The sequence below is a fragment of the Telopea speciosissima genome, chromosome 1 (genome assembly GCF_018873765.1).
Source record: "Telopea speciosissima isolate NSW1024214 ecotype Mountain lineage chromosome 1, Tspe_v1, whole genome shotgun sequence".
Classification (NCBI taxonomy): domain Eukaryota; kingdom Viridiplantae; phylum Streptophyta; class Magnoliopsida; order Proteales; family Proteaceae; genus Telopea; species Telopea speciosissima.
In genome coordinates, this window is record NC_057916.1 from 76059932 (window position 1) to 76166424 (window position 106493).

Sequence of the window (106493 nt, forward strand, 5' to 3'; positions counted from 1 at the left end):
CCTAGTGCCTCTAATAAAAGGGGGTGGACCCCACCAGGGCAGTGTGTTCGGTCAGGGGGTGAAATGGTCATTTCAGCCCCCTATGAGAGGAACCACACAACTGTACCGGTCAGCGAACCTCAGGGGATAAAGAGTCTATAAGGCTAGCGACTTCATACAGGTTGACCGCGGTTGCTTCCGCCCTGCTTTGTGGGCTGGCTGTGACTGCAGCTATTTGCAACTTTATTTATTTATTGTTAGATGCATGCCACTGATAGAGAAGTTCAGTTGCTTGCTCGTTCATGTAAAACCATAAACGCCCCTGGCCAGAAAATCTGAATTAGTGATTAATCTAGTATGAAAGGAAAATTCACTAAAACTAGTAAGGAATATGCTACACGTAGTATAGGGTTGCTTGAAATCATTCACATAGTCATGTGTCTATATGCAATGTTCTTCAATAGGAGGTCACAAATATTTTATCACCTTCATTAATGATTACAATAATTATGAATGTGTGTGCTTGTTGTAAGAAAAGGTGAAGTTGTATATGTATACCAAATTTATAAAAAGGAAGTTGAAAGACAACTAGAAAAGGCTATCAAGGTTGTGACATCTGGCTTTTGAGAGTTTTATGGAAACCCTAGGCCATTTGCCAGAAATCTTGAAAATGATAGAACTGCAACACGATACACTACACCTGGTACTCCTCAATAGAACGGTGTGTTGAGAGGAGGAATCGTACTTTGATGGATATGGTTAAAAGTATGATACGTACTTCCACTCTACTTGAGAGTTTGTGGAATGAGGCTCTAAAGACTGCATTATATTTTATGAACAAAGAACCTAGTAAGGCAATGTCTAAAATTCATAAAAACTTTGGACTGAGAGAAAGCCGAGGTTGATGCATTTACATGTTTGGGATTGTCATGTAGAAACATCACATCAAATGAAAATTGTTGAAACAACTCATGTAAAATTTTTTGTGGGTAAAGAATCCAATGGGAGTGTTGAACATTGGAATGTTGTTCCTGTGGCAATAGATCTTATGAGTTTTCAAGAACCTACTCATGATGATCCTCATGAAGACAGTGCAATATGAGATTCCGCCATAAGTTCATATAAATCAATTCTTGAGACTAAGATTCTCAGCTATGGATGAATCCTATGCAAGATTCTCACTGAATTCATAGTGAAGACATATTTCAAGTGAGGGCCCAACAAACCTTACCTTGACAACCTTCAACATATGGATCTTGAGTGTGACATCTATTTCATAGTAGTCAAAGAGGCGACACATCTTCACAACTTTCCATTGGGCTGATGTTGTAATGGGATCTGAAAACCATCGGTAACGATCCTCTGCTGCCGCCTATCTTTGCGGCCTCACATAGGTAGGGCATGGACCCCACGTGGATCCACCTGAACAGGATGCCCAGGTAGTGGGTAGGGCGGTCATTTGCCCCTACCTGTGTGAGGCCGCACAGGCAAGTGACAACAGAGGGTCCAAATTCAAAAACCACACCTCAATACTATTAATTGGTCTAGGTAAGTTCAATTACTGCGATCTATACTCCTCAATAAATTATGGAATCCAAGGTTCATCCCAGATCTCAATTGATCGTCCATCTTAGTTTTCCACATTAAACTCTTTTACATGCTACGTTTGATTGTAAGGGGAATTAAAGGAAAAAGAAGTGAAATAAAAAATAAAATAAAATAAAACTACTTTTGTAATCATTATCTATGTGATTGTATAAACTGTTTAAATTTATTACCATATTTAGTAAAGATGCGTTTTACATGTAATTTTTATATAATTTTTTCAAACAAAGGAATTGGATGCAAAGTGAAGTGAAATTTAAGAGTAAATTACATGCATCCCCCTCATGTTTGAAACAATGTTAGAATACCCCCTATAGTTTCAACAATTACATCTATATCCCTCAAGGCTAACGGTGTTAGTGAAGTGTACTTCGATTTTATGTGGAACACAAATTTCGGTAGGGAGATTGACCTTGTTTTACCATTATGTTGGAGAATTTCTTATTGAACACAACTCCCCTGCCATATTTTACAATTGCTTTAGATAATTATGTTCAATTTTGATTTTTTTGCCCCTTCTTTTGGGGAGGGATGGTGAAGGTGGGATTTGGTTCCAGGTGTTCAGGATGACAACCCAAAGGCCTTACTGATTCTAGAAACACTAGGTGTGCTTGCTTAGGTTCTGTCACAACATCCTCCTAGTTTTTCTATTTTTCTGTGATTACATTGCAATTCCCTTGCTATTTAATTGAAGTTCTAGCTTGAGCTTCGAATCAGGGTTGTTCTCTCGACAAAATCCAAGCATTCGTTGAAACTCTTAACTTCCCAGTCTCTAACACACTAAGATTTTCCTACTGAAATTCAGACTAGCAACTCATATGTCGACGGGGAGAAAGCGACGTCAAAGGACCTAAGAATGGAGTATTTGTGGTTTCGCAAATCGTGTGCTAGGGTTTGAGGATGTGAGCGGCAACGGCATCTCTCGAGTCAAGCAGCAATGTCTTGCCCGCCTCTTTGATGGGGTTCTTGGGCTAGGCATAGAAGACGCAGGGGACATGAATCATTAACAGGAGTGGAAGCGGAACAGACTGAGACGAAGTCATTTAAACTGTTTAATGAGCTGTTTCAGCAGCACCTGAGTTAATGGGAAGAGGGGGCGAATGGAGTTGCAGGAGGAGGAAGAAGATGATTTGGGGATTTAAGGTTTTTGGATGTAAAAAGGGTAAAATTGGTATTTCCGTTTTATCATTTTAGCTTAAAAAATAATAAGAGTAAAAATGTCTAACCATTAGGGATACAGATGTAATTGTTGAAACTATAGGGAGTGTTCTGTTATTGTTTCAAACACGAGAGAGGTGCATGTAATTTGCTCGAAATTTAATAACGAGATAAGGAATGATCTGAAGTTGATGATATAATCACATGAGGTTAGGGGTGTCAATTCCAGGCCCGGCCCAGCAGGCCTGATTGAGCCCGCCCGGTTAAAGCCCAGCCCGGCCCAATCTGATTACTAAACGTGTCGGGTTGGCTTAAGCCTGACACATTAGTAATCGGGTGGTCCCGGTGTGGGGTCCTAGCCCGTCTGGCGCCTGATCGGTCTGGTCGATTCCAAACCTGACCTAGCCTGACCCGTTACAGCCCGACCCAACCCGACCCTTTAAGTTATAAACTTCCCCTCTCCTTCCCTCCAAATTTCCTATTTTTGTTTGTTTCTTTGTTGATATTTGACATTTATTGGTTAACTAGGCTAATGTACGTGAAATGAGGCTTAGTTTTTAGTTTTTAGATCTTACTTTGTTAGACGTGGTTCTATTCGGTGTTGTGCTGCAATTTTTTTTTTCCCTTTACTCATTTTGTTAGATGTGGTTCTATTCGGTGTTTTACTACTATTTTTTTTTCCTTCTACTTACTTTGTTAGATGTGCTTCTATTCGATGTTGTGCTGCTATTTTAGTTGTGATAAACTTTATTTGACTTTGAGTTGAGGTGCACCGTGACTGCCCAATGGTGTGATGGTTTGAACTTAAAATTTTGGTTGCATGTTAATTAATAAACCCACACCGTTTAGAGTTAAACGACTCATTAGCCCGTTTTGGGCCCAGTTTAGGCCCATTTAGCCAGAATAAGGCTGCCCCAATTAAAGACTGAACACCGATCGACCGAACTGAAATTGTACCATGCCCACCCAAGGCAAGCCCGAATGCCTAAACGGTCGGACACGGTGCAGCTTGTAAAATTGGTAAGGCCCAGCTAGGCCCGACCGAGACCGACCAAGCCCGACTGGTTGACATCCCTACATGAGGTAATGGTAATGATTACAAATATTTCATTTCCCTTCCCTTTAATTTCCTTCCAAACAAATAGAGCTATGTCCCTCTCTTTCATAATACTCTTCCAAAACCCCCCCTCCCCCTGCGTAATTTTTGCAAAACTCCTTCGAAGTAAGAGTATTTGAGAAGTAACTGAGGACTCAAGAATGTTAATCTTGTAAATTTGAAAGCTGGACTGATTTTGGACTCAATCGAGACCTTTATTTGTCCTATTTCTAGGGCAGGTCCATTTTCCCAAGTACTTCTAAATAGAGGGAGCGGAAATGACCACCCTACTCCTTGCCCGAATGGTGTCCACCCCCTCTATAAGAGAAACTTGGAGAAATGGAACAGATAAAAATACAACTCAAACAACGAGGGTCATGAATGAGGACCTTTATTTGTTTCATTTCCTGGGCAAGTCCATTTCTCAAAGTTCCTCTAATAGAGGGAGGGTGGAAATGACAACCTTACACATGCCCGAACACATTGCCCAGGTGAGGTCCACCCCCTTCTATTAGAGGAGCCGACAGAAAATGGAGCGGACAGAAATGGTATATTCTTGGTTCTTACCGCAGAAGGAAGAATGGCAGATCGGTTATTAACGTAAAAGTGATGTCCATTTCCAGGCCCTCTCCTCGTTATATATGAGTTCACCTTTCGGCTGCACTTGGCGGGCAAAATCCCAATTTATGGAAGCGAGAAATGGGGAACAAGAGGTACAAACAGGTCTCAAGACTCTCAGCCAGCGACGTTGAAGATGAGGGAGAAGCTCAAGCTCCTTCACAGCTTCCTTCGTCTTCTTCACACCCGGAAAATCACGAGAAAAAGAAGATGAAACTTGCGGGAGAAGAATCTGAGAGCAACGAAAATAAAGATGAAGCAGTGCAAGAGGGGGCGAAGCCGATCGGAGAAGTAATCAAGTTTACTGGCAAAGGCAGAGGACGGCGACCCCATTACAGTGCTTTCGAGTTCGATGGGAATCGATTCGATTTGGTTAGTTTTAAATTTTTTTCTCGGATTTTTACTCCCATATTTCGTCATCGACTTTTCTTACGCTTGTTGAAGAGTTTATTAGGGTTTTACATTTACTCATTATCTGACGTTTTATTGTCGAAAATTCTTTTTCTGGGGTGTAATATTGTCGGAATTCAATTGAACTTACGAGGAGATGTTTGAGGTTTTTTCGCTTTAGTTGATGTTGTTGTTTTGTTTTTCTCTATTTTCAATTTCGGACCTAAGTTGCAATCTCTGACAATTTTGTGCGAGTCGAGGAAAATCACAAATACTCTTGAAGTTCATCTAATTGAGACATTTTCTTCGCTCGTTTTGGTTGAGTACTATACGAATTTATGACTGAAATTGAACATTCCAAAGAAAAGCACGTAGGGTGGTAAATAAGGGAAAATCTGAACAGGGATTCTTCTCTTTGTCATTCAACTCTTGCTCTAGCTTTCATATTGCAGTCCTGGTGTTTCTGAGATGCCTGATTTTAGGTATTTTCAGTTCTTTACCCGGTCTTTGGATGGTGGAGGTTGAGAATATGTTCGCTATCTATTTAATTTGACTTACTGCTAGTGAAGTTGGTTTTCGTTAGCTAGCTTTATCAACTTCTCATATAAGATTCCATTTGGCTGTTGTTGTCCTGCAGGAAGATCCAGTACTTTTAACACCCGAGGATGCAGATCAGAAGCCTTATGTTGCTATCATTAAGGTGAGTGTGTTATCGATGTCAGTTTGCATAAATTGGATACTTAATAAGTTGCTAATGTTTTGTATTCTTTGTATTTTTTAATTCCTACCCAATATTTGGATATCTGAATGCCTGTCACATCAAGAGGAAGTTGTACTTTACTTTTATAGACTACTAGATTTATAATGACAATTTCTCATCAGATAACAGCATATTGAAGTTTAATTAAAAAGAAAAAAAGCATATCGAAGTTTGAATGTAATGTCACAAGTTGCTTGATCCACCAAAGCAAGTTGATGGTTATCCTGTCCAATCTGCACACTAATACTCAAATACATGCAAATGCGTCCTAGGTGCACAGAAAGATCCAAAATCAAAGTTAAGAAAAGTTGCAATTGATGATGATGCAGAGGGATTGAGTCTTGAACCCATGGACCTCTAGTTAATGGGATATGTTTATTGTGAATAATTTATCATTAACAGATAAGAGAGTTAATTCAACTAGATGCAAACCACATTAGGTTGGATACATTAGGAATAACCAATTTCCGTGAAGAAACAGCATACTGTAGGTACTACCATGTAAGAGTCTGAAGTTAAGAAGCTTTCAAAAATAAAAAAAAAGTACAGCTTTAAGGCTAGAAGGTCAATTCAGTTTTGAAGATTTATAGGAGATAGTGAACTTTCTTGTTTAACTAAATTGTTCGGGAAGATATTAGCACTAAGAAAATTCCAGATGAAATGAGGAAATGCATTATGGTACCTATCTAAAAGAATGAGGGAGATGTTTAGAATTGAATCAACAATCATGGAATTGAACTTATAAGCCATATTAAACTCTGTGAGTGATTAAGAACCGACTAAGAAACTGAGTGACTGTAAACAGATCAAGACATGGAATTAGAGATAGATCATCGTTTCGGATTTATTTTAAGGAGATTTTTGAATGAAGTTATTTACTTTATGGAGGAATTTAGAAGAAAAATGGAATGTTTTCTCATGGTTTTTATGGAGTTAGAGCAAGTATATGGTAAGTATCCTAGGAGAGTGTTGGTGGGTTTTGGAAAAGATGAGTCGTTTTTTTTTGCGCGGGGGGTTTGTTGGCTTAGTGATGCAGATCGATCAGAGGATCTACTGGTGTTGGGTTTTCTTTTAAGATAGAAGGAAAGAGACTGCTAGCAATGAAGTCGCAAGGATAGGGAAGAAAGGGAATCAAAAGGATGAGGGGATGGTAGAATTGTTGGAGAGAGAGAGCCTCCATGCGGCTCCACGAGTTAGAAAACAACTTCTTTGTGAAGCGGGCGTAAGGCTGCATACATTATGACCCTCCCTAGACCCCACAGTGGCGGGAGCCTCGTACAATGGCTACGGCCTTATAAAGACCAAATAAACTGCCTTTAGGACTCCTAAACCATATAAATAACTATCCTTTCAAGTTACCTAAATGAAAACTAACTTAAACTGATCAAATGCTTGTTATAAAATACTCCAAACAACATTAATTACTAACTAATAATAAGACATATAATACTTAATTAAAAAAGGACTCTTTTGAAGTACAACTGCATGATTCCTGCAGTATCCTTCTATACATTTTTTGTATTTTATACATCTCGTCTTCTGTTGGTCCTCTGTATTATTTTCAAGTGATCTAGTCTTAACAATTTAATTGGGTACTCTTTTTTTGGGATAAGTTCTGATTTTTTTGTTTGCAGGATATTGAACAAACCAGTGATGGGAGTGTGATGGTTACTGGTCAGTGGTTCTATCGTCCTGAGGAGGCAGAAAAAAAGGGTGGAGGAAGCTGGGAACCACGTGATACTAGAGAGCTGTTCTACAGTTTCCATCGAGATGCTGTTCCAGCGGAATCTATAATGCACAAATGTGTGGTGCATTTTGTGCCCTTGAACAAGCAGCTTCCTCAACGCTCACGGCATCCTGGTTTTATCATCCAAAAAGTGTATGATATTGTGGAGAAAAAACTTTGGAAATTAACAGATAAAGACTATGAGGACAGCAAGCAACATGAAATTGATCTTCTAGTTCAGAAAACTAAAGAGCGTCTAGGAGAACTTCCTGATGTTGAGCCTGAAGATGCCCCTGCTGAACAGGAAGAGCCATTGAAGAATAAACGTTCCCTCAGAAAGAAAAATATCTCTCCTCTTGATGTGTCAAGGGAAGATGATGTGGCCACCAGGTCCAGCCTAAAAACAGAAACACCAGGAAGTGCTGTCAATGAGGCTTCGGAGTTTTATTTAATATTAACAAACTTCAAGGCTTTAACTGGAGAATCATACCGTGACAAATGTTTGGAGAGACTTCTCCAAGCAGTTCAGTATGTATCCAACCCAAAGGGTAATGTGCAGGTGGATGATAAAGAAAAAGCTGGGCCTGTATCCACTGAAAATGGCAACAATCTCACAGAAACTACAGATGGCTCTCAGGAGAGTATGAAGGTGCACAATGAACATTTCCCCTCAATCATTGTATAAGTTTTGAATCCAAGTTCCTTACTCAAATGATTGGGCATGTAGATAACCACTAAACCAAATTTTATTAGTAGCATCACAATGTTATTATGTTATCCTTTTGAGATATTGCTAATACAGTTGTTTCAATAAAGTCGGTCAACATTTGGGTAGCTTTTATAATTTAATTGCTTGCTGGCAAATTTCTTACGACTCTTCTGGGTTCTGGAAATTTCAATTTATGAGTGTGATATGGAGAAGGGATTTTGTATTTCAACTTACCATGTACTGGAGTTGTACTTTATGGGGATAGTAACGAAGTGGGGAATTTTATGAGAAAGAACTGTGGAAGTGTCTTCATGCTTTGAAGTGTCATCTTGATGTAGGATGTCCTCTCGCTTTGAGAGTTTGAGGATCTAAGGCTGTACTACTAGGAAGAAACAGTATGAAAGGGTCAAGTATTGATTTCTATTTGGTAGAAGGATTCAAAATAAAGGTTTTTATAAGCAGATGGGGTTGGGGTTTAGATTTTGGAGATTAGGATAAAATTTGAAAGAGTCGTACCTGGGCAGGGTTTAGGTAGACTAGTAAATATGATTTCTTCAATTGATTAGAGAGTTTTTATTTGTGAGACTCTGGACAGAAAAGAGAAAGGTAGGTGTAAGAATTAATAAACTAATGATGATGATGATATTGTTCTGATATAGAAGAGGTGCAGTGTCTTGGAATGCAAAATATAATACCATTGTGCTTATGTACTATTGATTACATGATCCAAACCTGGTGTTTGATATGGATGATTATATAAGTTTTGATGAATCCGAGAAAATATTGGTATGAATCCCCAACTTCATGTTTACATAGTGGTTGCAAATATATGTATTGATTACATGATGTTGCTGTGTCAGCGGTAACTGCTCTTGAGAGTTTCTTGCATGAAATTCTTGCACACACACATATTTTCAACTTATTATGATTCTTATTATGTTTTAATTGAAATAGCAACTTGTTGGATTTCACAGGGTGATGGAGCTATGCGCTGGCCAGATGCTGCTGTGTTAGCGGTAACTGCTCTTGAGAGGGTCTCACATGAAACTCTTGCCTCTGATTTTACGAAGTATAACCAAAAGATGAGACAGCTAGTATTCAACCTTAAGGTTCAGTGATGGATACCTTTTACTTTACATTGTTGGTGTTTTTCTCTGTTGATATGGTGAAGTCTTACAAGAATATGGTGCATGTTGACATATAGAAATGTTGTATTAGTTTGAATTTTGATTATGATTACTTTGCAAATTCAATTACACATGAGTGAACCCTGATCATATCTTGTTTATCCTATTTAAGTAGTTGTTGGGTTTCGTAAGGATTTTCAACTGTGGCTGATGGATCTTCATTTGCACATGTCTACATTGGTCCATCTTATGGATTATATGTTACAATTTGTAGGGTTTTCATATTATTCTAGAACTTGGTATTTGGATTTCTTCCAGTTGATTTTTTGAAACCTGTTCTGGATCAAATGGCTGAACTGGTTGGACCATCAACGGACAAGCTTTTGGGTCACTTTCCATATTGATCTGAAGAGCTATGAGAATTGACAGGCTCTGTTTGAACTGTTCATTTTCATGGTGAACCGGAGATGGCTGAACCATTTGGCCTTGGTTAGAATCGTTAGATCATCATTGAAACTTTCAAAAGGGTGTATCAGACCACAAGGATCCCGCCACTGAAAGGTTTGGGGAGGGTCATAATGTGAGCAGCCTTACCCCCACTTCACGGAGAGGCTGTTTCCCGTCATAAAAACTTTATAACTTATAATTTCTTTTTTCCATAAAAAGTATAATATTTCCCAAAAGAATGAGAGGCTTTCCAAAGAAAGCCAACCCCGCATTATAGAGGAAAGCCCTGCGACCCTACTATTCAACTACGGGGTAAGCAAAGCAGTATGGTAACCTTCTGCTCGGCACTTAGTGCCTCCGACCCGAACTAGCTCACTGCAATCCTCGAATTGGGAGGAAGAGAACCAGCACCTGAACGCTTACTCTTACTGCTCTTCACAGGTTCACCTCTTTTCTTAGGATTGGCTATGACTTGATAGGATATGCGTGCTTCTTTCTTTATGCCATTGTATTGACCTGCCTTGACCCAATGGTCAAACTGGATGCCAGGTGTTTTTCTGTGCCTGGGTTACGTTTTAAAACATAGCTTCTAGTTATGGATTTGTTGAAATAATTTTTTAATATTTTAAGCTGTAGGTAAAGAACAACAACGTTATCAGTTACTCGTGTTTGTAACACACTGATTAGTCGGTTTGATGGGTTTCTAATAGCCTAGGTGATTAGGTGATTATGATCAGAAACTCAATTGAAATCAGAATTGCACTGAAGAAACAAAGAACCAAATTCTAGAAAATTTGAATAACTCGAAATCAAAGGATTAGATGTTGTCCAGAAACTGGTCAAATACTCTATTCAGATAAAAGAGCAGAATATCAAAACCTGAAGTTAATTCAATGGTCTAATTCAAAGTTACAGAAGAATCCTATTTGAGATAGGACTTTTCAAAGCTAAGAACCAATACCAGTGATTGGAGTGACTTCAGGACAGCAAGTAGATATTATTAGATTGTCACAATAGTAGGAAAACACAGAACTAATACCAGAACAATAATCTGAGTTATTAAACAAAACAGAAATCAAATAATCAATAATGTTAACTGGATATCGAATAAACAAACCTAAGAAATCAGAAATCTTAGTAGTAGTCAGGTAGGGGAAGAGGTTACCTAGCAGCCTTCAAACTCGACATGAGTAAAGCATATGATAGAATAGAATGGAGCATCCTAGAAGCAGTGTTGAGGAAGTTGGGTTTCTGTGATAAATGGGGTTTGCCTTCGCCTTCAATGTATAGGCACCGTATCCTCCTTGATTAATGAAGTACAAAAGGGTATTTGTCAATCCAGCTAGAGGCTTAAGACAAGGAGATCCACTCTCACCAAGTTTATTTATTTTATGTACCAAGTGTCTTACCTCTTTGGTCGCTGGGGCAGGACCTTCGGGAAATTTGCAAGGCATCAAAGTTATGTTGTAAAGCATTAGGGCAAGTAGTGACCTTTCAGAAGTCATCAAGACATCAACAACTTTCACCCCAAATACTCCGGCTAGGCTTTGTACGATCTTTGCAATAATTAGAGTCTGCAATCGTATTCAGCCTGGGAAATACTTGGGGCTTCCAACGGAGATCAGTACAAATAAAAAAATCCGATAGGGCTCTAAAAAAAATTGCAGGATGGAAAGAGAAATTACTATCACTGGTAGGAAAGAAGGTATTATTGAAGCGGTAGCTACTGGCACACCAGCATATACAATGGCACACTTCAAGCTTCCAAAAGGCTTACTTGAGTAGTTAAATGAAGCAGGTTGCAGATTTCTATGGGGACAGAAACAAAATGAGAGGAAGATACATTGGGTTGGTTGGGACACTTTGTGTAAACTAAAAGAGGAGGCCTTGCAAAAGGGATAAATGTAGCCAGTTAGCAATGGTAAGGGAAGAGCCTTGGATTCTTTTACTTGAAGGGTACATGGTGCAACTACTAAGACCTCCAAACTGTCAAGAGAGCTGGTTTCTGATATCATCACTCAAAATGCTTCACTGGAATGGTACAGAGCCGAGAATCTTCTTCATGCATCATGACGTTGATGCCATTCTTAAGATTCCACTTAGTTTTGAATACTGCCAGGATAAGCTTTATTGGGGTCCGTACCCAAAAGGACTTTTCGCGATGAAGTCGGTTTTTAGACTTGGAGCATCCATAGACCCCCACAATCAAGCTCAAGTGCAAGAGTCAACCTCATTCCCAATGTGGTTTGGAAGATAGTTTGGAACTCAAAGATCCAAACAAAAATTCAATCTTTTATCTGGAAATCATGCATAAATGTAATTGGTATTCAGGCTAACCTCAAGCACAAGAATATTCTCCAATCAGTTTTGTGCCCGTGATGTGGACAAGTGAGAGAGACGATTGATCATGCCTCTTAAAATGGCCTCATGCCCAACAAGCGTAGTTTGCATCACGTGTACTGGTGCAATTAGCTACCAGCTAAGGTTGGCTCTTTTATGAATGGGTAATTAAATGGGGAATGAACCCAGGTTTGACCAAGAAAGAGCAAACAGTGTTTCTTCACTGCTCATGCAACTATTGCATGGGAGATTTGGAAGCACTGAAATGGAACGGTCTTTAAGGTAACTTTACCAGCTTTTAGACCATGGATAGAAATGGTGAATAGGATGGTGGAATAGAATTTGTCTTTTTCTGCTGCCCCTCATAGCCCACCAAGGGTACATGGGGGGGGGTGTAGATGGGATAAACTCCCGGGCGAGATCCCAAGCAAACCCAAATCAGAAAAGTCAACCTTCTCAGATGAAGGTTATACTTTAGGATTCAATCACAAACAAGTAGTATTGATATCCTTCAGAAGATTAGAGTGATCTAACGGTTGGATCGAAAGTAATTAGATAAGTTATCTGAAACTGAGATGCAGCAAACAAGAGAGAGATTAAATTAAACCAAATCCAAGCAATAAAACAGCCCCAAACTTAGGTCGAGTCTTACTCTAGATATGATCAACAAAAATCCCAAATCTGTTTAAAATCTGATGGCCAGATTCAAAGTAATCAAAAGGTATTAGGTCAAGTTGATGTTGGGGAGTCTTCGAACTTGAGACTGCTTGATATCTGTCCTCTTCCATTGGTATGTTACTATCCCTTACCGGAGTAACTTAACGTAGCTCAATTTTCTGCAACCTTTCATTCATAGCTCTGTGATCAGCTTGTAGTTGCTGAAACATCTCGATAAACTTTGCCATAGGGTCGGGTGCTGCTGGCAGCACTGGTTGACGATGTTCATCCATGGCTCTGATACCACTTAATTTAGTCTTAGGTTTGAATTGTCAAACTGGGAGACAAATGACCTGGATCTGGTCTGAACAGTAATTTGGTTAGGTCAAAATTGGTGATTTTGGTCAAATTAGGGTTTGGGTTTAGTGGGGGTTAGGGTTTGGTCTAGGCAGCAAGTAGGAGTCTTCCGGTGAAGGTTACGTTAACCGTTAACAAACCAGTGACTGTTTATAGGCTCGGCAGCAAGGTTTTATGGTTAGGGTTAGGGTCTTGGGAAAGATGGTTGAGTGGAGTTTCTAGGGTTAGAGTTGTCAATTAGGGCTGCAACTTTGATCGAGTTTCCTATAAAGGGAGGGAAGTCCTCGATACAAATATGGATGATTTCCTACGGTTGGAATGGGCTGGACTGTGAATGGATTGTAGAGGAAGGTTTAGAGATGGAGGAGACTTTAGGGTTTGGTAGTTTATAGGATTAGAAGAAGAATGGTTAGGGCTGGGATGAGTAAAACTCACTGTTGTTGCAGAATTCCTTGGCAGCAGCTTGTTTGATTGTAAATCTTGAATCAAGGTTTAAGAACTCGTCGCGAGTACAGGTTTCGACCTGGCCAAAAAGCAAGTTGGGGTAATTTTTTTTTTTTTGGAACTCGATGGCTGGTTTCTGGGTTTTAGACCAAGTTTGGTCATGAAAGTTGGTATAAAGCCTATTTTGGGCCATTTAAACACAATGATACTATCAGATTTTGAAAAATCAAAATCCAAATAGGAGTTTCACTTAGTGGGAAACCAAGACAAACACTTATGCTAGAGACCAGGACAGACACTTATTTATGCCTAATATTATTTAAGTAAATGTTTTTGTATTTACTTAAGATATTATTCATAAATAAGCAAATACCACCTATTTGAATCTAATAAAAATAGTTAAAAAATAAAAATCCAAAAGGATAAAAAGTCACCCCCCAATTCATGAACAAAAACTGAATTTTCGGCGGTGTGTGCAATTTTCAACTTTCTAATGTTGGGGTTTTTCTCAAATCTAAAAATTCCATAATTCTTAATATGGTAAAACATTGCTGAAAGCCAAAAGTGCGGTAAAATATTCATTTGTTTTGATGGCTACAAAAATATTTTCATTTAGAGTGTTTTTGACAGCATTCGTGCACACCAAATTAAGTTTGACCGGTACATAACTCTTTCAAAATAAATCAGATTTAAGCAATCTTGGACTTGTTGGAAAGCTTTCAAAGAAATAAGTGTCTGTCCTGGTTTCTGGCATAAACAAGTGTTTGTATACCAAGGTTTGCATAAATAGGTGTCTGTATACGAAGATTTCCCACCAAGATGACCAAAACTACTAAGATTTTCCACTGAGATGACCAAAACCATTGAGATCTTGGCGAGATCTCGATCGAGACATTGTAACTTTCCATTTTGCTCTTCATCTCGTCTCGAGCTTTTGAAATAGCGAGATATTTGAGGAGATCTCGCGAGTTCTTGTTCCATGTCTTGAATAAAAACCAGAACTTGAATTGAACTTTAATGGGAGTTTCAAAAGAACCACCCAGGCTTCAAACTGCAAGGTGTCGATTGGATCAAACACCAATACCACCAGTCTTGATCATACACAAGACAATCTTCATTGGTGAAGAATAAGTTACAGAGCAGCTTGAGAGAGTTTTCAAAAATCGGAGGTGAGAATACCCCCCACAAAATTTACTTTATTTATAATGGGCCGAAGGCCTACTCCTAACCAACCTAGGAGAAGGAATGACTCCCCCCCCTACCCGAGCTCTATTACAAGTCACTTAAAAGGTCATGTGACTAACTTAAGTTGGTCAGATGACTACTAAAACACTTAAATAAAAGCTAGCCGATTCTGTCATGTGGCCACTTAAAAAGGTCACATGACTACATAAAAAAAAAAAAATTTAATAAAAAGGGGATCATGTGACCACTTAAGTAGTCACATGACTTATTACATCAAATAAAAACTAAGTATAAACTAACTGCTAACAGTAATACTACTTGGACAGCTTTGACTTCTTCTTCTTCTTCTTTCGAACATAAGTCTTTGAACCTGCATCACCTAGTACGTAAATCAATCTCAGGTGCAATAACAAAGTTGGCTGAAAACTGGGTTAAATCAGGGTGCTGCCAGTGGTTAAATCTAAGATTTATGAGAATTTTAATAAAAGGGATGGATCACTAGTAGCATTAACCAGATCTAATGAGAAATCTAAACTAACCAGAGTATGAAAGTCAGAACAGAAAACTAATCGGTAAGAGACAAAATCAGTACCTGGTTTGGAGTAAAAACATAGCAAGAAGAAAGATAAAAAGATAGCACAGTTTTCCCACCGACAGGATCAGACTCCCTCTGTCCTAGCTTCCCACCATGGCCGAGTCGCTAACTGATTCTCACAGCGGTGTTCCAAAACTTCGAGCTTCAATTCAATAAATCGTGAGGAGCCCTTGGCTCTACAAAGTTTAAATAGAAAAGAAAAAATCTATTCCTACTCTGACTAGGAAATCTGATCATAGTCTAACTATAAAAATTTTTATTGCTAATTACAACCGTAACTTAAAAAGGAAACATAGTTTAACTAGGAAACCTTAACAACTTAAATTAAAAATTAAGTAACTAACTAATGAGCCAACATATGGGCTGGAATAAGCCCGCAAATGGGCTGGAATAAGCCCGCAAATGGGCTGGAACACCTGTCTGAGAGCTAGGCCTTCAGCTGGGCCTGCTGACCCCTTTTCTTCTTGTGGGAGTATGGAAGATACTCCTCTGCATCGGTACATCAATTTCATCCACCTTCCACCCACAAATATGAATTCAGCAGGGGGTTCTCTCCTCATTTTCACGGATGCAGCACTCTCTTCAAAGCCGAAAGCCATGGGTTGGGCTGCCTTATCCTTGATGATCAGTGGAAATTGCTCTTAGTTGCTAGGGATCATTTGTACCCTAGTTCGGCTCTCACACTCAAAATGGGATTAATTACAGTTATCCATGCTGGACTAACATTGTTGTCTTTTATTCGGATTGTCACTGTGATTCACTGCTTGACTGATGAAGCCTTCCAGCTACCTACTGAAATCTCCACCATAATCATGGATATAAAGCTCATACAGGCATGTCTCGAGTCCTGTTTTTTACTCATGTTGCTAGGTCTGAAAATGTAGTCACCCACTCTATTTGTAAGGGGGTTGTGTATTATCCTTTAAGGGGCTTTGGGAGTCCTCTTTACTTGAGGATCTTCTAAAGATTCTACTTCAATTTTTGCCTTGTGTGGCTTAATAAATTTCCCCCTCTGCGGGTTTGCACCCCACAAAAATAGAGTAGTAGTAAGATTCTAATGATCTGATGTCAGGTTCTGAAATTAAAACCATGGATAAGTTCAGGATAGGGTTTGATTGTCAAATCTGAGATCAGAATTGGAATACCTATGGTGATAAGCAAGAATCTGAAATTTCCAGAATTATAGTATGTGCAGGAACTTGAAGAAACTACTGACCTGAATTAATGATTGATAGTCTAGGAGAATGCAGAAATAGAAGAAAGATGTGGACCAAACATCCCACCTGGAACTAGACTGAAATCCCATCAAGCAGAGCCAAGCTTTATTCAATATTAAAAACCATGGGGAGGCTTTAATCCTTACATTGTTTATGTAGAACTAAAGGTGCACTTACAATAGGAAAGTATACTTGAAATAGGAAGCTCTATCCATAATACAAATAGATATCCATTAGAAGTTTAGAACTAAAACTCTACCTTAGTTAGAATTGGTGTTCCATATGATTAAAAGTTAAAAACTTTATCTAATATTGGAAAAGGAGTTCTATTCATACAAGACTATCCTCAACAACCGAAGGAAATAACAATTAATCAATGAAAGATAACACTTACATCTTTTCAAGAAAATGACGCGAGATCCCGCGGTGAAGAAATAAGGAGATCTTTCTATATCGACATATCAGTTGAAAAAATTATAGGCAAATTCCTGGATCAACCTGTAAAAATGTGGAGAAGAACCAAAACTAAACTAATAATGTAAATCCCGTATTCCTACTTCTTACCCATAATTGAGGCCCATTAAAGTGTCCCATTAGACCAAAGGCCCAACACATATATAACCTAATCCAAGACTTATTTCTACTAAAATAAGCCCCCACATCTGTGATTTATCTGCATCAAGGTTGCTTAGTTATCATGGCACCTAGGCCAGTCACAGACTCACAGTGGCCAATCGCCTTTGCAAGGCCAAGGCTCCCAAGGTGGGTGCTTATATTATATTGCAGGCCATATTTCCTGGTACTTTTCATCATTTAAATGTGAATATATATATTTAATATGGGGTTATAAAGGTCAAATATAGATCATAAGGGGGTAAAGGTGAGATTGTGGAAAAATACAAAAGGAGAAATAAAAAATGATTAGAATTTATAGTTTGGGGCAGGATCATTAAGTTTTGGGTCATGGACACCTTGGCACATAAAAGAGACTGGTTAAATTGGAGCTCAAGAAGCCACCATGTTGCGTTGGATTTGCTTAAGTTATGCTAGGTTGAACACAATGTCATATGTTATTACAACAATGGAAAAATAAAGGTATTAACTAATGTAAGACTAAATTAACCTTAATTTAGTCCCAAATAACCCACAATAGTTCACAGCAGTCACTCAAAATTAACCCCAACATCAGGGCATAAGAAGGGCCGAAACTCAGATGTAAAACTTGGGTTGTAATCCAAAATTCAGCCACTCAGTAGGGCTGATAGCAAGGTCGAGTGTAGGCCCCAGAGTATTCAGCAAACCCTCCAGACAGGGACAGAATAGGATGACCAGATCACCAATTATCAACAGATCACAAAATTAGAAAGTATAAATCAATGGATTAAAGCCAAACCAGCCTTGGAAGGGAACCAAATTCAGATCAATTGGTGCTTGTATGGAGTAGAAGCACTGCTGAAAGTTTCACTTGATTCTGATGATTGAATTGAAATTTGGAAGATATGACAGCGACACCAAAATAGAAGGTTAAGAGTTATTTCACAATCCAGCACTTTGTTTACTCCAATGAGGATCGAGTGGAGGCCTTGTGGAGTAGGTGATCTGTAGCAAGTTTGGTGTCATTTTGATGGACAGAAGTAAAGTTATGAAGGGGGAATGAAAATAGAAGGTTTGCGGATATGGAAGATTCCAGCCAATGGAATGGGGTAGACATGGGGATCGAATGGAGGGGTTGATGTTGTGGTTCTATGCTCCAAATCCCAGCGGATTTCGATGGATGAATGTGGAGATATGCAGCCTTGAAGTTGCAGCCTGAACTTGGGGCAGAACTGAATCCTCAAGGTATGAAAATCTCCTTATGTTGATCAGCGACAGCAGCCTTGATGCATATGGGGATTAACTGCAGCCTTCCAGTGAGTCATTACAACACTTGTATTGATCACAGGGTAGCAGCAACACAACAAGAGATCGATTGCAAAGGAGGAGAAGATAGAAGAGAGGGGGGGGGGATAGGGGAATGGCTCTCTCGGATTGGGTCTCTCACCCACAACTAACCCAGCTGTTGAAACATGGAATTTCTCCCATAACCGATGGCAACATGGCCTGAAAATTCTATTCTCCAAAATCTGTTTCTATTACAAGAGGGACTGCCTATTTAATGGAATATGCCAGCTTACAAAATTAGAAACTTAAGAAATAGCAACTTCTGAAAATAAAAACCTAATGAAAATAGAAACTAGGCTTTATAGTTCAGCCAACATGCAAGGAACAAAATTAGAAACTAGTAAATATAGTAACCTACTAAAGGCTGCAAAAATAGAAACTAAGGTGCACCAATCCTAGTTGACTGGTCGAAGGAGAAGATGTCAAAACTCAAAATCGTGGAGCATCTTTGAGCAGCTTCTAGAAGCCCTGCTGGGCTGGCTCGAGTTGGTCCAGTTCTGGCCCAAAAAGTACCTGGTTCGATGGTTCTTCTGCTTCTTCCTCTTCTGGGCAGAATCTACATCATTTACCGCATTGCAGAAAATAATAATGTTCACTCTCTTGTTTGGATGTCTGTAGACATTGATATTTATTATTGAAGCAGCTTAGGAAACAGAGCTGGACCAACTCTTTGATGCAAGTAAATGTTATGTTTGCCATCAATGATAATGAGAACTGCATTCAAAATGGAACAACTGAACAACACAGTATATCAGAGCCCGGAGTGCTGTTTTCATTTTGTTACCTGTAGAGGGCTTTCCATTATTTTCACATAATGTTGCATTTGTTTAGTGCACCTAATAACCTTGTTATAGGACCTAATAGACCTCTTTTGAAACATCTGGAAAAGAAAAGACTTGTTAGTTTAACCCCCCCTTTTTTTTTTTGCAAATTCTAAAATTTAGATGGATGTCATTGTTTGACAACTACCGGGTTGCTGATGTTTTAGCAATATTTATCTGTTCCTTTTAAAAGGAGTATCACATGACCTGATAATTTTCAATGTTGAATAACTTGTGACAGAGCAATGCGATGTTAGCCAGACGTCTGGTAAAAAGAGAGTTGGAACCTTCAACAATTCTTAACATGTCACCTAATGAACTAAAGGTATGGATAATGTCTTGGGAATCTGTTCTTGTAATATATTTTCATTTTGTATTTTTCCGCATTATTAACCTCGATTTATGTGGATTGGTTGATGGTTGAAGTCAATGAACTTCAAATATCGGTCTTTTATTTGTTTCTGGTCTCGGTTAGCTAGTTGTCTAAATTAGCACTAATAACTTGAGTTTATCCTTAGTGTTAAGGCTACAAAAGGGGTGGAAAAATTTTTGTAACTAAAAATTCAGCATTAGTTCTCCACTAAAGGTTTTACAACTCCAAGAACAACAACAACTACTACTCAGCCTTAACCCAACTAGAAGTGGTCAGCTACCTGGATCCTTGCCCTCCAATCAGTTCTATTTGAGGTCATACTTGATACAAGGCTAAGCTGTGCATTTCTTTCCTCACCTCAATTCCTAGGGTCATTTTAGATCCGCCCCTGGCTCTTTTAGGTCATTCAATCTTTATCAAATCACTCCTCCGTACTGAAGCATCCAAAGGCCTCCGTTAAACGTGGCTATGCTACCTCAAACAACTTTCTTGTAGCTTATCATGTACGGAGCTACTCCCAAATTAGCTCAATATGAGATTCCTTACTTTATCCTTCCTAGTTCTGTCTCATCCATCTCAACATCCTCATCTCCGTACATCGAGTTTACTTATATGATGTTTCTTAGTTGCCCAACATTCTGCACCATATATCATAGCTGGTCGTAAGATTGTCCTATAAAATTTTCCTTCAAGTTTTAAAGGAATACGTCAATCACACAATACTCCGAATGCACCTCTCCACCGAAGACTAACTAATTACTGGAGCACTTACTAACAATGGACAATTATTGAATTTGAATACTATTATTGGCTGGCCTGGCCCTCCCTTAGTATTCAAATGACCCCGAGAATTATTTATGTGTCTAGATCGATCAGAGGTTCGGCTTGCTTCTCCCTCACCTTTTTAGCGTTCTGGGGCCCTAAAATATAGATATATAGATAAATATAGTACCTTTTCTTCTACCTCCGAAGGATGGGTTGTATGGCGAAAGAAGTGTCGAAGGGCAGTCCTCCATCCGTCCTATTTTAATTCTTTGTGAAACTTTATCCTCTATCACTTTCTTTATTTATGATTGAGCCCAAATACCTAAAATAATCACTTTGCAGAATCTACCTCTCATCAATTTTCACCACCTCATTATCCATCCTAGTGTAACTAAAGTTACACACCATGTACTCCTTCTTTGTTCTACTTATCTTAAATCTTTTTTATTCCAAGGTTGATCTCCATAACTCCAATTTGGTGTTAATCACTGCTTTTGTCTCGTCCACCAAAACAATATCATCAGCAAAAAGCATACACTAGGGAACCTCATCTTGAATGTGTCTGGTCAAATCATCTATGATAAGCATAAACAAATAAGGGCTTAGAACACTTCTCCTCTCTAGTACTTGCTAGATTAACTCTCTAGGGAACCTCATCTTGAATTCACTACTTGATCCCCACAATTCTTACACTAGTCACCATATCATCATGCATATCTTTAATTATGTTCACATATTTACTTGAAACACTTCTCCTCTCTAGTACTTGCTAGATTAACTCTCTAGGGATTCTATTATAAGCTTTTTTTAGGTCAATTAAGACCATATGAATATCCTTCTTGCAATCTCTAAATCTTTCCATGAGTCTCTTAAGTAAGTAATTGCTTCTGTCGTGGATCTCCATGGCATAAAACCAAATTGGTTCTCCGTAATATTAGTTTCTTGTCTTAAGTGGATTTCAATAATCCTCTCCCATAATTTCATAGTATGACTCATTAGTTTTATGTCTCTATAGTTATTGCAGCTCTAGATATCGCCTTTATTTTTACAAATTGGAACAACAATTCCTCTCCTCCAATCATCTGGCATTTTTCTTGTGGGGTTCATAATCTTATTAAATAGCTTGGTTAGTCAAGATAAATCGCAGATTCCTATGCTCTTCCACGCTTCTATTAGGACCTTATCTGGGCCGCCTTGCCGACTTTGATCCTCCTTAAAGCTTCTTTTACTTCAGGCACCCTAATTTTTTGTATATATCTATGATATGTGGTGTGATTGGTGTCTTGATGGGCAATGCACTTTTTTGGGACACTATTACTTGAAGTGTCTTCATCTAATAGGTTGCAGAAATAGTCTCTCCATCTCCTTAATTTTATCATTCCTTATTAGTACTTTACTATCTTAACTTTTAATACACCTAACATGATCGAGATCTCTACTCTTCCTTTCCCCCATTTTAGCTATCTTATAAATAGATTTTCCCCCTTCCTTTGTACTCAAATTGTTATAAAGATCTTCATATTTCTTTGCCCTTTTTTTTTCCCCACATTCTGCTTAGCTTCATTTCTGGCAAACTTATTCCTTTTTAGATCCTCTACATCCTTAGTCCTTTGCCACGTCTTAAAACGAGCTTTCTTAGTCTTAATGGTTATTTGAACCTTATCATCCTACGACCAAGTCTCCCTAGAGGAATGATGTTTCCCTTTCGATTCACGTAGGACATCTTTAGCGGCCTTCTTAATACAAGTAGTCATCTCGTTCCACATCGTATTAGTGTCTCCCTCAAAGTCCCACTTTCCAATAAGCGATTTCAAAGTACCTGGTTTTAAGCTCCACCACCTTATCTTAGGTGATGTAGAATCTGCATCACCAAAATAAGCTTCTTTTATTAAGAGTAAGTCTAGGGTTGGGTTATATACGTGTTGGGTCTTTGATCCCATGGGTTTTCTATGTAATACAATAATATGCCACTTTTTTTTGCCTAAAATCTGGGTAATTAGTTGTTTTAGTTGCATACTTAGTTTTATTTTGGTGTTTTTTGTTATAAATTGAACCGGTTCAACTAACGGTTCAATTTAGGTGATTTTAGTAGTTTTCTTTTTAGAGTTTAGTGGAACTGGATTAGGACTCTGTTTGAGTCTATTCTAGTTTCCTAGTCAGTTTAAGTTACCTAATGGGTTAAGGATTGGGTTAGTTCTTTCCTTTTTAGTGTAGGAGTCTATTTTTCAGTCTTTTATATAAGGTTGTAAAGGGGGACAAGTATTGAACACAAATTTTGATATTAATGAAAAGCTTTTGCTGCTCTTCTTCTCCATTGAAGATTTTTGTCATATGTTTGATCAAGGCTGGTGGCATTGGTGTTTGATCCAATCGACACCTTGCGGTATGAAGCTGAGGTGGTTCTTTTGCAAGCTCTCCTTCTAGTTCTAGTTAAAGATTCAATTTTTATTAAAGTTTATCAACCAAACAAGCTGATGCCAAGGGAATTCTGCAACAACAGTGAGTTTGAATCATCCCCATCCCCAACAATGCTTCTTCTAATCCTCTCACAGCCCAAACCCTAAATTCCCCTTTTTGTTTTCAATTTTCCCAAGACCAAAATTCTGCCCAGACCTAACCGGCTATCAAAACCCTTCCATATTTGGATCGAATTCTCCCCTCACCCATTGGGAAACTCTATCCAAGTTGCTCCCTCATCTGACCATCATAAACCCTAAAAATCCATCTTTTCCTCTTTTCGAAAACCCGAAACCATAACCCTAACCCTATCCTTGTTGCCGTTTCTATTTAAAAGGCATAGACGTTAAAACTTAGGAAGACCTTCACTGGAAGACTCCCCTACATCAACTTAGCATAACTCTACCATCAAACCCTAACCCTAATTTTGCAATTTTCACCTATTTTGACCTAGCCGAATTACCCCGTTCATAGCAAATCCTGGATACTAGCTTCTAGTTGGTCTTCTACTAATCTAGAACTACATTACTACGGCAAATAAGCTCACCTTTCTTAAGATTCTGCTTAGCGAGGCACATATCCATGACCACCAATGTATGTTGTGTGGTTAGGCTCTCCCCTGGTATAACATTATAGTCCTTACATAACAATCTATCAGACCTTTTAGTTAGGAAGATCTATTTGGCTACTATGATGCCCACTTTTGAAGGTAACTAAATGCTCTTCTCTCTTTTCAAAGCAAGTGGTTACAATGGATAAATCATATGCCATAACAAAATCTAAACTGAGATTATCTCCTCATTCCTCTGTCCAAAACCATATCCTCCATTTACACCTTCATAGCCTGTATGATATTTCACAACATTTTTATTCAGATCATCCCCTATAATAATCTTTTCTCCTTGGCTAAAACTTGCACTAATCCATCCATGTGTTCCCAAAATTTTTACTTACTACTTTCATCTAATCCTACTTGAGGTGCGTAAGTGCTAATTATATTGACAACCTCTTTCTCCAACACAAGTTTGATGGATATAATCCTATCTCCAAATCTCTTAACGTCCACTACATCGTTCTTTAAATCTTTATTCATTACTATGCCCACTACACTTGTGTTACTTTTATCCCCCTGTATACCATAGTTTAAAGTTGTACAACTCCTTATATTTTTTACCCTTCCGTCTAGTCTCTTGAATACAGGCTATGTTAATCCTTGTTCTCCTCGTAACATCTATCTATTCTAGACTCTTACCCGTTAAAGATCCAATGTTCCAAGATGCTTATTTAATCTTATGCTTTTGGACTAGCTTCTTTACCTGCATTCGTCCACGGTGCAAGAACCCATGCCTACTTGTCACCGCATCCGGACGTTGATGTGGCGTGTCGCTTAGAGGGGACTCGCTAGCTAATCCTTGCTCACTTTTCACTACACCCAGGTCATAGTGTAGCCCATCGCTTGCCCTGGCATAACATTGATAATATAAGGTTCTAGAATCTATGTAAAAGGGTTTTGCTTAGGTTTTTTTCAATGCCAGCTGTTGACCTGATGCACCAACTCTCCTCCTTTATCTGGGCTTGAGACCGACAACAAATGCTGGCGTAGTTTCTCCTCTAAAGTTTTTGATGTACAAAAAATTATATTAGATTAAAATAGAGAAAATATAATGAGATACAACACACATGGTCTCCATCAAGGAGTTGGAGGAGAGCCGAGAGCATAGACAAAATGGAGACCTAGAGGACCCATTATACAACTCCCTTCACCCGTTCAGAGAGTCTCTCAAAAAACTAGGTAGATAGGGCGATTGGCACTATTAATATGACATGGCAGTGAGGTGGGGGGTGGAGCTCTCGGTTTGTCCTGGGAATGATGCATCCCATTAAAACTAATGAGTGAATTTTTGAAATGGTTATAATGCGAGCATGTGCTAAATATGGGCAATAATAACAAATCATAAAAATGAGTATAGCTGAGATGAGAATGTTCAGATGGATGGGTGGCAAGACTTGGATGGATGGAATAAGAATACATTTGAGGGAAGTTGGGGGTTTCATCAATTGTTGACAAGATAGTATTGTGATGGGTAGGTCATCTTCAATAATGAACAAATAATGTAGCAACGTGGTACGGCTTGGTCTAAATTGAAGATTACGTAAGAACATGGAGTGAGGTTCCAAATACCTGGGTTAATTGAAGTGGTAGAAGGGAGTCACTGGTGCAGATAAGTCACCTAAAGGACTTATTTTATTGGCAATAAGCTTTGTGTTGGGTTATGTATGTGTTGAGCCTTTGATCCCATGTGTTTTCATTGTAATGGGCCGCTTTAATAGGCTTAAAATATAAGTAGAAGGTAGACATACGGGATTTGCTTCATTAGTTAGCTAGTTGGCTTTTAAATTAAGTTAAAAAAATAGTGGACAGAGATTCCCTACCTAGGTCCTTTTTTGTGACTTTCTCTGGGCTAAGGTTTAGGATGGATGGGATATAGTACATGAAGGACCTTTTCCGCTATAGAGCCAATATTAGATCCGATCCTGGCTTTATAGAAAATGCAAAGATGAGATCACATAGGTGTAGGCAGGCTAGCCGCCCTCGTGTGCCACGAAAGCAGCTGAGTCAGGAGCTTGTGCTTGACTAAGAGGGGGAAGCGGTTCACAAGGAAAGCAAGCTGAGCTCGACAAGAAGCATGTGTCCATCACTCCAATGGCACTGAAGATGAAATAGAGTCCCTATATCTTTGTGGTTAGTGGAGAACAGCCATTGGACCAGATTTGTCATAAAATTGAGATTATATCATTTCCTTCTTTATCAGAGAGGGGCCCCTCTCCCTAAGGGGCTTATTGACAAAGGCTTTTTGAGGGTCGTGCTGAAAGGAGAAAGCAGGAACTGGGAAAGGGCAGACTTCCTCTTGTTGTTGTTAATGTAGACATGTAGTCATCCTAGTGCACGAGGCTCCTGTTACCGCAGGATCTGTAAGGGAAAACTGTGCGCAACTTTACCCCCCTGCTTTGCAGGAGAGGCTGTTTTCAAGTTCTGAACCCGCAACCAACAGGTTGCAATAGCGCAACTTAACCATTCTACCAAGGCCCACCTTAAGCTTTTAAATTAAGTTGTTTAATTCAATAAGAACTCCCTCACTTGCGTGAGAAGGTTTCCTTTCATTATTATGCTTCTTATTTATGTTGCTTAGCAATAGGATTTTACTTTCCTGTTCAGATTAGGTTTATGCTTTAGTAATTATAATTAGCTTGTAAAGAGCCAAGGCTCATATAGATGATTTAAGATTATTGAAGTTTGCGTTCTGCAACTTATGCTGTGTGATTCAGTCATGGCGTGAAGCTTTTGGACAGAGGGATTCTGATCCAGTTGGTGGGAAGACTTGGTTATTACCTAACTTATCTCTTCTACACTCTCTTTTTCTGTTAACAAGGTACTATTTTGATTCATCCATCGAATGTTTTGCTGGGTTTTGATTTCTTCTCTGATTTAAGTTAGAACATCAACCTTCAATCTGATATCATTCTACATAATTTATTCCTGCTGTTATATACTTCATTATTCCCTGATTTAGTCATCTGTGGCACCCCTGTTTTTCGTTCTATTTTAGTCAAGTTTGTTTAATCACCTGAAACAGATTTTTTCATCAGTTGGGGGTTATACTTGGGGGCATTCAAGGCCACCCTAGGACTGCCCTTCGACCAGGGTATCTCCCTGATCTGAGGTTTTGTTTTGACGTTATGAGAAATATCCTGTTTTAAGTCTATGTTCTACTTTAGATCTGAGTTTTTTTTTTCCATTACTTTTAATCCAGCCCTTAGTTCTGACCTGTCTTTTGAGTCTTGATTTAATCGGTGTAAAGTGAGGTTCGACCTGAATTTCATACTGATGTAAGTTCTTGATTGTGATTAATTAGACTTCTCTTAGTTGCTGAATTTCACCTTCAGATTTGAATATCTTCTAATTACTCTTAATCCAACCGTTAGATCATTACCTTCTTTTGAAGGACATCTCTATTATTTATTTATGATTTGTTAAAGCCTCACCTTCATCTAAGAAGGTTGACTTTTGTTTGACCTTTTGTTTTGGGTGACTTGAGGATCCTGTCTGAGGGGTGTTTAACCTGAACCTAGGGTTCATTCTACGGTCCTACCTACCCCCCACCAATCACTACTTATGTTCTAAACATTTTATTTCAACAGGGTGGAATATGATTCATGTAGCCAACTTCAATTAGTTACGAAAAGTCCCAATAGAGTTGAGTTTGTGTGGTTCATAATTTTGTTGCTTGTGGTAGAAATTTTTTTTTTCATAAGCTTGTGCACTTGCCAACAACAACAACAACTCAGACTTATCCCAACTAAATGGGGTCGGCTACATGGATCTCTGCAAAGACAAAATATAAATAATAATAGTAAAAAGAAAAGAACCCAACAACAACTCAGCATAATCCCACCTAAATGGGGTCGGCTTCATGGATCCTTGCCTTCCAATGAGCTCTATTCGAGGTTATACTTGGGACAATGAACTGGATCAAATCACTCCTCCGTACTACTGCATCCCAAGGCCTCCGTTGAACATGGTCATGCCACCTTAAACGACTTTCTTAGAGCTTATCATGTATCGGGGCAACTCTCAAATCAGATCTAATATGGCCAATCTTTACTTTATCCTTCTAGTTTTGCTGTACATCCATCTCAACACTGCTACTCTTAGTTTATCTATATGACTTCTTAACTGCCGAACATTCCGCCCCCCATACATCATAGCCGGTTCTACGGTTGACCTATAGAACTTTCCTTAAGCTTTAAAGGAATACGTTGATCACTTGACACTCTGGATTCGCCTCTCCACTTCATCCATCTCACTTTAATTCTCTATGGAACATATCTTCTATATCACCTTCTATATTTATGGTTGACCCCAAATAATCACTTTGCGTCAATTTTCACCATTTTGTTGTCTTTCTTAGTGTAACTAAAGTTATGCATTATATATTCCGTCTTCGTTCTACTTATCGTAAAACCTCTTGATTCCAAGATTGATCTCCATAAGTCCAACTTAGCGTTAATCCCTGCTTTTGTCTCTTCCTCCAAAACAATATCATTAACAAAAAGCATACACCGAGGAACCTCATCTTGAATCTACCTGTGGTTAAATCCTCCATGATAAGCACAAACAAATAAGGGCTTAAAGCTGATCCTTGATGTAAGCAATTGTAATTGGGAATTCACTACCTTGACCTCCCACGGTTCTCATACTAGTCACCACGCCATCATACATATCTTTAATTATTTCCACTTAACTGACTCGACACCCTTCTCATCTCTTATACATGCTAGATTAACTCTCTAGGGACTCTGTTATAAGCTTTTTTCTAGGTCATTAAAGACCATATGGAGATGCTTCTTGCAAACTCTAAATCTTTCCATGAGCCTCTTGAGTGAGCTTGTGCACTTACCAACCCAATCAATTGTGGTTGCATGAACGGTCGGAGCAGGTAATGCCCATTTATGAACAGTTATATATATTTTTAAATTTCATTTGAGATTTTCAAATTAGAGTGAGGGATGCTAGTGGGCTGTGTTGAATGGGTGGTCCACCATGTGCCCTTTCCCCTTGTAGTAGTGTTTTATTTCCTTTTTAAAGTAGCATTAAGAACAGATTTCATTCCGTTTTGTTAATTTACATAAAGCAGTCTAGATTAAAGGTGGGTTTGGGTTTTAGAAAATCAGTTCATGATGGGTGTGGGTGGAGTCAATACTGGCTTATGGTCATTATGCTTATACGAACCCCTTTCCCCCACGCATACATATGTTGCCTCTCCCTGTGGTTGGTGATTCCTTGAGAGCTATGGTTTGATGGATTATTCTCCTTCAAACCTTCTTTATATTGAACCCTAGATTAATACCTTACCAGTGTGTATGGGAAAATTGCTGCTTGCCATTGTCTATCTAGAGTTGCAGTCTTGAGAGGAAGGACCTTTGACGAGAGCTGATCGGAGGCACTAAAGAGATCTGCAAAAATCTACAAAAACAAATGAAACAATTGAAAATAGCAATAATTCATAGGAGAAACCAAGTAAAACAGGAGAATCAATGGGAAGATTGATATATTAGTGGAAAATTTGATTAATTTATATATATATATATATATATTTTTTTTTTTTGGGGGGGGGGGGGTTGGGGGGAGTGATGCAGTTGTATTAGGCATTAATCCCGTGTGGTGGCCTATATCCAAACTTGGGAGACCCATAAGGTGTTGGTGGCAGTCCAATGGGTTGAAGTTGACCTTTGGTTTGTTATGTTATAGGTTGGGAATTTTTTTTGGCTTCATTGTAATGGACCTAATTTATAAGCCCGTAAAAGCGGGGATAAAGTTAGTACACAGGATTAATAGTTAAGTCGAGTGTTTGAGTTAGATTAGAATGCTTAATAGCTACATAGAGTTCTGTTTTGAGTTTATTTACCTTATTGAGTGTGTTGAGTGATTAGAAGTCTTTTTATGAGTCGATTCAGGAATTTTAGAAGGTCTTTATATATGTAATACACCACCAATTGGAGTAAAGAATATGAATTTTTGAAGAGTGTTGGTACTGTTGAGCAGTGCAAACAAGTTTGGTATCCCAAATGTGAATTCTTCTCTTCTCTCTTCTTCCATCCAAGTGGATTGATCTTATCTATTTTCCCTCCCCCTTCCATCGATCGGATTTCTTCTCTTAACAATGCAGTTGTTTCCTTTATCTCAGATCTAATCACAGATTTGATCATTGGGCCTGCTTGCATCTGTGATCCATAATCTGAATTTTCAGATTGCGTTACACAGGTTTGAGCACTTGAAACCTTGAGCTCAAAGGCTTCAATAGCATAAAAATGATCAACAGAAGTCACTGATTGCAAGCTCCAAACCATTTTATTCTCCTTACAGATCTAGAACAGCACATAGGATTATATCATTTTGACTTATAATTGTACCCCTTAACCCTTTGATAACTATTCACTTATTCAATTACAGCAAACCGCCAGAACTTTACTGTTAATACTTAATGGTAGGAATATAAATGAAAAGGTGTGTATGGCAGCCTCTTATGCTCTTGTATTAAGATCTCTATCTCCTCTGCAAGTATGATGGCCGATGAGAAAGCAAGGATCTGGCAAGGCAAAGGTTCAGCTGAATCAACTGATGTAGCCTAGGTGGAATAAGTCTCACTTAGGACCAGGTTGTGTATTAGGGTTGGCCGAATGGGGCAGATTAGGGTAATTAGGGCAAAATGAGGGTTAGGAATTGGAGATTGAGTTAGGGTTTTATTAGGTAATGGTATGCAGGTTTTTAGGAGTCTATTAGGATTGGTTTTAATTAGGTTCGAATAGGAAATAAGATTTCAAAAATATTAGGGTTAGGGTTTTGGGTTTTGGGAATGAAGGGAATAAAGGGATCTAGGGTTTCTAATGGGAGACAGGTCAAGAGCTTCTGGCCGAGTGTCACAGAGGTGGGGGAGAGGGTTCGGTTGAAGTTTGGAGTGATTTGGATGGCTGATTAGGGCTGGGCAGTGTTTAGGAGCTTTTAGGGTTGAAGAGAGAAGGGCTGTAAGCTAGGGTTAAGCAAAAGGAATAAGAGAACAGCTGTAACTTACAGTTGCAGGTCTGAATGTGCAGAAGCAGCAGCAGCAGATTAAATATTGAGAGACCTCCTGACCTTCACAGTGCAAGGAGTCACAGGAGAACCCACCCTTAACCACCTTGAGTCCACAAGGATATAAACTCGCAGAAGGAGCAGATGCAGCAGTTCGAGTGCTGCAGTTTCAGATCTGAAATCAGAGAATTTTTGAAGTAGAAGTTGTGGGGGAGCCTCCCACGATTTATCTATTTATAATAAAAAGAGATGGCCAAAAGCCTTACACAAATATGACTTGGAATCCTTGTTCCAAGTCCTAAAACCAGTCCTAATCCGACTAGGACTAGTGACACTAATCTGAAATCTAATTACAACTGAATCACTTGTATTCTAACTAGGAATACAAATTTCAACAAATAAAATAAATAATAAAAAGAACAACCTATCCCTCTAAAATCGTGGAGGGGATACTAAGCACATTACAGAAAATAATAGGCTCCAACGAAAATAGTAAAACAGCCACTTCATGGTTTCGGCTTCTTCTTCCTAGTGCTTGGATCTGCATCATCAACCTCCTCCTCCTACCCCTTACTGCATCGCATCTGCAACACGACTGTTCAGTGCCCATGGAATGGGAAAAAAATTGAAATAACCCTAAAAATTGATACAAAGGCTGGTTCAGATTTCTATCGATTTCAGGCCGGTCGTGCCTCGGGATTACTGGTGGCATGGTAGGCTGCGACTGGGTAGCAGAGGGACTACACAATGGATCGGAAGAGGGTGCGAGAGCTGAGGGCAGTTGGATCAATGTGGAGGGTGACCCCAACTTCCGTGTACACACCTGGGAGCAGTGACTTGTCTGCTCTCTCCATGATCCCCGCCTGGTTTACAAGCATCACTAAAATAGAAACTCACCAAACCCAACCTCCCTCCCTTCAACCCCCTTCCCTCTATCTCTCATTAAATCCATTTTCTTATAAATAATTTTCACGCCATATCCTCATCTCCATTTTCAGATTCACAAGTCTTGGACTGCTAGAGAAAAAAAACAAAACAACAATCCTCTCAGAATCAAAAAGTTAAGACCTAGTTTTCCTTTATTAGACTCACCCTCCCCTACTTCCATTATTATTCTCTAGTTCCTGTCTTGCCTCCCATTTCTGACCCGTGACTCTTCTTTGCCTCTATCTTCCCAGAAAGAGACCCTTATAAAGCAATTCTTCTCTTACCGAGTTCCAAAATTCTCATTCTCATTTCGCAATGGGGAACACAGTAGTAGGAGGAAGAAGGATAACAAAGGTGATGAGCATAGACAACAAAACCTTCGAGCTAAAGACACCGTTACTGTCTGATTTCAACTTTGTCATCTTCTTCATCTCTTCATTCACACACACTTATTCTCTTTGCGAGAGAGAGAGAGTGCACATGCGGATAAAGATCGAGATGGGGAGGATGTGGGGCCGTTGAGTGCACATGTTTTGGGCTATTCTAGACCCTTTGATCGTGCGAGTTAAAATGTGTGGGAAGGGAGGATATTCATAGTACTCGGCTTTGTTTGGAGCTTCGCTGCTTCTCGTTATCCTCCGTTGTGGGTTGCAGCAGGAAGAAGAATTAGAGGATGAAGAAGAAGGGTAAGTAGGTCATTTAACTTCATAAGGGTAAAATGGACTTTTCTATTCAATCACTAACAGCAGATTAACACCATCAGGTTTCAGGGGGTGTCAAGTAATTGTTTGAAAAGTTGGGTATTGGAAGAAAATGGACAATAGTCTAGGGGGTGTCCAAGTAATTTTCCCGTAATCTTATTCTTCATTTGATGAACGGGGTTTCTTTATGTGAGTAGAGCTATATCACTGACTCTTTGATAAAGGTTAGAAATAGTAAGTTGCAAGAAAATTTAGTTTACAGTGATAGTTGTGTTCAATTTTCAGACATTATTTTTGTGGTTAGGGATTTGTCTGTTTTACCAAATCTTGCCCACTACGCATCTTCTATCCATGTATAATCATGGTGGCTGTTTTTTATCCTTTTCTCCCTTTTGTATGAAAAAAATAATTTTACCTAATTTGTTATATTTCAGGATGGTTTTACAGCAGAAGAAACTGCAAAGAAGCCTGAAGAATCCGAGCGCATGCAGGTTATTATTTTTTTCCTTTAATAAAAAATTGGAAAAAAAACGCCTAAACATGGTCCTATCGAGAGAAGACTCTTTGATGATCCACCTAGTTGTGCCACATGGTACGATGTGGCAGTGCCAACCATTAGATTAGACAAGGTTTGCATTGGCCACATGTCAAATTTCAGACCCAAAATCAATCATATACCATAGTTTACCATAGTTGTCTAGGCATCGCCTATGTGCCGGTTAGGCGTCCGAGGCTGTCACGTCTTGTTGACACTTCATGAGTTTATGTTGATTTATGTTTGTTCTTTTGTTTTTTTGATATATATGCCTATATTATATCCTATCTTATGTTTATTATATGTTGGTTTTCTCATATTTGGTCATTACTAGCATAATTTTATTATATTGCATTGATATGGCTTCTATGTTGTGTATAAGCATAATTATATAAGATTATTATTACTATATTACATAGTCATGTACTGTGCACGCCTAGAGCACCCTTCCAACGCCTTGGGTCGCCTAGTCGCCGTGAAAACTATGTCACATACCCTCCCATGTCTTAGCTTGTCTCCTTTTGTTTGCATGCTGCACCTTCCATGTAGCCCATGTCTTGGTGAGCACCCTCTTTTAGTCCTAGAATCGCAAACCCTTATTTTATCACTTAGCATATTCCAATTGGGCCGAAACTTGACACGTGAGCCAGGGGTAGGGAGGTTTCTTCCTGGCCACAAATCTGGATCCCATTCAACATGCCACATGGCAGACATTTTGGGATGATGAGATTAGCCTCTCTTGGTGGGCTGACCAGATAACCTTTGCCTAGAAAAATTATATAATTGTGTGTTGGATGTTTATATGAGCATGTTCTTAGCATATGGTTCTTTGCATATGAAATAGATTACAGATGCTCGATGTTCAAGATGCACGGAGAAGAAAGTGGGTCTAACAGATATTATCCAAGGAGGAGCACGTGGTGACCGCTATCAGGTTGCCAAATTTTTCTCTTGCATTTTTGTTCTTACTTACTGTTTCTAATATATTTGGGTCAGGATCCCCAAGGTTTATTGTGAAATGCACTCCTGTTAACACTTGTACCAAAATTTGAAAAAGTACTCGCTCCCAGTGGCTCCTTTCTGTCTTTTTATTTTGGATTCATTTTTTATCCCAGAAATCCAATCTGGTTTAATCTAACAAACCCACTGGGACGAAGTCTAATAAACAAATGGGAAAAGGAACGCCACCCGGTCAAGCATTTGGGAGTGTACCTGCGCCCAGACACAGTCAGGTGCGAAATGACTGGCACACCCCTGCCTTTCCGTGGGAGCGGGCTGGTCAGTTTGTGCCCTGCTGTGTCTGGGCGCAGATACATGCCCAGATGCACGACCGGGTGGCGTTCTTTCTCCCTAAACAAATAATACAAACTGTATTCATTTCTTGCAGCTTTTTTAAATCTGCTGCCTCATGGGATTTTTAAGTGTACCAATGTCGTTCTATGGAAAGAGAGGTGTGCCAATGTGCATGGCTGGATTATCTGGTTAGGGGCAAGTATCTTAGTTGGGAAGGTTGACTTGGAATTTCTAAAACCAGTTTCGCTGGGTTGCTCTCACCAATTTACTAGTAGAGCAATTTTTTTATAGATTTGTGACTGGTTATTATGCTGATTGTGATTTTGCTTTTCGACCATGTTTCTTTTTGCTGCTTGTCAGTTGCAATGTACTGCATGCGGTAATACATGGTTTGCTTTTCGAGATGAAGTCTCTGCACTGACAATAGAAGCGAGCAAGTGATGTTGGGAGTGGGCACTGCACCGTGGGCCACTGCCAAGTTTTAAAATGTTGAGCAAAAGCTGGTCTGGTTAGTCCCCATTTATTGTTTTTAAGAAAGAAGGCCAGCTTACACACCTGTCTTGGAAAATGCAGAAATCATTTGGCAGGCCAACAACTGAAGATCATATACCTTATACTAACAACAGAGTAGAAAGTGTTCCTGGTGTTTTGTAGTTTGTGCAGGTAGTTGCTTTCATTTTAGTTCAAAGGCAGCGTTTGTGGTTGTACAGCTAATCCCCCCTTTGTTAGATGTTCTTGCTGAAGAGTTCGGGAGCTAGACGTGTTAAAAGAGTGTGATTGTCAGTGTATAGCGAGCTAATTACTTGGCAGTTTAGATTGATCTCACTCTGCCAGATGTATTTGAAATCAGCTTTATATTTCCGAGGTTGGAAGTGGAAACTGCACGGCATGGATTAGGTTTCTAAGTTGGTAAGGGTATCCTACTCCTCTTGCATATCTTGAACAGAGCATGCAGGCAAGTCCTCAGTTCCTGCAATATCCAAAATGTTGTTGCCATCATCAGTGATCCATTAAGTTGGTTTGAAGGCATGCCGAAATTGTTAAAACCCAGAAGATGCAGCAGGTGTCTATTCAGCATATCCACTGCATTGTGGAGGTTGTATGCTGGAGCTAAGGGAAAAAAGTCGAATAGATTTGAGAAGAGGAAATTTTGTAATCATGATTGTGTACTCTTCTAACAAATTTTATCATATTTAGAATTATATTTTTGAGAAATAATTTTTATTTATTTTTAAATCTTAGGAATGTTTTGAAGTTAGTCATACAATCATTGTTAGGTAATGATTACACAAAATTCTCATTTTAGTATTGATTTTATTCCAGCAACGTTAAAGCCTTTGGGCTACTTGCTATGATAGCATCAAATTCTTTTGATGACAAGGCTTCCAACTGAAGTGCAGATTCAAGGGAATTTTGGCGTGCATATTCTGATTTGGATTGGCAAGAATTAGGATCTCGATACAAGTTGGCCGTATTCTTGATTCTTGAAACTTTGGCTAAACATTATCTGATTTTTGAATCAGCCAAAAGCAGAATCTATTGCTCTGTTGAGATGATGATACAAATCAGTTCAAAAATCATAATGACTACAAAACAAGCAATGGTGGTGGTCATAGATCAGATGAGGGCGGAAGGACTTGCTTGCTTGTTTTGAGTTCTGACGGATGCCTTATTCGAATGGTTTATAGGTATACATGCAGGTGCATATTATGACCCTCCCTAGACCTGCAGTAGTGGGAGCTTTGTGCATTGGATATGTCCTTTTTTAGTTGTCCGTTTTTTAGTTGAACTAACAAAGTGACTGAACTAGTCATGTGACAAGGTTTGTATACATGCATTGTAGAACTAGAGAAGCAACCAAACCATATTATGATCCTCCCAGACCCGCAGTAGTGGGAGCCTTGTGCACTGGGTACGTCTTATTTTTGTTGAACTAACAAAGTGACTGGACTAGCCATGTGACAAGGTTGTATACATGCATTGTAGAACTAGAAGCAACCAAACCATAGAAAGTAAGGAATGAGCAGACCCCAGCAGTCTTCGCTGCATCGGGTTGAGCAAAGGTCATATTTGATACAAGGCCCAAGTTAAGCATGTCTTTCCTCACCATTTGTCCTAAGGTCTGTATTAGAAGAAATAAATTAAGACTTTTACCATCAAAATAACACCAGGTTAAGAACTGAAGCTTGCTGCAGATTTACAAAGCATAAAATTGTGATGTAGCCAGATATTCCTGAGGTCACTTCACGAAATTATATGACCCGTTTAAATTTTAGGAAGGAACCGCAAGAAGCTTGAAAAGCTTTAGAAATTACTGATTGTATTGCCCGCTTGATCTGCCATTGAAACTTAACATTATTAGACCTTCATAATGAGATACAGGATGGTCAAATAACACTGCAAACATAGTAAGGAATGCAGTTTTCAATTATTCCTGCCAAGCTTCTCTAGGGTTGTAATACATAACTCTCTAAGGATTGGACTTCTAAGTGAAGGACTGCAATGTTCTATAAGAACTTTTTTTCAGCATACATGGATTATGGATATGCATGAACAGCACAAGAAACTGAAGCGAGAGGATTCCAACAGGGCACCAATGGAGCCATTTCAATGGGATGCAAAGGTTTAGAGCTGGTAAAATGGTTAATGAAGATGGAAGAAAATCACTGGTCATGGAAACTTTATTCAATTCTTTTTTATGTGCATTCTTCTCCAAGTTGTTTGAACATTGTGTATTAAGAAGATGGATAGACAGTTTATTAGCAACCAAAGGTAGAAGTAGGAAGATGAAGGGTTATTTTATGAACAACATTGTAGACATTTTATTCTCCTAGTGTAATGCATATTCTCTTTCCACCTAAAAAAATTGTTCTATAAGAACTCAGAGCAATGTTATTATCTTAAATGAAATTTTGGAGCAAACTTCAGAAACCTAAAAGCAGATATTGGGTATATTTAAGAAAACAACATGAAAGAGAACAAATACATAGAGGAAAAATAAAACTAATTATTGGAGAAAAAGAACTTCAAGAAGACAAATGATACAAAGGTTCAAACACAGAAAAATTCAATTAAATAAAATTAAAAGAAACAAGGACCACCCAAAGACAGCCAATGAGAGAGACACAAAATCGACAGAGCAGGAAATCCAACCCAACTAAATTTAACACACCATTTCTCCCATATGGAGTCCACTATGCTATTCCTGTTCTATCATTCCAAAAGGAACATATTATGAGAAAACCAAAAAACTACAGAAAAAATAATTAGAAGGGGAAAAAAAATTTGAATGTATAAAAATGGATTTGACACTCCAGGAAGCTGTACCATTAGCTTTCCAACAAAGAGCACCATAATTCCATAACTCAGACAGTGCAGATTTGATGTCGAGCAGAAGAGTGACTGTCTCCCAAGGCCACCCATTCATTGATTCCTTCCGCATGCGTCTCTCAACTGCTTCATAGTCTCTTTGAATTTCCAAGTTGTTCATCCGCAACCCAGCCTCATTCACAGGTCAATAAACAGGGCAGGATGGGAAGTTAATCCAAAACCAACTCAGATGGAGCCAAACCACAACATGCAATTGGTTTCTTCATCCAATATTTGTTCTTCAAACTTAATTTATTGTTTATTATAGTTCTCTAGAAAGGAATTCAATTCCCATCATGTCCACTCACCAACCAGTCTCAAGAAGAAGAAAGGACCAGAGCATTCAGAATTTTCACCGCATTTATTTCATATTTCCTGTGAAAAAAATTTCATGCATCTCTTGTTACCAAAGGACATGTTCAAAATCATAATTTCATGCAGATTTTGAGACTCATTTCCAAATGCTAACAATGCTGAGTCAACACGGATCTTCTGCGTTGAAAACTAGATCATTTCTTTCAGACTCTAACTGTATTAGTCTCACCTCTTCTCATCTATAATACAGTAGGATACATGAACATCTATAAAAAGAATGGGATTGACAAATTAGTGATGTGGTTATTGTTCTTTCGTTCACTATTTTCGACAATCTCCTTCAGTGTAGTCCAAGATTTTCTCCTTCGTTTACTTGAGCCGCTGGCCGCACCCTCTGTGTCGCCAGTTGCAGAATTGCATTCGGTTCCACCTGCCTGGTTTGAACCTGATCCTCTCTTCTTTCTTTTCTTCTTCTTCCCCTCCAATAGGGAAAGACTGGTTTTCACCAATGGCGTCAGTGGTATATTTTCCTGAGCAACCTGTCCATGTGTTGCTAGATAAGCCTCTGGACCACCAGATTTTGATTCTGAAATTGATGTCTTTTCTAAGGATATGGACTCCTCTAAATTATTATTACCCTGTTTCCTCTGCATGCCTTTCTCCAGGATGGCAGACTCCTGTGGAGTGGAACCAACACGTCCCAATTCAGAAGCTGGTTTAGGTCTTGAGACACAGATCTCTTTCATGTAACCTTTTGGTGTCCCTTTTTTCAGGTTCCTTTGTGAACAAAAGTGGCAAGTATAAACCACATTGTTCTGAGTAGGATTGTTGAGTTTCTTACGACGTCTCCGTACCCTGGCATGACTCTTTTCAATTCGGATAGTGCAGTTGTATCCAGGCTGAAGAATAGTTTCACATCTGTAAAGAAGTGAATTACACAGTTAGGAAAACCAAATACTACCTTCAACAAGGGAAGGGATCTATGTCATAAGATTCTTCCAACAAGTTATTTATGGTTCAGTTTACACATGAGAAGGAATGTATTAGGAAATGTATGTAGGAACATGTTAAGACATGAGTGTATATAGTCATTCATGGGAATGAACTATATCCTTTGATTATTGGAGGAAAGAATAAGTACCATATCGTAACGAGCAACTATGGAAATATCTGGGCATCTTATTTGAGCACTACATCAAACAATGCACGATAGGATCAACACAATCCCCTAAGCTAATAGGTATGTAGAAAAAATTATACATATTTCAGTACTTTTCCTTCTCTTTATTTTTTCTGTATTGTTCATATGACAGTTCTAAGTGCTATTATGGTTTTGAATTTCCAATTAGTTTATCAATATCCTTATCCACATCTGATGGAATGGATCCCATCATTTAAAAGGAGCTAAACTAGGTTTCAAATTATTCTAAAAGGGATTAGGTTACCAAAACCACAAACATTTGCATTAAGGTTCAAAGTACTAAATGGAGAAGAGTGAAAATAAACTATGATTGTCAGTTATCAACACAATACAGAAGGTAAGCTCTGGCCTATACACTTGAGAAGCTTCCATATTAATAGCATATGAACCATTGTTAGTAAAACATAATTTCCGTCCCTCCTGGAATAATGCATATGAAATTAAGCTTTTAAAAAATTAGATAAACCAAAAGGGAAAAAGCACATTTTCCCATAAACATTAATAATGCATTCACTATATACAATTAGAAACATGGCTAATTGCAAATGAAGAAAGCAGACAAAAACTTCCATCATCATACTGTCATGGCTTCCCCCCCCCCCCCCAAAGGAAAGTATTTTGAACATTTCAAGGGATTTTGGACATTTTTTAACTTGTATTTTTAGATAAAATTGTCACACTCCTCTCTGTCCATGCCATCATAACTATATTTTGTTCAGTAAAGTCTTTTTTCAACTTTTCTACCAGGAAGGTTTTGATCTTTTCTGACAATGTCTTTTCAAAATGGAACTGTTTTTAACCTGAATCTCTTTCCCCTTGCTACTTATTCTCAAGTTTGTTACCAGTGGTTTCCATATGCCTAATGTATAGGGAGAAAAGCACAGAAAGCAAATTTTAAAATTTCAAGTAGACAAGAAAGATGAAAAAGCTCTCCATCTTTGCTTGAAGATAGAAATTTTAAGACCAATGCTCAAAACAGCAACTTAAACATTTCAACTAAATGAGAAATATGAGAATAGCTCTCCACCTTTGCTTTGGATTGGGCAATCTTACACTCCAATGTATTATCTTGCTCTATCGCTCTGAACGAACTCCACAAGAGTCCAATGGTCCAGTCTCAAGAATATTCAAGAATTTGATGAAGTGAAACTATGGTCTCCATATCGAATGGTTCTGTAAGAAGGCAACCAAGCAAGATGGTTTTTATTTGGAGAGTCATCCATGTCACCTCTGATTCGATTTTGGTAGCTTATGGTGGCACTAGCAACTTTTTCTAGCAAACCCCACAAGGGTTATGGAAAAATGCAGGAACTTGGTTGTTTCAACAAGGGAATTGGTCAGTAACTGATGCAGTATTGAAGGCCAAGAGAGGACGGCCTGATTTGGTCCTACAACAGCTCACTCCTTAGTCTTTAGGACTTCAGTCCAGTTCTGGTAGTGGGACGTGGGGATAATAGTCATTATTTTTCTTAGTTTTAATGTTTCTTGTTAATAGTGTTGGCTGAAATTAGGATTATAGTTCTCCACTGATGGATTAGGAGTCCTCTAAAGCTGGTCCACAGGTCAGTTTAGTCAATTTTAGTTTTTTATTTTTGTTTTCAGTTTCGGTATAGGATTTGATCCATCTAGTGTTCCATGAGTTGATCCATTCCCAATTCCATAAATAGACGTAAAGGCATACAACCCCTCCCCACGATTTGATGAATAGAGTTCTCAGTTTTTCAACTGTGGTTTGCTGTGGATTCAGTGACTGTCTGAGAAAATTTCTCAGGTTATTCTTGGTGGATTCCAAGGGGATTTCGGTGGATTCCTGGCCTGTTTATCTTAAGCTATCTCTTCTATCTCCCACCTTCAAGAACAAGTTATTTCTCTGCTATTTATACACCTGCGGCACCCCTGTTAAGACAAAATAATGACTAAAACTATCCGTACGACCACGACTGGACTGGAAAGTCCTAAAGACTCAAGGAGTGAGCCATCCTAGGACCAAATCAGGCCCTCATCTTAGTTTTTTTGTACTGGAGCAGTAACTATGAGTTTGACAGCATTTAAACTAATGAGTTTGATGATAAACTCTCCAGAAGGTAGGCAATATATTGGGTTGGTAGCTGTTTAATATGACATTTAAATCAGGAAACAGAGATACCAAAACAAGTAACCACAGCTTTAAACCGAAACCCTAGGTATGAACGGTGCAAGATATTTTTCTGTAGGAAATAAAATCAGCCTAGAAGGAATTCCTATTGTGTGTAGGGGAAATTGGCTTGGAAGATAAGAGGTGGGATCCTGAAACAATTCATGGGATTGCTTGTCATGGATGGAGCATAGAAACTTGAGAAGCATAAAGATATTTAGATGCACCCTTGGATGATACATCCTGTCCATACTCTCCCATAAAACTTCTTGGGATGGATACTTAAAAGCTTGATTCTGTTCTGTCTTTCATCTGTCCAATTGAAACAACCAACAGATTGCACAAAATGTACCATGTCAACAAGTTTGTCCTCTGAGAGTTTTAAGTAAATTCCAACACAGAATATCTAGGATTAAAATAATAGCTCCATATCCTAAGTTGAGTCTACTTTCAACTGACTACCCAAAAGGTGAAAAGCTTAATCTTTGGGTTTAGCATTCCCCCTTGAGTTGAATAATAAATAATAAAAGGGAAGGGTGAACTTGCAAGGGAGTTGCTACTAGAGATCAGCTATACATGGTCCATGACAAAGCATTCAGCCTCTCAGATATGATATGAGATGTACCAGATCTGTTGTTGTAGTATTAGCATGAGCCCATGTAGCGGTTTACTCGGGGATTTAAATCATAGTATTGGTCTCGGCTGATACAGATACAGATACAGATCGGCCATATCAGGCCGGATCAGACCATTTTGGCTCTCAAATTTGGATAAAAGGTCAAATATTGGACCATTTACCCTCAATAGAATCAGACACCAATGATCCATATCGATATAATATCGGTACCGGTCTCCAGTGAAACCGACAAGTATCAGTTACGATACTGAATCTTAATACCATGGTTGTACCAAAGGGACACCATTGCTACTGGAATTACAGGAAATATTTTGCCTCATCGAAATTAATATAAGTAATGGGGAGGAGACAGATTAATATAAACAAGGTGATTCCATTAAAACAAAAAAGAAAAGAAGAAAAAATATCTCCATTAGAACTAATGGATGGAAACACTACTACTACAACAACAACAACAACAATAACTCAACCTCATCCCAACTAAATGGGGTTGGTTACATGTATCCTTGCCCTCCAATCAGGGCTATTCGAGGTCATATTTGAAACAAGCCCTAAACTATGCATGTCTTTCCTCACCACCACTGGATGGAAACACTACTACAAACAAAAATAGATCAAGTATCTTACATTTTTTACATATTTATTGGAGAGAAAGACAGTAAAAGGATGAACTATTCAGTCAATCAGGAAAAACTGGATCAAAGAAAGAAAAGGTACTCACCTCTGGCAAAGAAACAAAGAGGGATCAAGCGGAGTCTCCATGGCCTCTGCACAATCGGCCAAACGGTGCCCAAAGAGGGCACCCAGAGATGGAATAGATGCTCCTCCACCAGCCCATAGTGCGAGATTCTGCAAATGCTTCCTTTTCAATATAGACTTGACATTGTTGGATCCTCCTTTGGTTTGCTTCCTACCACTGCTTTCCTCTCTCAGCGTCAGCGTACCTTGGTGAATTGAAGATGGAGTCCAGCCCCTTCTGTTTCCTTCTCTCTTACCCATCACTGCATTCGTTCAAATCTCAAATTTTAGTTGGGAAGTTACTTATAGAATCATCCTCTCTGTCTTGTTTTTCATGGAGGGGATTTGGGGGAATATATAACCCACAGCAAAGTGCAAAACACAGATAATAATTCACTTTTCCACGAGACAAAACACCCGCAGCTAATTGACAAACGCAGATAATGGTTGAGAGAAACACAACCAAAGCATGAAAAAACCCAATAGAAATAGAAAACAGAGATTGAGAGATCAGAGAATACTAAGGTCCCATTTGGTAACACTTCCGTTCTGGGAGAATGTTCTTTTCACAAAAGTGCTCTTTTTCGATTCCTTGCTGTGAGAATACTCTCATGGAACTATGGAAGAGAAACAACGTTTGGTAAAACTGTTACAGAAGTGCTCCACGAACAAAAAAAGAACAGAAACAATGTTTGGCAGACAATTTACAAAATCACTTCTTTTGTACAAAAAAATTACATAAATGCCATTATGTTCATTATTAATCCATAATAATTATGATTAGTATATTATTTGTGGATATGCATGGGCTACTTGTGCACATGGCATGAAATATGGAAGCAACATCACAAAATCCTGGTTCATTCCATTTCTTTCCTTCTAGATTGTCTACCAAATAGCATTTTGATAGAATCATGTTCCAGCCTATGTGTGTGTTTGGGGGGGGGGGGGGGGGTTGTCCATGCATATGCAAATAGACCCAAGAAATGCATCCATAGGGGGAAGACCAGAATACATGACACAGGCAGAAATAGAAAAGCTGTTGCAGCTTATGGGTCCAAATAGAATGCTCTTTTGGAAAAGCTTACTAAATATGTATTTATCCTTCAAAATGTAAACTACAAGTAGGGGAACCATGCCCCACGATTTTGATGAACAACATAATGCTCTTTTGTGAGTTTTGCTGCTATGGCAATTCTTCCTCTAACCGTCTTCCATCTTATCTTTCTCTTTCGTATTTCTTCTAACTGATCTATTGATTTACCTAAAACAGGGTCCTAATGGCAGTATTTTAGGTTCCAGAAGTGAATTCAACTAATGAATAAACAGTAACAACAAAATTATAAGAATCAGATTTGATGTTCAGAAATCCAGATTTTGAAAAGTTTACTTGAAGTAGGATTCTGAAATTGATTTCAAGGTTTAGGGTCTAACAGAACTAAAACTAAAATTAAGGAACAAGAATTCAGAAGGAAAAACTGAAAGAGCAGAATCCTATCTTGCAGGATGATATTTCAGCAAGTTAAACAGAATCAAGAGAAGATAGAAACTATCAAGCACAGGATAAGAAAAGTTAGAATTTGATCTCAATCGATAGAGAAGAGAATAGGGATGGGAGAGAGTAATAATCAAGATTCCACCAGAATCTCTGCTACTGAATCCACAGCAGCCCACTTAGAATCCAATGAGCCACCACATCTGAGTCCATAAGCCTGAAATTCAATAACCAGCAAAGCAAGAGCTCGCAAAGGGCCACAACAAAACTGCAAAGCCCAGAGTTTGTTTTTTTGGGGGGCTGAAGGCAGGGGTTTCAGAGAGAAATAAAGGAAAAAAACGCAGGTTTTCAGCGAAAAATAAAAGAAAGAACGCAGGGGAGGGGTTGCATTTTGGATTTCTTCTTCTTTTTTTTTTTTCCATTGGTTTTCTTCTTCGTTTCTTTTTCTTTTCCAGAGAGAAATAAAGGAAAAACGCAGGTTTTAGATTTCTTTTTCTTTTCCATGGAAGAAATCCTAATCTAAAGGCTTCGTTTCAGAATTTTCCGATTGTAATAACTCCCTAAAGTCTCAGAGATTCTACTTGAGAGAGAGAGAGAGAGAGAGAGAGAGAGAGTCACCTTCGTAGTTGCAGAGACCTTCGTTGTTGCAGAGAGGGTCCAGCTAGCGAGGAAATCGGATGCAGCAAGGGTTTCGTGGAGCTCGTGGAAGAGAATGACGTGAGAGGAGAGCCTTTTCACTCGAGTATTTTACTATTTTATCGGGAGTAGCTTTTAGGTTTTACCCTTTTGATCTTTAATTTGTACTGAAGAATCAAAGAAGTTCTCAATTCCTGATCTTTTCATAGTTTTTGAACCGGTCCAGTCTTGGAGAACACAAGATTGGACCATGTGTGCCAAAAGCATTCTATTCTGTATGGACTCCCGTAGGAGCAACATATCACCAAAAGCATTCTCTAGGAGTGTTACCAAACGGGACCTAATTACTCGCCTGAGACTTGAGAGAGTGGAGAAGCAAAACTACTCAATCCAGTATTCCACCCTCAATTATGTGATTTTTTTGACCGTTTTACCCCCACGTTCCCTTCTCTGATCACCTCCACCCCAAATCCACTTTGGGTCGTCTGGATTCAGAGCTACTTGGGCGATTGCTACAAGAACAGTTGATTCAATTACGCAGAACTGCGGTGCCCCAGATTCCTTTTCCACCTCCACACGGCTCTTCCCTGCCGACCGGCTGCTCTCTCTTTCACAAAAACACAACCAGACTGGATCCCTTCATAAGCGATTGATCGATCATGAAAAGGGCAAATGGAACATAAATTTCGACACCTGAAAATAATATTTAATTTTATTGCCGCCACAAAGCATAACCACTAATTCGGTCAAACAAAAGGAGAGATTGAATTATCACCGACAAACTCATCTTTCCCTTCCCTACTCATCTCAGTCATTGTAGCAAGTATAAAAAAAAGAGAAACCATGTTCCAGAGATTACCCCAAAACCTCGCTTGTTTCCGATTGCAGGGGCGAAATGGAGACGACAGGGGAGGCTGAGAGTATGGGGCTGGGCGTGCGCCACAACCTGCCGAGGGGGTGGGGTTGTGGAGACGGTGATGACGGAGCGGAAGCGGCGGCAGTGGTACGAGGAAAACAAAAGGGCTGCGGATACAGCCATACAGGGTTAGTAGAGTGTTAGGGATAAAAATGTCAAAAGATGTAAGAGATCACTGTTTTGGGTAGTTTTTGTAAACCCAAACCCAACCTTATCTATTTTTGTTAACTCAAACAATAACTGGATAATTGTGTAAAGGCAAACTCAATTTTGTAGAATCTTATAATCTTCTCAAAGTTATTTTTTGAAAGGGTTTTTGGGGGATTTTCATCTTTTTTCAAGAGCTGTCCTGTCCTGTGCACCACATTTAAGAATCCAACCGTCCAAAACACTTGAGAGGATGCATTTCTCTTTTTGGCAAAATCTCTTACCACCCTTGAGGTTTGGTCTAATTACATGTATCGATTGTTTGAACAATTATATGTACCTCCCCTAGACTATGGTGGGGTTTACAAGTAACCCCAGAGGGCACCCAGCATATGCCTATTTCAAAGAAGGATGGATGCACGTATCTTCTCCTGTATATTGTGGAATAGGTTTGTTTTAGAAGTTAGAACTACCTGTTGATGTCATCTTTGATAAACTTGTTGAATTTCTCAATTTGCTGATTCTATTTCAAATAAGTTTGTTTTCTATTTTACTAAAATGAAAATTATTTTGGTGTTCTTTCCGATTATCAAAATTTTATTGATCCTATATAGTCTGAGTTCTGGAGATATTTTCATTCAATGAAACCCAACTTTTGGGGGACATGTAGAAATATCTCTGAGAAGAAGATCAGCAACGATACAAATCGATTGATCAGTCGATTGAAGGTAAATGTTTGAACCAATCTCTGATGGGGCGGGATTGCAAAGGGGTGGGGGTAAGTGGGGTTGCAGGAGAAGAAGAAGAAGAAACGGTTTGAAGATTTTAGGTTTGAGGACGTAATAAGGGTAAAAATGATATTTAGAAAACAATCATTTTAGTTCAAGATATAATTAGGGTAAAATTGTCCTTTAAATCTCAAAAACTAACACCCCACTAACCTTGTCAACCTGCATGGGTATGGATATAATTGTTCAAACAATCGGAGGGGTAGATGTAATTAGACCAAACCTCAGGGGTGGTATAAGTAATTTACTCTTCCCTTTTTGAACGTAAAACTTGGGTATAGTAAGGCTAACGTACTATTAGCATAAAATTATCTTCCTTTTTAAGGGAGTTTATACAAGGGGTTTTCTTATTGACACTCCTTGAGTTGTCAAATAATTTTTTATTTTTTTAGACAAAGTTTTCCTCCACCCATCATCGTCTTAGAGTTCACAAACCCCTCTTAGGGTTTTGGTATGTTCCAAAATGCCCTCCTGATACCCATTCCTGCTTCTCTCCTCTTTTATCTTTTTTTTTTTTTTTTTTTTTTTTTAATTTTAAATAAAACATACAAATTTTTTTCCAATGACGATAATAGTGTCATCTCACATATGTACTCGAAAAAATGCACATGACCATGATATTTTTTTTATAATGACATAATGATGTGTCACTTTCAACTTATTTATAAAAACCCTTTTACACCCTATCTTAAAATGACATTTAGGAAAGACAAAGGGGCAATTAAAAGTATCCAATTTCTATAGGCATTCCCTTTATAAAAAAAAAAAAAAACATAATGAAGAAGATTGTTACTCTTGTTTAAGGGTGTCAATTGGATTGGTTAGGATACAATTTGGTTTAGGATACAACATATAAAAGCAAAAATCAAACCGAAATAGAGTCGATTTTAAAAACTAAAACAAAAAATAATCCAATTTGGTTTTGATTCTTATTCGGTCTTAGACCTTTTTTCAAAGAGAGAGAGGGAGACAATAATTCCGTAAGGTTTTCACATATAGAACTTATTTTCAAATTTTTATTTTGTCACTTCACAAACTTTGTTTAAACTGAAATTTTCCATGTGAATATGAGACATTGGGTTTACCCATTCATATTTGAATTGCATCGTATCTACCATATGACAAATATTTAGACTGCCTTGATACGTTACCAAGGTGGACCATGCTGATATGCATGCCCCAATTTTATTAGGGTGCCCCAACTTCTTCACAAATTTGCCTAGATTTAGGTTGAATTGGGTGAAGGCATAATATGCTTTCGATCATCTCCTTCATTGAACTCACTTATGATCAACCTAGTTGAAAACTCCACATGAACTATTAGAATATCAATACTCATTTTAATTTAGTAAAAAAAAATATTTACTACCTCTTTATAACCAAATTGAATTCTTTCATGTTACAATTTTACAACAATATGAGATATAGATTTGAAATTTGATTAAAAAAAAAAAAAAAAAAGGCTCTCTAAAGTGTTTGAAGCACAAGGGGCAAACCATGGTTAGGTCTTAGGGAGAGCATAATGGTGGGGGAATGACAATATTTTGGAGAGAGAGAAAGAAAACCTACGAAGCATAAGGGTCAACACAATCTTGTATTCCATCTGGGTCAAGTTTCGACCCACGCACATTCTACCTCCAAACCCGAATATCCCATCTTGTGGTTACATCCTCCATTTGGGTCTTCCTTGAACCTATCAGGTCTGTTGACGTCATCACCCCATATTGTCCAATCATGATGCATTCCGACTGTATCAATCCAAATATTTGTTCCCTTGGGTATGACTGTGTGCCCGACCCGAATGTCCTCTCTTGCTTGTCTCTGGGAGTTCGGTGCTGATGGAGATAACCGTAACACCTCGTGCATCACCCATCCCATCTGCAGCCAATCACATAAGAAAATACTTGTAATAACGTTGTGGGAAATGGGCTAGGCCTCACACCATTTTGGCCCAACTGTTAGTCATTCTCTAGTCTCTACAAATGGCTGTGTCATCAGCATGACCTGTCAAGGAGGTCTAAGAGATAGTTTTTACCTGGTAAGGGCCTTTTGGTAAATGAATAAGGTGTAAATTTACTAAACTAACCTTGTAACATATCTTGTCATAGGGGTGTCAATCGCTGGGGTCTGGTCAGTTTTGATCGGGTCTAATCAATCCCACCAATTTAAGGTCCCACACAATTACCAACCATTTAGTTAATTGAATCTCAAAGGCTAGTAATACGACATCAGTGCCGGTCCGTCCCAGTCGGATGTCCATTAGGAAACAATTGGCCACCGGTAACAATCAATCACCAGTACCAATCAATCTCAGTCGGATGATCGTTGAGTTACAATCAAACACCGAGAACAATCGTGAAATACCATGAATCTGACCCCACTGATGACACGATATTATTTGTTTTGACATGTGAGTCTCACGACTTTAAAACACGCAAGAGAGGTCAAAGCATATATATACATTTCATGGTGGAGTAGAACTTATTCCTTCTTTAGTCGAGCAAGCATGGTGGGATCAAGTGGGCCTTCCCCAGTAACTTCTTTATTCTCTTCCCTCAGATGTTCTTGCCACTCAAGATGCATGGCCAAGAGCAGTAACGTCCATGTGATGGCCAAAGCTATCGTCTCATGACCACCGAAGAAGAACGTCTTCATTAGATTCCATTAAAACAAAAAAGAAAAGAAGAAAAAAGTATCTTCGTTAGAATTAATGGATGGAAACATTACTACTACAACAACAACAACAATAATTCAATCTTATCCCAAGTAAAAGGATTGCTACATGTAGTCTTTCCCTCCAATCAGGAGTATTCGAGGTCATATTTGAAACAAATCCTAAGTTATGCATGTCTTTCCTCACCACCACTGAATGGAAACACTACTACAAACAAAAATAAATCAAATATCATGAATTTTGTACATAATTGTTGGAGAGAGACGGTAAAAAGATGAACTATTCAATCAATCAGGAAAAACTGGATCAAAGAAAGAAAAGGTACTCACCTTTGGCAAAGAAACAGAGAGGGATCAAGCGGAGTCTCCATGGCCTCTGCACAATCGGCCAAACGGTGCCCAAAGAGGGCATCCAGCGATAGAATAAATGCTCCTCCACCAGTCCATAGTTTGAGATTCTGCAAATGCTTTTTTTCAAAATAGACTTAACATTGTTTGATGCTCCTTTGGTTTGCTTCCTACCACTGCTTTCCTCTGTCAACGTCAACGTACCTTGGTGAACTGAAGATGGAGTCCGATCCCTTCTATTTCCTTCTCTCTTACCCATCAATGTATTCGCTTAAATCTCAAAGTTTAGTTGGAAAGTTACTTATAGAATCGTAAACACCCACAGTTAATTGAAAAAAGTAGGTAATGGTTGAGAGAAACACAACCAAAGCATGAGAAAAACCAATAGAAAGAGGAAAGAGGAAAGAGGTTGAGAGATCAGCAAATACTAATTGACTCACAGGAATAGAACCGTAGAGTAAGACTGTAAACCAATTGGATTCGGCTCGGATAGTGCTATATCCGCATCTGATTAGCTATCGGACGGATTTGGATAGTGTTACACGGATACAGACACGGATACGGATAGAATATTTTATCCGTTTACATGTAAATATAGCTTTTCAGATAGCTATATTCTATCCGTATCCGCATCCGTTTAGTTTTTGGACGGATCCGGATAGTGCTAAATAAATACGGACACAGATACGGAAACAGATTTCGACTATTCATATACACCCCTACCGTAGAATCGAGGAGGAAGGGATGAGGGAGCGAAACGAAAGAGAAGAAGAGTTTGGGGGATTTTTGTAATTTGATTCGAGAAAATGATTTTTTTTTTTTTTTTTTTATGAAACAAAATGTAATCACACTAACCACACACCAATGAGAAAATGGTTATTTGGAAAGATTTATTTGGGTTTCAAAATTAAACCATTTTCTGACAATTTTTTATATTTGATATCATTTTTGAAACTTGTTTTTATTCAAAATAAATGAAAACACCCACAAAATATGATAATAGACTAAATATACATAAAACATTCAATATAAAATCTTTAAAAAATCCAATTTTTGGTTTTTTCCGACTCCACCCAAACCCCCATTTGGCTACTCTTCCAAGCACAAACATAATGCGGCATTACTCTCATTTTCTTGGCTGCAGCTTCAAAATCTGGGTTCACTAGGAAAAAAATCACAGAACTCCCCCTCAACAGAAAACTTTAAGAGGATTATTATCGAGAGATTGCATATCATAGCATGATAACAGATACTTTTTCCTCCGAATCGAGACGCACCAGGATTAGATCCAAGAAGACAAAGAACTTCTCTCCCAAATATCATTAACAGAAAAAGAACAGCTCGTGCAGAACGCAACAGTGGAGTGGAAGAGGCTTACTCACCTCTTCAGTGGCCACAATAAGATCCACCAGACAACAAACTACAAGTCCATAATCACAACTACATGAACAGAAGATAGATGGGTATAGAGATCAGAAAGAGAAAGACGAAAATAAGATCTGATCTGGGGAAGATGAAGAAAAGGTGATCTGAACTCTGTGAAGGGAATTAGAAAGGAGTTTTCGGGAGAACATCTTGAGAAAAAGAAAAATTGCGTATGGGAGAAACATCGACGGCTGGGGATCGTCAAAAGGGATTATAATCGGAGCGTCGGTATTTAACAGTAAGGGTTTCACACAGATCGCTGACATGGATGGGTAACTCTCTTCTTTTAATTTCCTATTGGGTATATACTTTATACAAGAATTACCAATATTATCCCTTATTTTCAATGTAAACAAATCATAAAAATTGAAACACCAAGTCCAACTTATTTCCGTAGGCAGTATTAGGGAAATTTATCTCTTCAATTTGCCTGCCAGTGAATTTTCTCAATTCCATCTAATAGGGGGAGGTGGACCTCATTCGGGCAGTGTGTTCAGACGGGGGTGGTAGGGTGATCATTTTCGCCCCCTATTAGATGGAATTGAGGAAATTGACGGACAGGTAAATTGAGGGGATAAAGATCCCCGTAGTAGACCCAGTGGTCCCATTTGGGAAAGGACCCGTCTTGCTTCGCATTGGGCCTATAATTGCATATATATTTATAGTTGCTGATAAAGCTTTTAACTGACAATGATTCACTAAAAGAATGAATTCTTTATCTTCTTTGATATAAGCTGAACACATATTGGCAACCATTATCTTCTTAAACAGAATATATGACATTAGGTAGATTGGGATGACAAGGAACGAATTCATTTAACAGACCCTAAATACTTGGAATATGGATTGATTAACTGATTGATATCATGGACTTCTGTGAGACTTGTATCTAAAAGAAAGAACTACATTATCAGACATACTTGAGGACTGAGAGTCAAAGAAACTTAAAGTCTTGCTTTTTCAAATCCTAAACAATTTGGGGAAGATGAGTTGCAGGTTTTTTCTTTCTTTGCAAGGGTAAATTTGTCATTTCACCTCATGTTTTTAACACTGTTAGTCTAGAACTAACGGAATGGATGTATTTGTTAACGTTTGCAAACCTCAGGGGGGTATGCAGAATTTTCCAAAACTGGAGGATAAAATCATACTTTCGTCAAACCTCAGGGCCTCAGGGGTGATATGTGTAAATTACCCTTATTATTATTATTATTATATATAAATATAATATAATAGAGATCTGATTTAGGTGCAGATCTGCTGCCTAAGCTTTCTCCCCTTCCCATTCCTCTCTCTTTCTCCCTTTTCAACATATCTTCCTTTCCCTTCTTTCCCTTTCATATGTCTTTATATGTACCATTATAAACAGTGAGCTTTTTTCTATTTACTAAAGCTTGGGAGAGAAGAAAATGTTGGGTTTTTTTTATTAGGTTCTCTTGTAGTTATTAATGCAGGTTGTTGGCAGTCTTCAGGTGGGTCTATCATCTTTTCCTCACTGGTTTGAAGTCTTTGGAGAGAAGTTCTGTAATCCATGTTTGATTCATTCACTCGCTTTCTCTCTCTGACCAACTTCTCTCTCACGCTCTCTTTCACACATTGAACATTGTGATCCAAAGTTAAAGACAATAACTACCTCAATGCTTGGTCAAGGAAGTCACCATATAGACAATTACCATGTTCCCAATTCTTGGGTGGTCTTAAAGATTATTACCCTGGTTGCATCAGGAATGCTGCTCTATAATTCAATATCCTCTGTGCTCGTTCTTCTTCAAAACGAATGAAACTATCGATACTGTCCCTACAAGGATTCGAGTTCAAGGAATTTTTATCTCCTACAATTCTAACACCCTCCAATTCCCCTACAATCCCTCACATGGGAGCTGAAATGACCACCCTACCCCACCTTGGGAAGTGTGTCTAGGCAGTGGGTAAGTGGTCATTTCAGCTCCCATGTGAGGGATTGTAGGGAATTGGACGGTGTCAGAATTGTAGGTGATAATGATCCGAGTTCAAGTGAGTCAAAACTCTTATTGCAAAAAAAAACGGTCTCTTTGTTTTTTTGGAAGCTGTTAATTTGCTATTTGATTACAGTGAAGGAGTTCATGCTTTGATAGGAATATAAGTGCAGGGGGATGATTGAAATCCTTATGAAATAAAATGATAGGTTCTTCATAGCATGTGAAAGCATCAGATCATTACAAGAATGGGTTGCATCTTGGAATATCACCTAGACCTTATTGGATGCATTGGATGTTGGTCCTAATAATGTGGTATGTATATATAGTTCTAGGATATGACTTGTAGTCTATGTTGTCGTTTGGGATTCTTGTAATATTGACAATTGAGAATTTGAAAAAGCCTTTTTTTTTTTAAATATTACTATGTAACAAGGGCAATTTATTGAAAGTTTATAATATTTTTTCTTGATGTGGTGGAGATAATTTCTTCCTATAAGCATCTCTATTGTGCCATGGTGTAGTCACTTACATAAGGAAGCTGATCATTGTATTGAAGACAAGTCTATTTTGGTTCAGCTGAGTTCAATTGATTCTTAACCACTTCTAGGACGATATTAATTGGAATCAAATTGGAATCAAGTAGTCATGGGTTCAAGTCTTTGGAAACAACTTCTCTGCGAAACAAGGGTAAGGCTGTGTACATTATGACCCTCCTTAGACCCCACAATGGCGGGAGCCTCGTGCACTGAGTTCTCTTTTTTTTATATTTTTTTAATCAGAATCAATAAAGACCAATCCCTTCCCTGATTCCGGGTTTTTAAACTTCCCTCTACCCTAATTTCTCTCCCTCCCCCTCTCTTGTCTATGATCCTTTTATCCCTCTATCCACGATATCCCCCACCCACAAATATAATAAAATTGTTTAATTTTTTTTTAATTATAAATATATTTATTTAATTTAACAAACTCTCTTTTTCCCCTTGAATTCCCCCATGTTCCCTCTTTCTCACAAGCTCCCTCATTCTCTCAATGTATCTCTCCTCATCTGTTTTTCTATTGCCCCAACATATATCTACGATCACACGTGCATTTGCACGTGCACATTTACTAGTATATATATGTATGCATTTGACCAAGTGTTCTTCATCAACTGATCTAAACCGTCTGATCTGCCACTGATTAGGGTGACAGATACCACAAGCAAATGGTGAATTGGTTCAACAAAGAGGAGTTTCCTGTGACATTTTATTTGTAGTGTTGTTTGAATTGAAACTTTTTTTTTACTCATTTTCAAAATTTTTTGTTTTTGCTACCTAACTACTCAATCATAAGAGAGAGGGGGAGGGGGAAAGGGGTGCCTTATGGCTAGGAATGTAAATGGATATTCGAAAATTCTAATTCAATTCGCATGTGTATTCGTTTAGGGATATCTAAATTTTTATATGAATAATCTGAAAAAAATTTATCTGATCCGAATAAATATCCAACTAATAATAAAAAATTAAGTAATTAATAATCTTGAGGGTTTTTGAAGATTCAACAGGTTCTAAAGAATTGGAAAATGAGAATTATGAGACTAAAACAACTGAGAGACATGAATTGTGAGTGAATCGTATCTATTGGGGGGGGGGGGGGGAGGAACGTCTCGGTTACACAAGGCAGAGATGTAAACGGTAGTTGAAAATTTGAATTCGCTTCGCATCCATATCCGTTTAGGGACATCTGTATCCAGGCAGGGAATATCCTGATCCGATCACAGTCGATTCGTTTCCATTTTTTGGGTTAAAAACACTATTTAGATTTCAAAAGGCCAAAAACACTTTCTTTTCAAGAGTCTATTATGGATTATGGTAAAAAACAATTTTGCTTCATTTTTTTGCTCTAGTCTAAATGTTTAATGAGCACGTGCTCGTAAGGCTGAAGAAATGAGGGTAAAATAGACATTTCGTTTTGATTTTAGAAAACCCTCCTTCTTCTTCTTTCACATCCACAACCTGCTCTCATGCATCCCAATCGTCATTGATGCCCTGCAGGGGAACTCTGCGCTTCTCTTTCTATTACTCTTTTTCTCTCTTGGGGTCGCCATGGCTGTAGCAGAATTCTCATCTTCACACACAAAAATTCGTTTTCTGTCCTCCCACTGCTCTTTATCCGCATCAACACTTCTCTACAACCACCGTCATTTTTCTCTGCGGCCGCTCCCTTGATCCCACAATGCTAAAGTGCTTTGTTCTATTGCACCCAAGAGAGCGTTCGATTATCCTTTTTCTCCAATTGGATTTTTCCCCTTTTGATTCTCTTTTTTCTCCAATTGGTTTTTTTAGCCATATTTCTTTTCCTCCAATGTTAAAATTATACTTCTTATATGTTATGTCCGTTCCATCTCAGCCAAGTGCAGGGACTGTTCAGTCCACAGGTTAACGATACCAAGAACAAGGACTGCTTCGGGGGTGTTCTGCGTCACTTACAATCTCAAATCTGTAACCTACTTTAATTTTACTCTATTCTTCCTTTCTTTCTTTCTTTTTTTTATAATTTCATTTCAATTTCTGTTTTCAAGAATTGATGTTGTGATCTTGTCCAAGAAATATGAGAGGGAGTGGATGGATCCAAAACTCTTCCAGTGGAATTTCGGGAAGCATTACCTGGTTTCTCAATATATCTGCAACTGATTGGATGCGGTTTGGAAAGAGGACAGGCGGCTTCTTCTAGAGACAATCAGAGAGAAGAGAAGTTTTGGGTCAAGAGACTTCATGATTAGTATATCCTGAACAATACAAAAAATAATAGGAGGAGGGGGGGGGATAAGGACTTGATAAGGGCCAAGCAGTCTGAGAAAACAGTGACCTTAGAGATGCCGATCTGAAGAGCCGAAGTAAGGGCAACCCTGACAGCCAAAGCTTTGTAAGGGTATTTATGTAATATCTTTTTATATGTTCTAATATAATTCTACTTGTATTAATACTTAGGCTGTGAGGGGCAATCGAATAACTAGCCTATCTGACCTAAACCCTAGTTTTTCTATAAATACTAGCTGGAGGCAGCAGTCTGGGTATTCCAAACTCGATACTCAGGGTGTAATGCTTTAAGCAACCTTGTGCTTAAACCCTAAACCCTAACAATCAATCACCATATTGGGGCCAAGTGCATAATGATCTGACACAATCAAAAGAGCCCTCCCAACAGGATCAAGAACAATTCCACCAACACCCATAGCTTTGGAAGGAGGACAGGCGGCTTCTTCTAGAGACAATCAGAGAGAAGAGAAGTTTTGGGTCAAGAGACTTCAGGATTAGTATATCCTGGACAATACAAAAAATAATAGGAGGAGGAGGGGGATAAGGACTTGATAAGGGCCAAGCAGTTTGAGAAAACAGTGACCTTAGAGATGCCGATCTGAAGAGCCGAAGTAAGGGCAACCCTGACAGCCAAAGCTTTGTAAGGGTATTTATGTAATATCTTTTTATATGTTCTAATATAATTCTACTTGTATTGATACTCAGGCTGTGAGGGGCAATCGAATAACTAGCCTATCTGACTTAAACCCTAGTTTTTCTATAAATACTAGTTGGAGGCAGCAGTCTGGGTATTCCAAACTCGATACTCAGGGTGTAATGCTTTAAGCAACCTTGTGCTTAAACCCTAAACCCTAACAATCAATCACCATATTGGGGCCAAGTGCATAATGATCTGACATAATCAAAAGAGCCCTCCCAACAAGATCAAGAACAACTCCACCAACACCCATAGCTTTGGGGCGAGAGCCAGTCGTAGCATCAGTGAAGATAGAGAAGGACCCATCGGGTTGGGGAGGAGGGGTGGTAGCAGGATGCTCCTGAGTCTCAGAAGAGGATCCCGAAATAAGGGATAAGACTTCATCAACACACCTGTTCATCGAAGAAATCTAGGACCGGAAGGTAGGGACGGAGGCTCTGAAACACCTACCATTTCGAAGCTTCCAGATTTCCCACATGGTCATTGCATGGGAAGCAAAACAAATGTGTTGGTCTCTTTTTGAAGCTCCTGGCATACATCCCCACTTCAAAATCCAATCAGAAATAGAAGTATCGGGTTCAACAGCAGTGCTTAATGAAGCGAACCATGCTTGTTGGGCCAACAGGCAGTACAAAAGGGCATGCTCCACCAATTCAGCATCAATACCACATCCCAAACAAATTTCTGTTTCAACAATAAGTTGGTGTTTGATAATGACATAATGATATGTCACTTTCAATTTATTTTTAAAAATCTTTTTACAACCCATCTTAAAAGGATTTTTGGGAAAGACGAAGGGGCAATTAAAAGTTGCCAATATCTATAGACACTCTCCCTTTATAAAAAAATGTAATGAAGAAGCTCTGATACTCTTGTTTAAGGGTGTCAATTGGCTTGGTTAGAATACAATTTGGTTTAGGATATGTAAAAGCAAAATCAAACCAAAACCGTGTAGATTATAAAAACAAACCGATTTGGTTTCAATTCTTATTCGGTTTGCATGTATTCTGTCCAGTTCCGATTCTTATACAATTTTGATATTTCAGTTTTGTTTGATTTTATTCGATCTTATACCATTTTTCAGCTCGCGTTTGGTTCATTCGGTTTTGTTCAAATCAACAAATTCCGATTAATTCAGTGTGACGATTTCAACTTAAAAATTGAAACTAACCCAATTTAAATTTCATTTTCCAAATCCAAAACTGAACCGATTTTTTCAATTCTCTTTTAAACATTTTTGCCTAGATTAAGGTTGACTTAGGTGAAGATGATCAACATCATAGGAATAATATGCTTTCATCTCCTTCATTGAACTCACTAATTATTATCAAGCGAGTTGAAAACTCCACATGAACTATTAGAATATCAACTCATTTTGATTTACTACCTCTTTATAACCAAATTGAATTCTTTCATGTTACAATTTTACAATAATATGAGATATAGATTTCAAATTTGAAAAAATCTCTCTCTAAAGGGTTTGAAGCACAAGGGGCAAGCCATGGTTAGGCCTTAGGGAGAGCATAATGGTGGGGGAATGACAATAGTTTGGAGAAAGAGAGAAAGAAAACCTACGAAGCATAAGGGTCAACACAATCTTGTATTCCATCTGGGTCAAGTTCCGACCCACGCACATTCTACCTCCAAACCCGAAAGGCAAATATCCCATCTTGTGGTTACATCCTCCATTTGGGTCTTCCTTGAACCTATCGGGTCTGAACTCGTTGACGTCATCACCCCATATTGTCCAGTCATGATGCATTCCGACTGTATCAACCCAAATATTTGTTCCCTTGGGTATGACTGTGTGCCCGACCCGAATGTCCTCTCTTGCTTGTCTCTGGGAGTTCGGTGCTGATGGATATAACCGTAACACCTCTTGCATCACCCATCCCATCTGCAGCCAATCACATAAGAAAATACTTGTAAGTCTACTAACGTTGTGGGAAATGGGCTGGGCCTCACACCATTTTGGCCCAGCTGTTAGTCATTCTCTAGTCTCTACCTACAAATGGCTAGCTGTGTCATCAGCATGACCTGTCAAAGAGGTCTAAGAGATAGTTTTTACCTGGTAAGGGCCTTTTGGTAAATAAGTAAGGAGTAAATTTACTAAACTACCCTTGTAACATATCCTTTCATTTTCATAGGGGTGTTAACCCGTCAGGCTGGTCGGTTTTGATCGGGCCTAATCAATCCCACCAATTTAAGGTCTCGCACGGTTACCGATCATTTAGTTAATTGAATCTCAAAGGCTAGTAATTTGACACCGGTAACAATCAGTCACTAGTACCAATCAGTCCCAGTTGGATGATCGTTGAGTTACAATCAAACACTAATAACGATAGTAAAGTGCCATGAGTTAGACCCCATAGATGATAAGATAAAGTCCGTTTTAAAAATGGGCCTCACGACTTTAAAACACGCAAGAGAAGTCAAAGCATATATATACATTTCATGGTGGAGTAGAAGTTATACCTTCTTTAGTCGAGCAAGCATGGTGGGATCAAGTGGGCCATCTCCAGTAACTTCTTTAATCTCTTCCCTCAGTTGTTCTTGCCACTCAGGATGCAAGGCCAATAGCAGTAACGTCCATGTGATAGCCAAAGCCGTTGTCTCATGACCACCGAAGAAGAACGTCTTCAACTCGTCCACAAGCTCTCTCTCCGTAAGCTTCTTCTTCTTATTAATAATACCCTGTTGCCCATCAACTGTTTGATTATTGTTCTCTGAGTCTGCAAGTAGAAGCCCAAGCAGATCTTGTTGAGGATGATGAGGATCGTCTGCAACACTTCTTATTCTTTTCTTCCTCGAAGATATGATCGATAAGAGTAGACTATCGATCTCCTTTCCTAGCTTTCTTGACTCTAAAGTCTGTTTAAGGTGCATGAGCTTACTGAAGGGAACACCGACCAAACGATTAGACTTGAAGAGTGAGAGTTGCATGGCTCTCAACTTCTCAAACACTTTATGGCCATTGTCATCGTTGATGCCAAAGGCTGTCTTTGCAATGATCTCCGCTGCTGTACTTATGACTTCTCGCTCAACATCGATGGTGGGCTCACCAGAGGCAATGAGGGTTGCCCACTGGTCTAGCATCTTATTGGCAGACTCCACCATTGAGCTTGCCAGTGCCTGAGGGGGTCAAGAAAAATAGATTAGATGCAATCATATTAAGAAATGTACCCCACCCGGGTGGGGTGGGTGCTCGGGCAGGGGTAGGGTGGTCATTTCATTTCTGTCTGTTTGAGACTGCACCCTGGTCGCACGGGAGGTGGCAGCAGATGATCCGAATCCCCATTAATATATTTTTTGAGATGATTTATGTCGAGGGTAGAGATTAATAATGTCCACAAACATTTGTTTTTACTATTAATGTCCATCATTGCAACTCACTAATTGGATAAGTTGTGTGGTAAGGGAAGTAAAGGGATTGTTTAATGGATGGAATCACATGTTGAAAAGTTATACAAATTGTTTAGTGGGCCCAGATCTGTGCATGGGCCCATGGTTGTCAGCGAATAGGATTAAAGTATTGACTAATTGGACTCTTAAGGAGACTAATTGAATCATTGTAGTGTTGGAATAAACAATGAAGAATTTTCTTTTTAGGGTTTTCAAAGGTTGGAATGTTTCCTTTCCTGGTTTCTTCAAAATCTCACCAAATTTGATAGAATTTTGAGGGAAAGACGAAGAGAAGCTGCAAATTTCTCCACCACCTATTTTCTTTTCAATTTTTTTTTCCTTTATGGAGAAAATTATTCTTGCCTTAAAAATTCCACAACATGTGGGTTCTAATTCCTCAATTTTTCTACCCCAACCTCCCCACTAACCAAACAAATCCTAAGAAAAGGAAGAAAGAAAGAATTGTCCTAGTGAACCGACAGGGAAAAGAAAATCCTATGTAGTGTCTTAATCTTGTTGAGCTCGAGAAGGAAGAAAAAAAAAAAACTACTTTGCATCGAACTCGCACAATTGGATGAAGCTTCTTTCACGTGTTGAGCTCCCAAACTCGCACTGCAGTGCATCGTCAGATTCCCGCACTACAGAGGATTTTAATCCCAACCGACAAATCATCTGGACCAATGCAGTGATGGGGCTTCTACGTAAAAAAAAAAAATCTTACTGCATGAACTATACTATGACCTGCCGTAGGATAAAATTTCTGTCCTCTCATGTAAGATGACATGGAGAGAGAGAGAGAGAAAAAGGAGAAGAAGAGAGTGAGACCTTGAGGTTGGCTGGTGAGAATGCATTAGCGATGAGGTGACGATGATGAACCCATTCATCTCCTTCCGCCATGACCAGTCCATTCCCAAACATAGGTTTTCTGTCATATTTAAACACAGTGGGTTTTCCCCAACTCTTTGCCTTCACTAATAATGACATCTGCTTTAGAAATTCAGGCTCTGCAACATATAAAAAAGGCTCTGTCCCAAGCCAATACACAAACACTTTACCTGCAAAAAAAAAAAAAAAAGAAGAAAGATCGAAAGCCCTTTTCAAGTTAGCCGCACTATATACACAAAGATAATCCATATCCATTATTACATACTTTGAAGCTTAATTACTTACCATATAATTTTCTCCACCGAGCAAAGTAAGGGAAAACACTTGAATGGATGTTATGGGTTTCATTTACAGATTCAAAAACAGAATCTTTTTCCTCCTTTTTTCTCATATCTTCAATGTTCCCCAAAGGGAAATTCGGTTTTGGACCTCCAAAACCATTCTTTCGAAGCCTTTTATGTGTTTGGGTAGGTGAAACCCAGCATATGAACATGAGAAAGGCTGCCATGGCTAATCCCAAAACTTGCAGAAACTGGAAAAACCCCATTTCTCTAGCTCTCCCTTTCTCTGTTTTCTTCTCTATGAAAAGGGTATTATTTATAGATGGAAAAGGAAGAGTTCAAGAATGTCGGATTTTGAGTATAAGAAACGAGTTGAACTTATTCAACTAAGAGATCTTTCGGTCTCACTGGCACACAATTTTCTTATTTTTTATTTTTTTCTTTCTTGTTGGCCCTTTTCTTCACTTTTTCCATTCTTGATTTCTCTGTTTGTTCCTATTTCTGTACTTTTCACTGCAAAGTAGCCTGTGACGACCAAGAAAACAGAAGTGCTATCTGACTAGACTTGTTTGTCTTTTTGTGATTATGACGCAAGAGCTGATGTGGGTTATTAGCCATGGAAAATGAAGATTCTTACCAAACACCAGTATTACCTTAAGAACATTACCTTGATACCATCTATTTTTCTTTTTTTTTAACCTTAATTTGGAATTTTTGGGATAATTAATGTGGAATCATAGAAAAACTCTTGTTGATTAGGGATGGTATTAGTCAAAAATTTACGGTGAATGGATCAAAGGTCTAAGGTCAAAGTCATAAATCAAAAGCCGGAAAACGTTTTTCCTCCACTTAGGTTTCCCATTGTTCAAAACTGAAAAGTTAAAACCATTTTCATCATCACAATTCATGTCAAATGGAAATGGTATTTGCTTATTGTAGATGATCTCCTCAATAATTCAAATCAAGGTTCAAGTAAGTAGAATCGGCAATGGGATCGATCACTGTTGAGATTACGATCTAACTGGAATCCATCAGAAATAGATTGGAATCGAATTAAATCTTAAAAATACAATACAAATCAGTCAAGCCAACCACAATTAATGATCCAAATCTTATTCCTCAAACCAAGATCCAAATCCTAATAGCGAAGTTGATGTTTTTTCAAAGATCTAAACATCATTTTCTTATACGACGTTGTGGTTAAATTTCACTCCGTGGTTGGTTGAAGCCTAAGACTCATCCACCACATGTACTTAGGAATGTAAACAGATTGGATTCGGCTCAGATAGTGTTATATCCGCATCCGCATCTGATTATCTTTTGAACGAATTCAGATAGTGCTAAACGGATACGGATCAGATATTTTATCCGTTTACATGTAAATATAGCTTTTCGGATAGCTATAGTCTATCCATATCTATATCCGTTTAGCTTTCGGATGGATTCGGATAGTGCTAAACAGATATCGACACGGATACGCGCAGAAATGGATTTTGACTATTCATTTACATCCCTACATGTACTTCACCAGTAAAAAAAACACATTATTTTCTTATAACTTGATAAATTTATATAAATCTATAAATAAAAAAAAATAAAAAAAAAATCATATAAACCCAACACTTCACATGTAAAGGTGGATTGACGTCGATCAAGGGCTTGCCCTGTTGGTTCGCTGCTCCTTTGGAGAAACAGCGTCGGGAGCTTGATCGGTGGATCAAATCTCCTCAGCGACACCTAATCCACATTTAATTGCTTTCCAAAAAGTGGAGCCTGTTGATACCATACTTGACCCCCTTGTGGGTCCCCTCTTGCCTCTTTGTGGGGCCATGATGGCCATTCGGCCCTTGAATTGCACCAAAAAGAAAAAAAAAAAGGTGGATTGACTAAATCATGTCTTTTCCATTAACAGCTGGAAAGACAAAGAGTACCACCAAGCCAAAGGTGGCATTTCTTTATTGTTTTTTTGGTTGAAAGCCAAAGGTGGCATTTCAAGACCATATATATTAGTTTGACAAATATGAATCAAGAAAGCATGTCAATTATGCAAGAATTTCATTTTACTTCATCTACAAGAAATGAATTCATGGATATCCCTATGATTCATCTTAGCAATTATTTTCCAATTATTTCTTTATGACTAAACCAAAATTTGGTCTCCTAATAACATGGAAAAAAGCTTCTTGAGACTTCGTTTTACTAGTATATTAAACCAATACTACTAAGTAAAAAATGACAAATAGATGAAAACACTAAATTTTCACACTAGGGTTGGGACCGATGATCAACTGCTCTGTACCATACAAGCCTTAGGAGAACTCAATCCCAAAAACCCATAAACTAATTTATAAGATGAGGGAACCTAATACCATATCAACCCACATCAAATCCCTTTTGAAACCGATATGAGATCAACCAAATATCTGTTGTCATCAACCAAACCCGGAAGAATGTTTCCTTGCATATAAATGACGCATTAAACATGAAATATTGGGGTATTAACCTGTAATTAAGATGTATTTACATACGTATTAAGTAGTTGGACTATCTGCCATATAGCAAGGAATTGTGATTTAGTGTAAAAGGCAATTAATTATATTTTCCCTTGAAACATTTCAGCTAATTATTGAGAAAAGCAATAGAAGCCCACCCTATTCCTTCCTCGCCTAAGTTATATATATGCGTTGACATTATTGCTATGGAAATAAGAGTTCACACTTTGGTACCCCAATTCGAGTTGACCTAATCTAATTATATATGGTCGTTGAGGTGCTTAAAGTAAATTGAATAAGCCAAGTGACTTTCTACAAAAAAAAAAAAAAAAAGCCCTATTGACCAAGGATGACAATTTGGGTTAGTTAATACTTATAAGTCACAATTTATTTAAGGGTTGTGTTGCAATTACACATAAAAAACTAAAGGTTATTTGTGAAAAAAACATTTGTATTTGAGTGATTGAGACTTTGAGTGCCTAGACCATTAGCTGGAATTGGACTATCTAGTTATTAAAGATCGGATCCTAGTTTTGAGATCGTTAGGTACATAAGACACTTTTGGGATTGGCCCCCTTGGTATCAAAACCGATAAGAATTGTCCCATTTGACACCCTTTACCGTTGTCTTTTTCCGTTCTTCATTCTAGCATTGACATTCAAATGATGATGAGTTCAGACGTGATTATAAAAATCGATAAATTTATGGCTAAAATGTCATGGAACGGATATGAGAATAAGTTGGCAGGGTGTTGTTGGATGGATAACCATTGGTCTAACCCTATCAAATTTCAATCGTTGAACATTTTACCTGAAATAGCTTGTGCTAGTTATCTCTCATCCTCCATCCTTCTACATCCGCCCGCATCTCTATGCTTCCCTCTTGCTCTATACAATCGCCTCCCCCATCCATTGTCTCTCTCCTCCCCATCCTCACCATGATTTCAAATTAGGAATTAGAGTGTTGAATCAACTGATTCGTATTGGAATCGAACGTAATTGATCCCAATTTTGACTGATGAGATACGATCAATTCACACTCTAAAGTCAAAACCCTATAAATTTCCCTTTTTTAGATTTGTGGATCAATTTTTGGATTATCGAGGGTCGATTCCGTCTCCAATTCCACATTTTACAACCTTAATCCTCGCTTCTACATCCCTTCCCTGCCCCCACCTCTCTCTCTCTCTCTCTCGAGCGTGCGCCTTCATATTTGGATTAATTTGATGCTGCCATAGCTACAACTGTCACAATCTAATACATAAGAAAAAATTGACAGCACTTACGTCTTGATATCACTCACACTAATTAAATTAAAAAAAAATTGTTTAATTTAAAATAAAGTAAATGGAGTGATTGACTATTCAAAACATATAACCGTCCAACCAGGGAAGGGACGGAGGGTGGGAACGCGGGGGCGTGTTTCTCCTTTTGATTTTAAACTAAATGGGTAAGAAAGACACGTCGTCTCTCCCCCAAAAATATAAACGTGATTACGATATTTGACTACTTTCCAGATTTCAAACTTCCGACCATGGTCGGTCGGTCGGTCGGTCGGTTGGACAACCGTTAATGCGGTCTAGCGGGGGGACTTGACCCCTGTTCAGTATTTTGTTTCGGACACAGTAAAATATAAAAAGACCATCTTACCTCTGCTCGAATACTTAACCCGAACATGGTATTGGACAAAATCCTTTTGACGTCTACGCACATGCATGTCCCCTATTAAGTCCTAAGTCCTAGATTGGTCTATAATCTTTTTAGTCCTCCCTTTGGTCGGCCCTACTTTCCTACTCTACTAGGGTCACACTCCCTATACGTCTTTATATGAGTCCCGAGTCTTGTTAAGTCGCAACTCGACACTGCTCCTAATGGTCCCAAAATCCTTCTTTTATTATTAATCTCGGATTTATTTAGGTGTTATCACTTATTAGGTATGGGATTAGAGACAAAAAAATATGGGCCGACCTTGCCAGACACCTGTCCGACCACGCCTGGCCCACTTCACTTATTTTATGAACCCCCGGTTGACATCTTACTTTTGGTTCAATTTTGATCAATCAATTGGTGACCAAATCCAAATCACCGAGTAGAAGCTGAAGTAGTCTATGATTTCCCACTGAATTAGCTAGTTGTTGAAGTAACTAGTATGAATATTTTCCTTAACCATCTTAAGCCATTAATCTTGAAGGATTTTTGGAAGGATCGATTCAATTTTGTTTTTTTTTTTCAAAAAAAGCATAGGTTTTCAACGACAAGTGGGAAAATCACACCGGCCAATGAGAAGGCGAAAGATGGATTCGTTTAGTAGGGCCCACATTTTGTCTGAGGAGAGAAAATATTAGTGTGAATTTCACGACTGTGTAGATGATGACTATTTTAGATATTTGGGGTCAACTATTAATAAAGAAGGTGACATAGATGATGATGTTTTACAGAAAATTAAGGTGAGATAGATGAAGTGGAGAAGTGCAACCTGAGTACTATTTGACCGACGATGTATTCTATTAAAACTTTTAAAGGTGAAAAGTTCTACAGGACTGTTGTTCGACCGGCTATGATGCATGAAGCAGGATGTTAGGCAATTAAGAAGTATCATATACAGAAGATATGTGTAGTAGAGATGGGGATGTTGAGATGGATGTACGAAAATATTATAAAGGATAAAATAATGAATGATTGGATTAGAGCTAATTTGGGAGTTGCCCCGATCAATGATAAGTTGCAATAATGTCGTTTGAGGTGGTATGACCTATGTTCAAAGAGGCCTGAGGATGCCCCAATACGGAGGAGTAATCTAATTGACAGAGATAAAAGAATTAGAGGCAGGCTGAAAATGACCATAGGAGAGGTTGTAAGGAATGACATGCGTAGTCTAAGTCTTGTTCCAAGTATGACCTCAGATAGAACCTTTTGGAGGGCAAAGATCCATGTTGTTGACCCTGTATAGCTGAGTTTCCCTTGACTTCCTAAGTTGGACCTATGTTCTCTTACTTTCAGTTACTTTCATTTCTCTTTTTGCACTTCTTATCTCTACTTTCACCAACACTTGATGTGAACTGTGAACGTTCACCATTGATTTGCATTTTCTTGCATGCTTTTTCGATGCTTGAAGATCTAATCATCTGAAACCTAAAAGTAAAAGTGAAGCCTTTCTAGTGAGTGTCACCACAATAATGTCCAAAATTTCTTACTTAAAGGTAGAACCTAAATTACAAAGCATGGCTTTAGGGTAAGCAAAAGCATTCTAATATGTGAAATTAAATTTAAATGTTGCTTGATCTCATCTTGCAATGTAACTTGGACATGAGAAAGAAATGAAAGTTTGATTAATCAAGAAGAAAATGAACCATTCATTATAAGATTCTTCATTCACACAATAGATGGTACCCGTGTATTTTCACCCAATGAGACTAGAACCCCCTTAGTTGGTATTATCCTTAACCTCCCCTACCATCAAGGGGAGTTATTTTGAAATTAGATAACCACCAACACTAACCACAAAAAAAGAAAGCAATTCCTACATGATATGACATATTTGGCCGCAGTGTCGAAACAACTGCGGGTTTTTTTTTTTTTTCTATTTCTTTCTTTTGTATTTTTTTTTTCCCCTACTCTATTATATTTGCATTGCAGGCAATTTTGATCTCTTTCAATGCATGAAAAAAGCCAACCTTGAAACCTTAGATCCATTGAATGTGAGTAAAATGTCCCAATTTTCGTAGTTGAAGGTATAGAACCTTATCTACCATGGCACTAGGGTAAGCAAAAACAATTTACATGTGAAATTAAATATACATGTTCCTTTGATTTCATCTTGCAGTGCAAGTTGGACCCGGAAATCTAATTTAAAAGAGGCAAAACACAAAGAGAATAAGTGAAGCTTTGGAAACATTAATTCCCTGAAGGCTTCATGTCAAAGTCATTACTGGTTCAAATGGCTGGATGACTTGTTTCTTTGAAAATAATGCCAAAACATCACAACTGAACCTGTCATAAGGAAGCTCTTCAAGTGCCCCCACCTATAATCAAAGATTTCCAAGCCATATATATGTGTGCTGAGATGATACCTTTATACTACTTTTGTTCAAGTAATAATGGCCTTACTAATCCTGGCCATGCACCCAGGTTGACAAAACTGCATGCATGTCTAGGGAGAAGATATCAAACTTCAAGATGGGTACCACTCTCCCATTTTGGAATATGGTGGCCTGAAATAAGTAACAATTCAGATCGTCTATGGCGTAGCTATCCGTAGCGGTCTATGCGGTGTAGACTGGGCTGCACGCGCAATGACCACCTTACCCCCTCTCGGGCAAGGTGTTTGGGCAGGGGTAAGGCGGTCTTTGAGCACGCGGCTCAGTTTGCGCCGCTCAGGCCATTACGGGCAGCGCGCCGTAGAGGATCTGGATCCAATAAGTAAAGATATGTTAGTACTATTGGAGTTTGGGAGATTTATGGGTTGCGTGGGTCATATGTAAATGTCATGGACTCGCGGGGCTATTCCCTAATGAAGGTCAATTATATGTGTTTGGACCTACAGTTGGTGGGGGAAAAAGGACTGCAGCTCAGGTTCTCGTACGAGAACCATTCTCATACAGGCATACAGCCTGAGTCACATAGATGGAATTCAAGAGTAGGAGAACTTGAGCCAATCAGAGAGAATGGAGTTTAGATCTTAAAAAATTTCAGTGATAAGCCAATCAGTGATTATATTGGTAAGTTTGCCTTTAGTGCAGTGATTTATTATATTTGATGAAAAATAAATAAAAGATGTTAGACCCCCTCATCGTGCACTATAAAGTTGATTTGAGAAGCCATTACTTTTGATATCAGAAATAAGGTTAGGTTATTCCCATCCATTCTAGAAGCTCAAATACTTCAAAAAATAAACATTTGACTACATGTTGGGATGTTTCGCTAGTCTCTCTCCCGGCCAACCCGGCTTCTTGATGTATCATCCAACTTAGGCTGTTTCTTACCCCTACTTTTAATGTATCATCATTAATTTGTTAGTTGTTTTCCCCCCACCCTGGTTTCGGATGTATCATCCTTTGATTTTTAGTTTGTCTTTTACTTGGGATCCACCCTAAGACTTGCCTCTCTTCTGTTTTTTGGGCTCCGATGTTGTACTTTGCTCTTTTCTTTTAATATATTTTCTATTAAAAAAATATAAAAATAAGGGACCCAGTTTTCCTTAAGTCACGGTGAAGGAGCAAATTCTTCACCAGTGGCTATCAGTGTGCTTGGATGGGTGTCAGGGACCAGTAAAGGGCATTTTGGACCTTCGACAATGGGGTGAAGGAAAACTTTCTCCAACAATAAAATTGATGCCTTTTGTATGATTGTGGTTAGTTTCGCAGAACATCAGTTTTTTTCTTTTCTTCCCCTCCCCCTTCTTTTTTTTTTTTTTTTTTTTTTTTTAATCTTTTCTATGTATCAATTTATTTATCTTAGATAGGTATATCTTCTATGTATTTCCATTGTAGGCAGAGTTGATATCTCTTCCGAAATGCAAATGTGAAAGGAGCCAACCTTGAAACTTAGATCCATTGTGTGGGTAAAATGTCCAACTTTCTTACTTGTAGATATAGAACCTTATCTACCATGGCAACTGGGTAAGCAAAATCACTTTACATGTGAAAGTAAATATAAATGTTGCTTTGAATATTTCATCTTGCAATGCAACTTAGACACGGCAATCTAAATCAAAAGATGCAGAACATAAAAGGAGTAAGTGAAGCTTTTGGAAACATTAAAATTGTCTAGAACTCATAAAGGCTTCATGTCAAAGTCTCTACTGGTTCAAATGGCTGGACTTGCTTCTTTTATGATAATGCCAATATCACCACTGACCCTTTCATGTGCAGAGTAAATATTTAGGCTGTGTTTGGTATGCATTCTGGGTTGATTTCGTATATTCGGATGATAAAAATAGCTGTTTTTATCGTTCGAGAATATGAAATCAACCTAGAATGTATTCCAAGAATACATACCAAACACAACCTTAGTTGGGTAAAGCATCCCACACTAATGGTGTGGAGATCTTCTTCCATATCATATTTCTTAATATTTAATAGTTGTAATAAAAGATTTGTTAAAAACCAATGTCTGATCACGTAGATCTTGTGCTTAGACACAAAATCACATAAAATTACCATCTTTATCCATGTTGATGTCCCATTGTGCGGTCTCATTGGCCCTGCGCTAGTGCATGGGTCATGGATCAGGGAACAATCTCTTGCCCAAATAAATATAATAGGAATTATTGATCTTTTCTATCCGTTTTTTTCAGTTTCGGTCCATTAGGTCAGTTTTGGTCAGACTTAGTGGTCCAATTGGACTAGATAGAAACCAGACCAATATTAAAAATTGGGTCGGTGTTCTCTGTGGGGGGAGCGTGGCTCCTGTGCGTGTGTGGGGGCCAACGAAAGCACACATGTTGGCATCATGGGGGGCGAGATTTCTACCTTTCATAGGGGCGAAGTGATCATTTTACCCCGTGTCTAGGTGTGAGCAGTACACTCTCCCACAGAGAACTTTTCTCCTTAAAGATTTGCGATAATCGAAACTGAAATCAAACCAATAAAGAATTCGGTCAATCCTATTTTAATTCTTCGGTTCAGTTCGATCAGTCTTTTTTTCTTCTAAATTGAGTAATTGACACCCCTAAATCACTACCATTTTCAGGGGTGAAACCAAACCTTGCATAAAACCAATTGAGGTCCTTACCACCTGCACTGCTTGCAACTTCACGACCAACTAAAAGTTACCCATGGGCCATATCAGACATTTAGGGTTATGTTAGAAGCTAATGATTGACTCCTCTTAAAAAGGGCCCACTTAAGCTATAGTTTTGTACTTTTGTTTTTGTTAGAGGGAATGTAAGGAGGAGAGAGATAGAGAGATAGAGAGATAGAGAGATAGAGAACAGAGAATGTTGATAAGTTGGAGTAGCGTACGCCACCGGTAGCTCATAACCTTTTGGGAAAGGGTACTCTAAGCAAGTGACAGAGAGGAGTGCACCAATAAGGTGTGGGAAAATGGTCTCGCATATTAGAGGGTAGTGAGATCATTGCATCTAAGGAGGAGACAGATAGACACAGAGGTGCTAGTGTACCCTACCCATCGGTTCAAAGAACTTTTTCCCATTATACTTAAACCCCAACTCGTCTAAGTGTGTGAATTGCAAACCATAACCATTCACTGAAATTGTCTTTAATCGTTTAAACCAGAACAGATGAAATTGTGCAAAGATATTTGGCCCTGAAGGCGGGTTAGGATTGGAAATTTTTAGCCCTGAGTCAAGGTCGGATTGGGCCAAGGTTGAGGTCTCAGACTAAGTCTGGTCCGGCCCGGCCCGACCCTGTTTTAAGTTATAGTATAAAAATATATATATTGATATAATGTATATATATTATAAACTAAACAGCACCCACATTTTGTTACATGATGTCATGATATATTATATATGAAGATAGTATGTGATATAATACATTTTATTATAGTGTTCTCGACCCAAAAAAAAAATAAAAACATTTTATTATAGTGTTATTTTACGTAAAATTGATAATTTTCTCCCCAGTCCATTCCAGCCCATGCATTTCCTTCCCCTTCCCCATGATCAGGGCCAATCAGGGTCAGCCCAGCCCGACCTTGAGGGCGGGTAGGGTTGGATTTTTCAGTCCCTGAGTCAGGGTCGGTTCGGGTCGGGTCTAGGCCCAGCTAAGGGGACTCAGGGTTGGGCTAGGGTTTTATAAAGCCTGGCCCAACTCGACCCTGTTGCAGCCCTAGGTGCAGTTCAATTTCAAATCTATACATCATCGGTTTTGAACCGATTAAAGTCAATATACTATTGAACCGATCATACATACATAGTCAATTAAAAAAATTATTTAGTCTTGGCATTCTATATACGTTCTCTAGTATTTTAGAGTGGATTTACAACGTGTAAATTAATTTAATCTGTTTTTATTTCCTTAGACATTTTGGGTTTAGACATCATGGGTCAAGCCCACTAGAATCAAATTTTTTTACTGGGCTTCAAAATAGGTACATTCTCAATTGGGCCCAAAATTGTTAACTCAAATCCGTAACTCAAGCCGGCCGGAAACAAAATCGAAACCACAATCAATAAAAACCATTTAAACGAACAATTTATTAGAAACAGTTTAACCAGAATCGTCTAAACAAACAATTTAGAATCATTTATTAAGTAGCTTTGGTTTAGCAAACTATTTGATTTTGATTTCTACTTTTTGTATTGAACTGAACTGAACTGAACCGCTTAACTAGAACCGAAGCGAATAACACATTTAGGCTATGTTTGGTATGCATTCCCATTCTAAGAATGTACATTCTCATTCTCAAAACGCATAATGCATTCTTAACTGAGAATGCAAACACTATTTGGATACATGTTTGGTTTGAATGTATTCTTTGTTTCAGAATGTTTAAGCATTTCATCGAACACCTTGTGGACTACTATCAATTATTGATAATTAACAACAAAATATAGCTTTCATGTCCCCTAAACTAAGAACATAAAGAACATTTTACAAAGAAGTAGTACCAAAACGTAAGATTCTATGGATGGTAAATCTGGGCTGTCAATCCCTTTCTTGCTCAACCATGAACAAGAAGTCCTTCTCTGCCCAGCTAAGATAATGTTTTGGTGCAAGGTGAAGAAATCGAAGAAAGCCAACGTTGCCAAGACAAGCAGAAGAACAATTTGGATCCTCTACTGTCGAACTGCCCGGCAGGACCGTGCTGTCCAGACACGGTGTTGTGCGCAATGTCCGCCTTACCCCTGCCCAAATGCCTTGCCCGAGTGGAGGTAAGGCGATCATTGTGCGTAGCACCACGTCAAAAATAGGAGAGATTACATAAACAATCCTGCAAATTGCAATTAAATGCAATTTGAATGACATCAAATAGGGTCTACCATTAAGTACGAGAAAAAAAAATCTCTCCCTCTCTCTTTCTTTCTAGCATTTATGTCATTTTTTAAACGATGTCATCTCTCTCTCTCTGCAACACCTCTTCAAACACTTGTCATTTTTCTTTAAAGCACCACATCTATTGCACATAGGCACGGGAGCATTGTAGACAAAGGCATTAAACTCGAAGCCACGGGCGCACATAACACCATGGCACCTCTTCAGAAGGAGGGAAGCTTGCCACAAACTTTGAGAACAAAAGGGAAGGTTGAGTAGTCAAGCTTCCATCCCAACTTCTCCATTCGACAGTAAAGGCTAAGAGCGTTGGCAAGAAGTCCAAGGCGAACATCTCGCCTGATGAGGGCATTCCACTGGAAGACAATTGTAGGAGAAAGTGAGAGGCGTTCGAGTGCAGCAAGGGTGCAGACAGGAGCGTCGCAAGCGCCATACATGGCAACTGTTGAGATTGGATTGAGTATTCAATAGCCTTGATTGTCTCTACTATAGTAGTAGAGTATATATACAGTATTATAATATGATCTCCTAGTATCTTGGAGAATAATACAAGTATGGAAATAAGATATTACAAAGGATATGATCACATGTGATAATACTCTAAAAGGTAAGTCTTGATTCTCAAGGAAATGCTGCATATGGTAACCCTGGTAATGGTAAGTTTGTGGAAGGCATGTCTTCATATCTATGGAACTGCCATATGTGATATTACTCAAGATGATAGGCTCACGTATGGCAAGTGGAGAGAATATGGAGAGAGAGAGGATCTCTCGGTTGATACACCCCCTCAAGGTGGGGATTTGATCGGCCAAATTCGTAGCTTGTCACATAGAAACTTGAATCAAGCGGTGCTGAGCGCTTTGGTAAATATATCTGCGATCTGATCATTGGTTGAGATGAATTGGACCTGTAGTTCCCGGGCAACAACTTTATCTCGAACAAAATGAAAGTCGATCTCCACATGCTTCGTGCGAGCATGGAAGACCGGATTGACTGATAAGTAGGTGGCCCCAATATTGTCGCATCATAGGATAGGAACAGCTGTGACAAGGAGTCCAAGTTCACCAAATAAGGAACGTAGCCATGTCAACTCAGCACACGCATCAGCCACGGCTTTGTATTCAACTTCGGTAGAGGATCGAGCCACGGTCTTCTACTTCTTCGATGTCCAAGAGATTAAGTTTTGGCCCATATAGATAGCATAACCCCCTGTTGATTTACGATCTGAACTGTTGCCGGCCCAGTCCGCATCCGAGAAAGCCTGTAGTTGGGTGCTCTTTGACTTAGTAAAAAGCAGGCCATGCTCCTTAGTGCCTTTGAGATAGCGTAGTATACGCTTCACCATAGTCCAGTGGTCCTCGGTGGGGGCATGCATATACTGGCAAACCCGATATAGAGTAGGATCGGCCATAGCAGCACCCCCTGAATATGATGTTGGGGATGTAGTAGCCATGGGTGTTGAAACCGGTTTTCAATCGGTCATGCCAGCCCGCTGTAAGAGATCAGAAATGTACTGGGACTGTGACAATAAAAGTCCATTCGACTGTGTGACAGTCTTAACACCAATGAAGAAACTAAGAGGGCCGAGATCCTTAATTGAGAATTTTGTGGCTAGCCTTGATAGTAGATCTGTGACATGTGGTTCCTGGTTACCTGTAACCAAAATATCATCAACATACACCAAGATATAAGTAGTAATGTGCCCATGTTGATAGATAAATAGAGATGTATCGGTTTGGGATGACCGAAAACCCAATGAGACCAAGAATTCTGAAAGTCTATGGAACCAAGCCCGTGGGGACTGTTTAAGCCCAAAGAATGAGTTATAAGACGACACACATGGTTTGGAAAGTTGACATCAGTGAACCCATGTGGTTGGGTCATGTAGACCACCTCATCAAGGACGCCATGTAAGAAGGCGTTTTGAACATCCAACTGACGGACCAACCACCCATTAGAAACCGCTAGTGATAGAACGGTTCGAATGGTGGTGGGCTTGATAACTGGGATGAACGTTTCATTATAGTCCAACCCTTATTGTTGGTGAAAACCCTTTGCCACGAGGCGGGCCTTATAACGCTCAATGGAGCCATCGGCCTTGCGTTTGACCCTATAAACCCACTTGCAGCCAACCAGATTCATGGACTCTTGATAGGGCACAAGTGACCATGTGCCATTTCGTAGTAAGGCATTAAATTCATCATCCATTATCTGTCTCCAGTGGGGAAATTTGTTTGCTTGTGAAGAGCAAGTGGGCTCAAATGTAGGATCAACATTGGTTGGGGTGGTGTGGTGGGCAATGGGTTGGGCTATGGTTTTGGGATCAACATATAGGTCCAATAGAGATTGGGTTTTGAGGGGTGGGCTAGAGGAAGTGGACATGGGAACCGTTAGGTGGTGAGAGATGGGAGTAATGGGCGTTGGAGGCGAGGTGGGGAGAGGTGGGGGAGATGTCTTGGGGAGGGGTGTGGTGGTTACAATGTTGGGGGCAACACCCCAAGGGATGGGGGGGTTCGGAGGGGCAATAGTGGTGTGGTGAGGCTTGATGAGAAAAAGGAAAATAATCCTCATTAAAGCAAACATGGCGAGAAATGTATATACGATGAGTGCGGAGATCCATACAACGATAACCAACATGTGATAGACTATATCCTAGAAAAACACAAGGAGATGATCTAGGGTCCATCTTATGGGCATGGTAAGGTCTAAGCCAAGGAAAACATAGGCATCCAAAGATACACAGAAAGGAATAGTCAGGGGCCTGTTTGGTGACCAATTGGTAAGGAGAAATATTGTCAGTGACAGGAGATGGTATGCGGCTGATTAAGTAGACCGCTGTCTCAAAAGCATAATCCCAATAAACAGAGGGAATAGAAGTATGGGAAAGTAATGTAACACCAGTCTTGGCAATATGCCGATGGCGTCTTTCAATAGAACCCTGTTGCTCATGAGTGTGTGGGCAGGACACACGATGTTGGATGCCATAGGTGGCAAAAAAAGATTTAAGGGAACGGAATTCACCCCCCCCCAATCAATCTGAATGGCCATGATAGAACGGGAAAATTGATTTTCTACCAAGGCCACGAATTGTAGAAAACAAGGAAAAACATCCAATTTTAATTTTAATAGATAAAACCAGATATATTTGCTAAAGTCATCAACAAAAATAAAAAAATAACGGTTGCCTTCAGAAGAGGCAGTAGGATGAGGTCCCCATACATCACTAAAAATTAAGTCCAAAGGTAAAGAACTACGAGAAACAGTTTGTAATAAAGGTAAACGATGGGCCTTGCCCATTTGACAAGCGGAGCAGAAATGAGGAGACTTAGGATGACGCTGATCCGAAACCATGAGACGAAGAACACGATCATGTGGGTGTCCCAAACGATGGTGCCAACGATCATAGGAGGAGGCAGACATCAAGTTTGCAGAAGGAGATGGAGCAGTGGAAAAGTTGTATAAGCCAGCTTTACTGGGTCCAGAAAAAAGAATCTCTTTGCTGGCCAGATCCTTCACAAGAAAAAAAGAAGCATGAAACTCAAAAAATACACGATTGTCATGGCAGAATTTTTGGACATAAATTAAAGAATTAGTGAGGGAGGGGACATGCAGAACATTAGATACTAAAAATGGTCGATTAGAGGAAGGAAGAGAAACAGAACCTATGTTTACAATGGGTAGACCATTACCATTACCAACTTGTAGCTGATTTGTACCTCCGTATGGATCACATGTAGTGAAAGAATGCAGATTAGGCATGGCATGGTGGGTAGCGGTAGTGTCAGGAATCCAATGAGTGGGTGTGTGGGGTGTGGGCTGTTGGGTGGGGTTGGTGTAATTGGCAGTGGGCTGGTTCGTGGGAGGGTTATAGGTGAAGGGCATGGGTGTAGGGAGGAGGGGTGGCTTATTGTTTGGGTTAGGATTGGTGGTAGGAGCTTGTTGGCGATAATAACATGTAGGTGCTTGATGGTTGGTGCGGCCACAAATGGTGCAAGGGCTATGTGCATAGGCATTGAAACGGCCAAAACCATGTCCACGACCCCGACCTTTAGATGTGCCACGACCAGAAGAGGATCCAGAACCACAGCCTTGCTGTGTGAGATTAGCAGAGGCCGCGGCAGAAGGATCAATAGTAGCACGTCTTGAATTGATCAGTGACTCATGACTCATGAGAAGTCCATGGAGCTCATAGTATGTAAGAGGTGGCTGACGACACTCATAGTTGGGACCACAGATTGGTATTCCTCTCGTAGAGATCTGAAAATATGGATATTAAAATCCTCGGCAGGAAGTGGTTTGCTTGCAGCTGCTAGTTCATCTGAGAGCTCCTTTGCTCGATGAAGGAACTGAGAGATGGTTTCATTATGTTTGTGCACCAGATTTTGAAGAGCAAAGTTAAGAGCAAGAAGCCATGGAGTGTTGGGATTGCTGAAGGCTGCGGTTAGGGCATCCCAAATTTCTTTGCTGCTGACGCGCCCAACAACAAGAGGTAATGCATCCTTATCCAAAGAAGTGATAAGAAGACTCATAATTGCAGCATCTTGAATGTGCCACTCTGCTGCTTTCTCAGGGTCATCTGGACATGGTTTGTCACCAGTGACATGGTCATAGAGGCGTTGTCCAATCAGATATGGAACAACCTGCGTCTTCCAATATATGTAGTTTGTGGAGTTGAGTTTGATCGATAGAAAATGGTGAGCACCCGAACCAATGGAGGTGGAGGAGGGCACAATGGTGGTGGAGGAGGGGGCGGTTACACCCACAATAGAGGTTCCTTGATTCTCCGTAGAAGAGAAAACGCGGGAGGGGGAGAACAAGGATTAGAAAAAAAACAAAAATATTTTAGAGAGATGGCTTGTTTGAGCATTTGGCTCTGAATACCATGTTGAGATTGGATTGAATATTCAATAGCCTTGATTGTCTCTACTATAGTAGTGAATATATATACAGTATTACAATATGATCTCCTAGTATCTTGGAGAATAATACAAGTATGGATATAAGATATTACAAAGGATATGATCACATGTGATAATACTTTGAAAGGTAAGTCTTGACTCTCAAGGAAATGCTGCATATGGTAACCCTGGTAATGGTAAGTCTGTGGAAGGCAGGTCTTCATATCTATGGAATTGCCACATGTGATAATACTCAAGATGGCAGGCTCACGTATGGCAAGTCGAGAGAATATGGAGGGAGAGAAAATATGGAGAGAGAGAGGATTTCTCGGTTGATAGCGACGATGTCGCTTGCCATGCATATGAGACCTCTAACTAGGATTTGTTGATGAATACATTAGGCTTCAAAGGCATATTTGAATTCCTTCAAGAGAGAAGCAAATGGTGTGGTAGTGGCAATGGGAAAGTTGCAGAAGGGGTCTGGGAGTTAGGGGGCTTCGAAGACTTACTACAGAGACTGAAGTCTGATGGATGACACCACAGAGGAGGTGAGATTTATTGGGTTACTAGGGAGGTGGAGGGAGGGGAGAGGACACGCACATGAGAGAGATAGAGGGACCTTTATTCGCTGATGTAACTGGAGCGCTGTTGTGCGCATTGTGCGGCGCAGCAACGGCCATGTGTGCACAGTGGGGCCGGCTGTGCACACATGGCCGCTGCTGCGCCGCACGATGCGCACAACATCAGATAAAAATTTGAGACGGAGAGCAGGTTTGTTCATATGTTCTCGTCTTTCTGTACTCATGGCTCATTGCTAGGGCTACAATAGGGTCGGGTTGGGCCGGGCTTTATAAAACCCTGAGCCCAACCATGAGTCTCCTAAGCTGGGCCCTGGCCCCACCCGACCCTGACTCAGGGCCTGAAAAATCCAACCCTGACTCGCCCTCAGGTTGGGTTGGGTCGGGCTGACCTTGATTGACCCTAATAATAGAGAGGGGAAAGGAAATGCATGGGCTTGAATGGGCCAAGGAGAAAATTATCACTTTTGCGTAAAATAACACTACAATAAAATGTATTATATCACTTATTATCTTTATTTTCATATATAATATATTATATAACAAAATATGGGTAACATTTAAAGTTTAGAAAATATATTATATCAATATATATTTTATAGTATAACTTAAATCAGGGTCGGGCTGGGCCGGACCAAGCTTAGCCCGATGCCTCAACCCTGGCCTGATCCGACCTTGACTCAGGGCTAGAAATTTCTAGCCCTGAGCCGCCTTGGGGCCAAATATTTCAGCCCAGGCCTTGTTCAAGCTCAGGACATGCCAGGGCGGGTTCAGGCCGACAGGGCCAAACTTGTACCCCTACTCATTGCTATTTCACGAGCTGAAGTTCAATGCAGAACGAGACTAGAAAGCATACCACCAACAAAAAAAAAAATAATGGGCCTCGTTCTTGGATCCATTATAGGATTTGAAAATAGGAAGCATACCAGACAAATTTTTTTTTTGGTCCTGTTCTAGAACGTGTACTATTACTTTAGAATGCATTCCAATAATGCATATCAAACACAACCTGAAAAACTAAAGGAAACGTATTATCTATTGGAGAGCACACCTGACCCTAGACGCGGGAGTGTGTAAAATGGCCACCACACCCCTCTTCATCCACGCCTTTGTTGGCCACAGGCGCAGGGACCACGCTCCCGGCAGAGTTCATTTCCCCAAAAATTAAATGGGATGAAAAAATCCCCCACTCTGCCGGTGTGGTAGAGAGTACACACTACCTTCCGACAAATCTCTGGATTTGGTTATTCAGTTCTCAGATCTTCCCACTTCCCCGTTCCTACTTGGCACACGAAGACATGGAGGGGGAAGAGGGGAAATCTGTTGCGAGCGCTACGGCCGAGACCCAGACTAAGTCTTTGAACTCTACGCAAACTCTCCCTTCCGAGCCGCCGCCAGCTCCTCCTTCTGCTCCTCCGGTTGTTTCTGCTCCTCCGGCTGTTGCTCCTCCTCCGGTTGTCTCTGCTCCTCCGGCTGTTGCTACTCCTCCGGTTGTCTCTGCTCCTCCGGCTGTTGCTGCTGCTTCCGTTCAGAACAAAAAAAGGAAGCTGGAAGATGTCGATCTCCGTAACTCCACTTACTTCAAGATCCGTGCGGTCGTTAAAGATCTTCGCCCCTGCTTTATCGAGGTACGAAATTACGAACTTGTTCGGGAAAAGGGAGGAAAAACACAAATGCATGAAAAATTTGCAGATTTTTCCATAGGTTATCTTGATTTTCTGTACAGATTCTTTTATTTTTGTGTGATGAAATGCTACCTTCGCTTTGCTGGCCCTTTTATGTCTTTAGTTCTTCGCACTCTCCTCTCTGCAGCATTGGGGGTCTTTAAGGGTAGAATTTCTCCAGAAACGATCTTTCTTTCCCTAACCTTGCTGGTCCTTTTATCTCTTTAGTTCTTTGCACTCAGTCGTTGCTTTGTATCAAGTCATGTCGTAAGGAGTTTGACAAGGACTTCTAGGTTTTATCAATTTCTATTTACTTCAATGTTATGACATTGAATTGACTTGATTTATATCAAGTCATCAATCTCTCTTTTCATGATTGGGGCGAATTAGGCAGTTCCTTTTTTTTCTTTATGCTTACCAGGGAAGGGGACATAGCTGTGAAGATGCTTTTTGGAGTTGTTCATTTGCTAGCTGATAGTACAATGGTGTTGTAGTCTTAGGTTTGTGTTATTGAAACATTGCATAATGCAGTTTAGCCATGTAGGACACTAGAATAAGGTGTGTATAGAGGATTATGGCTCACCGGGTTGTCAGGAAGTTTTGGTGTTCGCTGCAAAATCCTCCTGCGAGCCACTGACAATCATTGGAACTTGAGATGTACTTTCTTCTAGTTAGGATGAGCTTATTGGTGTTATATATTGTGAACATTGGGCATTGCCAATTGTACTAGTTAGAGGATGTTTACCTATTAAGTGCCTATCATGCTCCTTAACATGGAATGATATTAATGATGATGTGTGTCTTGATTTCACCTGCATACTGCAGGTCATAGCTATGAAACATTATCATGGGTGATGGACGTGAAGAGGGGGATTGGATGATATTTTCCTTTGTTCTGGAACTTTGAAGCATAACTATGTTTATTTTTCAGCTACTAGAATTACTTTAACTGATGTAGGCACAGCATGCCCTGGTGATTACCTCATATATATTTTTTTAAATTTATTTTTGTGGGTGCACAATTCTTTTATGGATGAGCTCTTAGTAATTAGATTCTTTGATGTGGTTGAGGCAGCAAGGGCGAAGAAATGTGAGGATCTTTAAAAAGGTATAAAATTGCTAGAAATGAAGTTAAGAAGATCGTGGGAAAAACAAAGGGCAAAGAAATATAAGTCTTTATAACATTTTGAGCATAAAGGAAGGGGAAAAAGCTATTTATAAGATAGCCAAACTGAGGCAAAGGAAGAGTGTAGATGCGTTAAAAGTGAAGATAATAAAGTTCTAATAAGGGATGAGGACACTAAGGAGAGATGGAAATTTTTTTTTCTACAGCTTACTAAATGAAGATATTTCGAGTAATAGTGCCCCGGAAGGTTGCATTACCCATCAAGACACCATATATCATGGATATATACAAAAAATTAGGGTGCCTGAAGTTAAAGAAGCTTTAAGGAGAATAAAAGTAGGCAAGACACCAAGTCCAGATGGGATCCCAATAGAAGGGTGGAAGAGTTTAGGAATCTGTGGTTTATCTTGGCTAACCAAGTTGTTTAATCAGATTATGCGCACAAGGAAAATGCTAGATGAATGGAGGAGAAACATTGTGGTTCTGATTTATAAAAATAAAGGTGATATTCAGAGCTGTAATAACTATAAAGGCATGAAATATTAAACTTATGAGTCATACTATGAAATTATGGGAGAGAGTTATTGAAACTCGTCTGGGACAAGAAACTATTCTTACGGATAACTAATTTGGTTTTATGCTAGGAAGATTAACAACATAAGCTGTTTACTTAAGAGACTGATGGAAAGATTTAGAGAATGCAATAGGGATCACCATATGCTCTTAATTGACCTAAAAAATGCTTATGATAGAGTCTCGAGAGAGTTAATTTGGCAAGTATTAGAGAAGTGTTTTAAGTAAACATGTGGACGTAGTTAAAGATATATTTAGTGGTGTGGTGACTAGTGTAAGAACTGTGGGGGGACAAGGTAGTGAATTCCCAATTACAATTGGGTTACTTCAAGGGTCAGCTTTAAGCTCTTATTTGTTTGCGCCTATTATAGATGAATTAACCAGAGACTTTTAAGATCAGATCCCTTGGTGTATGCATTTTGCTGATGATATTGTTTAGGTGGAAGATGCAAAAGCAATATAACTGACTCCATTTAGTTGGGATAAGGCTTGAGTTGTTGTTGTAGACAAAAGCAGGGGTTAACGTCAAGTTGGAATTATGGAGATCAACCTTGGAATCAACAGGTTTTAAGTTAAGTAAATGGAAACAGAGTATACGGTGTGTAACTTTAGTTACAATAGGACGGATAATGAGGTGGTGAAAATTGATGAGAAGGAGATACCATATTCCGTAAAATGATTATTTTAGGTATCTGGGCTCAATTATAAATAAAGAAAGAGAAATAGAGTATGATGTTACACATAGAATTAAAATATGATGGATGAAGTGGAGAGGTGTGTCCAGAGTGTTGTGTGATCGATGTATTCCTTTAAAACTTAAAAGGAAAATTGTATAGGACAGACATACGAGCAACTATAATTTATTTTGCGGAATGTTTTTTTTTTTTTTAACCCGAATATTCTCTAGGATCCGGGCTGGCCCTTAGGAATTTATTAAAATCAAAATCAATCAATGGAATGAAATACAAGGGGGGACATACCCGCCTTACCCCAACCCGAAACAATAGGATGCACTCACCCGATAAATAAAAATAAACCACTCCCACCCTATACAAAGCCTCACTAGCACTACTGCTTTCTCAACAATGGTATACCCGCAACATCTTCATGCACAATACTTCTTCGGCCCCGTGGCAAATTAGAGCCCGAATGGAACCGGGAGTTGTCTGCCGAATCACAAGCATAGTTGGCCAACCAATCCGCTGCTCTATTTCCTTCTTTGAACGTAAAAACTATATTCAGGCAGAGAGCGGCTCCTAAATCCAAAATCTCCTGAAACCAATACTAGGCTTTCCAAGTGCTGCACCTTCTCTGCGAAATACAGTGAACCACCATAGAAGAATCCAAATTCACATGCACTGCCACCAGTCCCATCTCCGCACAAAGTTTGAGCCCATCTCTCATTGCTCTAAATTCCGCAAGGGTATTGGTGCACTTCCCATAAAAATTAGAAAAAGGCCACCACCGCCCGACCCTCCTGATCTCTTATGATCCCTCCTCCTCCTCCCAATCCAGGGTTTCCCCTGCACGCTCCATCCACATTCAGCTTTACCGTACTAAATGGAGGGCACCAATATACAAGAATAGGCGGTTTATACACAATGGAGGGATAGGGATATCAAAAATCTGAAGCAGGAGCCTCTCCTTCACCGTGGTATGCCTTGTAATAGACGAATAAGGCAGCTCCTTAACCCAACTTTTGACAGCTTCGATGATGGAATTAGCAGTTCTAGCCTTCTCTCCATGCCTCCTGTTGTTCCTCTCCTTCCAGAGTTCCCAAATGATAAGCGAAAGGATAAAACCTGTAATCAGCCCACATAGAGATCTACCACTAGCGTGACTGTGCTAGAAAGTTATTCTATTTTTAACACCCTGCGCCTGAATCACTTCCACATAAAAAATCATGGAAAAAAAAACTCCAAACTTTGGAAGCCGTGGTGCCCTCCACCAAGCAATGAGCCGCTGACTCTCCCTTAGGATGCCCATAACATTGTCATTTGGACGCAAGGGGAATACCGACCCTTTTCAGAGCATCCTCTGTAGGAATACCACTGCACATGACCTGCCAAGTTTTGGCGGGATAGATTGGTTCCAAAACCACTTTGCAAAGGGTTTAGTCTCTCCAGCGTTTCTTATTTCGTTCCAAAGGGCTTTTGTAGAAAATGTTCCATCATTCGCAGGCGTCCAGATTAGAGTGTCAACTTTTGAAGATAATACAAAGTTGTTTCCAAGGATGCTTTCACGCACTTCTCCAGAATCAATCTGCATTAGGATCTCTTGATTCGAACTACTCTCACTGTTCAAAACATCTCGAACTTTTAAATTAAGATCAAGGCAGTGTGCTCCATCCACCTGATCCATAAGAGAACCCCATCCTGACCAATTATCAAGCCAAAAGCTTATTTCCCCTTCTCCAATCAACCACCTAGATCTTGAGATCATGAAATCTCGAGTCCTCGACTCCTTAAGACTCTTCTCCATGAGATTGATCCAACCGCTCTCAAATCTGCCAGAGCAATATGCTTTTTTTGAAAAATTTCTCTTTGAAGGAGCACCATAAAGAGTTCTCTGTTGAAATTCTCCAAAGACCCCTCATTTGCAAAGCATTGCTAACGTCCTCTAAACGGTGAATGCCTAGACCCCTTTCGGCCTGAGGACGAGTAATTTTATTCCAAGCCACCCAATGATGACGCCTTCCCCATTCCGATTGCCCCCATAAAATATCCAAGCAAATGTTATTGAATTTTTTTAACACTGTGCCAAGAAGATCCAGAGTTGAGATGATATGAATGGGTATAGAGGCCAAAACATGTTTGAGGAGCACAACTCTACCACCTGTATATTGCAATTTGCCCTTCCATCCAGCAACATTCTTGCGCATTTTAGCCAAGAAGTCATCAAAGAAGTTGATTTTTAGCCGACCTGCATACAAAGAAGCACCAAGATATATAATCGGCAAATTTTTTTTATTAAATCCAGTTACTATCTCTACCATGTGATGCTTGGAATCATCCACTCTATTCCCTAACACAAAGCAGCTTTTTTGCTTGTTAACTAGCTGTCCAGAATAACTCTCATATCTACTAATGAGGCCAATAATCTGTTTTAGAGAATTTTTTAGGCATCGACAAAAAATTATTGTGTCGTCAGCAAAGAGGCTATGAGATATACATGGGCATCCTCGCGACAGCTGGTAATACTCCGCCATTCCTTCCATGAAGGGTTCTCAAGCCTCTACTGAGGACTTCTTCCGCAATAATGAAGAGGGAGAGAGAAAGAGGATCACCCTGGCGCACACCCCTTGAGGATTTGAGGAATCCCTTAGGACCTCCATTCATAATAACCGAAAACCAGCAATTCTCCGTTTTTTTTAATTAAATTAATCCCCACTCCGCAAAGCTGAATCTGGTCAAAACCTGATACAGAAACTCCCATTCCAGACGATCATATGCATTAGCCATGTCCAATTTTAACACCAGATTTCCACCCCGTTATTTTTTGTTAATTTCACGGACCACCTCTTGGACTAAAGCGATATTATCATGAATACTCTGGCCTTGGATGAAATCTGCTTGCTCCTCAGAGATAATGGGAAGGCAAAATAGATGCCAATCTTGAAGAAACAACTTTAGCAATAATTTTATATGAAAAGTTACATAAGCTTATAGGACGAAAATCAGCCATTACCTTGAGGTTCTCTTTCTTGGGAATGAGCACTAGATTTGTTGACGTGTAGCTTCTTGGAAAAAACCTCCTGCAAAAAATCCTTGACCACCTCCCACACCTCTTTGCTAATAATATCCCAACACACAGTGAAAAAGTATCCTGAAAAGCCATCAGGTCTTGGCACATTATCCTTAGATAAATCAAATACCGCCTTTTTAACCTCCTCTAGGGATGGAGATGCCAGTAGAAAAATATTATCTACTTCAGTGACCAATTGAGGAATCGTATAAAGCAAATCTTCATTTCTCTGAGTATTTTGAGACGTGAACATGTCAGAGAAAAATTTAATGGCTTCATTAGAAACTCTTTCCTTCCCCGAGATCCAATCACCATTGCTGTTTTTAATTTTTCCAACTTGTTTTTTCTTTCTTCTCACATTCACCATTGCATGGAAGAACTTAGTGTTCCTATCCCCCTCCTTGAGCCACTTAACTCTGGATTTTTGCTTCCAGAAAATTTCTTCCTGAAGGAGAGTACCATGAAGAATTTTCCTTGCTTCTATCAACGCCTCACGAGTCACTTCATTGGGATTTTGATCTGACTCTATTTCAGCTTTGCTCACTCTATCTTCAGCATTCCTGGCTCTTTGATGAATAGTGCCAAATACAGTTTTATTCCAGGTGCGAAGCTGAGATCGAAGCAATTTCAACTTTAGAGAAAGAGAATACAAGGGAGAACCAAATACCGGAGTGGCCTAGCACTGCTTAATAAATTAAAGCTTGGATGAAGAAGCCACATTTGTTGAAATTTGAAAGAAGAGACCCTTGGATTTACCTGAGTCAAAAATTCCAATTGAATAGCTGCATGATCAGTACACACTCTATTCAGATGCACCACCCTACTTACTGCAAAGGAATTCACCCAGCTCCTAGTCAGTAAAAAACGATCCAGGCGAGCTAATATTTTTCCACCTCCCTCTTGATTGTTAGACCAAGTGTATGAGTTTCCTGAAAAGCCTCCATCAATGACAGCAGTATCATTCACAAAATTACCGAAATCTTCCAAACAGGTAGAGCAGGCTGGTCGTCCTTCAGCCTTCTCCTCTGGGTTTAAAATGGCATTAAAGTCTCCCCCTATGGCCCACGGTAAAGAAATTGAGAGAGCGTCGTCCTTCAGCTTTGACCAGAGTTCCCTATGATCACCAGACGAACATAAGGCATGAACAAAAGTGATAACAATTTTTGTGGAAGACCCCGTGATGCATTCCAAGGACATATATTGCACATGTCTTGGGGCTACTGTAATTTGGATAGCACTTCTCCAGAAAACCCAAATTCTGTCACCATTATTTTCCCCGTTGGAACACATCTCTTACACCCTATTTTCTTCTTAATGCGAGAAGCGTTCCCAAAAGGGATTTTAGGCTCCGCAATTGCCACCATATCTACCTGAGAAGATTTAATAATTGATTTCAACCGCCTAATCGAAGGCTTGTTCCCCAAACCACTAATGTTCCAAAAGAGAACAATCATCAAAACTATTTAGAAGTAGGGGGAATGGGTCCCATGGACCTAGTGAACATACGCTGTACATTAGACAATTGTGCAATAGAGAGCTCAGCCTCTTCACCAACCTTCGAATAACTTTCCAAACCTGCAGAATTCTCCTTAGTAGTGCCCCCTTGCTCACAGATTCGAAACAAAAAAACTGCAAAATTTCTTTCAATAATCTCACTCGAACGACGAAGGTCTTTGATTGCAGATTTCTTGCTCAAAATATGGCTTAAATTATTAACAAAAATGTCATCTTTTGTAGATAGATTGTTTCAAGTACCCGTCTGCGATTCATTGTCTTCTCTTTCAGATCAAAATTCCTCCAAACCTGTTTGATTGGGAGGATCGATCCAAGCCTCTATCACTCCTTCACTCCCTTTGACCCTTTGTTCCTCATCATATCCCTGATCGCGCTCCGTTTCATCACTGACGATTACAGTTTGAGGTTCAACAATAGTCTTTAGACTAGACTCAAACCTCCTTCCAGTGGGACGCCAAGATCGACGATTACCTGCATCCCCATCTCTCCTAGCGCCTGCGATTTCACCAGCGCCTTCGACCGGCTGATCTGCTGCAATAGACAATTGATAAGGTTGCCCCTTCTTTAACCCCGTCAAATTTTCTTGGCCATTAACGCCCTGCACATCTTCAGCCACCATAACAGTTTTTCCTTTGTCGCGAACCATATCAGCCTTGTCCTTATTCCCCGCACTTTCAACATTATTCAATCCCCTAATTGTATTCACATGTGATAACACCTCACGGTTTACAGCTTGCTTTGTCCACTTTCAGCACCTGGCGCAAGCACCTCACCCCCCAGTTCATTCTGTTTCCCTTGTTCTATCTGCCCACCACATGGTTTAACCACTGCCCCTTCATGTGCATCACGCTTCTTGCGACAAAACTCCTCCCCATGCTCTAATTTCTAGCATCTCATGCAGTAACTAGGCTTACGTTCGTACACTATTTTCTGGAAGAAAGCGGCAGACCCACACCCAATCCAGATACGCTCCGGGTGCTCCCAACGAAGATCCAATTCAACACACTCTCTAGCAGCCACTGTCTGAGTACAACCCGACGTCGCCCCATCCACCTTCAGCACCGTTCCAATTGTTCCCGCAACCGACAGGAAAAAATTTCCATGGTATAGATTAACAGGCAGACCAGGGAAAGAAATCCAAATAGGGGCCACCGGCGATTCCAGACCCGCCTTGAAATCTCTCGACCGCTTAAAGAATCGGAAAGAGAAATTCGTAATAATCATCTGTTCTTTAAGCCATACTTCTACATAATCTGATTAATCCATAAACTGAAATAAAAGATGACGTTGATCCAAAGAAGTGATCACCACATCTGCTGAGAGATGGAATGACGCCTGGACAAATCTCTTGATCTCAAATATGGATGGTCGTCCATAAGAGCATTTAGCTATTAACGCCAGACGGAAAGGAACTTCAGAACTTACGATCTCTTCAGCCGAGAAGAAGACAGCCGGCAAACCAAGATGAGACGAGGGTCTTTTAATTGGGACCACTGGAGAATTGCTCAGCGCCGAATGGGAAACCACCGATACAAAAGAATGAACCACCCCAGCAGCCCCACCAGCACGCCCACCCTCGCCATTAGAGACAGTCCCCGCCACTGCCGCCAAGCTTCGATCAGGAGGGAGATCCTCCCTTGTGCAGGGAGGATCGGGCATCACAACCCTAGTTTGAGCGCTAATGTGCACCTGCAGAGCCCCTCCCTGCTAACGTGTGCTAATCTTTTTTGAATTTTGACATCCATATATATATAATGGAAAGATGAACGAACCATGGGATACCCGTTGCGGAATGTTGGGTAGTTAAGAAACATCATATGGATAAACTTAGTGTAGCTGAGATGAGGATGTTGAGATGGATGTGTGGTAAAACTAGGAAGGTTAAAAATAAGGAATGATCATATTAGAGCTATTTGGAAGTATCTCTAATACATGATAAGCTGTGAGAAAGTCGTTTGAGGTGGCATCGCCATGTACAATGGAGTCCTTTAGATGCTCCAGTACAGAGTAGTGTTTTGATTCAGATTGAAGGAGCTAAAAGAGCCAGAGGTAGATCTATAATGACTCTGGGAGAAGTGGTGAGGAAAGACATGCATAACTTAGGCCTTGTAACAAGTATGGTTTTGAATAGAGCTGATTGGAGGGTCAGGATCCATGTAGAGTTGGGATAAGGCTGAGTTGATGTTGAGGCAACAATCCAGTCTTTGTTGAGAATGGACCTTCTTTACCCCTTGGATCCTTTCCTGGATGTGTGAGATTCATTGGTTATGGATAAGGATGAGGTTGAAATGTCAGGTTGTGCAGATTGAACAGGATCTGGAAGCAGCTTTAATCTTGATGCTGACTCTGCAACATCGAAATTGAGACTGTCAAAGTTTGTAGATAGGACAGTCTTTTTATTGTCAGATGTCCATAACTTGGAGACTGGTACAGGACGCAAAAGAAAAAAAAAAGACAGCGTCCCAGTGCAAATGTTAATATCATATTTTTTCTTAAGAAGAAGGTTTCATGCTACAGTTTTGCTTTCGACCTTTCTTTGTTCCTATGGAGGTTGTAGGAGAGCAACAGCATTAGTGAGTTCTCCAATGATGAGACAAGGTTGATCTATGCTATATAGAATTTCCAGGGAGGTTTGAAATTTGTTAGAGTCAGATGTCCATAACTTGGAGGCTGTGGTACAGGATGCAAAAATGTTAATATTATACTTTTTTTTATCAGGAAGATTTCATGCTACAGTTTTACTTTCTACCTTTCTTTGTTACTATGGAGGTTGTAGGAGATTAACAGAATTAGTGAGTTCTCCAATGATGAGACCAAGTTGATCTATCCTAAGCAGAAATTCCTGGGTGGTATGAAATTTGTTGGCTGGGTGTGAGGCATTGAACTCTCATATCACTGCTTCACCTACTAGAAGGGGAAAGAAGGCTGGACAGAGTTATCTGAAGAATTGAAAAGAGGAATATTATGAGTGGTTATGATGATGTTGTTGTCCCTTTTGTTCTTGTCTTTGAGTAGCTTCTGCTTTTTGTGCTAGGTTGTGGTTGTTTTTCAGTCAAGTTCACCTTGCTACATGGGAATCTAAATTTGGTGAGTGAGAACATGTTAAAAGTACTGTTTCAGTCATTTCAATTGTAATGAGCTAAAGTTAGCAAAACATATGGCCAATTTAGTATGGAATCTGGTAAAGAAATCAAGTATATGGGGTTGTAGGAGAAATAAAAAATATTTGTCTGGGTATGGACAATTTCAGTGAAATTTGAAAAGCATGAATTTTCATCCAAAAAGATTATTTGTGCACTAACAGACTCTTCCATTTTGGTGATTCTAAATGGTCCTTCTGTAAAAGGAGTGTCCTATTTTGCACTTGATTCCTAGGATTGGAACCTTCTGCTATTAAGTTACCAAAATTTACATGGGAATGCATTCTCTGTTAATATTTTTTATTTCTGATTCATCTTGAAATATTATTTTGCCTGTTCTGAGCCTAAAAGTTTTTGTTCTCTTGAAGGTTCTCCAAACTCCTGACTTTCGAAATTGCAAAGCAGCTACTGAAATCCGGAAAAGTAAGCTCTTGAAGATGAATTCTAATTTGTCCACTTGCTGGGGTTCTTCACTGTGTTTGCAAATGTTTCTCCCTTTAAATGATAATCTTTTTTCTAGATCACATCTGAAATTACTGATGTGTCGGCATTTTGTTACATCTATACAAACATTAGAATCTGCAGAAACTAACCTGGAATTCGTCTTTATTTCTGAGTAATCTTAATCAAGACCCAGAGGAACTCATGGCTCCTATAATAAATAGGCCCATTTTGGTTACCTGCTTCTGTAGCCTTTGACTAATTGGAGCTTGGTTAATTCTGTTGATCAAGTATGTAGTTTTGGTTCCTCCACCAAGGTGAAACCTGATCTACATACAATTCTGTACACATGGAGGCCAGTTAACAAGTGTATAATTTGTCAGTAATCCTTGTGACTTGCTTTTATCTATTGGTAGTTGCACCTACTGTGGATGTTCCCTGAGTCCTCTTCTCCTGTAACTGGAATAAATGAGGTTTGAGCACATGTGATGTCTGTTTAGTAACTCTAGCTTACCAAATTCTTTGAGATATTTCCAGGTAAAACCTTCTGACTAGATGAGATGATTGTCTTCTTCTTCTATTTCTGAGTCTCGATGGTTGCCTCAGTTTTTTTGGGTACTGTGCAGTTTATTTTCTGATTCCTTCATTGTTATGAGCAGTTTGCCATGGCTTGCCACCAAAAGTCCACGGACCAAGCTTAGCCCAAGGACTTAGGTCTTTGGGCTAAGCAAGGTTCAGTGTCTAGAACTTTCTACCAAAGTGTAGGAAGTCTAGATACTTGTAGAGAAAGTCCATTGTGTAGACCTTTCTACCATTGTGTGGGAGGAATCTTAGAGATTTCTAGAGAAGCTTCTAGAAGCAAGGAAGGAACTAGAGGTTACTTGTACATGGCTAAGTAGGAGGATTCTAGAGTCCTTAATGCAAGACCAGATCATCAATAGACAACTAAATCTAATCCCACAACAGGATCTCAAGTTAACAGTCAAATCACACAAAGCCAAGCAAAAGTCAACAAGTCAATGGAAAAGTCAACCTTCTCAGATGAGGGTCCAACTCTAGGATTCAATCACAAGCAACTTGAATAAGGTTCCTTCAAAATATAAGAGCAATCTAACGGCTGGATTAAAAGTAATTAGATGGGGATCAAATCTGAAATTGGAATCTCAGAAAAGAGGATATTTCAAATTAAACCAAATCAAGAGGTCAGATTCTCCCAAAACTCAGATCGAGCTTTGGGATTTAGAATGCTCAACCTATGCTCACAAGATGGATCAAATATAATGGTGGGATTTAGATTAATCAAACAAACTTCAGATCCGAAATCACAAAAGTCGGAACTAAGGAGATTTTTAATATCTTCAAATCAACAGATCTGATTCCCTCAAAAACCTGGTCGAGTGGTCCTCTGGGGTTCTCTTCAACACCCCCAAGTTGGCCCTGAACTGATGGAAATAACAGGTTCAGCAGTCCAAACAGTTTGGGATGAAAACTGGGACTGAACAGATATCTGCAGGGTTGAAAATTAATCTATTATAATGCAGTTTTATAAGAACAGATCAATGTAACATAATACTAGAGTGAAGAATGATTAAATCATTTAGGAACAGAGAGGAAACAACCTGTCAGTAGCAGTGCCAATTGATAGAAAATTCAAACAATACCTGGCTGGCGGTAAAACAGAGGGGGGAAAGGAAAACTAAAACAAAAACCTATCTCAGGTCTTGGATATCTCACCCACACTGTTTTCACAGATCTTAGACCAAAAGCAACATAGCTTCAATCAATAATCAAATCGTGTGTGGCTATTGATCCTTACAATATATTTATAACAACCAAAACAAAGTCATACTCTGAATAGGAGTATTCCTTAGCTAAGTAGCCATTACAACTTAAAACTGAAATAAAATAAGACTCAAATAGACTTCCCTAATTGCACTAAGAATGAAATAAAACAATTAAAATTAAACTATTAAGCTCCCAGGAGCTGGCTGGTCCAGCCAGGACTGGCTGGCTTGATACTCCATGAACCTGGTCCACTTTCACACCTTGTTTCTTGCTGCTTATGAATAGATACCGTGTGTACCAGCCTTGATCCTCCTTTGAAGCCCATTCGAGTGTCCTAGTCTACATCACCCCCCCCCCCCCCAACTTAGAAAGAACTTGACCATGAGTTTTGGTTAGTTGGGGACTAATCTTCACATGGTGTACATTCGTATTCAATCGTACAGGCAAAGAGGGTGCTCTTTAGGGCACTTCGAGGAAATGACGAACTCCACGTGCTCAGCTTCAACATCTTCAGATGCATCCATGGGATCATCCACATATGTGTCTCCAACCATCTCAGCTGTAGACTCAAGCTCTTTGTATAGAGGTGCTACGTCTGATTCGTCACTAGCTGTCAAGAACTCCCTGTGAGGTAATGCTAGTAACAGCTTTTCAACTCGTTAATGTAGGACAGAATTGCAAGCTTCAATCAGTTCCAGAATAGGATCTTAATTCAGAGGGGTGATTTAGGTTGATGGAAATAGGGCTGAAATGATAGGATGGATTAAGGGATAGGTCTAAGGTTAGGTTAGGGTGATCATAGTTATCAAGGCGGCAAGGCGACCAGGCGTTTGAGGGCCTTCCTAAGCGCCTTGGCGATAGGGTGGCCACAAGGCGTCGCCTTGGCGAACAAGGCGTTCTAGTATTCTTTTTTTTATATAACCATTTTATTTGGCACAAATAGCATATTAAAAATTATATAATTCTACTTTGCTAAATAAATATTAATGAGTCAAACCAATGCAAGATATTCATCAAAAAAAACAAATGACCAAACTATGTTCATCATATTATCATCGAAATATAGCATATAAATGTGGAACAACATTATAAATTATTAAATATAAAGAATATAAAGGGTTGCTAAATTATTATACATACCTCTATGATGCCAAAATGAGTGCCTAGGCAGTAGGCTCTAAGGTAGGAACAACAACATAAGAATTGCTGGTGGGGGTAGAGAAGCCACACTATCATATCATGATTTCTATAAAATAACAAAATGACGTCTATGATATGTATTCACAGGTCCACATTGTTTCAGGATGAGGATATATCATTCAATTAATTATAGGCAAAAGAAATGAGGATGGAAAAATAAAACAGAAAAGAAAGAAAAGAACATAGTGCGTCACAGGGAAGGAGAAGGAAGAAAAAAAATTGTTAAGGAGGAGGAGGAGGAGGAGGAGGATGAGAAGAAAGCGAAAAAAAATCGATTATCAGTAGGCCCCAAGGTAGGAATCGCCGGTGGGGGTGGAGGCTGGAGGAGCAGCAGCAGCAGCATAAGAAAAAAAAGAAGGAAAAATCGAGGGGACAATGGGACATGGAGGCGCAGTAGCTGGAGGAAGCTTCGTCGGAATCAAAGCCGCTGGCAGGAGAAGACCAATGCCGGAATCGATGAAGACTTGGAGTTGTTCCTTCACCGCTGGTTTTTTCTCCCAAACCCAAATAACGAAGATGAAAAGTCGAGGGTTTCAATTTTGGACTTAGTTGAAAAAGAAGAAGAAAAAGTCTTTTATACCCTTGATAACATGTATCTCAGTGTAGATAATACATACACCAGCCAATGAAAAGTTAGTAAATAGAATAAAACAATAAAAATAAATAAATGGGATTTTTATGGTATTGATCCAATGTATCTCAGTGTAGATATTCCATATACACTTTCCAATAATAAGTTAGAAAATAGAATAAAAAAGTAAATACATAAAATAAATTTAACAACAAAAAGTGACCGCCTTGGTCACAAGGCGTCCTAAGGCGTCGCCTAGGAGACGCCTTCGTCACCAAGGCGGTCGCCTTTCTTACATACCAAAAGGCGCCCCACCGCTTTGCTCCCATGTTTCCACTTGGACGCCATGGCGAAGCCTTGATAACTATGAGGGTGATGGAATAGGTCTGAAACAGTAGGGAACCCAAGGGTTTAAACAAAAAATCAAATCAGCAGCAGGTTTCCCCTCTACCGATTTCATTACAAGGCTGGAAAAACTGGTTTGGGCAGAATTGGAGAGAAAACCCAATAGCAACCATTCTGCTGGGCAGATGAGGCTGAAACTTGGATTGAGTGGGGGTCTTCGAGGGGGGAAAGTGCACTCAAAAGATTGAAGAAAAGTAATGGCTAGATTGGGCAGGGAGTTGAGGGAAAGGAATTAGAAAGTTAAGCTAAAAAATAGAAAGTAACCTTAAAACAGTAGATTGGGCAGCAGCAGAGTAGCTCGGTTGAAGGGATAAGGCTTCTAATAGCTTGAGAACCTGAATGGGATGAAGAACAGCGACTGAAAGCAACCTCCTGGGCTTTCCACTGCAAGGAGCCAACGGATCAAGCACCATCTCCATCCTCCATGGATCAAACACCAAGGAGAACTTCAAGAGAAGCAAACATGCATAACAGCAGTAGTTGACAATAATAATCGTGGGCTACTATAGCCCCTTTGGGTTGCTTTTATAGATTGCAATAAGAGAAAAATAGCAAGGAATCAAAATTGTAAAGTCTCAAAATTAGAAACTTCCAACCTTGACCTTTTATTTGAGTTACAAGACGCAATCAGTCAAGGCTGATGTGAACTGACATAACAACAACTTAAATAATATTAAGAGACTTAGTCTAACTAAAATTGAGACCACAACTTAAACTAGACCATCTGAACCAACCGGTTCATACAAGACTCAAAATAAAAGACATTAACAACCCAATAGCCCAAAATTGTGTCTGGCTGCCAAGCTAGGCAGCAGCCTTTGTACTAACTACTTAGTGTTGACAACATTATGAATGAATATGCTCGTACTTCTTATATTATTGAGTCCTTTGATATGTGGCATGGTAGATTAGGACATTGCAATGCTTCATATATTCTTTTCTCAAGTAAATTAGGCTTAATTGATAGTAATCCACAGCCTACATCTATGAGATGTCAAATATGTGTAGAATCTAAATTTTCTAAAGTGCCTCATTCGATTAGTTTGGAAAGACAAAGTTAGTTGTTGGAGTTAATCCACAGTAACTTAGGTGATTTCAAATCACATGAGTCAAGAGGTGGGAAGAGGTACTATATCACGTTTATAGATGACTATTCTAGGTATACTAAGGTATACTTATTAAGAACCAAGGATGAGGCTGAACAATCATTCATCATTTCATACAAGACTGAAGTTGGAAATCAGTTAAATAGAAAAATCAAGTGACTTAGAACTGATGGGGGGGGTGCAGAATATGACACCTATAGACTCTCATAGTTTTGTGAAGCAAATGGTATTATACATGAAATCACTGCTCTTTATCAACCTCAATCTAATGGGGTTGTTGAAAGGAAAAATAGATTTCTAAAGGGGATGATGAACTCTATGTTAATCAGTTGTGGTTTACCTTTGAATTTGTGGGGGGAAGCAATTTTGTCTGCTTGTCATATACTTAACCGAATTTCCTATAAGAAGACAAGTTTAATACCTTCTGAACTTGGCATGGTAGAAAACCAAATCTTAAATATTTGAAGGTTTGGGATTGCTTGGCAAAGGTAGATATAACCCAAGAAGAGGAAATTAGGACCTAAGACATGTGATTATGTTTTTATTGGTTATGCACATCATAGCACTGCTTGGCAAAGGAAATTAGGGCCTAAGACATCTTGATGGATTTTTTTTTTTGCTAATACTGTTATAAAATCTAGAGTTGTTTTCTTTGAACATATATTTCCTATGAGAATGGATCTATCTTTGACTAGCACATCTGTGATTAGTAATAGCAATTCATCGGAAAAGGTGAATGATGATCTATCAAGATCAAGTGAAGGTAAATCTAGTAGTGAAAATCAATTAAGGAGAAGTAAACGGCAAAGGAGAGAAACAAGTTTGGATGATGGTATGTTTACATACTTGGTTGATGATGACCCCATTACATATCAACAAGCAGTCACATCTCCTAACACTGTTTTTTGGAAAGAAGCAATGAAGAGTGAATTGGACTCTACAATTGCTAATCACACTTGGGAGTTAGTTGATCTTCCACCAGAAACTATAAAGTTCTGGACACCTAGTGGATTTTTAGAAAGAATTTGAAACATGATGGGGTCACTTTACAAATTTAAGGCTACATTAGTGGTCAAGAGATTCAAACAAAAGAAAGATATAGATTATTTTTGATACGTTCTCGCCTGTTGCTAAAATTGCCACTGTATGATTACTAATAGCAATTGCATCTATCTATAAGCTGGTCATACATTAAATGGATGTTAAGATCGCTTTTCTTAATGGGGCTTAGAAGAAGAGATCTATATCAAACAGCCCGAAGGTTGCATTGTTCCTGGACAAGAACACAAAGTTTGTAAACTTGTGAGGTCCTTGTATGGTTTAAAATAAGCACCTAAACAGTGGCATGAAAAGTTTGATAGTGTATTAACATCAAACGATTTTCATATAAATGATAGTGATCGATGTATTTACAGTAAGTTCCATAACGACATATGTGTACTTATTGTCCTCTATGTGGTTGATATGCTTATTATGGAACTAGTCTTGATATAGTAAAATCTAGTAATGATTTTCTTACGTCTAAGTTTGAAACAAAAGACATGGGAGAAGCTAATGTGATTTTGGGAATCAAGATCATTAGAAGACAAAATGAAATAATCATGTCTCAAGCTCATATGTGGGAAACCTACTTGGAAAGTATGGTTATTTTGATGAAAAGTTTTTAAAGACTTTTTTTTTTGCGTTTAGATGGTCATCTACAATGAAATAGGGGTGAGCCAATTCATAGTAGAAATATTCACAAATTATTGGTTCAGTCTCTTATTTGATAATTGTACAAGACCCAACATTGCACTTGCTGTTGGTAAATTAAGCCAACATACTGAAAATCTTGGAATGGAACATTGGGATGCTTTAACTAGGTTGTTGAATTATCTTAAGGGCACTATGAACTATGCCTTACATTAGAGTGGAAACCTGTTCTGAAGGATTTTGTGATGCAAATTGGATATCAAATTCCAATGAAACCTTAGCTACTAGTGGATATATATTTAGTTTAGGTGATGGTGCGATTCCATGGAAATCAATCAAGCAATCTTGCAGGACAAACTCCACCATGGAAGCAGAATTTGTGGCCTTAGAAAAGGCCAGATCTGAAACCAAATGGCTAAGGAATCTAGTAGCAAATGTACCATTATGGCCTAAACCTATGTCATCTATGCACTTACATTGTGATAATAAGGCAACGATTGCTAAGGCAAAGAGTAAAGTATATAATGGTAAGAAAAGACATACGTCTAAGACATAACTTGGTGAGGCAATACTTTAGTCAAAGGAGAATGTAGTAGATGTGTTCACAAAGCCGCAGACCACCAAAGTTATTCAGGAGAATAGGCTTAAAGGCCTGTGATTCATGAGTCAAGGTGATGGACACCTAACTTACGTGATAGGAGATCCCTGGAATTAGGTTCAAAGGGTAAAACGAAGTCATTGGATGGCTTGACTAGTACTATCATATATTCCCTATTCCGGCTAGATGGGAAGATAGTGCTTACCACAATGAAAGGAGGATGAGTTATTAAACTCTTAATTGGTCATGGCTCATACTAGAGGAGGGTATGTTTTTTGTGGTACATACCAGTTGACTAACCTAAGTGAATTTAGGGGGTGAGGACGCTTCCGATGAGAATTTCATGGGCGAATTCTCTAAACATTCATGAGTCCAAGGTAGGGACAAGGCCAAAGAATGTCCATATAATATTATGGGTTTCTCTACAAGGTCAGACAGTAGGATATGGGTAGTGAGTCGGTCACCTACACCAATGAGGAAAGGTTCAAGAAGTCTAACTTCATCCATACTCTGTGGCGTGTTTTATTAGATTTAATGGAGATTTAAGTCTGGAAGATATCTGCAACGATGTGTCTTGCCATTCTTGTGTGCTCAAACTGATTTTCTTTATTTTATCGTTTTTTTTTAAACTTGTGGGGGAATTGTTGGAAATGTTTTATTAAAGTTTCAAAATACCTTATGTTTGTGAAATTTTTGGTGTTTCGTGTTTTCCCTCCCACATGTTCGTTTTGGCTTTTTGTGTTGCTTTTGAGAGGTAATTTTGTATGGAAAGTTTAGTCCCACATTGGAAGTGAAAGAGATAAAGAGAGCTATATACATAGTTATAGGAATTATAAGGGACAAGACCTCTTGAAGTGAAGTGTCCCTCCTCCCATGTGCCGAGGTGGGTTTGGGGTGCTTTTCATACCCGCGCGCGTGTCAAGCCGTGCTGTGTCGTGGTGCGGTGCGGTATGGTGGCCCAGCCCATATTCTATCTTTCGGTCAGTTGGACCAATTTTGAGCTTACTTAGTCTTTTTGGACCATTTGGGCTAGGACTTGGGCCCATGTGGCAATGTTTCTATGCAGAGACATATCCATTTGTACAGGTACACTCACAGAACTCGGATTGGAATTTTTAAATCCCATCCATTTGAGTTAAGAGGCACACCCATTCCAAGGGGTACCTCCAAGAGACTTTTTTTCCTCTTTAAATAGAGGACGTCCCAGGCCATTTGTACATGATGATCAAGTGATGTCTCTTACCAAAACTCTCTCTCTCTTTGTAACTTCGTTTTTGAAATACATTTGTTGAATCTTTTCCTCCTACGTTTCTATGTGAGTTTCAGCACAACTTTGTGAGACTTGAAGGGGTTTGCAGTAAGGTAGTGCACCACTACTGCTAAAAGCTGGCTGTTGTCTCTAGTAGGCCAATTCACATTCACCCGGCTGCACCACTAGGGTGTGTCTATGGTCTTAAGGAAAGTGCCCATTGGTACACCTCAACCTACATCATTCTCCTTGGTGTGTTGCATACTCAAGCTTACAACATCTTCATTTGGTTCCTTCTAACTTTCTGAAGAACACATACACTTACCTTACACCATTTAAGTTCAAATCTCAATAGTTTTTACTTTTACAACAGGGTGCCTATAAATAGGGGTAGCCTCATTTGGCCAAGGCATCCACAAAACAAGCAAGCTTTCAAGCCTTGTACACAAGCTTTCTAGTTCAATACAATTCCCATTCACTCAAACTCTCTAAGAGTTCTTTCTAGCTATCTTCCCAAGTCCCTTAAGAATGAAGTAAGGCTGACTTAGTACTATTAAGAGTGTTAAGTGCCAGCACGATTGGCTTAGCGAGTCTAAGGCCGTGACAAGTAGCGGAGCAGTGCTTTGCTCTATTTTCTCAGGGTTGTTTTCCATCCTTGATGCTCGGACTCTAGTCGTTTAGAAGTTTGCTCGATTGGGCTTGGGGTAGGACTGGCGGAAGCCTGATAACCCAAATCCTGGAGATTGCATGGTTTTAACCCACTTATTATAAATAAGAGAAATTATTGTTGTAACCAAAATTGATGAAAAAGAAGTTGTTACCTTACATTTTTGCCATTTTTTAGTATTACACAGCTTTTTTCAATTAGGGTAAAACCTGTCATTTCACGTGTACTCTAAAAGTGTGCAAGAGAATGATAGCTCGTGAGAATTACATAATGGTAAGTTTATTTTCAATTATTTTGAAAACCCTTTTCTACCCTTGACGTAAAGAACTTTTATGATTAATACAAGGGGCAATCAAAAGAAGGTTACAATTTCCCAGTTCACCTCTTTGATTACAACGAGATGCACCCTAGTACCTATAAATAATATGATACTTATTTCTTCTCTTGGCCAATATTGTCTAATTTGGTTTTAATAAATGGTTAAGTATGGTGACTTGATCCTTAACCAGTGTACCTAAGGTTCAGCTAAAGGATAATCCTTTGGTGACCATGCCCACTAATTCTAGAGTCCTTTGCACATAAGTAGTACTTCTGGCTCCTCACTTTCCAAGTGGTATCTGACAGCACTCAGGACAACCCTGCGTTGATTCTGATTGTTGTCTTTTACATACTATGTGCAGCCAGCACTCTCCAATTTCTTTTCTCTTCCCCCATATTTTATGACCAGTAATATTTTTGTAACTCGGAGCTTTATTTGGTCTAGCGAGGAAGATGTGTGATAGTTTATATGTAGATATTCTGATGGATTTGTGAACTGGTACATGCAGAGATGAAGACTATGATGGATTTATATAAACAAATGACAATGGAGAGAATCTCTATGGCTAAATGTAAGAATACATTGGACGGTCAGACTTTATTAAGCGAAACCAGGGACAAGCAGAAACCAGTGGAAAAGCGCCAAGTGGAGAAACCAGTAGAGAAGCGCCAAGTGGAAAAGCGGGCAGAGCAACATAAAGCTGACAAAATTCTAGAGAAATCATCAGGAGGGAAGCATCCCCCTGGAGGAAACTCTCACAAGTCGGAAGATGCTCGAGTTCCAGGTACATATGTTGTTGGGGGGTCACCATGTGGCTGGAATTTTGTCATGTATCCTGGTAGTAAACCAGTCTATTATGGGGTAACAAAGGAGTCTCGTCAAGTCGCGAAGTAAGACAACAGTACAAACTTTTGCATCACCTTGGTCTCGCCAGGTGATAGGAAATGGATGATTTTAACCTCTGTAAATGCCGAATTGCTAATACCCATGGCCCCAAATTTAAGAAAGGAAGAAACAGTGTAAGGTGTGGCCTGGTTGGGGAATTTTTCGGTGTATAATTTTCAAAACATTAGTGCATTTTGTGCTCTGATTTGTCTTCAAAATGAATCTCTTTTGGTGCTTCTTCCGTGCTTGGCTCACTGCTAACTGTTCCATTTTGTGTCATCAATATCTCTTTCTCTGGGTCAGTTTTGGAATACTTTCTGTGATTTGCTTTCTGTTGGCAGAGTTAGAGGAGACAAGCTGATTTGCTGCTTCGGGACTTAGTTGTAAGTTGTCTCTGTGGCCATTGTAGTCTAGTGACTGGAATAGGATTTTCAAATGTATGTCATTTTAATTGGTTTTCTGTGATACTTATTATTACATTTTTTGTATTACTCTGCAAAATAAATTGTAATGATAGAGAAAAAGGGTTCTATGAGCAAACGGTGAAGGGTACACACTATAAGCCTCTCTCTCTCTCGGAAATGACATCGCTGCCCTCTTATTTAAATTATAAATAAACTGTTCCTTAGTAGCTCATTGGTGTGCTCTCCTATTTCTCTTGCTCAGAGAACCCTCTCCCCATCTAAAATCATTGGTACTCTTGGCACTCATGGAGAGCTTTACCCTCATCATATTGTTGGAAGTTTATTCTACCTCGACCGTGTTTCCTTCATCGACGATTAAGAGAGAAATTATTAATTCATTGGTTTTGGTGGTTTGATGAGACTCTTGGAATAGCACTAAGGTATTTCAGATTTCGAATAACAGGGGTTAGGGGAATAATGATACTCCAATAGCTAGATTCTTTTTATCCGCGGTGAAGAAAAACTTTTCTGTCATATTTAAATGTGTTTATTAGTCATCCGCTTTGTCTTCTAGTTCTATTGTGTGCAGGATTAGACCAGATTGAGAAAGATAGATCTCGACAACAACAGAAACCATCAAAATTAACTTTGGGTAATCTAGAACATGCATAGACAAATGGGAAACAACAGTGAGAGAGATCAAGAACCTTATATGGTGCTGGTGGGGCCTAGCAGCGGTGGAATCATCACCATATCATGATCCGATGGATTTGTTGGTATCTTCTGTGCTACGGTGATTAAATGACATCCACAAGTACCTTTAGAGTTTAGACACTTCAAAGAGTCATAATCACCTTTAATTCCCCCAATCAATTATAACGAAGAGAAAAGAAATTTAGAAAGGATACCAAACTATACTATAGTCCCTCAGCATCCATATCTGTATCTATAGAGACCCATCAGTTCTATCCAATTGATTGGGGCCCATGAGATTGTCAAACAGTCAATGCATGCATCTCTCTCTAGGTGTGTCCATCACTTTCTAATTATGTTCTACTATTATTTTATACGCCTTTATTAAATATATTTTAGAATAAAATAAGGGGCCATTGTCTCACTTCACCATTTTGGTGACAAAAAGATAAACCCTTAATTAATTTAGTTGATTTAAGTTGATTTAAGGGATGTAGTTGCTTCTCTCTCCCTCCTTCCTTCCCTAACTTCAAGCCATAACAGTTGGATTTGAACTGGTCTCCAGTTGAGAAATATGAACCCAATTATCAATGGGTCTATAAATTTTTTTATTTTTATGAATGAGGCCTAGAAGTTAGGATTTGTCCTTGTAAACCTAAACCCGGAAAAGACAAAGCTGCATTCAAAACTGAAAACTACAATTGACTTGATTAAGATTTTAAGAATTGTCAAAAGGCACCAAACCCTTCCTCCCTCACACCCCCCCCCCCTTTTTCAATTTAAGCTGCGAAGTTAATAGAAATTTTTTTTTTTCCCTCTTTATTTTTTTAGGGGTTCACCTCAAGTAAAGTACACCTCAAGTGCAACAAAAAGGTACATCTCATAGTGCACCTTAAAGTGATTTTATTTAAAACACTCCCTCAAGTGCATGTGCACTGTCAGATGTACCTTTTTGGTGCACTTGAGGGTGTACTGTACTTGAGGGGATAAAGGTCCATCATTCAGAGGGTCAAGGATCGTGGAGAATCCCTGGACCGAGACATTCAGATGGTGGGCAGAGGGTATCGAGACACATTTTAGGGGGATTATCAATCCTATACAATAGAGGCTTTATGGCCCTAGATGAGTGTAGTTTTCTTGCACACAAGGTGAATGGATACCAGTTTTTTTTTTTTTTTTTGTCAGGATCGAGTTTTCTTCCCCCCTCCCCCCACACAAAAAAGAGAGAATATCTTAATCTACGAGATTGACTATCTGATTTAACTGAGAAAGAGTATTTCAGGCTTCCTCTGATTGGACTGAGAAAGGGTATTCGAGACTTTCAACCATAGGGGAGTACGTTAAGGTTAACATTCATTAACCCAAGAATCCAATCGAAACGTCAAATCACCATGGTGGCGGAACTTTCACCCTTTTTTATAGTAAAAGGAACTACACATTATCGCACTCAAATTCACTTCTCTTTCCTCTCTCTTGACTAAATATATTGTTTTGCTCTCTTCGTTTGATTTTGTGTCTAAGACCAATATAAGTGAGTAACATGTATATCCATCTCATTTTTTATATTAATGGTATAAATTCAAATGAGAGGGAGATCGTTGTCAAGCTGCATGTGGTCTCTTTACTAATGTAAGGCCAATAATAAAATCTCATCCAACACGGATGCGATTTTTCATTTTACAGTAGGTGAACCTGTCATGTCTCCCTTCCTGTGTCTGAGCAGAGGCTACATCTGCATGTAACCTAACAGCCTTCTTTTTCCCTAATTTAATAAATATTTGGAGTTTAGAGTCAAGCAAGCATCCTCTTTCATCCCCCCCTTGGGGCCCCAACCCTCTCCATGCCACCTTAAATCCTTCCTTTAACCGGCTCCAATAATAGGACTTTGGTTTGCTACATGCCAACCTATCACTCTAAACCCTTTTCGTGGTTCAGAATTTTCAAACAATCTATATTAATTATTGTACCATATAAATATTATATTTGGACAAGAAGATATGGTAAAATACTTTGGTTATCACAATCTTCAATTGGATATATTTAAATTTGGTTAATACCTTATTATGGATAAGTGTTGTCCAAGTCAAATCCTTTTGGTATCTTTCCTACTCAGCTTCACATAATACGAGAAGCCAACCGTTCCTTTAAAAATTTGTTGATTCGAGATTTCTGTATTTTATTTTAGCTTGTTGGATGGGACGGGAAGGGGCATTTTTTTTTTCTGTTTTTTTTTTTTTATGAAAGTTTAATCACATAAACCACGTACCAATTCTAAAAAGTTAACCAACTTTTAGGAGACGGGGAGGGGTACTTGAGATCTTATTTTTTAATGATAAAACTGACCTTTCAGGAATCCATATTCATAAGTTGATGGTAACAAACTTTTATTTTATTTAGGTGAAAGTTTTCTTTCACCATGCGAAGGCTCACCATGCTATAATGCTATATATCCTATAATTCACAAACTCCTATAGTATTTTAATATATTTCTCAAAATACGCACTTAATACCTCTTGCATACATGTGAAGAAGTCTTGTGGTGAATGGATTCTCAGTCATCATTCATTATGGCTTAAAGAAAACTCAGTCCATTTATTTTTGACGATGGTGCTTTGACGTCAGGAAGGGTAATACCGGTGATGAGGGCAGCGATGTTTGGTCATTCAAAAATACAAAGGGTTAGGGTTGGGGTGGGTGGGGTTGCAGCCTTGTAGGAAGAAGAAGAAGAAGAAGAAGAAGGGTATGGGGTTAGAGATGAGGGTATCATTGTCTTTTTCATTGTATTTTTAATACCATAAACCAATATAGATACGGTTAATAGAATTCTTCCATTTTAAGGGAGGGGAATGTCATTATTCAATATGTAGGGGAGAAGACGGATTTGGATCTTCTATAGCGTGACAGGGAGTGTAGCACACCATCCGATGGCCTGTAGTGCTTGGACACGCAGCCCAATACACAGACAGGGTGTTGGGCTGCATGCCCAAACACTATAGGCCGTTGAATGATGTGCTACACTCCCTATTATGCTACAGAGAGGCTCAACGCGGGAGAAGACTGTCTTTAAGATTAGAAATATAGGGGAGGGGACAGTAATTTTTCCAAAAAAATATAATTTATTCAAATGGATCCTCTAAATTTGGACAAACAACAATGTCGGTCTCCAATCTAGCTCTCGTGAATATCAGTAGCGAGAAACTTGTCGGGATAACTAAAGCACACCACACGCCATTTTCTTGTTTTGTTATTTTGCCATCACCTTTCTTGTTTGTTCTTTTCTCAATTGTAAAAGAGAGAAAAAGAGAGAATGAATTTGGGAAAAATATTAGATAATCCCTACAGTCAAATAAGCCCACTGAAAGGGATTGAGCTCCTCTCCAGGGAGCCCAGCACGCCCATGGAGTATCCAGTTGTTGGGCTGTGCTACACACATCCATAGGTGTGCACTGAGATGTGTACAACATAGCACAACCCTTGGATGCCCCCTAGGCATGCCCTGGGCGCTGAGCTCCCAAGAGAGGAGTCGGATCCCACTGAGACTTGAAAATTACGTATATTTATATTCAAAGAAAACCTTTTCCCCGTCAAGGAGTAAAAAGATAAAAAGATGCCACTACCACTATTTTTATGGTGGAATTCTTAAGTGTTGTACACTGGTGCACTTGAGAGAATGAAAATTCAAGTGGAGTATGCTAGCTCCTTACTCTTCTTTCCCTCCTCCTCACATAATCCTAAATAAGGGAGAAGGCTGGGTATACTAGTGGTATACCATAAGCTAGCACCCTGTGTGTGTGTCTCTCTCTCTCTCTCTCTCTCTCTCTCTTTCAACCCTTTGAAAAATCCCTCTCTCATGAAACAATTCTATCTTACCCAAGGATTTTAAACTTGAAAATAGGGGTCACTCTCGGTACTTTACCAATTTCAATCCGGTTTGGATTGAATAAAATCAACTGTTCCAAAATGTCCAAAATTTGGATCTGTATTTGAATCCAAAAATTGACTAATATGATCTATCTAATTCTGATTTTTCAAACAATTAACCCACCTCATTGGTGCACTCTCCTATGCAGCTTGCTTAGAGAAACTTCCTCCGAGAGGTGCAGTGATGTAAGGGAAGATGCGGGATAATTCTATTGTAAATTGGCTCTCTTTTTGCAATATAAAGCTTGTTGAGAAGATGGAGAGAGCGAGGGGGAGGGCAATGGCCGTCGTTCTTGCATAGAAGAGGTGAGAATGATAGTGTTTTGCGATTTTAGGGTTAGTTTCACCAAATGTTATGTTTTTCAGCCAATTTTCAGTATTGCCCCCTCGTTAACTTAAGTCAGAGCTTGTTTCTCCGCAATTTGCAAGAAGTGTTTTTACGATGTGAGAAACATACTTTTGGTGTTTCTCATAATGGGCTCAAAGGTGTGCCAATTGCCAAATGCTCAATCCGTTTAAAAGAAAAAACAAAAAAACGAACCAGACTTACCATACAGTTGTTAGTGTGCTTATATTCCAAAAAAGCGGAAAAACACTACAAACGTTACCATACAGAGCCTAAGCCACCATGGGAGGATACGCTCAAGATTTTAGTTAACAGTATCGATGCAGGTATTATTCACTGCCGATACCAATACTAATATAGATCGGTCATTTCAGTCCATATCGGATTGATTCTAGTACATGAAACCACTTTTGATTAAAAAACACTATTTTTTAATCATATCAATCGAAACGATATGTATACCTAAATCCATGTGTATGTTAGCAATCTCTCTCCCTATCTCTCTCTCCTTGTCATCATATAAAATGATCTTATTGCCCTCCTATATATGAAACTGTTCCACTTGACGTGCTCCTCTCTGCCGCTTGCTCAAAGAACCCTCTTCATTATATTTGTCATTAAATTTATATATAAGGAATTTAATGGGAAATTTTCTAGCTATTTTGGGTTATCGGTTTCTTATCAAGGTTATTATCGATCCGGTCTCGGTTTTTTTATCAAGTTCGGTCTGTTTTCCGTTTCTGTCAATGCATTAAGTTGGATCCAATTTGTTTTCGGTTGCTATTTGTTACTAGCTTCATGAAACCCCAAACCAAACCAATAGGGTTTGATTCGA

General features: G+C 39.2%; 4 protein-coding genes and 1 pseudogene across 8 annotated transcripts; 2 read left to right on the forward strand and 3 right to left on the reverse strand.

Annotated features, from left to right (window-relative positions):
• Window positions 1-4498: 4498 nt before the first annotated feature.
• Window positions 4499-34347, forward strand: LOC122665872. 4 transcript variants are annotated; one of them, XM_043862008.1, is made up of 8 exons: window positions 4499-4828; window positions 5484-5546; window positions 7241-7981; window positions 9016-9155; window positions 19416-19497; window positions 32460-32516; window positions 33405-33494; window positions 34214-34347. In XM_043862008.1, the coding sequence occupies exons 1-8, from the start codon at window positions 4538-4540 to the stop codon at window positions 34292-34294; spliced, it is 1545 nt and encodes a 514-aa protein (XP_043717943.1). In that variant the 5' UTR covers window positions 4499-4537; the 3' UTR covers window positions 34295-34347. The 4 variants fall into 4 exon arrangements, with proteins under 4 accessions (XP_043717943.1, XP_043717960.1, XP_043717953.1 ...); XM_043862025.1 differs by having other exon boundaries at window positions 33412-33494; XM_043862012.1 differs by having other exon boundaries at window positions 4500-4828; window positions 9016-9150; window positions 19414-19497.
• Window positions 34348-37719: 3372 nt separating this feature from the next.
• Window positions 37720-42531, reverse strand: LOC122665910. The gene is made up of 2 exons (XM_043862042.1): window positions 42231-42531; window positions 37720-38455 (listed from the first exon to the last, which is right to left on the reverse strand). The coding sequence occupies exons 1-2, from the start codon at window positions 42506-42508 to the stop codon at window positions 37804-37806; spliced, it is 930 nt and encodes a 309-aa protein (XP_043717977.1). The 5' UTR covers window positions 42509-42531; the 3' UTR covers window positions 37720-37803.
• A 5165-nt stretch (window positions 42532-47696) lies between these two features.
• Window positions 47697-56525, reverse strand: LOC122654724 (annotated as a pseudogene).
• Window positions 56526-57559: 1034 nt separating this feature from the next.
• On the reverse strand, window positions 57560-60925 carry LOC122665900 (cytokinin hydroxylase-like). The gene is made up of 4 exons (XM_043862033.1): window positions 60698-60925; window positions 60353-60582; window positions 58601-59257; window positions 57560-58022 (listed from the first exon to the last, which is right to left on the reverse strand). Exons 1-4 carry the CDS (start codon window positions 60918-60920, stop codon window positions 57597-57599), a joined length of 1536 nt encoding a protein of 511 aa, XP_043717968.1. The 5' UTR covers window positions 60921-60925; the 3' UTR covers window positions 57560-57596.
• A 17946-nt stretch (window positions 60926-78871) lies between these two features.
• LOC122648942 (proline-rich protein 11) lies at window positions 78872-100497 on the forward strand. Of its 2 annotated transcripts, XM_043842267.1 has the most exons (4): window positions 78872-79059; window positions 79123-79242; window positions 89745-89799; window positions 99918-100497. In XM_043842267.1, exons 1-4 carry the CDS (start codon window positions 78913-78915, stop codon window positions 100301-100303), a joined length of 708 nt encoding a protein of 235 aa, XP_043698202.1. In that variant the 5' UTR covers window positions 78872-78912; the 3' UTR covers window positions 100304-100497. The 2 variants fall into 2 exon arrangements, with proteins under 2 accessions (XP_043698202.1, XP_043698201.1); XM_043842266.1 differs by having other exon boundaries at window positions 78872-79242.
• The last annotated feature ends 5996 nt before the right edge of the window (window positions 100498-106493 follow it).

Coding starts and splice junctions, on each gene's coding strand:
- LOC122665872 (XM_043862008.1), top strand. CDS start 4,538: ATGGGGAACAAGAGGTACAAACAGGTCTCAAGACTCTCAGCCAGCGAC. Junction 4,829..5,483: donor ATGGGAATCGATTCGATTTG/GTTAGTTTTAAA, acceptor GTTGTCCTGCAG/GAAGATCCAGTACTTTTAAC. Junction 33,495..34,213: donor CACGTGGTGACCGCTATCAG/GTTGCCAAATTT, acceptor GCTGCTTGTCAG/TTGCAATGTACTGCATGCGG.
- LOC122665910 (XM_043862042.1), bottom strand. CDS start 42,508: ATGGGTAAGAGAGAAGGAAACAGAAGGGGCTGGACTCCATCTTCAATT. Junction 38,456..42,230: donor TCTTTGTTTCTTTGCCAGAG/GTGAGTACCTTT, acceptor ACTTCTTTACAG/ATGTGAAACTATTCTTCAGC.
- LOC122665900 (XM_043862033.1), bottom strand. CDS start 60,920: ATGGCAGCCTTTCTCATGTTCATATGCTGGGTTTCACCTACCCAAACA. Junction 60,583..60,697: donor TCGGTGGAGAAAATTATATG/GTAAGTAATTAA, acceptor TTTTTTTTGCAG/GTAAAGTGTTTGTGTATTGG. Junction 58,023..58,600: donor TGCTTGCTCGACTAAAGAAG/GTATAACTTCTA, acceptor GATTGGCTGCAG/ATGGGATGGGTGATGCAAGA.
- LOC122648942 (XM_043842266.1), top strand. CDS start 78,913: ATGGAGGGGGAAGAGGGGAAATCTGTTGCGAGCGCTACGGCCGAGACC. Junction 79,243..89,744: donor TTCGCCCCTGCTTTATCGAG/GTACGAAATTAC, acceptor GTTCTCTTGAAG/GTTCTCCAAACTCCTGACTT. Junction 89,800..99,917: donor AGCTACTGAAATCCGGAAAA/GTAAGCTCTTGA, acceptor TGGTACATGCAG/AGATGAAGACTATGATGGAT.